Source organism: Lactuca saligna, chromosome 4 (genome assembly GCF_052625555.1).
Source record: "Lactuca saligna cultivar CGN05327 chromosome 4, ASM5262555v1, whole genome shotgun sequence".
NCBI classification, from domain to species: Eukaryota; Viridiplantae; Streptophyta; class Magnoliopsida; order Asterales; family Asteraceae; genus Lactuca; species Lactuca saligna.
Genome location: NC_136420.1, coordinates 10,452,879 through 10,597,057, shown reverse-complemented (window position 1 = coordinate 10,597,057; position 144,179 = coordinate 10,452,879). Strand labels below are relative to the sequence as shown.

At 33.9% G+C, this 144,179-nt stretch overlaps 2 protein-coding genes and 6 long non-coding RNA genes across 46 annotated transcripts; 1 reads left to right on the top strand and 7 right to left on the bottom strand.

Annotated features, from left to right (window-relative positions):
- Positions 1 to 41,246: 41,246 nt before the first annotated feature.
- Positions 41,247 to 42,176, bottom strand: LOC145041204 (uncharacterized). Its single transcript, XM_078989179.1, has one exon. It carries the CDS (start codon positions 42,122 to 42,124, stop codon positions 41,660 to 41,662), a length of 465 nt encoding a protein of 154 aa, XP_078845305.1. The 5' UTR covers positions 42,125 to 42,176; the 3' UTR covers positions 41,247 to 41,659.
- Positions 42,177 to 75,743: 33,567 nt separating this feature from the next.
- Positions 75,744 to 77,896, bottom strand: LOC145038328 (uncharacterized). The gene is made up of 5 exons (XR_013679321.1): positions 77,817 to 77,896; positions 77,638 to 77,701; positions 76,328 to 76,439; positions 75,974 to 76,258; positions 75,744 to 75,875 (listed from the first exon to the last, which is right to left on the bottom strand). It is a non-coding gene; the product is annotated as an uncharacterized LOC145038328 (long non-coding RNA).
- A 978-nt stretch (positions 77,897 to 78,874) lies between these two features.
- On the bottom strand, positions 78,875 to 81,036 carry LOC145038293 (uncharacterized). Its single transcript, XR_013679295.1, has 5 exons — positions 80,966 to 81,036; positions 80,625 to 80,744; positions 79,900 to 80,059; positions 79,521 to 79,612; positions 78,875 to 78,942 (listed from the first exon to the last, which is right to left on the bottom strand). It is a non-coding gene; the product is annotated as an uncharacterized LOC145038293 (long non-coding RNA).
- A 4,833-nt stretch (positions 81,037 to 85,869) lies between these two features.
- On the bottom strand, positions 85,870 to 87,632 carry LOC145038291 (uncharacterized). Of its 2 annotated transcripts, XR_013679292.1 has the most exons (5): positions 87,524 to 87,632; positions 87,355 to 87,421; positions 86,513 to 86,598; positions 86,342 to 86,415; positions 85,870 to 86,111 (listed from the first exon to the last, which is right to left on the bottom strand). It is a non-coding gene; the product is annotated as an uncharacterized LOC145038291 (long non-coding RNA). The 2 variants fall into 2 exon arrangements; XR_013679293.1 differs by lacking the exon at positions 87,524 to 87,632 and having other exon boundaries at positions 87,385 to 87,511.
- Positions 87,633 to 87,873: 241 nt separating this feature from the next.
- Positions 87,874 to 89,886, bottom strand: LOC145038292 (uncharacterized). The gene is made up of 6 exons (XR_013679294.1): positions 89,373 to 89,886; positions 89,216 to 89,292; positions 88,885 to 88,955; positions 88,513 to 88,753; positions 88,088 to 88,168; positions 87,874 to 88,007 (listed from the first exon to the last, which is right to left on the bottom strand). It is a non-coding gene; the product is annotated as an uncharacterized LOC145038292 (long non-coding RNA).
- Positions 89,887 to 91,668: 1,782 nt separating this feature from the next.
- Positions 91,669 to 121,653, bottom strand: LOC145041201 (uncharacterized). Of its 30 annotated transcripts, XM_078989165.1 has the most exons (37): positions 121,551 to 121,653; positions 121,373 to 121,437; positions 120,762 to 120,896; positions 120,623 to 120,692; positions 120,071 to 120,151; positions 119,760 to 119,965; positions 119,528 to 119,643; positions 119,363 to 119,454; positions 119,171 to 119,259; positions 117,595 to 118,680; positions 116,790 to 117,500; positions 116,536 to 116,631; positions 115,364 to 115,429; positions 114,770 to 114,875; positions 113,916 to 114,681; positions 113,747 to 113,813; positions 113,393 to 113,427; positions 112,635 to 112,708; positions 105,906 to 106,200; positions 105,749 to 105,822; positions 105,028 to 105,099; positions 103,742 to 103,803; positions 103,549 to 103,637; positions 102,697 to 102,762; positions 101,898 to 101,962; positions 101,377 to 101,460; positions 101,085 to 101,218; positions 99,948 to 100,048; positions 99,760 to 99,814; positions 99,285 to 99,368; positions 99,115 to 99,195; positions 98,718 to 98,833; positions 98,403 to 98,530; positions 98,294 to 98,330; positions 92,856 to 92,932; positions 91,957 to 92,048; positions 91,669 to 91,852 (listed from the first exon to the last, which is right to left on the bottom strand). In XM_078989165.1, the coding sequence occupies exons 18-21, from the start codon at positions 112,653 to 112,655 to the stop codon at positions 105,073 to 105,075; spliced, it is 417 nt and encodes a 138-aa protein (XP_078845291.1). In that variant the 5' UTR covers positions 112,656 to 112,708; positions 113,393 to 113,427; positions 113,747 to 113,813; positions 113,916 to 114,681; positions 114,770 to 114,875; positions 115,364 to 115,429; positions 116,536 to 116,631; positions 116,790 to 117,500; positions 117,595 to 118,680; positions 119,171 to 119,259; positions 119,363 to 119,454; positions 119,528 to 119,643; positions 119,760 to 119,965; positions 120,071 to 120,151; positions 120,623 to 120,692; positions 120,762 to 120,896; positions 121,373 to 121,437; positions 121,551 to 121,653; the 3' UTR covers positions 91,669 to 91,852; positions 91,957 to 92,048; positions 92,856 to 92,932; positions 98,294 to 98,330; positions 98,403 to 98,530; positions 98,718 to 98,833; positions 99,115 to 99,195; positions 99,285 to 99,368; positions 99,760 to 99,814; positions 99,948 to 100,048; positions 101,085 to 101,218; positions 101,377 to 101,460; positions 101,898 to 101,962; positions 102,697 to 102,762; positions 103,549 to 103,637; positions 103,742 to 103,803; positions 105,028 to 105,072. The 30 variants fall into 30 exon arrangements, with proteins under 30 accessions (XP_078845291.1, XP_078845290.1, XP_078845301.1 ...); XM_078989164.1 differs by lacking the exons at positions 91,669 to 91,852; positions 91,957 to 92,048; positions 92,856 to 92,932 and adding exons at positions 104,656 to 104,760; positions 104,850 to 104,894 and having other exon boundaries at positions 98,145 to 98,330; XM_078989175.1 differs by lacking the exons at positions 91,669 to 91,852; positions 91,957 to 92,048; positions 92,856 to 92,932 and adding exons at positions 104,656 to 104,760; positions 104,850 to 104,894 and having other exon boundaries at positions 98,145 to 98,330; positions 105,028 to 105,094.
- Positions 121,654 to 121,724: 71 nt separating this feature from the next.
- Positions 121,725 to 125,926, bottom strand: LOC145041199 (uncharacterized). Of its 9 annotated transcripts, none has more exons than XR_013679995.1 (13): positions 125,694 to 125,926; positions 125,488 to 125,626; positions 125,346 to 125,387; positions 125,167 to 125,231; positions 124,581 to 124,692; positions 124,442 to 124,511; positions 123,875 to 123,955; positions 123,384 to 123,479; positions 123,220 to 123,294; positions 122,788 to 122,842; positions 122,511 to 122,675; positions 121,958 to 122,094; positions 121,725 to 121,863 (listed from the first exon to the last, which is right to left on the bottom strand). It is a non-coding gene; the product is annotated as an uncharacterized LOC145041199 (long non-coding RNA). The 9 variants fall into 9 exon arrangements; XR_013679996.1 differs by having other exon boundaries at positions 124,442 to 124,527; positions 125,346 to 125,365; XR_013679993.1 differs by having other exon boundaries at positions 125,346 to 125,365.
- A 5,890-nt stretch (positions 125,927 to 131,816) lies between these two features.
- LOC145041198 (uncharacterized) lies at positions 131,817 to 133,411 on the top strand. Its single transcript, XR_013679992.1, has 3 exons — positions 131,817 to 132,376; positions 132,581 to 132,677; positions 132,798 to 133,411. It is a non-coding gene; the product is annotated as an uncharacterized LOC145041198 (long non-coding RNA).
- The last annotated feature ends 10,768 nt before the right edge of the window (positions 133,412 to 144,179 follow it).

The window sequence follows — 144,179 nt, the reverse complement described above, 5'->3', positions numbered from 1 at the left end:
CCTGACTGCCAGTCTTAGAGCTCCCCGAGCTATCAATTAGCAAAAAAAGCTAATTAACAATGGGATCTCCATCATTAACCAAAAATCCCTACATGGGGTAAAAATACTATTTTACCCCACATTATAACTTGGTCCAAGAATGAACCCTAAATCACAATCCAATGGCCCAAAAGAGATGCATAATCCAATAAGGCCCAACATATGGCCTAGTTTCAAATTGGGCCGAATCCCTTTGCATGAGCCTTAGCCCAAAGGCCCAATAATGCCTCCCTAGCCCAAAGGTTCGATTCCAGATGGCCCACTAAGGCCCAAAACATGAAGTCCTTGAGAATGGCCCAAACTAAGGCCCAACAATGCAATGCCCCAAATCCATTGAGTACGCGGGGCATACTCAACTATACGCTAAGCGTACAGGCTACACATCTTGCATGCTGTGCGTACGAGCTTGTACGCCCACCGTACCAACTCATTAAGCCATAATCCCATAATGTGCTTAAATATTTAAGACCTAGGGTTCCAATTACAGATCTGAATCATATGAAGTGTCTTAAACCATAAAGTCGACAACTTGGTGGCTTGCATGCCCCCAAATGAACCCAAACTCGAAATATGACAATCTACTTCCATAAAAATGACCAATGCTCATGCATGGATGATCTAAGGTCTCAAAGATAGAAACTTTATGATTCTAGGACCCAAATAATACCATGAGTGGAAACTCAAAGCTTTAGAAATGGCATGGACTCATAAAATCTCAACAATGGGACCAAAAGGGTCCAAAAACTTAACCAAAAGAGATCTAGGCTATGACGTATCAAGTTTAAGAATTTATACCTTGAAAAAGCTTGAAATGAAGCAAATAACTCAGATCTACAAACTTATCCTTGAACCACCATCTTGCTCCAACCTTCACTTCCTTGGAAAATGGATCAAAAACACCAAGAATGCACTAAATGGACCTTCCAAGCACAAGAACACACAATATAGGAGTTAGGGTTTCATGGAGGCTGGTCCTTAAAGCATAATGTTCTTTATATATTGCTCAAACCCTAAAATGTAGGGTTTTGGGTCTTGGACATGTACACTACGCGTGCTCCTCAGTACGCAGCACATACGTGCATGGCATCCGCGTCCAACTTCAATCAGTATGCCCAATGTACGTAGGGTGATACGCCCAACGTACGACAACCCCCATAGCCTAAAATGATAAAATCCCAAGGACTCCAAGGACCAACCAAAAATATTTAATCCATTAACAAATAAAATAAATACCTTGGAAATCGAGCGTTACAGCTGATGATCGGTTTGAGTTCTTCTATGTTGCACTTGTAGCATCCTGTTTTGGGTCGTTCTGTGAGTCAAGGTTTGTAGGCCATAATTCGGGTATGAGAAGGTTTTGAGGTTTTAAAGAAGAAAGGTTTAGACCCTTCTTGGATTCAGGTAAAGTAGGTTGTATGATAAAAGAGTTTGGTTTGTGCTTTGGATCCCAAAGGGTATCGGTAAAGGAGTTGGCCCAGCCCTTATGAATTTTGGGTTTCGTCCAGGAAGTCTTAAGGCTATGGTGAGTTGTTAGGAGCATAGGGCTTCTCACCACCTTTTCGTGGATATAAGGTTCATTGGAAACGGACCTAATACGAGGAAGTTATGGCAGTTTGAAATAATTAGCAGAAATGGTCCTTAGTTGAAAAGATTGGCAAATTGGTCTCGTGCATGTAAGGAGGGTGTTGAAACATGAAGTGACCCTCTTAACTTAGTCTATAGCAGCCAACAAGCATCCGCAGTCAAGCTCTCATCAGCAGCCTCATCCGAAGTCATCTATCCAACTGCAGTCTTACTTACTTTACTTAGTTTAATTTTATCTATATTTTCTGTAATACTCTCTATTGTCCAGTATGCCTTGCATGGCTACTCTTAGAGAGTAGATCAAATGTAATTCTTGAGACTCTATATATAGAGATCACTCTTTCAATCAATCTAACATATCTATCAATCTGAACTATCTTCCAGTATATCAATTACATTTCTCTTACGCATCTCATATCTTTCTTACTCTCTAAATCCTCTCGAACCTAACTGATAATTACTTCTCTTTGGAGCAAGTCATTCGTGACTTTATCACTAAGCTTGATCTCACTCACTAACTTGGTTTTAATGAATTCCATGTCATGAATCAACTTATGTGTTTAATAGATATATCACCTGCTGTCATTTATACTTTCTTACATTTCCACAACTAACTATCTAACTATCTAACTCGTTAACTTGTTATTGTTGAGCTTTTAGATCCTTTGAGATTAACTAATTCCGCAACTATACTTGTTCTAACATTTGTTCAAGTGTGTCTCAAGTTTTTCTCTCAATAATTGGTATCAGTGCCATAGTGGTTGCTTTTTGAAAAAAAAAAACAAAACTATGATTTTCAAAGGGCCTTCTATACCACTGAAGCTAATTTCTTTAAAAAAAAAAGGAAAAATGGGACAAGCACTTTCTCTGAATGTTTCCAACAGTGTTGGTGGTTCAAATCGAGCTCCAATATTGGTGGCAAATGAATACCATCACTGGTCTCAAAGAATGGAAAGATACTTATGGAGGCTTGGTAGAGATGTATGACGATCTGTTGAAGAAGGACCACATGTCCCTGTTCTTACACCTGTTCATACTGATGACGCCACAACCAGACTAGGAGGAGGACAACCAGTCATGAACCGTCCCACCAAAGATGATCTTGATAAAATGGAAAATGATGTTGTTGCTTTTTATGAAACCTCTTGTGGAGTTTCTCCTAACAACTTCGACATTATCATAAATTGTAAGTTAGCAAAAGAGATCTGGGATGTTCTCAAGAGCTTGTATGAAGGCTCAGAACAAGCTCAAGATAAGAAGCTTAAATTTCACTCAATGAATTCAACAACTTCAAAGCTCATACTGGCGAAAGTTTAGAAGACTCTTTCAAAAGATTCAATATGATAGTCACTAAGTTATCAAATGTTGGCACCATCTGCAGTAACCATGAAACAAACCTTCAATTTCTCAATGGTTTAGGAAGACATTGGACTATTGCTAAGATGATAGTTCAAGGAGATACAAAGATTCATTCACTGTCTCTTTACAAGCTCTATGGGGAATTGCAAGCACAAGAATCCACTTTACTCAAAGACTGTGCTGACTTCGGAGGACCACTTGCTCTTGTAGCACAAGCTCCTCATAATCAATCTTACTCTCCCTCATATGACACTACACCGCAATCGTACGAAGCCGACTCAGAGTATGATGACGAAGAAGAATTTCAAAAGGCTATTGCTCTTGTTAGTAAACAGTTCAACCGGCTACGACCTCCCTCTTTTCGTAAAAATAAAAAATTCAACAAACCTCCTTTCAACCGTAACTTCAACCCACAAAACAATCACTCTCATTATCCTAAAAGTTCTTATCCACCACCGCAATCTCAAAACACTCAATCAAATGAGGCACCGCAGTCCATTCTAACCTCTTACTCCGGTACTCGTTCAGAAGTAAAAAGTGATGTTGTAATATGTCACAAGTGCAACCAAGAGAATCATATGGCAAAGGATTGCAAAACTAATGTGGTGAAAGACAGAGCGTTCTACCTTAGAATGGCTCAAGAATTGGAGGAAAAGGAAAAGGCTAGGGCATATGTGGCCCATGTCAAAAGAGACCATCAAGTTTGGTCATCCGGAGATGAAGATGAAACCATCAGCAATATCAAAGGAAAAGGCAAGATCTGCATGCTAGCAACTACTGATGATGATGGGTCTACAAAGCTGGAAATGAACTACTGCTACATGGCAAAGGATGGAACTCTAAGCTTTTTCGAATAGGTAAAACTCATGAACCAAACTCTAAACTATAACATGCATGATTGTCAACCTTTCATAGACAATCTTCATGACACATGTGATGCCATCCTTACAAACTACAACATAGCGTTAGATGAGAAGAACATAGCGTCCCAAGAGATGTTTCATGTGAGAGGACGACTGGACAACAAAAGACTCAAAATGGACATGTTAGAAAGAGATTTAGAGTTAGAAAAAGATGCAAGAATGTTGAGTGAAACACAACTAGAGATAGCTTTGAACCAAAGAGATTTAGCTCAGAGTGAGAATTTGCGCTTAAATCTATTAATAGAAAAATTGTTCAAAGAAAGTGAAGCTATTGAAAATTTGGTTAATAATGGAATTATGGATAATACATACAATTGGGGTTGGTCCAATCGATATCCTACCGTTGAGGATTCCTCACCCCTATTTAACAAAGATCGACTTTATGTCCCTCCGGACTGAGAATTTCATTTTCCAGTCAATAACACTTTTCCCGAAGATATCAGAACCCACTTTGGTAGACTTCATAATCTAATTAATAATTGTGTCATTGAGGAAATTTTGCCTAAGGTTTTGGATCACACATGTCCTCAGACCGAAGTGCCCCTCACTGTAGTCATGATCCTTAGAAAAATCCCACTCCAGTCACAACTCAGACTTACGCTACGGTAGCTAAGTCTTCCTTACCAAAGTCCACAATAAAAAGCTCTGTGACTCTTCAGCCAATTCATCATGAACTGCCCATAGAAAAATTAGAAGTAGGTCAATGCTCTCAAAACCCTGAATCTTCAAGTTCTGATGAGTCAAACCCTCGTTGTCAAAATTTTTCAAAGGTTTCCATGAAATCGCAGTTGAACACTAATGACTGCGGTTCTCCAAAAACATTAGCAAAAAAGGCTTTCAAAGAGGAAATTCGATCCCGAGGCACAAATCGACAAACCTTTTCTAAATACAAAAGATTTACAAAATCTAAAAGTCCAGAAAAAAATTTGTACTCGCTCACTATTTTTCAAAAAAATCTCCCATCAAGAAAACATGCGAAAAGGAATGTACATTTTCAACATCAACTCCTAACTCATCTGATAAAACCCAAAAGAAATAAAAGTCTTTTCAAAGCAATGGTTTTCAAATCTATTCCTCTGATGACCCAAAATGGAAGGGTATCTTATCCACTCCAACACTTTTAAAATCACATCAAAATGTCAACAAGTGGAAGGGCGTTTTACCAAATCCTAGAAAAAGGTCCAAGGTATCATCACGTGCTAAATCTTCTTCGAAACAAACTTTTTCAAAGTCCAACAGCACACATGTCAGATCTTACCAATTTCAGACCAGTCACAAATCTACTACATCATTCCGACCATTGACTAAACAGAGTGCCAAAACAGAAGACAAAATTTCAGCTTGTCAATGTTAATGTGGTTGTTAGAAAAGGTTATCTCATGTCAAAACTGATCCTTTTAAGAAACCTCATAACTTTTCAAAAAGGCACAACACTCCAAAAACTCACAAACACCCAGGACTGGGATTAAAAGTTGACACGAACCAGTCCCTACAACCTCGTTTCATGCATCAATTAGAAAACTCATATGTTGTCTCAGGCTCCAAACTAGTTTGGATGCCTAAACTAACTGTGTAATTTGCAGGCCTTGTGCAAGGAGGAAAAAGAAGAAGAATGGTTAGTCAATAGTGCCTGCTCCTTGCACATGATGGGAAGGTTATGATGGGTTTTAGACATAAGAACTTTCCCTATGTGCACATACAACCCTATAACTTGGATCTAGGTTTCACTAATTGAACATGCAACATATCCAAGACTTTCATGGCTAGATCTAATGTAGACTAACAATCAAAATCATATGAAAACAGATCTAGATTAATACCTTGAGTTACTTGCTTGAAACCTTATTCTTCTTGGAGCTTAGAGTCACAAATGTCACTCCTCTAATGGCTTACAAACACCAACTATCAAGAAGATGATTTGAGAGAGATGAGGAAGAGGGAAATCGGCTCTAGAGTTTCTCCAATCACACGAGTGGCTGATTTCCTCAACCCTATGGGTCTATTTATACTGTGAGCTCCTAGGGTTTTACCTTAAAACCCTAATTGGATAACTTAGCCTCAAAGCAATCCAAATCCTTTCCTAGATAAGGCATTGGACGATTTCTAGGTGATCCACAACCCTAAAATCGTCCAACCCATGTCAATAAGGGTTATCAACTCAAAATACAACTTTCACACATTTGACAGTTTATAGCCCTTTATTCAATTAATCTCTTTAAGTCACCAAATTAATTCCTAATTAATTTATGACTTATATTAATCAAATAATATTATTATTCTTTTAACATATTATTCATATAATACATCAATAATAATATCTCCTTTCTCTAAATCATCCCATCAAGTTGCTATGGTGAAGGCAACCCAAAAGGACCATGCACAACCGGGTCAAGTACTTACCAAATATAGTTACAGCCTTAGACACTAATCCAACAGTCTCACACTTGGATAAGTCTAGTAACTATAAACGCAAACACAATCCGATTAGCAATCGTAGCTCTCATAGACGCTGTCAACTCTGATCTTATCAGTAACCTGTCCTTTAGATAAGTGATCGTATAGTCCTATGTTTTGATATCGTGCAGACAATTATTATACTTGTTGTCCAACAACTATTTTTCTCGATCTCGGATATATTCGACATAGAACTTAATTGAACACATCAATTCAGTCCTGACCGGGCCCAGCACATAAGTCAAATCAAATCATCGAGCGGCCGTGATAACGCTTTTACCCTCTTAGGATAAAAGTAACAGATAAACTTCAACTTATATGCATTTACTTATCGACTAACCGACTACACACAACAATGCGTTTTATGACATCAATTTACTGATGCGGTTTTGCATTATCAATGTACAACCAATTAGTAAATAATAAACCATATATCTAGGTTTTAAGAACATATGATATTAAGATCTTGCGATCACTCCAAGGTGATTCTAGCAAGCGTGGGTTAATTCCAATGCTCAAAACTTGTTCATAAGCACTCATGAACATTGCGGCAAACCTTTGCTATGTCTAATACCTTTTAGACAATCTACACACCAATTCATGACAATCTTCATTCATACCTACTTCCAACATATGAATGATTTTGGACAGTTTGAATAATTCGATTATTCTTAATAAACTCAATTATTCTGGAAGTCAAAACATGCAAAGTGAAACAATAGCTAAACAATCAACATAAAATAGTAACTTTACTTATAAACAATACTCTTTCATTTAATCATCAAATGTCAATTACATTTACCTATTAAACGTTTCTAAAACTATCTAATCTAAACAAATATCATCCTTTCAGCCCAACACTCATAGCATGTTGCAAGTGCTTAATCCTGCTCAGTCCCTTCATAAACGGATCTGTTGGGTTATCTTCTGATGATATCCTCTTAATTACGAGGTGTCCTTCTTCTACTTGATTCCTAATAAAGTGATATTTTCTGTCGATATGCTGAGATCTACCATGATCCCTCGGTTCCTTGGTCAAGCCAACTGCTCCTTCATTATCACAGAAAATTTCCATGGGCTCCTTTATAGCAGGCACAACTCCAAGATCGCCAATGAAGTTCTTTAGCCATATTGCCTCTTTTGACGCTTTGCTTGCTGCAATATACTCTGATTCGCACGTTGAATCAGCTACAGTTTCCTGTTTGCAACTTTTCCAAGTTATCGCTCCTCCATTAATGGTAAATACCCATCCTGACTGCGAACGGTAGTTGTCCCTTTCGGTCTGGAAACTGGCATCACTATATCCTCGCACCTTTAAGTCATCACTCCCTCTGAGAACTAGAAACCATTCCTTGGTCCTCTGAAGGTACTTAAGGATGTTCTTGACCGCAATCCAATGCGCTCTACCAGGATTCCCTTGATATCTACTGACCATGCTCAAAGTAAACGCCACATCAGCACGAGTACAAGTTATATCATACATGATTGAGCCAACTGCGGAAGCGTAAGGTACTCGGCTCATCTCAGTTATCTCAGCTTCGGCACTCGGACTTTGAGTCTTACTTAATTTGGTATTACTTTGTATCGGTAGTTCTCCCTTATTTGAGTTTTCCATACTAAAACGTTTTAGTACCTTATCTAAGTAAGTATTCTGACTAAGTCCTATTAGTCTCTTACTTCTTTCTCTCACTATCCTTATTCCCAATATATAGGAAGCCTCTCCGAGGTCCTTCATAGCGAAGCACTTCCCGAGCTAGGACTTTACTTCCTGCAGAGTCGGAATGTCGTTTCCTATGAGCAGTATATCATCGACATACAAAACGAGAAAGCTAACTATGCTCCCACTGACTTTGACATATACACATGATTCATCTTCGCTTCGTACAAATCCAAACTCTTTGACTTTCTCATCAAAGCAAAGATTCCATCTGCGAGACGCTTGCTTAAGTCCATAAATGGACTTCTCAAGCTTGCACACTCTATTTGGATGCTTCGGATCAACAACACCCTCTGGCTGAGCCATGTAAACATCCTCAGCCAACTTCCCATTAAGGAAAGCGGTCTTCACATCCATTTTCCATATCTCATAATCATGAAATACGGCAATAGCTAGCGTCACCCTAATAGATTTTATCTTCTCAACTGGTGAGAAGGTCTCATCATAGTTAACTCCGGGAGTTTGAGTAAAGCCCTTCGCAACCAACCGCGCCTTGTACGTGTGCACATTCCCATCCATGTCGGTCTTCTTCTTGAAGATCCATTTGCACCCAATCGTCTTACGTCCAGGCACATTGTCAACCAAATTCCAAACTTGGTTTTCATACATGGACTGAATCTCGTTGTCTATCGCCTCTTTCCATTTTACAGACCCCGGGCCTGCCATGGCTTCCTTATAGCAATTAGGTTCATCTAGATTTATTAGTGTACTATCACTAATATATGTGTCCCATTCGGTAGTGATATGAAAACCATACAACTGGGGTTGAACTCTAACTCTTTCGGAACGTCTAAGAGATAAGGATTGGTCAATAGGTTCAACCGGAGTTTCCTCCTCGGGTTGAGCGCCAGCGGTAGAGGTTCCTTCATCACTTGACTCTTGAATTTCTTCAAGATCGATCTGCCTCCCACTGTCTCCTTGGCTTATGAGTTCTCTCTCTCGGAAAACCCCTCTCCTCGCAATGAAGACAACATTGTCACTCGGTCTATAGAAGAGACATCCAAAGGATTTCTGTGGGTAGTCGACGAAAATACATCGCTCACTACGAGGTTCGAGCTTGTCGTGAGTATCTCGTCTTACAAAAGCCTCGCAACCCCAAACCTTGATATGTGCCAACGAGGGAGCCTTCCCTGTCCACATCTCGTGAGGTGTTTTGACAACCTTCTTAGTAGGGACTCGGTTAAGGATATGGGCGGTAGTCTCTAAGGAATACCCCCAAAGTGAGATAGGTAGTGAAGCACGACTCATCATAGAACGAACCATGTCTAACAAGGTTTGATTCTCCTTTCTGCCACACCATTGAACTACGGTGTCCTAGGTGGCGTCAATTGTGAAACTATTCCACATTCCTTGAGATAGTCGTGGAATTCAAGACTTAGGTACTCTCCTCCTCGATCGGATCGAAGCATCTTGATTTTCTTGCCCAACTGATTCTCCACTTCATTCTTGAACTCTTTGAATTTTTCAAATGTTTCAGACTTGTGCTTGATTAAGTAAATATACCCATATATACTATAATCATCGGTGAAAGTCACGTAGAAGCGGTTTCCATCCTTTGTGGTGGATCTAAAGGGCCCACATGCATCGGTATGTATGAGATCCAATAAACCCTCACGCCTCTCAAAAGTGCCAGTGAAAGGCGACTTGGTCATCTTTCCAAGTAAACAAGATTCACATGTATCATCTTCCCTAAGGTCAAATGACTCCAACACTCCATCCTTTTGGAGTTGGGCTATGCGTTTCTTGTTGACATGTCCAAGACGACAATGCCACAAAGATGCTTTATCCACACTATTGGAAGAATCTATACACAACACATCATTTCCTAGGTTATCTACAACCATAACAGTTTCATAAATTCCATTACAAGGCATTGCTTCAAAGTATAAAACACCATTTAGATAAGCATAAATAGAACCATTCATATTATTAAACGAATATCTAAATCCTTGTCTAAACAAACCATGAAATGAAATGATGTTTATTGCCATATCTGAAAAGTAGCAATAATTGTTTAAATCTAAACCTAATCCATTATTAAGCGCTAAAGAATACCCTCCAATCTTGGTGACAAGTGACGATCTTCTGTTTCCCATGATTAGATTTATTCTTCCTCGCTCCACATCTCTATCGCTTCTTAGTCCCTGCAAATCAGAACAAATGTGGTAACCACATCGTGTATCAAGAACCCAAGAAATAGTATGAGATGAATTATTAGATTTAATTGTGTATATACCTGTAAAAGATGGCTTGGTCTTTCCAACCTTGATGGCTTGCCGATATTCCAGGCAGCTTCTCTTCCAATGCCCTATTTTGTGGTAACGATGGCACTCTGCTTCCTTCGGGTTAGGGTTAGGCTTAGCAGGATCAACTTTGGTCCCACTAGAAGAGGAACCATCTTGGGACTTTCCCTTGCGGTGGCTTTTTGACGAAGCCTTCCTCTTCTTACCCCTTCCCATCCATATACCCAAAACAGGAGCAGCGGTTGGTGCGGGAGTTGGTGCAACAGACTTGTCTTTTAGGTTGCGCTCAGCAGTCCTTAGGAGTCCTTGGAGTTTGCTTAGAGTGACCTCTTCCTTGTTCATGTGGTAGGTCATCCTAAATTGGTTGTAGCATGAAGGCAAGGAATGAAGAAAAACGTCGATGGCCAAATATTCCCCAAAGTTAACATTTAACTTGCGAAGACGATCAACATATCGTTGCATCTTTTGCAAGTGCACAGTCAATGATTCTCCATTTCCCATCTTAGCGGTGATCATGTTAGTGATGATCTCGTAGTGCTCTTGCCTCGCGCTTTGGTGGTACCTCTCCATCAAGTCTCTATGCATTTCATAGGAATACATGTCCTCATAGGACTTTTGGAATTCTTGGTTCATAGTGGCTATCATGATGCAGTGGACTTTCGTTGCATCACGTCCGTGTGTCTCAAAGACAACCATCTCTTTGGGATTATCGAATTCTGGGTTGACCTTCTCGAGCTTTTCGTCAAGGACATACTCTTTTTACTCGTAGCGTGCAATGGTGCGAATGTATCTTATCCATTCGCTAAAGTTCGTACCATCGAAGGTCACCTTTTGGCAAAGACTCATTAACGTGAATGAGTTAGCAGCAACGTTATTTGCGTTCGACATCTACAATTAGAAAGGATAAAATTTGATTAGAATTGGATTCCTAATTAAACATCCAAAATGAAAAATTAGGGCTAGGACCCAACAACATTATTTACATATTAGAAAGGGGATGTTGTAATCCAACACACAAATAATTTGGAGGTAAGTGAATGACAATTCAGTAATTCTTCACCTTGAAAACATAACCTTAAGTTTTATTGAGATTTCCTATAGTTTCTTTGAGATTCATTGAGCCTTTCAATGGCATGTTTAAATCTCGATATGCCCGTCTAGTTTGTGACGGGGATACCGAGGATCACAAAGCGGGTGTGAATTACCATGCAAATCTACATGGTGCCTTCATTATTACAATCATCTATTCGATTGTGCTGGTAAACCACACACGCTCCATTGAACTATGATAAAAAAATGAATCACCCTTTTCCACCTTTGCTTGGAACCAATTAGTGTGTCGGTAAACCACACATGCTCCACTAACTTCTTAGCAAGGGTGCAAAGTGCAATTTCATGGGATTGCATCAATTCACTTTTCCTAAAGTAACTAAGATTGGGAATTTTATAAAATAGTTTAGTTACTTTATAGGTTCATTATACTTATTAATGATGAGAGAGAGTTGCCCTATCCTACCCGTTCGGCTAACAACCCTCCACCAGTCAAGCAAGCGACGGGTGTGAGTGTACACCCATTAAGCGTCATTTTATAGGCAACAACCTTATACCCACCTTATAGACCGACTTTGTGAATGAGGCCTACTAACGGTAAGACTAGCATTTTAATTTTACTTTTATATATATATATATATATATATATATATATATATATATATATATATATATATATATATATATATATATTAAGCCTTTAATAATATAATAGTATAGGGTTGAATTTTAAACTTGTAAAACTCTAGGGGTTGAAATTTAAATTATTCTAAATTAAACTATTAATCACAAAATTAAAATTTCAAAACTTCGGGATAGAAATTGAACTTTTCAAAACAATAAGGATTAAATAACAAATAATTCAAATTAAACAATTAATTTCATAATTATCTATATTTGACCTAATTAAATTTTAGTCATTAGATAATTACGAAATAATCTTAAATAGTCCAATATTTATCATATAAATAACCAATATTTAAAAGATTTGAAATTATCTATATTTATGTCAAGGATAATCATTAAATTAAGTTAAAATTCGGATTTTTACATAATAAAAAGATTTAGGTATCAATCCAAGACAAAACAGCAAAGAAATCCTGAATTATCCTTTGTCTGATGCTCGGACTCGCCGAGACAAGCTTTGGACTCACCGAGTAGGGCCAACTCGCCGAGTCCAAATACTGACTCGCTGATTTGGGTCGAACAGAGGTGAAGAAAAACGATTTCCAGCAAGCAAAAACAGTTAAGCATCATATTCAATTGAAACAAATCATAGCTTTGATACCACTGATGGGTTTTAGACATAAGAACTTTCCCTATGTGCACATACAACCCTATAGCTTGGATCTAGGTTTCACTAATTGAACATGCAACATATCCAAGACTTTCATGGCTAGATCTAATGTAGACTAACAATCAAAATCATATGAAAACAGATCTAGATTAATACCTTGAGTTACTTGCTTGAAACCTTCTTCTTCTTGGAGCTTAGAGTCACAAATGTCACTACTCTAATGGCTTACAAACACCAACTAGCAAGAAGATGATTTGAGAGAGATGAGGAAGAGGGAAATCGGCTCTAGAGTTTCTCCAATCACACGAGTGGCCGATTTCCTCAACCCTATGGGTCTATTTATACTGTGAGCTCCTAGGTTTTTACCTTAAAACCCTAATTGGATAACTTAGCCTTAAAGAAATCCAAATCCTTTCCTAGATAAGTCCTTGGATGATTTCTAGGTGATCCACAACCCTAAAATCATCCAACCCATATCAATAAGGGTTATCAGCTCAAAATACAACTTTCACACATTTGACAGTTTATTACCCTTTATTCAATTAATCTCTTTAAGTCACCAAATTAATTCCTAATTAATTTATGACTTATATTAATCAAATAATATTATTATTCGTTTAACATATTATTCTTATAATACATCAATAATAATATCTCCTCTCTCTAAGTCATCCCATCAAGTTGCTATGGTGAAGGCAACCCAAAAGGATCATGCACAACCGGGTCAAGTACTTACCAAATATAGTTACAACCTTAGACACTAATCCAACATGTTAGAATACCTTCGAGATTTTAGGCCAATTTGCAACGGTGGAAATGTCAGATTCGGGAACATTGTGAATGGGATAATCCGAGGTTATGGTGTTCTCACTACGGGAAACTTCTCTATTCAAAAGGTTGCTTATGTAGAAGGCCTTAAACACAATCTCATAAGTGTTGGTCAACTACGTAACACAGGCCATCGTGTTGAATTTGATGACCAATTTTGCTATGTAATGACAAGCGATAGGAGCACTTGCATGATCAAGTCCAGATCTGAAGGTACTCTGTCTCCTTTGGATGTATCTCTGATCATAGGCAAACCGCAGTTATGCTTCCTATCCAAAGCAGTATCCGAAGTCAGCTGGCTATGATACCGCAAGCTCGCTCATCTCAACTTCAGATACATCAACAATTTGGTCACCGAAGAACTAGTCGGAGGTCTTCCAATCATCAATTTCAGAAATGATACTCTCTGTCCTGCATGTGAGTGTGGAAAAAAATTCAAGGCAAGTCACCCCACAATAATTGACTCCTCAGTTTCTGAACCATTGGAACTCTTATACATTGATCTCTACGGTCCTTCTACCATAGCCAGTCTTCATTACAAAAAATACATATTGGTTATAGTGGATGACTTCACACATTTCACATGGGTCTTCTTTCTTCTCCTCAAGTTAGAAACACCGCAGGTGTTTATCAACTTCATCAAGGAAATTGAACTACAGATCAAGTTACCACTTAGATGTATCTGAAGTGATAATGGAACCGAGTTTACCAACCATCTTCTAAATAGTTTCTTGGTTTTCAAAGGAATTTCTCACAACTTCTCAGCTCCTTACACACCACAACAAAATGGGGTAATAGAACGAAGGAACCGTAGTCTAGTAGAAGTTGCCAGATCTACGCTCAACTTTGCGTACCTTCTTCTCTACTTTTTGGCCGAAGCAGTGGCCACAGCCTGTTTTGTACAAAATCGAAGCATTGTTTGTAAACGTCTCAACAAAACACCATATGAGGGCCTTAACAACCGCAATCCAAATGTCCGATTCTTTCATATAGTTGGGTGTAGATGCTTCGTAATCGAAAACAAAGATCACCTCAACAAATTCGCACCAAAGTCTTATGATGGCATCTTCCTTGGCTACTCCACTAACAAGGTTACTTATCAAGTTCTCAATAGACGCACAAGGTTGATAATTGAAAGATTCGATGTGAAATTTGATGACTATCACATCCGCAACACCACTCCATCAACTGAAACTACAGCAATTCTAGAAAGTGATATTCCCGCCTCTTCAGGTCCATTAAATCTAGTTGAAGTAAACTATGATGATCTCTTCGATCCGGTAGATACAACCAAGTTATCCGAAGTTCTTGTGTCTTTAGAAGCTCAGCAGCAGCATGTTGATGTATCTGGTCCAACATTGTCCGAAGAAGTATCACTAAATACTTCCACCATGCCGGTTGAGGGGGAAAACTCAACTCCGGTTCATACAACAACCATCGAGATTCCAGTACTAGAAGATGAAGCTCCAATCCACAGAAAGTTTCAACCATCAAACGTTTCTTCGGATTCGGATGATGAAAACATAGAAAACATTGACACAAGAACAGATTCAAGGATCTTCACTCTCCCATCCGCAATCTACGGGGAACCTTCGCAGGTTCAAGGCGAACTCCCTTATACACTCTAGGGGGAACCTTCACCATCTGCCCAAGAAAACTCTGATCCCTCCTTCCCAGTTCAAGACAATTCAACAGGATGTTCTCAAGTCCAGGGGGAACTGCAGTCCCCAACCACAGAGTCTTCTAATATTGAATACATTCCCTCTACCGCAGTTGTTTATCATCTGCAACCCCGTCTACACGTATGGACGAGAGACCACCCACCAGGTCAAATTATTGGCAACCCATCCGCAGGAATCCAGACTCGATCATCCATGGACTTATCCGATCACTATCACTACACATCGTTTCTGTCCTTGGTCGAGCCCCGAACGATCAAAGAAGCATACTAGAACCAGACTGGATATCCGTAATGCAAGAAGAGCTAGCAAAATTCAAAAGAAACAAAGTATGGAAGCTCGTTCCAAAACCGCAAGGCCACACCATTGTTGGCACTAGATGGGTGTACAAGAATAAGCTGATGAATCCGGTGCAGTCTTCAAAAACAAGGCAAGACTAGTTGGCAAAGGATATAGTCAACTTGAAGGCATTGACTATGATGAAACATATGCTCTGGTAGCACGAATGGAAGCCATCTGGATCTTCTTAGCATACGCAGCGCACACGAACATCAAGGTTCATCAAATGGATTTGAAAAGTTCTTTTCTCAACGGAGAATTAAAGGAGGAGGTTTATCTTCAGCATCCTCCGGACTTCGAAAGTCTTGAATTCCCAGACCACTGCTACAAGCTTGAAAAAGCAGTCTACGGTCTAAAACAAGCCCCAAGAGCATGGTATGAGACTCTCTCTGAATTTCTTGTATCGTATGGATACAAACAAGGAGTGATTGATCCCACTTTATTTAGAAAAGCAAATTGTGATCATCTAATGCTTGTACAAATATATGTGGATGATATCATTTTTGGCTCAATTGATCAAAAGATGGTGAATGAATTTGCTAAGCTCATTATTAAAAAGTTCCAAATGAGCATGAATAAAGAGATTAACTTCTTTCTAGGACTTCAAGTGAAACAAGTCCCTAAAGGGATATTCATTCATCAGGAGAAATACACCTCTGAACTGTTAAAGAAATATTCAATGGACAACTGTTCTTCAACTAAGGTTCCTATGGCCTTTGAATATAAGATATCAACTGATCCCTCAGACGAATCTATTGATCACAAGACTTATAGAGGTATTAATGGCTCTTTGATGTACCTCACCGCAATCCGACCAGATATAAACAGGTGTATGCGCAAGGTACCAGGCTGACCCAAAAATGTCACACATGACCACAGCCAAGCAAATCCTACAGTACTTAAAGGGTAGCAAAACTCTTGGATTATGGTACCCTGCAGGAAACAACTTCAGCCTTCAAGCATTCACAGATGCGGATCATGCCAAATGTAAACTTGATCGCAAAAGCACCTCAGGTGGATGTCAATTTCTGGGTGGAATACTCGTCAGCTGATCATCAAGGAAATAAAATTGTGTATCATTATCTACCGCAGAAGCTTAATATGTGGCTGCAGCCAGCTATTGTTCACAAGTCTTATGGATGAAAACACAACTATAGCGGTTTCTCACAATTCTATTCAACACTCCAAGACAAAGCATATTGAACTATGGTATCACTTCATCAAAGACCATATTCTGAAAGGTAACATTGAACTAATTTTTGTCCATACTCATGAAGAGATTGCTGATGTATTCATAAAGGCACTTGACTCTTCAAAACTAAATAGTTTCTTACAAATGTTAGGAATGATGAATCCGGAGCCACAATTCTTTTTGAATTGATAGGTACCGCAGACCATCCTTGGTCTCTGTTGCTGTCCTAGTTGAAGTTATCTATGTTAGATGGTTTTGATATATCCTATGTACTGCAACCATATATCATACTTATAATTCAATGGTCCTTACTGTTTGTTATTACTAATCTTTGTTCAAGTGCCCCTTTCAGTTCTTCTACCGCAGTCATCCATCCGACGGCAAATGATCCATCCGCAATGAAGTTTCAATCCGCAGTCACTTTCTCAATCTGCAGTCACCTTAATTGATTTTCAAACTGTTTTTTCTTTTTTTAAATAACAAAAAAACATGGTGTGCTATTTAATGATTCTTCATTAAATAGAGAAAACATTAAAAAAACATCCTTTGAGTAACTGTCTTATTCTTTTTTAATAAACCTCGTGTCAGACCTATTTTAGGTATGATGACAAAAAGAGAGATTTCCCAAAATCAAATCCTTTTTAATTTGTCTCTTCCTATTACCCTAAAACGTCTAATCCGTTACAACTTCCATTTACCCAACGGATTAAACTCTCCCTCACCACACGTTCTCCAGACGTGGTTTTGAGCCTGACATTTCATTAAATGCAAACCCTTTTTGGTAAATCTCAAAAATACATATTTAATCCTTTTTCTTAATCTGTGGCTGGGATTATCTCTCTTAATCCAAGAAAAACACCCAAACGTTTTAACCAAATTCACTTAGGTTAAAATCATTTCCCACTCCAATAAGCCACTATAAAACCCCCTTCTTCTTCTCCAAGAAAAGTTTATGCTTTCTGAACTTCAAACCTTTCTCTTGCACTCAGTTTTTCTCTTGAAAAGCTTCTTCAACATCCTACAATGGTGAAATCAGACATCTCAAAGAAACACTCCAAGGCATCTGGATCAGTAACCCTATTGGTTCAGACTCTGCTTCAAGACATCCAACTCCTACGATTACCTCAATCAATTTCAGGGCTGTGTTCGAAGAGCATTCCTTCGACAATGCTCCAACAAAGTCGATGATCAAGTTTCTGTCCAATCACTCACTGTTTGGACCCTTCGATTCATTCACACATGTGGTTCCTCTTTCAACCTTATTCAAATGTGTTTTCTCAGTATATCGACCACTCGAGAATCCTCAAGAGGTGCATCCGAACCTAGTTAACGATTCTTTGGTCATTCTGACTAAAGAAAAGTTTCTCACTGCCATCAACCTCTTTATTCATCCTTCAATCAAGGTTTTCACTCCAAGCATGGCGGACATCCTCTCGGCACTTTACCAGATGGGTTATCAAAAGCATGGCGGAATTGGATAATTCAAGAAAAATCAACTTCATGCGGTTTGGCAATTTGTTTGCTACTTTGTGATCCACAGTCTGTCCAACAGAACCGGAGGCACGGATAATATGGGACTCAAGATCCTAGAGTTAGCGTGGAGTATCTTCACTGGCCATGACGTCAACCATGACCAGGTACTATCGGACGACTTCTTACAATATATTCCAAAGGAAAGCCCAAGAGAGAACCCTACCGAACTCATGTTTGCAAGGTTTTGGTCTCTATGCATCTCAGATCTCCATGTGGATGCAGGACTTAGCATGGGCAATGACATAAATCTCTTTGTCACCAAATATCCCAAAAGGTATAAACCCTCATCTGATCAATATGTTTTTGGACCCATTAGAAGACTACTAGCCCACATTCTCTCTATTATTGGTCTTGAAACTGCTGATGTCTCAGAGCATATTGAGGCTACAGAAGGTATTGCCTCATACCTTCCTACCCCGCCTCTACAAACCCCATCCGCAATCACTGCCCATGGTAGTATCGCAGTCCCATATTTCACCACTCTTTCCAACCTGTCTTTATCAAAAAGACACAAACACTTAGCCTCTGCTCATCAAGGCCCCCGCCACACCAAGAAACAAGGCATTCCTAAGAAAAAGGATGCTCACAAACAAGATAATCCTTCAAAGAAAAGAAAGATCATCTCAATTGTACCAACAAATGACGAACCAAGAAAACATCAATCTCCCTCTCACTCTAGTAGTGATTCTGATGAGGAAAATCAACCCATCTCAATCCCCAAGAAAAGAAAAACCAATCCCATAGGCCAAATGCGTGACCGGACTGATGTCGAAGCCTCTCGAAAGGCTCCGGTAGACCTTGGGGTGGCCGCACACCCATTCGATACCACTAAGAAACAAAAAGTGTGTCTGTTTCACTGCAACGTGGAGACTCCGCCCCCCAGCTCACTCCCAAGGGGATGGAACTGGTTCCTGCCCTAAGGTCTCCATGGCTTCCCGTTTAAATTTCTTTTCTCTAAGGAGTTGAACTCCATCCTTTTGTTTGTAACCCACACAATTCAAAAACCTTCCCAACCGCAGGGCGATTCTTCAGCCCTTGCTAAAACTGAGTCGAGGCCAGACTTGACCACGGGTCAAGGAGACCGAGGAAGCTTAGGAAATCCTACTCTGTTTACATCTTTTACCAGTGGTTTAGGCACAGTGAGCACCAATGTGCAAGGATCCGTGGACCTGAGGGACACCTCAGTGTGATACCAAGGAATTGATGAAATTGACCTCAATGATTCATGGAGATGGTATCAACCGTCAAATGAAACCGAAGCCAAGAAATATGTCACTTTTCGTAGGGCATTCCAAGAAAGAAAGGCACGACAAACAAAGCAGCATCAATAGAAACAACAAGAAATCCAGTCCGTAGCGAAGTATTGGGCAGACGCAATCAATAATGCCAATACTGTATCTACTATCTGCAAAGTTCAAGCTTTGATGGACAACATGGCTGGTACAATCCACAAAGCTCAAGATGCGACTGCTGATCAAACTCCTTCAAAGCCCCCTCCATCTCCAACTACCAAAGACTCTCAAGATACAGGCACCAAAATAGAAGTCATCTCTGCTCCAACCTTTGGTTTTGATGGCGTTGATCTACATAAGGTTAATCAGCCCAGTCCTTCGGATGATGACCTCATGATGTTTAATGGAGAGGAATCGAGTGGTTCTCAACACTCAACCTCTAAGCCCAAGGAGAAAAAGAAAAAGAAGAAGATGGTCGTTTCAAGAAAAGAATTCTTAAGTCTAGAATACAAAATAGATCATATTCTTGCCGCAATCAAGTCAACTCAACCGCAATCATAAGACCATCCGGTACCACATTCCTTGATTGAAAGGATTGAAAGATTGGAGACTAGGGAACGTCTAGCGGCTGAGAGAATTTCTCTCAAAGTAGAAATGGGAATACGGTCCCTCGACAACAATTGCCAAGCAGATCACAAGGAATTCATGGCTGTTGCGGAGCGCCTCATCTCTGAGGTATCCACAATCAAAGACAATCTGCAAACAGCCATTGCGGACCAATCCTCTCTTTCCCAAAAACTGATAGTTGAGACTCACACTACTTATGAGTCCATTATCTCAGTCCTTCATGCAACCATCAACAGAATCCAACGATCCCTATCTTCAAATTTCCATGGTCCTGAAATTCTCCAACTCACAAAGGAGATTCACCGGCTTCTCTTCAACACCGCCATCCCAAACAATCAGCAACTGGCTGATGTTCTTAAAGCTCAATTTCAGGAGGTGTGTGCCAAGGTTTATGGTCTCAAACAATGGCTTGAGGAGGCTCCGGGTCTGAACTCCTCGAGAGGGGGAAGTGAATAATACCATCATGAAAAAGAGCATTATGAAGAAGATCATCAATCCAACAATGCTTCTCAGAAAATTCCTTCACCGCAACCATCACCGCAACCATCTCCTCACAAGAGTCCAAGCAATCAGTCTCCTCCACCGCAACAAAAAATTGTTCCCTCTCTTGAACAACGTGAGACTCCCCCTCACTTCAAAAATCTAGCTGATCACATGTCATCTCCAAGCTCAAATGACTCTCCCGTCACCAAACAGAAGAAAGTTGACTGGAAAGCAGCTAAATTTGTTGAGCTCATATGGAGAGAATGCGGTTTCAACATTGTCATGGATGAATCCTTGATAAACTCTTGGACCAATCCCCACCGCAGACTAATGGATGATGACTACAAACCATATTTCACCTATGTTGAACCCCCTCCCAATGGCTACTGGGATGTTCCAATCTCCCCAAATGCTAAATACTTCAGAGTATTTGAGTAGTTTGACCATAGCCTACCAGATCACAAAAGACTACCCATGGATTTCGAGAGACTCAATAGATTCTATGCCAAACATGCCTCTCCCATAGAGAAAATATGGTCTAACAATAGACCATCTGCAGTCAAGTACTTCAAGCCCCGGAAATTCATGAAGGCTAACTTCGTCCAATACACACTCACAAGAAGGAATCAGGACTATGTCCGCACCCAAGCTAACTTCCCCTGTATGAACCCAAAAGAAGTCTTTCTTATAGCAAAGGTTATCCAAAACAAGTGTGAAAAGTATCCTAAATTGAAGATAGAACTTGAAAAGGCAAGCATTTTTATGAAGGAAACAGTTTGCGACTTCGCAAATATTGATGCGGACATCCACCCAACCCTTGCCAAGAAGTTCAATCTACCACCACTAGATCCTGCACCAATGCCTACCGAAGGTTATCAAGAAAGATCCCTAGGTGCAACAAACATCCTTGAACTAGGAATCATCTTCAAAAGGAAGATCGATCAGGTCAAATACTTCATTCCCATGACCTCCATGAATCGTCTTTCAAGGAAGCAACTTGAAATCTGTTGAACCGCAGTAGAAAAACAAAACACACGACTGCCGAAGTCAAGTTCGAGATTTTAAGAAGAATCACCTGGTTGGAAAATCTCAGGAATTTTTGGTGGATTCTGATCAAGTTCCTTAAACTTGATAAGTGAAGAAAAATTTAAAGAGGTCACTTAGGGGAAATTATTGAAACATGAAGTGACCCTCTTAACTTAATCTACCGCAACCCACAAGGATCCGCAGTCAAGCTCTCACCAGCAGCCTCATTCAAAGTCATCTATCCAACCCCAGTCTTACTTACTTTACTTAGTTTAATTTTATCTATCTTTTCTGTAATACTCTCTATCGTCCACTATGCCTTGCATGGCTACTCTTAGAGAGTGGATCAAATGTAATTCTTGAGACTCTATATATAGAGCTCACTCTTTCAATAAATCTAACACATCTATCAATCTGAACTATCTTCAAGTATATCAATTACATTTCTCTTACGCATCTCATATCTTTCTTACTCTCTAAATCCTCTCGAACCTAAATGATAATTACTTCACTTCGGAGCAAGTCATTCGTGACTTTATCACTAAGATTGATTTTACTCACTAACTTGGTTTGAATGCATTCCATGTTATGAATCAACTTATGTGTTTACTTGATATATCACCTGCTGTCATTTATACTTTCTTAGATTTCCGCAACTAACTATCTAACTATCTAACTCTTTAACTTATTATTGTTGAGCTTTTAGATCATTTGAGATTAACTAATTCTGCAACTATACTTGTTCTAACGTTTGTTCAAGTGTGTCTCAAGTTTTTCTCTCAACAGAGGGAAATCGTGTGTTTGGCCACGTACACCCAGGGTAAGCTGGGGTACGCCCAACGTAATTAGCAGAAGTTATAAACCCTAATTTTTAGGATTTGGACACTATATAAACACATTTATGGCTCTTGTGACCTTCATATCTCAGCCTCCACTGACATTGAGTGTTGTAAGCTTAGTTTTTTTGCCTTTGGTGTATTTTGGTGCATATTATTGAAGAAGGTGGTTAGTGCAAGTTTGGAATTCAAAGGAAGGCTTGTAGATCCAGTCTCTCTACTCTATTTCTAGCTCATTTGAGGTATAATGATTTGAAAGTGCTCTTTAGAAGTTTATATCTAGGGTTATGAAGGCTTAGTCCTCTTTTTGGATCACATGGAGGAGATCTAGTGGTTGTTACCACTTCAAGGGCTTTGAGTTACCACTCTTGGCATTTTTAAGGTTCAAGAACCTTAAAGTTTGCATCTTTAGGGTCAAGAGTCATCCATGCATGTGTTAAGGTTTTTATTTATGAGCCTTAATAGTTATTTTTGGAAGTTGGGTCCCATTAAGACATGCAAACTGATAAAGTCGCCAACTTTGTCAGTTAAGGGCTTGTAATGAAGCTTCCATAAGGGTTGGATGCAATGGGCTGAAGTGATTAAGTCAATAATCGACTTTTTGGACCTAGGTAGTATGCCCTGTGTAAATCTTAGTACCTATCACGTACTGGTTGAGTTCCCCAATCAGGATTCGCGTGTACGCTGAACGTACCAAGGGGGTACCCCCCGTGTAAGCTCGTTGTGGGATTTTTGGGCTAGATACCCTTTTGGGCCTTAAGTGTTTCAAGTCTTGGTTTTGGGCTTGCTGCATTGGGTATTTTGGTCAGAGGAATATAAGAGTCTTTGACCCTTTTTGTTGGGCTTGCCATTTTGGACCTATGTTTAGGGTTAGGCCTTAGTGGGCCCATTTGGTATTGGGCCTTAGTGGGCCCAATGTGCTTAGGCCATTTGTGGGCCATCTTTAGACTTAATTTTTGGACTTAGTCTTGAATCCTAATCAAGTTTGGTGTGGGTTTGGCTCATTGGTTCGGCCTCGTGTGCAACAGCAACAATTGTAAGATCTATTTATTATCTGAGGTGAGTCTTCTCACTATACTTACTTATGTGATAATTTATGTGTGACTGCAGGGTCATATTTGTGTTATTGACCTTAAGGTCTTAACTGTATTATTGACCGGAGGGTCTTATTTTCTTATACTGAGATATATGTTGTTATGTATTCTATCTTTGTGACTTATATTATTATACATTATTCATTGTATATATTGATTTATGATCGGAGGGTCCATAGAGACACATGACCGGAGGGTCCTTATTGAGATATAGCTATGAGAGGTTAAGTATTGTGTATGTGGTATTTTGGGGAGCTCACTAAGCTTCGTGCTTACAGTGTTGATTTAAATGTGTTTCAGGTACTCTTGTAGATTCCAGGATGGCGGAGGCATGATTGTACACATTTGTCGGCTTTTGATGTTTTGTGGATTTTGGGATACTCCAATATTGTTCTGATAATGATTTAAAACTTTGTGATGACTTGGATTTATGAATAATGTTTGCTGAATTAAAAATGAAAATTTTGCTTGAAATTTGAGGCGTTATAACACTTGGTTGCTCGGTTAGTATTACTCTATTTTATTATTATTATTATTATTATTATTATTATTATTATTATTATTATTATTATTATTATATACTTAACTATAATCAGTATATTTGAATAGATATGCAATGAATTATAGGTAGGCTCTTTTGTTAATTGTTTTAAGCCGATCCTTGTACTAGATGGATCCCACTTAAAGAACGAGTTCAAAGGTACCATGTTAATTGCAGTTAGTAAGGACAAACAAAACCAAATATTACTGGTTGCATATAGTATATGCAAAAGTGAGTGCACAACTTCTTAGACATGGTTTTTTCAAAAACTGTGTGATAGCATAGTTAATATGGAGGATATTACAGTTATATCTGATAGGTCTCCATCTATAGCAACATCTGTTGACAACCTTTTTCCTCAAACTCATCACAGAATATCTGGTGTCAATTTGAATTTCAACATGGTAGCTAGATATGGGCAGAGTAAGACAGTTAAAGCAATTTTTTGGGAGCCTTGTAGAGCCTATACACTTGATGCTTTTAATGTTGCCACTGATAGAATGAGAGACAAAAGAACCAGTATGGGAATGCTTACAAAGCCTAAATCCTGAAACTTGCTCTAGGACACATGTTAGAGGCAACCGATACAATCTTATGCCGTCCAACAATGCAGAGTCTATAAATGCGTTATCTAGACATGCATATAAGGTGCCCATAGTGATGTTGATCGACTTTATTCGTGCAAAAATGCAAAAATGATGGTTTCAAATATGTAACTTTGCAAGTAATAAGTTGTAATATTAATGTTTGTGTCAAATATCATTGATCTTAAATGTGTAATTTTTTTTAGCGAAAACAACAACACTCACCCCTTAGTCTGGTGATATTGTAAAACAAAATAAAAATACTTTTACTAATTGGGATGTTCACATGATCTCAAGTAAGAAATGCGATGTCAAAAAGGAGAGACAAAATGTCATTGTTGGTTTACAACTAATGACATGTACATGTAGGCAGGGACAACTTGACAACATACCTTATGGGTATGTCATAAGAGTGTTAACAGTCAACAAGTACGAAGACTGCTCGATGTATGCTTTAAAAGCTTACCATTATGAAACATTGAGGAAAACATATGAGGAATCAGTGAATCCTTTGCCAAAGCCATCCAAATGGGAGATCCCTGATGGTTTGATGAATCTAGGCTACCTATAATGGATAAACATCAGCCAGGCAGGCCAAGAAACACAAAAATGTATTCCATCCCAAGGTGAGGGTCCAATAAGAAAAAAATGTTCTACATGTGGTCAAGCAAGACACATGAGAAACAATTGTTATGGAAGAGCGTCCGGTAGCAGATGAAGTGGTACGAGAAATCCTACTAAGAAGGAGACAACAATTAATATTATGGCTTCAATGAGTTGTTCATAGAGCTATAATGCCAATTATGATTTAAAACTACCTTAAATTGAAGATTCGTTAATTTATTTTGTATTGTAATGTTTTCATTAATTTGTTAAGATGTTTTTCTTATGCTTTTAGATTATAATTTAGAAGTTTTTATACATGATTTTTAAAAATACTCTGAAAATAACGCTAAACAAACATATTAAACAAGATAAAAATACATATAGCAAACCCAACATATATGATAAACTTACAATAATTTTTCTAGTAATAATTAACCTCAGGGAATTGCAATTGATACTTCTCTTTCTTGATTGTTATATAGTCATCCTAATTTTCATTTTATCTTCCAAACGATCCTTTTACACCCTGAGATGTATCATCTCTACATCCTTATCAGCAAGCCATTTTTCAGTAATTTTGATAATATTCTTAGTCTTTTTGGTCCATTCTTCATGCTCTTTAATTTTGTTTTTATTAATCTCTATCCATTCTTGAGCTTGTTTGCATTCTGATGCAATAACTTCACGACGTTCACTGAGAACCCAGGACGACTCTTTATCCGTTTTTTGCTCTTTAGCCCATTTCAATTCTTGAAAAGTTTCATCCGACATATATCAGCTTTCCAAAGAGGGTGCAACAAAAGGGCTAACTGGATCATAATAGTAACAATCTACTTCGATGCACGAGTAAATTTCGAACTTTGAGGAGGAACTCATAATAAAATTGAGAATAGATATAGTATTTTCAATAAGAAAACAATCATATATGTCATATTTATACACCTTAGCAATTTGAAAATCATAGTCCAAAGGCAACCATTTCGTAGTCACAGTTGGAATTCACAGATGATTGTTTGACATGACAAGACACTATAGTAATCTGCAAATCATAGTCCAAAAGACAAACATTTCGTAGTTAAAGTTGGAAATGACTATACATAGATGACTGTTTGATATGATAAGTCACTGTAGTACACAAAGATGCCACTAGACTGGTCAAGTCCTTTTTTTAATATAAAGAGATGTTTAATCTATAGGAAATGAACAGTAATATTCAGAAATGTCGTCAAATCTAGAAACTTCTTCGAATGCAGTAACAGCTTCCAATGCACCACAACCATGGACGACAAGCGAGGTGTTGGTTGTAACACGATGTAGGATTAGCATTCAGGAAGCTGTAACGCTACTGGCTCCCCCATATTGCCTTGTAGGTGATAGATGGACCCGAATAACAAATTTGTTCAACGATGAGATGAGAGAAGGACAACACCAACTACAATCAGATATTGTCAATAAATGGATATATGTAAAGGAAAAAGTCATATGGTTCAATCGATGGTATAATTATATTAAAAATACCAAAACTTATTATGCAGACACTGAAGAGCTTTTGGATATTGTTAATTACTTTTTCATTTTTGAGCATGAAGGTAGTGACTTCGAGTATGAGGACGTTTGGAATCTTGTTAAAAATAACCGATATTTCATGTAGACTACTCTTTTATTCTGCAAATTTCATATTTGTAATGTTTTATGTAATGTTTTGCATTCCTTTATTGTATTTTTAATCTTTATTTTTCTGTTATTTGTAATGTTTAATGTTTATGTTTTTTGTAATGTTTTGTGTGTAATGCTTCATGGAATTGTTATTTGTAACGTTTTATGTTTAATGTTTCATGAAATAAATTAGAAAATAACTCAACCAGTTTCATAAATACCATAATACAAACGAAGTAAATATAATTAACCTAACACAGACAAAATATATATTAAAAACCTAATACAGACGAAGTACATATTAAAACCTAATAGAAAAGAAGTACATATAAATAACCTAATAGAAACATAATAAATACGAAATAGAAATTAAATAAACAGGACATATTTCAAAATATTCGAATGGGCTTCATACTGGCATTCTAACCCGTCACTAATGGATTTTTATTTCTCTTTAGTGGCTTCCAAGATGACTTTCTCTGTAACATTTAAACAGGCTTCATCAATTTTGGTATACAGGTATTTAAATAATAGAAATTCTATTTCCATTTCATACCATTTTGTTGTAATATCTAGGATGACACGATGGTTGTCTGCAGTTTTTTGAGTTTTAGCGTTGAAGATATATGTTAAACGAGTCTAAAGCATTGGATCATTCAACTCGTTGGTCTCATACACATGACTATATGCACGACTTAGAACTAAATACTCATCGATGGTCCATGGTTTTGAAGCCATTATGAGCGAAATTATGAGAGTAAATTTTTAACTGTAATATATGAAGAAGTGATATATAGTAGATGAAATGATGTTTTTTTTACTTAAGGTGAATTTATAGTAGGCTTCATGACAATGAAAAATGGAACGTTTGTAATGTTCGTCCAAAGAAGGCTTCAGAAGGGTAATGATTTGTCAACTTAAATAGTCGTCTATGTGTAGCGTCCTTCCAAAGCAGACAAGCGTAATGTCTTGTCATGTCAAATAGTGGTCTAAGTGTTGTTAAATCCAAGACCATCAAATATATTACAAACATAATTATTTATAATTAAATATGTGTCATTACTAAATTCAAATAGATTACAAACATCATTACTTATGATTACATAGGCTTCATTACTAAATTTAAATACATTACAAACATAATTATTTATGATTAAATATGCTTCAGTACTAAATTCAAATACATTACAAACATAATTACTTATGATTACATAAACGTCATTACTAAATTCAAATATATTACAAACATAAAATGTTTGGATTACATACGTATTAGAACGATCAACAATGGATCTAGTATATACAATTTAGATCAAGGAGGAACATGATTATTACCTTCGACGAAACTGCATTCAAGAAAAGTCTATCGAATGTAGTCACTTATTAGCTTAGTAAGCGGTATGATGGTACTATTGGTATATTGTGTTTGTTGACCGTTAACACAAGTAGGAATTATGGAATATCAATGTTGAGTACATTCCAACGGTTGTTAGGGAAATAGGATCTTGCTGATTTTGCAAGATCGATGTTGGAAAGCATCACACGTGAATCATGGATTAGACGGCGGAAATTGTCTTGAAATCAGACAGATAGTTTGATTTTCAAGCTTGGAAGAACAAATATCCCAAATGTATGGTTCGACCAATTCTTGTTTTCAAATTCTTAAACACACTGTTACAATTATACCCTTGATAAGAATTGGGGAATACGTCAACTATGCATGAACTAATGGAATTGTCCATATTGGCTACGAACAATACTTCCCTACCCTCTCTGAGAGCCTACTTCAACCTCATTAGAATCCATGTACAAGAGTTAACATTATTATCCACACCCACACCAAAGGCTATAGGGAGGGGTTGGTTGTTCTCGTCTATAGCAACCGCTAAGAACATTTTTTTAGGTAGTCACCTCTTAGACAGAGATTACCTACAAAGATGATTGGCATCAAGCAACCAATGGATGCATGAAGCTGTATTTTGTAGGAAAAATTAAGCAATTACTAAAAGGTTTACAAACGTTATAAAATTTAAACAAACAATAATAACATAGAGCAAAAAATTTATGGCTGACCCAATAGCAACAAAAGAAAGTTGGAAATGAACGTGCAAATTGATTTTGATGGTCGTGTACATATGAAGGTTGGTGAGCCTAAGGTTATGTACGCAAACTGGTAGGTTGTCAAAGATCTCTTCTTGTTCACTGTTTGAGAAGCTCATGTCGAAACAATTATAAGTTTAAAGGTTGGTGCTCCTAACGATGTCTACATAAAGTCATGTGGTATCATTTATTAATTTTTAGGTATAGCTATTCTACTGCTGTGCAAATCATATTTGTGACATCCCCAATTTCACAGCCAGAAAAGACCGATTTGTTTATACTTTGTTTTTAAAATAAGAGTAATCGTTTAAAGAAAATTGTTGCGGAATTTGTCCCCAAAACAAAATATGATAAGAATTTATCAAAACATTTCTTAAAGAAAAGTATTTTCATTATATAACAAAATCTCGGGATGTCATGTTTCGATACAGACACATAAGCATAAACAGAACTTACATTTATTTACACTAATGATTTACATCTCCTTTAATCTCTCGGTGAAATATGTCTTTGTATTGATACCTGTGATACAAAGAAAACTGAGTGGGTCAGGCTTGGGAGCCTGGTGAGCATATAGGGTTTTCGACCCATAATAGTATAATTATTATATTCAACTATCAAACAATCAACCCAATTACCCATCCGCATTATCTTCTTTATTTCTCAATGTTTTACACTAAGAATTCAAATATCATTCATTCATTCATTCCTAAGGATTGACCTAAGGAATTGACACAAAATTTAATGATTCATAAGGCGCATGTATCAACATCATTCTTTAAGCGCCTCTTCCAGCATTACTTCATACACTATGAGGCGCGACTGCCAGGTTAATGAAATTCTCTTTTAGGCACATCTGCCGACATTATCCTATAAGCGCATCTGCTAGTATTATGACATTCTCTATTTGGTGCATCTACCAATATTATTCTTAAGCGCATCTGGTAGTATTATGACATTCTTTAATCGGTGCATCTCCCAATATCAATCTTAATCATCTTACATACCTCATCATTTTATCACATACCAACTATCTCATCTACCCATGTTCTACCCAACATATTAGTAGATATAAAATACATATATAGTTTAACTCATTTAAAAACCATATAAAACATCTATTCCACACTTATCTCAAATAAACAACAGTATATAAACACATAGCATGTATTTCATGGTGAATACTTCATATTTATGTGTTAGAAGAAAGTAACCACACACTCACACATATAAACAACAATATATATACACATAGCACGTATTTTATAAAATACTTCATATTTATGTGTAAGACGAAAGTGACTATACACTCACTTGATCAGAAGATGATCGGACAGCACTACACCTTGTAGAAGTAGTATTCTTGGGTAGATCTGGAAGATCTTAACCAAAACCGAGCTCCTCGCGGGCAGGGCTTCGGCTCGGGAATCTCACTTATCGGGATCTTCGGGACTTCGGAACTTGCTTCGGGGCTCAGGAATGATACCGGGGCTTCGGGATATAATTGGCACGCAAATTGAGGCAAAAACTTAGAGAGAAGAAAGAAAATGAGCAAAGAAAATGGCTGATCTCAGTTTCTATTTATAGGTTGTTGGGCGTAATTTTGGTTACGTTGGGCGTACACTTCGGATAAGCTATGGTATGTGTGCCACGATCTTCAAAAATTCATAACTTTCGCATACGAGCTCCATTTCGACGTTCTTTATATCCACGCGTAGGTGAGATTATGCTCTACAACTTTCATTTAGACTCCGTTGGCTAATTTTGACTTTATTTTTATTATATTATTGTTAGTAGGCCGGGACAAGAAAACTCTGTTATAAATTCACAACTTCTTCATCCGACGTCCATTTTCGTCTATCTTTTTACCGTTGGACTACTATCAACAAGATCTTCGATTCTCGTTTAGATTGTTTCGGCTAAAAACCGCTCGATCTCAAATCGAGTATTCGGGCTGCATACCGCTAAGTCGAAACTTAGAAAAACATCATAACTTCCACATATGAAGTCAGATTCGGACGTTCTTTTTATGCACGCTCATGGTTTAACGAATTCTATGACTTTTGTTAAGATCGCTAAGGCTAAATGTCAATCTAATGTAAATTCACTTTTTACGTCATTCAGCGTCGTGTTGGTTCTGTCGCGAAACTTCGACATGTCATAACTTCTTCGTTATAACTCGGATTTCGGCGTTCTTTATATGCACGGAAACCTTGTTATATATACTACAACTTAGTTAAGATTATTCATTCTAAATAATCTTTTATCAATAAGTCTTTTTTGACGCTTATCGTTTCTAAATTGACTAGCCTTAATCTACGAGCGTTACAAAATTCAAACTACATGCTTGTGCAGCCAAATTTTATAATATGTATGTAAATCATAGTTCAATGTTACTAGAAAAAATATAGAAAATCATAGTCAAATTTGATAATTTGTCTGCAAATCATAGTCCAACTTCACTTGAGAAGGCAGTGTACTTACTAACAACACAAGAGATGATTATTTGACTTGACAAGTCATTGCACTAAATGACAACACAAGACTTGACAACACAGAGATAACTCATATGGGGTCACTATAAATAGTTACTTAACTCCATATTAATTCTATTAACATACAATTGTACCTTTCAAATATGGAACCACCTGTACCACTGAGATGGATCATCGAAGAAGAAGTTGTTTTGGTTCATGGTTAGAATGTAACTATAGAAGAGAGTTTTCAACCAGGTCCACCACAAGTCCGCAATGGATCATTTTGGTCTTGTGTCTGTCATTTGTTTCAGATAAGGCGTACTCAATATCATAGAAGAAGAGATGTCAAATCCAAGTTTTTGGATTTGAATTAAAGCTTGAAGCATTTTCAACGTATTTATAATGAGTTGAACAATGAACATCCGAATATGGATGAAGATATTATCGTACAGGTGGCTGTGGAGTTATACCGTTTCGAATCTAAAGGTAGGGAGTTTACACATGGGGAAGCTTGTAATATTTTCAAGAATATCTTAATTTTTAATATGGATGTTATTTAAACAAGATTAGATGTATAATGTTCCTTAGGTACGTTGTTTGTTTTCTGACGCGTGTCTTGTTAATGCTTTAATGTATGTTGTTTCAGTAATGAGCATAAAACGTGAATTAAGAAAACACATCCATGTTTATTTCATTTAAACATTAAACCATAACTAATACATAAAAGGACATAAAGGGAGGGGGTACATCATTAGCTACTTCTACTTGGGAGGTAACAAGACCACTGTTTAGTTGGTATTTCTCATTGAACTTATGATGGTAGAGGATTCATCGTCTCATATTAGAATGCAGCTCGATACATGACAAAATTCAACTTATAATCAGCCATTTTGTGAATGGTTGTATATGTACGACTTCGTAGTGATGCTATAGCATGGCCACAAGGTATACCACTTTTTTACCATTTGCCACAACTGCATACCCTACGTTAAAGTTGTACTTTCACGGTGCTGAAGTTTTCATCCACTTCAAATATATGCCCATAAATATGTATTGTCTCCTAATTATAAGACTTGTTCACTTGCTTTTGAACCTTACTCTCAGTATAAGGGGTCACACCACCAGAAATCCCCGCTGCGAAATTTGTTAATTTAGATATAATAACACAAGATATAAGAAAGTATATAAGAAAAATTACCTCCGATTTTAGCTCGTTGAACATATGCAACTTGAATCAACTTATGGATTAACTCAATGATTGTTGTTATAGGTAACTCATATCTATAGGCGGATAAAGTATTCATAACTAAAAGAATATCAATCGATTTAACATTTTAGCATACTTTAGGAAAAAATGTTCGTGCCCATTTTGCAATCGCTATATCGTCAAGCCAGACAAGTGGATTATCATTACATGCACTTTCAAATCTTTCCAAACACAAGTAAAATTCATGCACACATATGCACCGCATGACTTCTAGAACATCTTTTTGACAATGGTATTATGTCTGAATGAATCTCGTATTTTTCGATCTATATCTTTAGATCTGGGTAGACTCTCCTAACGGCAAAGTCTATTTTATCACATAGGTGGCTTATGAAACCAAACTATGTACTATCACCTAAACATTCTTTTAACTTCCTCATGAAAACATGCCCAAGATTCCTCATACTCCAAGGTTCCCAAACCAACTGCTAAGAGTAGGGGTTCATGGTTTCCTTCCAAAGCCACCGCAAAGTACATTGTTGTCAGATTGTTACTAATTAGGGGTACATAACCCACAAATATTAATGGTATCATGCACCTAATGATGCTACGAATCTACATATAAATAAAAGATACTTGTATTAGACACATTAAAAATCTTAAGGAGGTACATTACCTACAACCATTAGTTAATTCAATAAATTGTTCCTAATTAGGGGTACATAACCCACAAATATTAATGGTATCATGCACCTAATGAAGCTACGAATCTACATATAAATAAAAGGTACTTGTATTAGTCACACCAAAAATCTTAAGGAGGTACATTACTTACAACCGTTAATTAATTCAATAAAATAAAGATGACATATCATGCAACCTAAAGCCACAAAACAAAATTAAAAGCGATCGGTTAAAGTTTTCTTGATGGTTTTGAAGGTACTAGGAATTGTTCTTTCAAGACTATGAAAGAATATTGGTAGGTCACAAAAGTTTTTTTTGGTGAACTTCATTGTAAGAACTCATTTTCACATGCAATGAAAGTGGATTATAAAAATCAAAGGAACCCGATTATAAATATACAATAGATGGTATTGAAATTGGATTAATTCGTAGTCAAACCTAATGATTTCATAGTTAAACCATAAACAAAGTTTATTGATTGACAAGACAAGGGATTGTACTTGTCTGCACTTCATAGTTCAACATGGACTTGTCTGCACTTCATAGTTTACTGATTGACAAGACAAGACATTGTACTTGTCTGCACTTCATAGTTCAACAGGAACAATTCATAATCAAACTGATGATTTGTAGTCAAACCATAAATAAAGTTTAGTGATTGACAAGACAAGGTATTGTACTTGTCTGCACTTCATAGTTCAACATGAACAATTCATAGTCAAACCGGATGATTTCATAGTCACACCATAAACAAAGTTTACTTGTCTGCATTTACATTTTGTATAAATGTGTAATACTCAAAAAATTTAATTTATTTGTGAAGTTATTGATATTTGATTGAATAAATCAGGCGAATGGCATACTGCAGTTGTGTAGGTGAATGTATTATAAGGATATCGGGGACCCCAAAAACCCTGGAAGATTACTTTATGCTTGTCCAAAAATGGTACCATGATTTTTGGTTACTTAATATTTTGGGGTTTTTTTAAAAATTTTATTTTAACCTAAATTTGTCTTGTTATCTATCTTTATTTCACAGAAGCCAGAATGTAGGTTTATCTGTTGGGTTAATGAAGCGACGAACCAATCTTCTTTGTCAATAACTAAGTTAGCTATGTCGAGTAAACACATTGAATCTGAAAATAGGAAGTTGAAGATAGTCTTAGTTTGTAGTTGGGTCTTATTCTTGGCAACTATTATGTACAAGTTGTTAGGTTTAGTTGTATTAGTTGCGTTTTAAGTTGTAGTTTCAATAAACATTGTGTAATCGTTGTTATATTTTAAATCAAACATTCAGTTACATACATATCACATGCAACCATATAGGTACAACGCATTATCCCTAATAGATTTTTGTCATCCTTTGACGAAACTCCATATCTGCCTTTTTAGTGTCTGTAACTAAACTTATTGGTTATTCTGTTACTAATTGCTCCATAAACATACAAACAAATACGCTACAATCTCCCAACTCGATGCTTTATTGTGGAACACTATCTTCGAGAGTAAATTTCATTTTCAATTGTGTCCTTGAGATGTTCCTCCCAGTAATTAATTCTCTATAATATTTGCCACTCGGGCCTCAAACTAGGTAAATGTTCCATTTGAGTTAAAGCACTGCTACCCAGACTATCATACAAATGGACTTCTATTGACTTAAGTAGTAATTCACCAAACATCCAATGATTTGGATAACAATGAATCGTCACATAAACCTGCACAAAGTTGATAAAATAATTAATTGCTAATATTGAGATAAAAATGAAGTATTATAATAACTGTAATTTCAATAAAACTATATTTATACCATATCAACATCCCACCAAGGAACTATAAATTTGATATATTTAGCTTTCCCCGAAGCAAATGTGGTCCAATCAAAACTCTTTACCAGCACATGGCTAACAAAAAAATTGGAGGCATGATGCTATACCGCTCACCTTCAAACCACTTCTCATCAAGAAATCTAATCCAAATCATCATATGTTGCCAAGGTTTTGGTACATTCGTTTTAAAACAACAAAAAACAAATACTTGTAACCATAAATTTATAATTATTTACTATTTTCTCTAACCAACCAATCGACATCGTTATGACCAAACACAAACTCCAAAAATCTTTATTTAGGATGATTTTTTTGAATCTGTGTCGCAACTCATACTCGTGAAAAAAATATTTTGTCAGGCAGCCTCACCATCTAGTACGTAAGGTTGCAGTCGCAGAACTGTAAAGTTGGGATCAACAAAGAATAGTAGAGGGGGAGGGGAGGGTGAACTGGTAGCAACATTTTTCTTTCGTCTTCGCTAAGGATTTGGTGTTATGTGTAAATAAAACATTTTTAATTTTATTTTAATAATGCTTGACATAAAAAAGTTCTTTCCATATTAAATAATATAGTATACCTGGATGTATGGGCTATGAACAAACTTTGATGGATTGTGAGTCCTAGAGCTACCAGGGGGTGAAGCGTCATTATCATCCAAATATCGGCCCCTCATTTTCAAAATTTCCCGATTCATCTAACAATGACATTAATACCTTGTATCTTATTGCACTCCAACGCTTAATCCGAGGTGTATCTTTGTTTCATCATGACACATAAACACCCATCGCTTATGAGAACATATCGTAAATCAATATCTACAGTATTTCATAACCAACTAAGATAACTTATTAACTTATATATATATATATATATATATATATATATATATATATATATACATATATATATATATACACACCCTAAATGGTGCTGTCAATCCTGACACTGAGTATTTGAAAGGTCGTCGAGGCTCGAGTAGTGATAAATAGTTATTTATTTTATTCCAAGTCTCCTGAATATCATCAAAGGTGAACTCTCACAAGTAACTACCCCATGGAAACCTACAATATAAAACTTTTAATTAGAACAAAAGTTACTATACATAAGAATAACAGTTATAATTCCATAATTTATACCTGTTCAAGTCATCCAAGTTCTCAGCCGAAAAAAAAAAAAAAAAAAAAAAACCCAGTCTTCATGTACACCATCATTAATTTAATTCTCAAAAAACCATTGACACAAAACGTATACCATACATGCTTTTACTACATCATCGTTGTTAGCAACTAACAAGCTACTGTTTAATGTGATACTTTTCAAATCAAATATTATCACCAAACTAATTGTTTTGTTTAGAAAGAGACGTTCCCGCAATAAACATTTTTTTTACTAAAAAGTTTGCTTTTTTGTACACATTTTTTCCTATTTGTTTTGATACATCCCAAAAATAAATCGAGTGATCAAAAAAAGCTGTTCAGGGCTATAATCCATTTTTATATCTCCCACGTTAAATAACAACCGATTTATGCCATCTGTAGATAATATTGCATCTGGTCGTATCTGATAAAAGAACATTTTAAGGAATAGCATGTTGTCTCCTTGTAATGAAGGGGCATCCAACAAAAAACCAAAAATAGTCCTGCTAAATAATTCACGTCAGGTAGCCATCAAATGTTCAATGACTTCACATATATTACACCCTAATCCTTTCAAATTACCCACAACTTTAACATCGTCACACTTGTACTGAAATATAAAAAAAAATGTTAAAAGGGTATAATTTTTATTTTCAATAACACATTATTAATATTTTTTAACTATACTAAAAATTCACAAAACTATCAAAAAAAAACTTATAAATATGACAATTCACTTGCAATAACCTGAAGATGCATTAGAAATCAAGTTCGAACTATACAAAAATCATACTACAAAATGCAAAGGTTCAACCTATAGATGCATCGGAAATCACTTTTATAAAAAAAAAAATCATATTTATATCACAATTGTCTAACGTATTTACATAATACTGGCACTTGCATCAAATGGAAAAAGTTACAACTTGAGATGCATTAGAAATCTGTTTACTACAAATATAATGTAAGAAAACCAAATGTAAAACCTCACAATACACAACATGTACTTGTATAATCATATATCTTCAATAAACTAACAATACCAATGCTACTTACGCATCAAAACCACAATGCTACTTATCAAATGCGCTAAATATCAAATATAACTTATAAACCTACTAAAATCGGATTGGCAACATTTTGATTTATGTTTTTTCGTATTTTTTTCCGGATAAGTCGTAAACAAACATACCCTAAACATGATAAATGATGATTATAACACACAAAGAGTAAAGATCTTACCATGTTTTCCGGAGATTTCAAATACTTAGCCATAACTTCTTCTGACAGGCTTGAGAGAGTTTTCCCAAAGAAAAATCAAGAAAAATGAGGGTTCCAAATTTTTTAGGAATTTATATTTGAAAAAGGGAAAATCGCAGGTGGTCACAGATGGACAAGGAACGTACAAGTGCTAATGCACACATACACTTTAAATGCTTGTACCTTCACAAATCAACTTGTAAAATCGCAGATAACACTAATCTATCTACAATTTTAGTGGTTATTTTTATAATTTTGGGTTTTTTTGGCTATTTTCTACAAAGAGATTAAGAAAAATGGTTATATTAGTAATTTTCTCTTATCTATATCTATCTATAAAGGAGATCTTTTTTTTCCCAGAATGCATTAGTTTTTGGGATCGTAAAGTATAAGAGAGAGTTCATGTTTGATTCTATTGTTTCATTCTCTTTTGATTGGTTTTGTAGTAGGAATCATAAACTTAAGTAAACTATAACTGGGTGGCTTCAAAATCCACTCATGACCTAATTGTTCTCGTTTTGTTCTTGCTAGTTTTTTGCTAGCCTTTTTTAATTTACTATACCGTTTAAAAGAAAAGATATTTTTCTTTTCACCACATTCATTTGGAACTTCAATGACTTTTTAACTTCTTTCTAATAATGATTATAAATTGGTTAGTAATGTTTAACAAGTGCAAAAACATAAATTATAACTCTAATTTAACCTAAACTTCAATATTAAAATAACATCTTTTTACTTCTACTTATAAAATTGTTTTTAACTTTAAACATATTATATTTAACTTATTAGTTGTAATATGTTGTATATAAACATTGTCATTTAAAAGCCACAAGTTTTGAATAGTATGTATAAAATACTTAAAATTATTAATTTAAATATAACGTTAAAGGATTAATTTGGATCGAAATTTAAACTAAACATAAAAGAAAATTCAAAGATTATTTTGCAAATAGTTAAAAGTTATAAAGTGTAGAATTAAATGCAAAAAATAAACTATAATCCTAAATTAACTAAAAAAGATTTTAAAACTATTTTTATAGTAATTATAATGTTAAGGGGTTTACCTGTTAAACATAAAAAAATCCAAAGATTATTTTGGAAATGGTTAAAAGTTATAAATTGTACTGTTAAATGCAAAACTTAAACATTAATCCCAAATTAACTAAATTTTTTCATCAATATGTTTTTATAATAATTAAAATTTTCTAAATAAATAATTTAAATTAACTTACAACAACAGTTAAAAATAACATTATATACAAAAACTAGATTGTTATCTTTAAAAACAAAAACAATATTTGACGTTTTAAATAATTACAATGATAGAAATTAAAATGTTAACCAAATATTTAAAAAAATAAATAATTAATCATAACAACTATAATATTGTTAAACCATATATTATATTTGATTTTGTTCATAAGTAACCTGCAGGTAGCGACAATTGAAATTATAAAGTTTTAAAAGATATATACATTATCATAGAGTTTAAAATAAACAATGTTTTATATCAACTTAATACAAAAATTATTATATCAGAGTTAACAACATCATTTTATATTAAAAAAAACAATTATTTGTAAAGATTTCAACTATATTTTTGTATTTTGTGCAATGTGTGGACATTCGTCTAGTTGTATATAATTGTGTTTTAATACCAAAGGCTTGTAATTTAGCCATGTCAGATATTTATGAAATATCATTCCAAAAAAAAATATTTATGAAATATCTTTTTTTAATATGTTGTGCATGGTCACACTGCTGCGAATCAAAGCAAAACAATCACTGACGAACATCGCCAAGAGATCGATGACCCCCTCTAACATTTAAAATCCAAAATTGAATCCCAGACGACGACGATTGAGAGAGAGAAAGAGAGGATATGAGAGAAACGTGATGGTGGTTTGTGTTCAATAGAGATAAGCCTCCATATGCCTTCTCTATTTTTGGTTTTTGTTCGCTGGAATCAACCAAGGCATATACTGTGAAGAGATCTAGGGTTTGATAGTAAGGAGATAAATGAGTAATATGAGAGAGGCGATTGACGACATGTTGGAGGTTTTCGGTGACAAGTTTGTTGTTTTCGACAACTTCACCATGAAATAAGAATTATTGAATGTAAAGAAGAAAGAGAAAGAAGAGAAGATGGAATGGGTAAATGGGCTATATGATGGCCGGATGGACAACTGGGTGATTAGGGTTGTGTTCTTTTTTTTCTTTTTAAAATTAATAAAAAAAAATGGATGTATAACTTTAAAATAATATTAAGGGTAAAATAGTCAATTTAAGGTGATTACTGACAAAAGCGAAACAAAAATAAAATATAGGAACCGTCTAAATTAAAATAAGTAAGGGATCAACTACATAAATTACTATATAAACCGTAGAACTATCCGTAAAATTTACTCTAACATATATTATGTACATGTTTGCATGTCCGAAAATGATTGGTTTTAATATAACAATGTAATATCATGATTATTAAAGTTACAGTTAGACATTTTTTTTTGTGTATTTGGTTTTATGATACTTAAATAATTGAATAATGTATCTTATTATTGGATAAAATTGAATTATCTAATCAGTTAAAGTGTATTGGCTAATTTGACTAGGATATCTGAATTAGTAATCAATAAATCAAATCATTATTTTGTTTGCTTGATTAGTTTTTATTAAGGTCATAGGTTTAAGTTTCTTATGAGACATAAATGATATATTTAAGGTTTGATTAGTTTTTATTAAGGTCTTAGGTTCAAGTTTCTTATGAGACATAAATGATATATTTAAGAGTAGGTTAGCTAATTTGTGGTTCCAAAATAATAATAATAATAATATAAAATTGAATGTGTATTAATAAATATTTATATTCTTAATATATATTTTTATCGTTTATTAGTTTATTAAAAAATAAATAATCTCAATTTTTGTTTATTCATAAAAGTTTTTTTATCTATAAAGTATAAAATTCTAATTTTTTCAAACAGCTTTTTATTAATTTTATTTAACAACTAAATAAATGTTTTTGTTATTTTATAAAGTTGGTTAATATTTGAGTTATATAATTTTTAAAATGTTCAAGTTGATCCAACTGAATTTACGTTTGTTTGATCAGATTGAATTATTCTCAAAGAACTAAACTACAAAATAGAGCAAAATCGGTTATTATATTTTACATTTTTGAATGTTTTTAAAAAAAATCATATCTAATAAATAAAAGTTTTTTTATCACATGTCATCACCCAATTTAATATATCCATGACATTTTTTTAATTTTTTTAATTTAATTTAAATCTATTTAGCAAATTATAGTTTTTTTTGGATTTATTATTAAATTATAAAAAATCTAATCTAAAAATATAATATAGAAAATAGGAAAACTTAAATGTCTTCATAAATTCTCACGTAATTTGTCAATTAATTTATTAAATTCAATTTAAATTCAAGTTAACATTTAATTGAAAAACATAATTTTCAGGATATTCCTTTTGAATTCACAATAATTTGTAGAAACCTTATAAAAATTGGTCTTTGAATTCACAATAATTTGTAGAAACCTTATAAAAATTGGTCTTTGAATTCACAATAATTTGTAGAAACCTTATAAAAATTGGTTCATTCACAGCTAATATTGATATTCTTTTTAAATTCAATTTTATAAATTATTAAACATATAATTATTAATAAAATATAACAATTAAAATTATAAAAAAAAAAAAAATCATGTATTACACAGTGCTCCCACCTAACTAACCTAATATTGCGACCAAGAAGCCTTTTAATATAATGATGAATAACTGAAAATCAAATGAAGACACGAAAAAAAAAAAAAAAAAAAAAAACTCATCATCTAAACAAATAAATATAATAAGCACTCATGCACATTCTTTTGTTGCAACAGTTTTCAATAACCTAAGGGATATTTTAGTGCTTCTAGGTTGCAAAATGAAAATCTCAAAACTTGTATTCATTTCTTTTTCACCCTCACTCATTTCATCCACATCCCCCAACATAATCTGTTTTATCACTTCTAACCCCCCCAAAAGAAAACTATTGGATAAAAAGTTCACTTTGCAACAGAGTGTAATAATTAGCAGCCTCATCTTCAAGCTCCCATAACCCATCACATAAAGCCAACGAAAAATCCCCGTATTCCTCTCCGGCGATCTCATCATCACCTCCGCCGCAGACACCAACTTCCCCGTCGTCTCCGCCATCCTCAACCCTGCTGGGTATTCCTAGCTCATCGTCGGAAGCTTCAAAAAGGTGTCTAATAGCCCTTTCTTTTTCATCATCTTCTTCGACCAGTTCTTTCTTTATGTTTGAGGCTGACGCGTTATCTGGTTGTTGGGTAAAGTAAAGAAATGGGTCGGAAGAAAGATTTGTGAAGAAATCAGATAAATCTTGCAAAGTTTCTTGTTGTTCATTAATGTAAGAAATTCTATGGCGTTTTGTATTTTCAATTTGAGAGTCGCCGTCATTTTCGTGGTGGCGTTTGGTGTGTGCTTCCGCCATTGAGTTGCAGAAAGGAGGGAAAGGGAAGGGTGATATGAGGAGAGAGAATAAGGGGGTGAAAGCATTTATATAGAGGGTAGGGGACATGGTGGTCAAATTGGATTTTTTGGCAAATAAAATATTTAAAGAATTATTAAATGGTTACGTAGACCACCCCTGAGAAGTTAAGAAAAGTACGGACGGAATAGGTAGAAGTTCAAATGTGATATTTTTTATCCATTGAAATATTCGTTGCATAAGCCTAAGTGCCTAAGGATGGTAAAATAAACATGAACCTAACCGAGAAATCTGAAATACGTTGATTGGTGTTTTGGCTTAATATACGTTGCATAAGCCTAGTAGCTTCCGTTCTCCTTAGGAAAAATGGTCCATTGTATGTCAATTAATTAGAATTAGAATTCCTTTGTTTCATTGGTGTTTTGGCCAATATGGACAATAATATTCTTATTTCTAAACTATTTTTTTTTTAACAAAATGGTGGATTATTGATGGAGATTTTTAATTATGAGATTGTACTTTATTTTTCTCTCCTTGTGATTGTTTTGTTCCATGTTCTTGTGTCATTTTAATTTGATATAATTTATTTTCCATTTAAATTCTATGAATTTGTATTATTTTATTTCATCTACATCTATTAAACCATTGTTATATCTATTTTGACCATTTTACAAACATGTCTAGAATTAAACTATTAAACATTGAGTATCAGTGGTATGGGCACATTTTTTTTCTTCTTCTTTTATCATAACAAATATGGTCCTTTGCTTTTTTGGTGTTTTGATGCGAAAATTGGTAAAGACACTAATCACAATTTATGTCTCCTTCTAGAAGGTATTTTGGTCGATCGAAAGGAGCCCTTCAGATGCAAATTTAACTATTTTTTTTGTACATGTTGCAAGCACTCCAACTGTTATATGACCAAAACTCATTTGATAGACAATTCCAACAGTCTTCAAACGAAAAAAGACATTTTTTTTTGCAAAAATTGTCCCAAAGTCTAATCATACGTAATGCAGTTTGGGTGGGACTCAATGGCTCTATATAAGTCAAATTGTTGACTAGTTAACAAAGGGTAGTTTGGTGTTATTTATTTATGTTAACCGGATTTTTAACCGAGTACAAAATATATTAATAAGTCACCAATAAATACTTACAACAATACATTTTCGTCTTATATATGGTGACTATTATTTAATCTTAGACAAACACTAGCACGAAAACAATGACAATTATATAATCATAATCACACATTCAATGCCATGATTGAACTTTTTGTTTATTTTCTATTCTGCCAAATGATATCAAAGATAAATATGGTCAAATTTAAGAGTCTTCCAAATACAATAGTACAACCAAAATTAACATTACATATGTGTCTATATTTACATATAGACACATATAATAGCTGTAATCATAACTAAATGTTACTTACACACACAATATTTGCTTCTTCTTAAAGTCAATTCATAACATTTTGACACACATAATAAAAGGTACATGACCGTAAGTAACGAATACTAACTTGTTTTATTTTCTTATGTTAACTAAGTACAACTAGTACAGAACCGCCCTATGGACACACAAATATTTAGTGTGACCATATGTATCATCTTTTAGCTACTTTGTCTGTTATGTGGCTAAAAAGGCACTAGGTTATAAACACATATAGAACTAACTCATGTCACGATAAGTTTATCTACTGTCTCTCATATAAAAAGTATGACAATCTTAATCAATACCTGTGGTTGATTGTGACCTATGGCCTCAGTGGTCGAGTGTGACTAATATTTGTCACATTTGGTATAATTAATTGTGGTTAAAGTTTTGATTATCTATATAATGGGCACACAAACTAATTTAAATGTATCCAAAAACAGTCTCTAAATTTTTTTAGTGACCTTTAGCCACACTTTTAATAACAAATATCACAGGCCATTTTTCGGAAAGTGTGACCGTAGGTCATTTTTGTACTAGTGAATGGGAGAAATGGATGGAGTGATTTCATGGATATCTGGTGGGTAATGGCATGATTTGCATGGATATGTGTTGGGTAAAATGAAGTAAAGCTAAATTCGCCCCGTCAGAAGGTCAACACCTACCCTTATCCTTTCCTAACCGAAATCATGTTAAAAAGGTGCCAATATGGTGATTTCGGCCAAGGCATGACCGAAATCACCTTGCACCCTAAGTGATTTCAGTCCTAACTCTCCCACCAAATATGATTTCGGCCTTAGTGGGCTCATCCTTAGAGTTTTTGGCCTTAATGGACTTATCTTTGGAGTTTTGGTTTGATGTTTTCCATTAGGAGGTGATTTCAGTCCTAGGAGGGCCGAAATCCCTAGCTTAGTGGGGTACTAGGCTTAAACTATGAAGTAATGTTTTAACTGTCATGATTTGCACTAATTAATTGACTTGCTTGACTTTAAGTGTTTACTACAAACATGATTTTCAACATGTATATATTTTTAATCATACAAATGATTCCTTTTTGGCTTTCAATGAATTATTATTACATCAAAGTTACATAAATATGTTGGAATAGTGTCTAAGTCCATAACTATTTTGGTATGTACTTGACGCGATGGTGCATGGTCCTTTTGGTTTGCCTTCACCAAAGCAACTTGATAGGATGAATTATGGAAAGAAAGGATTAAATATGATTTATTAATATATTAAAAGAGAAATCATATTGTTTAATTAATATTAGTCAAGAATTAAGTTTGTGGCTAAAAAAGATTAATTAAACTTAAGGGACTGGAATTGTAATTATAAGATAATTGCAATTGGGCTATGGATTTCCTTATTATATAAGGTTAGACGAATTCTATAGGGAAAACCCATTAGAAATCGTACAAGGGCCTTTAAGGAAGGAGTCTATGGGTTGCTTAGAGCTTAAGCATCCAAATTAAGGTTTCCTTGTTTGATAACCCTAATAGCCTCACTATTTAAGGACCCCTTGGGCACCAAAAATGTGGGCAACTAATTGGTTAAGGTTTCCACACGTTTTGGGCAGCCTCATTCTCTTCTCCTCTTCATCCTCTTGCTCTTGGTGTTTGTGAACCATTAGAGGAGTGACACTTGTGACTCTAAGCTTTCTAAAGTCAATACAAGAAGGAATTGTGATTGTTATTGCTACATAACAATCAAGGTAATATCTTAAACACATTATTATGTTAATATCGATTATCATATGCTAGACATAGGGTTTAAAGTCTTGGATGAATAGCATGTACAATAGAGAAAAATAATCCAAGCATTAGGGTTTGCATGAGCACATAGGATGTTCTTATGGCTAAAACCCATCAGTGGTATCAAAGCCTTGATTGGTTTCTATTGTATTGATGCCTTGTATGTTTGTTCAAGCTGAAAATCAAATTTTGGCCTTCTGTTCGATCTGACTCGGCGAGTCACCACTTGGACTCGGCGATTCTGCCCTACTCGGCGAGTTCCAATGTGTGACACGGCGAGTCGGAGCGTCAGACAGAGGGAATATCGGGATTTCTTGCTGTTTTGCTGAAGGATTAATACCAAAAACGTATTTTTTTTTTGATAAAATCCGATTTTTATTATATTTGGGTGATTATCCTTCATAAAACAAAAGATAATTTCAAATCTTTTGAATAATACTTTCCTTATATGATAAATATGGATTATTTAATTTATTTGGTAATTATCTTATGAGATTAGGTCAAATATAGATAATGATGAAATCAATTGTTTAATTTATATTATTTGTTATTTGATCCTTGTGTTTTGAAAAAGTTTCAATTATGCCCATGTAAGTTTTATAGTTTAAATTAGAACTTAAAAGTTTTGGTTTTGAAATTTAAATGGTTAAAACCCTAATATTTTGAAATGTTTCAAAAACTTGCCCTCAAGTTTTGGAATTTAAAAGTTGATTAAAAGTTTAATTTAAAAATGTTAAATTCTAAAACCCTAGTATTGTTTTGAAAAGTTCAAATCACACCCTCATGATTTTATTAATTAATTAAGATGTATAATTAAAGGAGATTTAATAAATCCGTAAGTTTTGGTTTACAATTTAATTGAATTAAAAGTATAATTGTTAAATTTGACCACATAGTATTTTAAAAGTGTAAAAATAAACCATATACTATATATAACATTAAAAGTCTAACATTATATATATATATATATATATATATATATATATATATATATATATATATATATATATATGAGTAAAAGTCAGTCTTACCGTTAGTAGGCCTCATTCACGTAGCTGGTCTATAAGGGGTGTTTAAGGAAATTGCCTATAAAATGGCGATTGAATGGGTATCCACTCTTACCCACCGCACTCTTGACTAGTGGAGGGTCGTTAGCCGAACGGGTAGGATATGATAGAAACCTTCCATTATAAGTATAATGAAGTACAAAAGTAACTAAATGTTTTTCAAATTCCCAATCTTAGTTACTTTAGGCAAAAGTGAATTGATGCAATTCCATGAAATTACACTTTGTACCCTTGCAGAGACGTTAGTGGAGCGTGTGTGGTTTACCGGCACACTAAATGGTTCTAAGCGAAGGTGGAAAAGGGTGACTCAATGTTTGTCATAGTTCGGTGATCGAATAGGTGACCGTAACATGTGAGCGCACCATGTAAGTTTGCATGGTTATTCACACCCGCTTTGTGATCCTCGTCATCCCAGTCACAACCTAGAGGGACATATCAAGATTTAAACATGCCATTGAAATGTTCAATGAATCTAAAAGGATCTAGGAGTTTTCATATATTTAAAACTTAAATTTCTTTTTCGTTTTTCATGGTGGAAATTAGTGAATCGTCATTCACTTACCTTCAAATATTATGCAACTAGATTACGGCATCCCTTTTCTAGGTTGTAGCGTATTGTGTTGGGTCGTAGCCTTAATATCTCATTTGGGTGATTTATTAAGGACTCAATCGATCAACTAACTTGAATTTGTTTTTCTCCCGTTTTGTAGATGTCAAAGTTCGACAACTATGGTCTTCCCAAATCCCGTGGAACAAGCTTTCCACATGAAGATGATATTCCACGATTCGATCGAGGAACAAGAGATCATGCTTCACTTCCTCCTCCTCCTCCTCCCTTTGTTCTCCCTAACCCACAAGATCGAAGAATTGAAAGGTTCAATGTCAGTAAAGCCCTAATGGAAATGAAACATGAAGATGGTAAACCCGTGTGTGCCCACGTTCTAGGAATGAAATCACACATCGATAGGTTGATAATGATGGGTACATCGTTCCCTGATGAGTTGGATATAGGTTGGGTTCTACAGTCACTCCCTAAATCATATAATGAATTCAAAAGAAAGTATTATATGATGGATCATGACGCAAACCTCAGTGACCTAACTTACATGCTCATTGCTGCTGAATCAGAAATGGTTTGACAAAGCAATGGAGCATATTTGTTGGGAAATTCAACCAACCATGCTTCCAAGGACGTTTTAGGAGAACCAACCTGCGTTTGCTGCCAAGAGAAAGGGCATTGGATACAAGTCTGCCCTAAGAGCCTGAAAAGTCCAGAAGATGGGAGAGTCAAAGAGTATGATTGTGCTTCAGGTAAAATCCACTATCTAACTCAATTAAGTTCCTATTCGTTGATTCTTAACACATAATGTGATAAGATTGCATTTGAATGTTTTGCAGGATCAATGAAAATAGAGGAAGCTTGATGAAAGAGCAAGATGAATCTAATCACGAAGAAATGGATATCGATTGCATGGATTCGAAGATTAGATTTTGAGCTTAGAAAGTTATGATAGAGTTGTTAGGAATTTTTCTTTTGATTACATAGCTTTCAGTTGATTTTGCATTGTAAGGACAAATGATTTCCGCTGCTTTTATGAATAAAATAAATTTTGGTTTGACTTATTTATTTATTTATTTATTTCCTTGCAATGAAATCATTATGAAAAATTGGTGTTTGCATATTTCTACAACAAATGGATGTGATTCTTAATTATGTTGTTCATGGAAATGTTGAGAATTTACCAAATAGGGAGAGTTTCTCATCACCCAAGTTTCAATCGGACAGAAATTTGGAATCACACAACTTGGTTGCATGATGAATGAGAAATTTTATATTTGGAAATTAGACAAATTCGTTGACAAAGTGTAAAGTGAAGGACTAGGAGATCGAGTACACAAAGTTGTGTATTGATTAAGTCCACCAAAAGAGTAACAAAGATATTCGTCATGATTTACTAAAGGTTTAGTAAATATGATTATACTTATAAGATTAAGTGTAATTCTGAATTGATTGTAAGAGTTTAAATCAATAGCAGAACGAATAAGAAGAATCAAGTAGGCAAAAAGATAAAAGTTTCTCTATTCTAAGAAGAAGGGAGAGTACCTTTTATTATGTTTTATGATAAGTCTTAATGATTAAGAACCATATCTCAATTGATCCTCTAAGTGAGTCTTAGTGCAATTATATGTCTAAGAATAGGAATCAAGAATTGAAGAAATGGTTAAATCAAGAAGTCAATCATACTTCATTCCAAAACAAGTCTTAAAGTTAAGATTGTGATATTGAGTGACAAGTCTTAAGAAGGTTTATAACACTCATAAAATGTAGAATATGAAAAAAAAAGTTTTATTCTCGCACATTTGAAGTTGGAAAGTTGTGATGTCTTGGATAAGACAAAGACCAACTAGGACCAATTTTATGAAATGCTTTGTCTTGATAAAAGCTACACTAACTCTTGAATATTTGATTGTCGAGTAATGTTTACTGACAAGAGAATCTTATATGTCAAGGAGTCAGTGGGAGTCTTAATGGTCTTGAAAGGTTTCAAGAACAAATCAAGAATAAACCTTATCAATCATCACTAGCACACGACTTGAGGTTTATAACCTATCGTGTTGACATTATCTTGTTTCTGTGTCGTTCCAATTGAGTTAATTATGCATGTGAGCCCTACGAATTCTCATTTGAATGCATAAAAGGCAAGGACCTTAATCAATGAAAAGTACATTGATAGGAAAGGGTGAGTTGCTTACTACTTGGAAGACATGGTGGGCAGCCATGTTACCATAAGTCAAGAAATCAAGATCAAGAAAGTTCCGTCCATAAGAGTTTGAATTTGTCACAAACATGAAGATGGTAAACCCGTGTGTGCCCACGTTCTAGGAATGAAATCACACATCGATAGGTTGATAATGATGGGTACATCGTTCCCTGATGAGTTGGATATAGGTTGGGTTCTACAGTCACTCCCTAAATCATATAATGAATTCAAAAGAAAGTATTATATGATGGATCATGACGCAAACCTCAGTGACCTAACTTACATGCTCATTGCTGCTGAATCAGAAATGGTTTGGCAAAGCAATGGAGCATATTTGTTGGGAAATTCAACCAACCATGCTTCCAAGGACGTTTTAGGAGAACCAACCTGCGTTTGCTGCCAAGAGAAAGGGCATTGGATACAAGTCTACCATAAGAGCCTGAAAAGTCCAGAAGATGGGAGAGTCAAAGAGTATGATTGTGCTTCAGGTAAAATCCACTATCTAACTCAATTAAGTTCCTATTCGTTGATTCTTAACACATAATGTGATAAGATTGCATTTGAATGTTTTGCAGGATCAATGAAAATAGAGGAAGCTTGATGAAAGAGCAAGATGAATCTAATCACGAAGAAATGGATATCGATTGCATGGATTCGAAGATTAGATTTTGAGCTTAGAAAGTTATGATAGAGTTGTTAGGAATTTTTCTTTTGATTACATAGCTTTCAGTTGATTTTGCATTGTAAGGACAAATGATTTCCGCTGCTTTTATGAATAAAATAAATTTTGGTTTGACTTATTTATTTATTTATTTATTTCCTTGCAATGAAATCATTATGAAAAATTGGTGTTTGCATATTTCTACAACAAATGGATGTGATTCTTAATTATGTTGTTCATGGAAATGTCGAGAATTTACCAAATAGGGAGAGTTTCTCATCACCCAAGTTTCAATCGGACAGAAATTTGGAATCACACAACTTGGTTGCATGATGAATGAGAAATTTTATATTTGGAAATTAGACAAATTCGTTGACAAAGTGTAAAGTGAAGGACTAGGAGATCGAGTACACAAAGTTGTGTATTGATTAAGTCCACCAAAAGAGTAACAAAGATATTGGTCATGATTTACTAAAGGTTTAGTAAATATGATTATACTTATAAGATTAAGTGTAATTCTGAATTGATTGTAAGAGTTTAAATCAATAGCAGAACGAATAAGAAGAATCAAGTAGGCAAAAAGATAAAAGTTTCTCTATTCTAAGAAGAAGGGAGAGTACCTTTTATTATGTTTTATGATAAGTCTTAATGATTAAGAACCATATCTCAATTGATCCTCTAAGTGAGTCTTAGTGCAATTATATGTCTAAGAAGAGGAATCAAGAATTGAAGAAATGGTTAAATCAAGAAGTCAATCATACTTCATTCCAAAACAAGTCTTAAAGTTAAGATTGTGATATTGAGTGACAAGTCTTAAGAAGGTTTATAACACTCATAAAATGTAGAATATGAAAAAAAAAAGTTTTATTCTCGCACATTTGAAGTTGGAAAGTTGTGATGTCTTGGATAAGACAAAGACCAACTAGGACCAATTTTATGAAATGTTTTGTCTTGATAAAAGCTACACTAACTCTTGAATATTTGATTGTCGAGTAATGTTTACTGACAAGAGAATCTTATATGTCAAGGAGTCAGTGGGAGTCTTAATGGTCTTGAAAGGTTTCAAGAACAAATCAAGAATAAACCTTATCAATCATCACTAGCACACGACTTGAGGTTTATAACCTATCGTGTTGACATTATCTTGTTTCTGTGTCGTTCCAATTGAGTTAATTATGCATGTGAGCCCTACGAATTCTCATTTGAATGCATAAAAGGCAAGGACCTTAATCAATGAAAAGTACATTGATAGGAAAGGGTGAGTTGCTTACTACTTGGAAGACATGGTGGGCAGCCATGTTACCATAAGGCAAGAAATCAAGATCAAGAAAGTTCTGTCCATAAGAGTTTGAATTTGTCACAAACTTTGGTTTTGACAATTCACATGGATAGGAACACATGCACCGTTAAAATCTAAGTGTCATAAGATTTCATCCTTCATGAAGATGGATGTGAGGAAATGCTTTCACTGAAAAGAGATTTTGAGAAGATAGTGATTGTGAAAATTGGATTCTCGAATTCGATTATGGTTATGGTATCCCTTTCCATGATTCGAATTGTGAGATTTGGCAATTAGTATTAATTGTTTAGACACACATATGAGCTATCTTGGATAAAGGTGTATGAGATTAAGAAGCTTAGATAAAAGATTATCAAAGCATTAAGTATTAGAAACATGAACTTAAGTGTTATGTTTATAATAATCATCGTGATATTGGGAGAAAAAATGTTATGATTGTATGATTATTAAGGCAAGTATTGCAAGTTAGCAATATTAATTATAGAAAACAAGAGTCATACCTCGAAAAGTTAAGGGATGAATAGTTGTTTTGCTATAATTAAGGGAGAGAATATTATGCTTCATTTCAAATCTAAAGGCTTAGGTTGTGGAATGTTAATAAATTTAGTCAAGGATACATAGTGCGTTCTCTAAATTTCGATTATGATTGTGGTATCCCTCTTCATAGTTCGAATTGTAAGAACGAGACACATTAAATATTATGTCAAAAGATTGATAAAGTATCGTATCTTTATGTAAGACATTATGCATCGTGTCCCATACGCTTCGGGTATATGATTGATTTCTAGTGCTATAATATTTGACCATTCTAAAATTTTCCAAATGTCCAACACATTTAGAGAGAAAAGGACAAGAATCGGTTTTGACTAAGATAATTAAACAACTATCAAAGGACGATTCAAAGCTTGCTGAGGATTGGTCGCTTGTGAGTAGTTGGAATTATGATATTGGATGGAGAATAACGACATTATTATTAATAGATAAGATTTTATTGTGATATGGTAAGTATGGAAAGGTTTCCGTATTGGGAGTTAGATATTGAGAATCTATGTCTAGATTAGAAACTTTATGCAAAAGGATGTTCAAAGAAATGTACTTTGAGTGAGAGACATCACATCTATGGAATTGTCTTGTAACAATCTCCGATAGAGGACTTTGTAATTTCATTGGCAATAGTCAATGTGACTTTTTGTGCTATGACATTACAAAAGGATCATTATATAAAATGTTATAATCTAGCATATTCTATAAGTGGCAAGAATTTGATATTCTATCACTTGTGGAAAGGATTAGGAGTTGTGAAATGAGTATGATTGGAAATGTGTTCATTTGATCTATTTCACAAAGTAAGAACCATAGGTAAACATTGTGTGCATACTAAGAGCATAGGACAAGTGTAATAATTCAAATAAGAAGTTGATTACCCGAAACAACAAATAATGAGTAATCGATATGGTGATAAATAAAAGGTGTTTTATTCATACTCAAAGGTTTGAGGCCATATGGGATTAGTATTATTCTTGTGTTTCACTTTGCATGTTTTGACTTCCTGAATAATTAATTATTTAAGAATAATCGAATTATTCGAACGGACCACAGTCGTTCATATGTTGGAAGTATATGAAAGAAGACTGTCGTGAATTGGTGTGTGGATTGTCTAAAGAGCATTAGACATAAGCAAATGTTTGCTACAACATTCATGAGTGCTTATGAATATGATTTGAGCATTGGATTAAACCCATGCTCACTTGGATCACTTCATGGATTTTATCACGAGTGATTGGTGAGACGATAATATCTTATTCTTGAAACCGAGATGTGTGAGTTGTATCTTGCGAGTTGGTTGCACATTGACAATATGTAAACACACCAGTAACTTGGTGTTATAAAACATATTGTTGTGTGTGATTTGGTGAGTAAGTGCAAGCGAGCACTGAGTCAAAGTTTATCTGTTCCTTTTATCCAAAGTAGGATAAAAGCGATATCTGTGGGCCCCTCGATGATTTAGTGATGGCACCTAAGCGCTTGGCCAAGCTGGGACTCAATTGATGTGTTCAATTGTAGTCTGTTGTCAGTCGTCATAAATCTGAATTCGAGAAACAGCACACAGACAGAGAGAATGATTTAGATCCATGTCTCAGTCTATATGATAATATCTAGAATGGAGGAATATATTATCCCTTATCTAAAGGACACGCGTATCTGATAAGATCAGAGTTGACAACGGTTTTAGAAAGCTACGATTGCAGATCAGGATCTGAAGTCATAAACGGAATAGTTATTAGACTTATCCAACTGGGAGACTGTTGGAATAGTGTCTAAGTCCATAACTATTTTGGTATGTACTTGACCCGATGGTGCATGGTCCTTTTGGGTTGCCTTCACCAAAGCAACTTGATAGGATGAATTATGGAGAGAAAGGATTAAATATGATTTATTAATATATTAAAGGAGAAATCATATTGTTTAATTAATATTAGTCAAGAATTAAGTTTATGGCTAAAAGAGATTAATTAAACTTAAGGGACTGGAATTGTAATTATAAGATAATTGCAATTGGGCTATGGATTACCTTATTATATAAGGTTGGACGAATTCTATAAGGAAAACCCATTAGAAATCGTCCAAGGGCCTTTAAGGAAGGAGTCCATGGGTTGCTTAGAGCTTAAGCATCCAAATTAGGGTTTCCTTGTTTGATAACCCTAATAGCCTCACTATTTAAGGAGCCCTTGGGCACCAAAAACGTGGGAAACTAATTGGTTAGGGTTTCCACACGTTTTGGGCAGCCTCCTTCTCTTCTCCTCTTCATCCTCTTGCTCTTGGTGTTTGTGAACCATTAGAGGAGTGACACTTGTGACTCTAAGCTTTCTAAAGTCAATACAAGAAGGAATTGTGATTGTTATTGCTACATAACAATCAAGGTAATATCTTAAACCCATTATTATGTTAATATCGATTATCATATGCTAGACATAGGGTTTAAAGTCTTGGATGAATAGCATGTACAATAGAGAAACCTAGATCCAAGCATTAGGGTTTATATGAGCATATAGGATGTTCTTATGGCTAAAACCCATCAAAATATACATTGTGGGTACACTTATACACAAGATGATGGGTTTTGGTCATAAGAACATCCTATGTGCTCATACAAACCCTAATGCTTGGATCTAGGTTTCTCTATTGTACATGCAAGTTATCCAAGACTATAAACCCTAATTCTAACATATGAAAATCGATATTAACATATAATTAGGTTTAAGATATTACCTTGATTGTTATGTAGCAACAACAATCCCAATTCCTCCTTGTATTGACTTTAGAAAGCTTAGAGTCACAAATGTCACTCCTCTAATGGTTCACAAACACCAAGAGCAAGAGGATGAAGAGGAGAGAGGATGGAGGCTGCCCAAAAATGTGTGAAACCCTAGAACAAAGGTTAGCCACGTTTTTGGGTCATAAGGGATGTATATATAGTTAGGCTATTAGGGGTATCTAACAAGGAAACCCTAATTTTGATGCTTAAGCCCTAAGCAACCCATGGACTCCTTTCCTTAAGGCATTGGACGATTTCCCCATGGGTTTCCCCATAGAATTCGTCCACTCCTTAATACAAGACAATCCATGGCCCAAATTGCAATTATCTTATAATTACAATTCAATTCCCTTAAGTTTAGTTAATCTCTTTTAGTCACAAAACTAATTACCAATTAATTATTGACTAATATTAATTAAGCAATATGATTTCTCCTTTAATATATTATTCTCATAATATATTGATAAATCATATTTAATCCTTTCTCTCCGTAATTCATCCTATCAAGTTGCTTTGGTGAAGGCAACCTAAAAGGACCATGCACCATCGGGTCAAGTACATACCAAAATAGTTATGGACTTAGACACTAATCCAACACAAGACCCCTCATACCTTGTTTGAACCAAAATTTTCTAGTTGTCACAGAATATACTACATAATTCATTTAAACAAAATCTTTTCATCTAATTTGCCAATCTATGTAAGAATAAATTGATGTGAAAGGGAAACATCAACAATATTAAATCAAATGGAACATCTAAGATAAAAAAAAATCAATAATTAACATATGTAATTAATTCAAAGTTCATGGAATTAAGAGCAAAATTATCTTCTATGTTTACCACTGAGGCAAAAAATTTAAAGAAAGTAATTTAATTTAAGTCCTTACATACATATACATTAGCTGACTATATTATGGTTATGTTTACCTACAATTAATCCCAATTCAAAGTAATATAATAGAAATTCAAGTCAAACCTTAATCGAATGAACTAAAACAAAAACTATCCCGTCGAGATTATTTCAAGTACACCATATGTGATTTAACTAATAAAACCCCAAAGTTAACAACATAAACTATCAAAATAATTAGAAAACTAAAATTGAGGAAGTATTATACGAACCTGTCTACGAAGATGAGATGTTGACAGATCCTCCGTAACAAGAACAACACAAAAAAGAAATAAATATGCTGCCAAAATCAACCTAAAGAGAGTCGGTGGTGTATTGTTCAACAAACTCGACCGAGGGGCTGCTGGAGGTGGGCGACGTTGGTGGATGGATCTATCGGATATGGTTGTCATTCGTATTGGTCGAAAATGAGGATGATATTGTGGTCGACGTTTGATAGGCGAAGTAGGGTTTTAATTGATAAATAAAAACTGATTCCCTAAATAAAGGGATATCAATTTGTTATTTTTGGATATTAATTAATACATATGTAATATTACTAATTTTCCCTTATTAATTTAATTAATGATTAAATTATTGTTAAATTCTCATTGGTCCATATTTGCACACAATAGTTGTAGCAAACATATGAACACACACACACACACACACACACATATATATATATATATATATATATATATATATATATATATATATCTTCCTATTATAATAAATGAATATGTTTATTCTCCTAGTGACAAGTGTCATACTATTAGAAATCCTCATTAATATTATATGTCATCTATCATGCTACTTGTTAACTTATTAATTATAAATTTCAAATTTCAAAATTTAAATTTCTCACTCTAATTACATTAAATTAATAATTGATTCTCTATTTTAAAATTTTCCACTGTAATTAAATTAAATTAATAGCAGTAGATTAAAAAATAAAATAAAATTAATACAGATTATAAGGAGATATTATTTCACGTATTTATTTAAATCAATGATTATAATTTCGTATAATAAAAAAACATATCTTAAGTAATAATTAATTTATATATATATATATATATATATATATATATATATATATATATATATATATATATATATATATATATATATATATATATATATGAAGTTTTCTTTTGTCACTTGTTACACTCTCAATTGATTTGACAAATATCATTTTTACTTATTTTGAATTAATTCTTTTTCCAAATGTTATTTTATGAGTTTTTCTATTTTATTAAATTGCACATAATGTTTTAATGTAATAATTACAATAAATATAGTAATAAATGAATAATGATTTAATTAATGAATTTAACTTTTAATTTAAAAAATTCTCAAAATTAAAGCTCTTTAATTTTTTGAAACGGTAAATTATCATACTCCTAATCTAATCCTAAACACTACATATGTCTCCCAATGAGACTTGATCCCATGATCTCTCATTTGAGAGAGTCACTCATTACCGATACCATAATGGAGCTCTATGGAATTCTTCACTTCTTTGATAATTTGATCTTGATTTCTTTGAATTAACCACCTTCTTGTTTGATTTTTGGTATCTTCAAATTTTTTGATTCTTCAGAATTTTGATCTTTTGAATTTATACTTTGATAGCTCCAAAATCTTTCAACTTTTTCTTGTAATTCTCTCTTTTTGTAATATGTATCTCACTTTTTTCACTCAATACCTACATGCTTAAGCAAGGGCGCTCGACTTCAACATTTATTGGTTAAAGGTACTAGTCTTCCTTGATACATTTCAAGTACACGACGCTAAACATATTACGTCCTCAAACTAAGTGAGGTTGTGTTTTTTTTTCCCATGATTTCACTAGAATAAAGGAGGTCACAAATGCATTATAACGTATATAGGCTCAACTAAACATTTGGGTCTTCAAAGAATCATCAAACATAATACTAACATGGAATCCTAATTGATTTTACCAAAATATCCTAAATTAACCCTAGCAACTTTTATGCAAATTTTTTTAAAATTAATCTAAGAATCTAAGGTTTTGACTAAATATAAACAACCCCTACCCCACACTTAATTGATGCAATGTCCTCATTGCATATCATGCATGATAAAGAACAAGAAAATAAAGAGGGAATTGGAACAAATTCCCTTGGGATAGTAGTTGCGAGGTTGATCTTCTTCATTTAAATCTCCATAATCTATTGACTTTAGACATGGGAACAGCTCATCGTGGTTCAGCTCCAAATATACCGAAAAAAACTCTTGGAAACGCTCAAAAAATGATCTTAAAAATGTAGCCAATTGTCGTGTCAAATGTCATCAAATCATTGGCTTGAAATATAAAATAATGGTCAACTCGTCGAGTTCCAAGGGTGGCTCGGCGAGTTGAAGCGTAATGCTGGGAAAAGTCGAGTTTTTATAATTGGACTCGTTGAACCTAAATATGTACTCGCTGAGTCCATCGCTGTATGGACAAACTTTGTTTCTGCTCCAGGTCCATTGCTCAGGTGTCTGGGTAATATCAAATTGACATTTTCCCTCATTTTCCTTCAGTAAACAAGCTCTCAATAACCCCTATCATTATCGGACTCGTAATTAGACTCAAAACTTCTCTCTTTTTTTCTCTTGCCTAGACTCGATTTTTTTTTCTTGGTTAGCCTTGACTCCATACTCTCGCATGCATTACTTACCCTCAAACTGAAAAGATCAAAACAAACACAAGTGATAGGAAAGGAAAACAAATAAAACATCCTACATAGTCCTAATTACTACAAGTTCAAGCATCAACCAAAAACAAACAAAAACAAATAAAAATTGTCTCAAACCCAACCACACAAATAAAAATAAAAAGATATCTAATCATCATCTCCTTCTTCGTCTCCATCTCCCATTCCATTTCCCTCGGCTGCACTTTGTCTTTGGCTTATCCTCTCATCCCAACTTCTCACATACACGTACCCACACCCATCCATCGGTTGAATATTTAAGTGATTAAACAAATGAACAAATGAACTATTGTGATAGTTCATGCTCCTCCCAAGGTCGTCTTAGTACCTTCTTAATTCAACATTATACCAATCTATATGCAACTCATCATCCATCGGAATTGCTGGTGGGTCTTCTCGTGCATGTTCATGTCTTGGTCGGACCCGCCTATCGAGTTCTTTGGGTGTCTCAACCGCATCATAATTTGGAATTGTAAAGTGGCCACCCCATAATCTTCAACTATTCTTGCCCTCCGATAAAGCATAATACTAAATGGAGGTGTAGGCACCAGATTCAAGAAATTCTCGACCCCTCTTTCCAACACACCATATGTCCTTGCTTAATGGGTTACAAACATCCCAACATTTATTTTTAATGTAGTCTGATTCTTCACCGATCCCTCACCAAAATATTTGGCCAAACAATAAGGAATGTTGCAAAATGTGTTCAGCATAATGATGACCCATAAATAGAAGATGTCAAGGGTTGGAACTTTATCATCATCTTTTTGTATGTTAATGGTGCTAGCAATCAAACGATGAATCAAACGGTGAATAGGCGAACAAATGGTTCCCTCTTGAGCCGTCGAGGGAATGTAAACCCAATTAGCTATAGTGTTCCACCATGTGGAAGCAACGGTATCCTTTGGTAAATCTTTATGGCAGTTTTCAAGAAATGCTCCAAAAGCTTCAGTCATTACCACTGACTGGTCATAATTTCCCATCCTCCATCCAAGTTCAGCTATGCTACATTGGCGGTACTCTCCGCCAAGAAAAAATGTAATGGCCCTCGGATTTGCTTAATCACTACCACCTCGAAAAGAAATGGTCGAGAAAAACTCCCATCATAATTCTTGGTACACCAGTTCCTGAATTCTAAACAGCCTATTCCACTCATCGTATGTGATGGTCACCCCATTGTGCAGAAACGTTTTGATCAAATACGGCGTCAAATCTTCTTCCAATCCAACCTGGCTAATCCATTCCCAATTTATTTCATTTGGGACATAAATTTCTTTCCCCCTAAGTATTTCAAGTTTCTTCTTTTCTCGGACCAATGATGATTTTGAAGTAATATTCAAAAAGTTAAACCAAGGAATGTTTTCGTGGCTACTCCTAGAACTTTGACCCTTCCTTGACATTTTTTATAACATAACACAAGACAAAACAACACCAAAATACCACAAAAACATTAAAAATAAAATTAAAGTCTGGACAACTGCAACATGGACTCGTGGAGTCCATGAACTGACTCGGCGAGTCAGAAGAACTGCTCGATTCGTAAATCTGATTTAGACCAAATCATCCATCAAAACTCAAAATTTGTTCCAGGGGTTTGTTCAAGGATGTATATCAGGTGTTAAATCACAAGAAAATTTAATTATAACACCCTAATTTGGCCAAAATCGAAACCCTAGAATTGAAGTAAATTTCAAAAATCCGATTTTTTTCACAAATTAACAAATTAAAGCCATCAAAACAATAAAGATGGAACCTTTATCAGAAATATGACATAAAAATGTTAACTTGTTGGAAGAAATGGGAAGAAATCGAAGGAATTGGAGATGGTTGCTTGAGGGAGACTTGCACGTCAAGTTGAGGCGATGGCTGATGGAATAAGACTAATGTTTACCAACTAGGGTAAAAACCCTAATTTTACAGAATAGTAATTTTTTTTTCTGAAAATAAATCTATTCATCGAGTAGGTACACCAACTTGTTGAGTAGAGTCGTGATTTAGTCAAAACTTTTCAGAATTTTTCGCACTGACTCGTCGAGCAGGTAACCCGACTCTGTGAGTTATTTGTTATGTTGGAATTTTTTTTCAAAAAGTTTACTCTCTTTAAAATAAATCCACCACACCCTACAGTCAAACTTTGCTTGTCCTCAAGCAATCATTTTAGACAAATAAGAAGATTTAGATAGACATATCCTAAGAAAAGCAATAAAAGACGAAAAATAAAACGAAAAAGAAAGGTAAAAAAAAGCAAACTCTGGTATCGGGTTGCCTCCCGTAAGCGATTCTTTTTTAGGAGTCTTTAGCTGGACTTCTACTCGCTCTACGTTTCAGCAGCTTCCTCCAAGTCTAACCCTTATTTGTCACACCCCAAAACCATGAACAGCGGAAACGTTCTGGGGCGGAGGACGTCATGTACAGTATCACAACAATGAAAAGTAGTAAACAAACAACAACATCATCTATTGCATTAATAATATAACTTTAATACAAGTGTGTTCTGTCAAATTATAATAGGCACTAAAGTATAATCAAAATGAAAGATGAGTCTTGATCGAGCTCCATCTTCTCTAGACCTTGCATTGGTACCTGCCTATTGTCGACCTGAGGATACAAGTTATTTTGAAAGGGAGTATCAGCTTTAAAGCTGGTGAGATCATAAGTATTAATGTGTCTTAATTTGTAAAACTTGTAATGAAAGACTTGAAATTGTTTTGAAAGGAAACTCGTATAAGTATGAAAATGTTTGTAGAACAACTGTAAACGTATGAAAAACCCTAAAAATCCCTATGATTCCTACTATTATAAAAGGGAGTCTTCTACCAAGACCTAACTGTTCTGAATGTAGCCTTCTACCAAGACCTAACTGCTCTGAATGTAGCCTTCTACCAAGACCTAACTGCTCTAAATGTAGCCTTCTACCAAGACTCGACTGTGTTACTATTATTATTATTATAAGAAATTGTATCCTTTGGTACTAGGATACTCAAATATAATTCACCTCATCGGTTATGTGAATGAATCACAAGATAAAAGTTAATAATATAAATAACCTAAGTATTACCCTTTGGTACTAGGGTAACTAACAGTGTTAACTGAAGACATCCATAGATGTACATTTACCTCAGTTAGTCCCTTAAAGTATACTTGTAATGGTATCAACCGTTGACATCCGTGGATGTACCTTTACCTCTGTAGCTAATAAAGATTCTAGGGATGGTTAATCCTGCAACGTATCCTTTGGTACTAGGATATTAAATCCAATCTATCTCGTCGATTATGTGATTGTATCACAAGGTAAAGATAAGAATGAGGATTATATAACATAATCTATACATATAAAATGTAATAATAACACAACATATATTATCTATGTAAACGTACTCATGTAAGCGTGTTTATGTAAATGTACTCATGTAAATGTAATCATGTATACATATCTATGTAATAGTATAGTAATGTACTGTAATGTTCTGCGTGTGCTAGCTTTAACGTGTGTTCTCTCTCTATCTAGCATGTATAGTAATGTATTGTGTGTACTAGCTGTAATGTGTGTTCTATCTCTATCTAGCAAGTATTGACTCATGAATGAACTGACTCATTGTATGATATCGTATTCTATTAATAGTTCTAGTATCTTCCTGAACTACCCATATGGTAGCTTACTAGTAATGTAACTGGTACGTATGAACATGGAGGTATACCATTGCTACCGAAGGGTATTGAATGAACTGGGAGAACCTTTATGACTATATATGTACACATAATATATAACTAATATTTAAACAACCTTCGGACGGATACCCGATGTCCCACCAGACCACATCTCAAGCGCGAAAAGGAAATAGGGCAGGCACGCCTTCCTAAGCCTTTTAAACATTGCTTATATAACTATACATACGTAGACATGCAATTGATAATATGAAAGCATAAAATAAGTTTTGTAAAATCCATTGAACATGATTTCTATCTAAGAAAAGATCGACTTGATGTCAATCTATAAAACGGGTTGAAAGCATGGGTTTGATAAAACAGTTTAAGTATAAAGAAACATTTGTTTGAAACGCAATTGTAAATGAGTTTGAAATGAAACATACAGAGTAAAATGAACAGCTTAATAAGGAGTTTTAAACATATAAAATGTTTATGAAAATCATTTGAAGAAATCCATTTGGTAAAACGGCTAATGAGTAGTAAATCATTTGAATGTTGTTTTACTACTCAAATGATTTACTACTCATTAGCCGTTTTACCAAACGGATTTCCTCAAATGATATTCATAAACATTTTATAGGTTTAAAACTCCTTATTAAAAGGTTCATTTTACTTTGTATGTTTCATTTCAAATTGATTTACAATTGCGTTTTAAACAAATGTTTCTTTATACTTAAACTGTTTTATCAAACCCATGCTTTCAACCCGTTTTATAGATTGACATTAATTCGATCTTTTCTTAGATAAAAGTCATGTTCAAAGGATTTTACAAAACTTATTTTATTCTTTCATATTATCAATTGCATGTCTACGTATGTATAGTTATATAAGCAATGTTTAAAAGGCTTAGGAAGGCCTGCCCGCCCTATTTCCTTTTCGCGCTTGAGATCTAGTCTGGTGGGACATCAGGTATCCGTCCGAAGGTTGTTTAAATATTAGTTATATATTATGTGTACATATATAGTCATAAAGGTTCTCCCAGTCCATTCAATACCCTTGGGTAGCAAGGGTATACCTCCATGTTCATACGTACCAGTTACATTACTAGTAAGCTACCATAGGGGTAGTTCAGGAAGATACTAGAACTATTAATAGAATACGATATCATACAATGAGTCAGTTCATTCATGAGTCAATACTTGCTAGATAGAGATAGAACACACATTACAACTAGTACACACAGTACATTACTATACATGCTAGATAGAGAGAGATTACACATTACAGCTAGCACACGCAGAACATTATAGTACATTACTATATTATTACATAGATTTGTTTACATGATTACATTTACATGAGTACATTTACATAAACATGCTTGCATGAGTACGTTTACATAGATAATATATGATGTGTTATTATTACATTTTATATGTATAGATTATGTTATATAATCCTCATTCTTATCTTTACCTTGTGATACAATCACATAATCGACGAGATAGATTGGATTTAATATCCTAGTACCAAGGAATACGTTGCGGGATTAACCATTCCTAGAATCTCTATTAGCTACAGAGGTAAAAGCACATCCACGGATGTCAACGGTTGATACCATTACAGGTATACGTTAAGGGACTAACTATTCCTACACCCAGCTGTTAGCAACAGAGGTAAATGTACATCTACGGATGTCTTCAGTTAACACTGTTAGTTACCCTAGTACCAAAGGGTAATACTTAGGTTATTTATATTATTACCTTTATCTTGTGATTCATTCACATAACCGATGAGGTGAATTATATTTGAGTATCCTAGTACCAAAGGATACAATTTCTTATAATAATAATAATAGTAACACAGTCGGGTCTTGGTAGAAGGCTACATTCAGAGCAGTTAGGTCTTGGTAGAAGGCTACATTCAGAGTAGTTAGGTCTTGGTAAAAGGCTACATTCAGAACAGTTAGGTCTTGGTAGAAGACTCCCTTTTATAATAGTAGGAATCATAGGGATTTCTAGGGTTTTTTAAACGTTTATAGTTGTTCTACAAACATTTTCATACTTATACGAGTTTCTTTTCAAAATAATTTCAAGTCTTTCATTACAAGTTTTACAAATTAAGACACATTAATACTTATGATCTCACCAGCTTTAAAGTTGATACTCCCTTTCAAAATAACTTGTATCCTCAGGTCGATGATAGACAGGTACCAATGCAAGGTCTAGAGAAGATGGAGCTCGATCAAGACTCATCTTTCTTTTTTATTATACTTTTGTGTCTATTATAATTTGACAGAACACACTTGTATTAAAATTGTATTATTAATGCAATGGATGATGTTGTTGCTTGTTTACTACTTTTCATTGTTGTGATATTGTACATAACGTCCTCCGCCCCAGAACGTTTCCGCCGTTCATGGTTTTGGGGTGTGACATTATTCAAGTCCTTCGTCCTTTGGCATTCCTTCTTCATATCTCTTGACCCGATGCCCATTGAATTTGAAGTTTGACTCATCTTTGCTCCATAGCTCAATCACCCCGTATGGAAAGACATGCTTTATTGTAAACGGCTCGGTACAACGAGTACGTAATTTTCCTGGAAAGAGTTTTAGCCTTGAATTGTACAAGAGAACTTTTTGTCCTTCCTCAAACTCTTTATTACCCATTAACCATTCATCATGCCATCATTTAGTCTTGTCTTTTTAAATCAACAAGCTAGTGTAAGGCTCATTCCTCAGTTCTTCTAAAGCATTCATTTGCAATAGTCGATTTGCACGCAACCCATTCAGCTCAAAATTATATGTTTTCAAATCCTAATAGGCTTTGTGTTCAAGCTCCACATGTAAATAACAATTTACCATACACTAGCCTATAGGGTGTGCTTCCAATGGGTGTCTTCAATGCGGTCTTTGTCACACCCCAAAACCTGAACGGCGGAATCGTTCGAGGGTGGAGGACGTCATGTACAGTATCACAACAATGCAAGTAGTAAACAAGCAACAACATCATCCATTGCATTAATAATATAATTTCATACAAGTGTGTTCTGTCAAGTTATATAGACACCAAAATATACATCAAAAATAAAAGAGGAGTCTTGAAAACGCTCCTTCTTCTCAAAATCCGGCACCTGTACCAGTCTACTGGTGACCTGAGAATACAAGTTATTTTGAAAGCGAGTATCAGCTTTAAAGCTGTTGAGTTCATAAGTATATTAGTGTCTGAGTTTGTATGAAAGCATTTGTAAGATGTTTTGTAAGATGTATTGTGTATGTTTATAAAGGTTTTGTGTTTGTTTGATCTACTCTAGAAAACCCTATGTTTCCTACTAAAAGTAGCCTTCTACCAAGGCATCTAGTGTCTGTGTGTGTATCTCTTGTAAAAGTGTGTATTTTCCCAATTCCGACTATCATTAACCAAAAATATAGTTTCTACATTACCGTGCATCGTGCGGATATCACAAAGTAAAATGTAAAGGGAAAATGTTTTAGTACTATAACGTAGTTTTAAGTAAACTACTGCTATACTAATTACCTTAAGCCAATTGTATACTTTAAGGTAACATGTGATCGGCCTGTATCTTGCTACCGACTCAATAGTAAAGTGACAATGTAATATGTCACAAACATGACGTTTGACACTCGTAGACTTGCAAGTCCCACTGTAGCGAATAGCAAGGTGTAGGATAGTCAATCGAGTATAGATCTATACTCAAACTCATACGCTCCCCAATGAAGGAGATTCTGATACAAAAGAAGTCATGGCAGGTAGTGCCATGCCCTACTTAATGGCTCACATAACTTTGTTAATGTTGATATAATGTATATGTGTGCTAGCTGTATTGTGCGTTCTTTCCCTGTCTAGCCTGTATGTTTGTTTCTCGTCATAGTGTCTATTGTTTGTTTCTCCTCACTCTGTTTCATGTTTGATTCTCATCATAGTATGTATTGACTCATGTATGAACTGACTCATTGTATGTTTCATTGTTCTAGTAATAGTATCTTCCTAAACTACCCCTGTGGTAGCTTACTAATAAAGTATGAACATGTCTGTATGCCCTTGCTACCCAAGGGCATGGAATTGAATGAAAGAAATAACCTTTTATATCTATATACATATACATAATATATAACTAGGATTCAAACTACCTTCGGACAACTAACCTTGATACCCTAAGACCACATCAAACAAGAACAGGAAGCAGGGTAGACTAGCAATCCTAAGTCCTTTCAATCCTACTTATATAACTATATTTATACAGATACACAGAATATAAGTTTAAAAGAGTTTAAGTAAAAGTATTTGACCATTTAAGGAGTTTGTAAGACAATTTGAGGTAAAACAGTTTGATAAATAGTTTGGAAAGTAAGTAAACCATTTGCTTGGTAGTCATTAATCACATGTGATTGATATAATAATTATAATTGTTCAACTTGTATTCCCACCCATAAAAGCATTTAAAAACATTTCAAAGGTTATTTTAGGGGTATGAACTCACCTATAGTGAGTGGTTCTGATGACAATGCTGGATCTGTTGCTAAGTATCAAGTGGTGACTTGAGTACACACGCGAATCCTATTTAGCATATATTGTCACACATATGAATATAATTAGTGTTATGAACAACTAATTAACGAATTGGGACCACCTTAGGGACTACTAAACACTTATATTGAAGTGTTACAACCATAAATGATTGTACGAAGGGTTAAAAAGGCTATACAAGAGTGTGTATGGCCAAGATACACACTATATGTGTGTGCGGCCAGGTGTGCTGCCAGCACATGTGTGCGGCCAGGTATGCTGCCCGGACATGTGTGCAGCCATGTGTGCGGCTAGGTGTGCTGCCAGAAAACATGGTGTTCTTGGTGTTCTTGTTGTTCTTGGTGAAAGATGTTACCTTTTCGGGTGATACTTGAGAGGATTTTCGAGTCCTAGCTTTGTAGAAGTGTAAGAAATGATCAAAATAACCAAGGGTAGTACTCATAGGAGGGTGTGTGCGGCTGGAGGTGTGTGTGGTTGGCCTGTGTGCGACTGGATGGCCGCACACACCAGTTTTGGTGTGTTTGGCTCATTTTTCCAATGCTACAACCAAACTAACTCATCCTCCGACACGTAACTCAATTATACTAAGCTTTAAGCACTCTTTTAGACCCAAAACTTCATTATAAAATAGCAAAACGAAGCTAACTTTGATATAAAAGAAGAATGTAAGCTAGAAATCTCGGGTTGTCACATCATCCCCTCCTTAGAAGGAATTTCGTCCCGAAATTAGAATTTAAGCAATTTAAGTAATTACAAGCAATTAAGTAAAAAGATGAGGGTATTTCAGTTTCATCTGATCCTCTCGTTCCCAAGTGAATTCAGGTCCTCGCTTGGCGTTCCAACGAACCTTCACTATTGGGATACGACTTTGTTTCGTTTGCTTGACCTCTTGGTCCATGATCTCTACTGGTTCTTCCAAGAAATTGAGGCTCTCGTTGATCTCGATCTCGTCGAGTGGGATTACAAGAGTCTCGTCGGACAGATACTTTTTCAAGTTCGATACGTGGAAGGTAGAATGTACGTTACTAAGTTCGTTCGGTAGTTTAAGTTTGTAAGCTACTGGGTCGATTCTGGCAATAATCTCGAAAGGCCCAATGTACCTTGGATTTAGCTTCCCACACTTTCCAAAGTGTATCAAGTCCTTCCAGGGTGAGACCTTCAATAGAACACGGTCGCCCACCTGGAATTCCAATAGTTTTCTACGTTTATCAGCGTAGCTTTTCTGTCGGTCTCTGGAGGCTTTCAATCGTTCACGGATCTGAATGATCTTCTCCGTTGTTTCCCGTATGATCTCCGTACCTATGAGAGTGCTTTCAGGAACTCGTCCTTTAGCTAACTGGGTATCACCCACCTCAGCCCAGCACAGAGGGGATCTGCACTTGCGGCCATAGAGGGCCTCGAAGGGAGCAGCCTTTATGCTTGTGTGATAACTGTTGTTGTAGGAAAATTCGACAAGGGGTAAATGAGTATCCCATGCCTTCCCAAAGTCGATCACGCAGGCTCGCAACATATCTTCTAAGGTTTGAATAGTCCTCTCACTTTGTCCATCTGTCTGCAGATGGTAGGTTGTACTCATGTCCAGCCTAGTTCCTAGGGAATTCTATAGCGACTACTAGAACCTAGAAGTGAACCTACTATCTCTGTCTGAGATAATGGATATGGGAACACCGTGCAGTCGTACTATCTCCCTAATGTAAGTTCTTGTAAGTTTCTCCATCTTGTCTGTTTCTTTGATCGGCACGAAGTGTGCAGACTTGGTCAATCTGTCGACGATGACCCATATGGTATCAAGTCCACCCATTGTCTTGGGAAACTTGGTAATGAAATCCATAGTGATCCGCTCCCACTTCCATTCCGGGATCTCCGGCTGTTGTAGGAGGCCTGAGGGTTTCTGGTATTCAACCTTGACCTTGGCGCAAGTAAGGCATTTACTTACGAAGGTAGCAATCTCTTCTTTCATGTTAGGCCACCAGTATAACTTTTTAAGATCTAGATACATCTTATCTGAACCTGGGTGAACAGAATAACGAGTGTTGTTCGCCTCGTTCATGACCAAGTCTCTGAAACCACCTAGTTTCGGGGTCCAAATCCGATTCATGAAATAATAAGCTCCTCCATCCTTAACCTCTAAGTTCTTATCCATTCCTCTCAGGGATTCCCTCGCCACGTTTTCAGGCTTCAAAGCGTCGAGTTGGGACGCCTGTATTTGTGTGGATAAGTGTGAATGGATAGTCATAGTCAATGATTTGACCCCTACGACCAGAATACTCCTTCCGACTTAGGGCGTCAGCTACTACATTGGCCTTGTCGGGATGATAACGAATTTTGCATTCGTAGTCACTGAGTAGCTCGACCCACCGTCGTTGTCTCATGTTGAGCTCCTTCTGGTTGAATATGTGTTGTAGGCTCTTGTGGTCTGTAAAGATTGTGCTCTTCGTATCATACAAGTAGTGTCTCCAGATCTTTAGAGCAAAAACAACTGCTCCTAGTTCAAGATCATGGGTCGTATAGTTGACCTCATGTGTCTTCAGCTGTCTCGAGGCATAGGCGATGACCTTACCTCGCTGCATCAGAACACATCCGAGTCCTTGTTTCAATGCATCACAATAGACCACGAAGTCTTCTATTCCTACGGGAAGGGATAGTATTGGCGTGGTGCACAAGGCTCGTTTGAGCGTTTGAAACGCTCTTTCCTGCTTCTCTTCCCAGTCAAAGGCCACACCCTTCTAGGTCAGTGTTGTAAGAGGTTTAGCTATGCGGGAGAAGTTCTGAATAACCTACGATAGTAGCCAACGAGGCCTAGAAATTGATGAGTTTCTGTAGGCGTCTTCGGTGCTGACCAGCTCTCAATGGCTTTAATTTTGGAAGGGTCCACGTGTATTCCCTTTTTGCTAACCACGTGCCCTAAGAATTCGACTCGTCGAATCCAAAATTCGCATTTCGAGAACTTTGCGTAGAGCTTCTCCGAACGTAATGTTTCGAGGATTTGTCGCAAATGTTGACCATGCTCCTCCTTACTACGAGAGTAGATAAGTATGTCATCGATGAAGACGATGACGAACTGGTCTAAGTACGGATGACACACCCTATTCATTAAGTCCATGAATACTGCGGTTGCATTTGTTAATCCGAACGACATCACTACGAATTCATAGTGTCCATAACGAGTCCGGAAGGCTGTCTTCGGAACATCCTCCCCTAGTACTCGTAGTTGATGGTATCCGGATCTTAAGTCAATTTTTGAAAAGAAGTTCGCCCCTTGCAGTTGGTCGAACAAATCGTCTATCCGAGGCAATGGATAACGATTTTTGACCGTCGGTTTGTTGAGCTCCTTGTAGTCGATGCACATACGAAACGATCCATCTTTCTTCTTGATGAACAAGACTGGAGCTCCCCATGGTGAGAAGCTTGGTCTTATAAAGCCCTTGCTGAGCAGTTCATTAAGTTGACCGGACAACTCTTGCATCTCTGCAGGTCCTAGACGATAGGGTGATTTGGCTACTGGGGTAACCCCTAAAACTAAGTCGATTCGGAACTCAACTTGACATTGCGGAGGTAATCCTGGGAGTTCTTCTGGAAAGATGTCGGGAAATTCGCGTACCACTGGGATGTTCTGAATGTCCTTCGTTTCTTGGCTCACATCGACCACATGAGCGAGGAATGCACGACATTCCTTTCGCAAGAATTTCTAAGCTTGGATGCTCGAGATTATACGAAGGTTCGTGCCGGGTTTGTCTCCATAAATTACTAAGGTTTTGCCAGACAGAAGATTGAGGTGAACATCCTTTTCGTAACACATGATATCGGCACGATGACGACTCAACCAATCCATGCCGATAATGATGTCGAAACTTTTAATTGAGACCGACATGAGATCGATCGAAAATGAATGGCTATCTAAAGTTAGGGTACACCCTATGAATATGCTGCTAGTGCTTTCTGTCTTTCCATTAGCCATCTCTATAGTGAATGGTTCAATAAGTGCTCGTGATTTTTGCCTAAGTAAATGAGCAAATTTTTGGTTAACGAAACTCCTCTCCGCTCCACTATCAAATAGAATGCATGCATAAGAGTTATCGAGGAGGAACGTACCAGTGACCACTATGGGGTCGGCAACCGCTTCCTCATGACCTATGGCGAGAACTCTTGCCGATCCACCGGCAAACCCTGCCTTCGGGCAGTTTCTTTTGAAGTGGCCTACCTTGCCACATCCGTAGCAATTTTGGCCCACTCCAGTGTCGAGGACTTGGGTGATTGGCCTCGCCGGAGCTTTGCAGAAACGAGCTGTGTGCCCCTTCCTGTTGCAGTTTACACACTGCATTTCCCGACAGGCTCCCACATGGTGGTAGTTACATTTGTTGCAGAGCGGTAGGCTTCCAGAATACTACTTTAACGGAGTAGCAGCAATGGCAGGTGTTGTCGCCGCATGTACTGCCACGACCTGCCTCTTCTTGGCAGCCTTATTCTTTTTCTTGTCATCCCAGAATTTCCGCTTGGAGTCAGCGGTTCTTGTAGGCTCTGAGATGGCCAGGGTAGTTGTTTTTGTTGCAGCCGGGGTACGAGCCCCATGGTCAATTAGCCGTTGTGCCAATCGCTTGGCACTATCAAATGTAGCTAGATGTGAAGTCAATACATTTCCTTGGTATGGGGGCACCAGTCCCCATATGTATCTCTCGATCTTCTTTCCTTCTGAAGAAATCATGTTGGGACAGAGGGCCACCAGTTCACAGAACCTGACGGTGTAGGCGACTACGTTGGAGCCCTTCATGGTTAGGCCCCATAGTTCTTCCTCCAGCTTTTGGATCTCGCCTCTCGGGCAGTACTCCTCTATCATGAGGTCTTTTAAAGATCCCCAGCCCATATCATTTGCCACTATTAGAGATAGTAACTTAACATGGCTATTCCATCATGTTAGGGCTTTAGTTTCGAAGGTGCAAGCAGCGTACTTCACCTTGCTATCCTCGGAACAAGAGTAGATTTCAAAAACCGATTCAGTTTTCTTGAACCATTGCGAGAGGGAAATGACTCCGCCCGTCCCATTGAAGGACAATGGTTTGCAGTTCATGAAGTCCTTATAGGAGCACTCTCTCGAGCGCACAGGGGCTTCAACTTGAACAGACTGAACATGGGTTCCTCCTACAGAGGAACCTGATGAATGGTATTGAGCCATGGATGTAGCCACAACTGCAACTACAACAACATTCAAGGCTGTCGTGTCGAACTGAGGAGTAGGTGGTTGAGGAGGTGATGTTTCGTTATTAGGGTTTCTCATTGGATTTCTGCGAGGCGGCATCTTTGATCTATAAGTTTATGAAGATGCAAACATTGATAAGAATTTAATTGAATAATTTATGAATATGACTCGTGGACTAACTCTACATAGCCCAACAATACGATTTAATGTAGGTCTAGAACTAATAGATGATGACATTTGGATAATAATTCCCATAAGATTAGGTATCTGTCAATATTACTGGAATTGTAGATGTAACAAGTTTAGGAAAAACGGCCAACATAAAGAGGCCTTACATCAACCATAATGGAAAATTTTGATAGACTACGACCTAATCAAGACCTAACAGGTCTAAGATTTTCAAGGATGGGAAATTAGCCTAAAGTTTTACATAACTAGGTTATATCCAAAAAGAAAAGCTAATAAGATTCTATCGGCGATGAGAACTGTTAGAGTGAGTTCTCGAATCCGACAGAAGACGCTCAATGTCCCTTATACGCATATCCGATCTTGCTTGCTGAGTTCGAAGTTCCTTGACTTCAGCTCGGGTTTCAGCAAGCTCCCTCTGAAGCATTGCATTGCTGACATGAGCCCTTTCCTGTGCAGACTCTAGTTGGCGAATGTGTACAATGTTAACATCAGTGTTGGCATCAATCTCCAAGATTCGATTGATAGATGATTGCCCCAGTATCGTGTTCCGAGACATCCTTCTGACCATGATGGATAGAACTCTGTCAGCAGAACCCCCATCAGTGAGGTTGTAGAAACTTATGTATCCATTGTAGGGAATGGGTTGACCTTGTTCATGGCTCCAGGTATTCAAGTTTGTTGCCCACAGAGGTGCGGGTCCTTGAAATGCAGGTCGGGGATTGTTATTTGGGGCTCGGCCTACTTGAGGTAGGTTGTTGACTTCGGGTTTCGATTCAGAACCATCAGAAAAGCCTTCAGCTTCATGATCATCCAAAGGAATCGGGTGATCATCTTTCGGTTCCTCTTCTAGCCATCCTGCATTGTCGTGGTTGGGGAAGTACGGGTCTCCGGGGATATGGAATCCAACCATTTAATCTATGCGAGAATAGGGATAAGGAAATAAGTAATAGACAAGCTAACTAGATAGTTATTAGATGATCTTTATCAGTTACTCCAATACTTGTTTAGTGCATACCAGCTATATATACTCATGATAGGATAACCCTTCAAATAAGTGAATCCTAACTTTAAGCCCACAATCAAACAAGAACAGGAAGTAAAGCAAAGATTTACATATTCTTAGCCTATGATATCCTAGGCAAATATACCCGTAACGTATCCACTAAGCAACTATTGGCATACAAATAAAGACCTTTAATTCTCAGATAAGCAATTATCGTAACACAAAATACTCCTATAGTATTTTAAGTTTAGTGTTCTGTTCTACTATTCTCGTTGTAGTAGTGTTGGTAAGTTTTTAGACTTGTTGCAACTTCACAACCATACTTAGACACATGCTAATCACTCCTCGGATAATGTAGTTGATCAGGCTACATCTTCCCAGGGTTTACCATATGTCTCTAAGTCTACTTGTGCAGTCCAACAATCGTAATACTTTTGTGCTGTCCTAGTGACACTGATTTTAGTATGAATGCAAGCATGTATACTTAGTTAAATATTTTATTATTTAAAAGTATAAACTCTTTATCAGAGTATTTTAATCCCGCTTGTGTTTATAGTTCATATATCTTTTATGGGTTGATACACTTGATTCACTATAAACAATGCTCTGATACCAATCTGTCACACCCCAAAACCTGAACGGCGGAATCGTTCGGGGGTGGAGGACGTCATGTACAGTATCACAACAATGCAAGTAGTAAACAAGCAACAACATCATCCATTGCATTAATAATATAATTTCATACACGTGTGTTATGTCAAGTTATATAGACACCAAAATATACATCAAAAATAAAAGAGGAGTCTTGAAAACGCTCCTTCTTCTCAAAATCCGGCACCTGTACCTGTCTACTGCTGACCTGAGAATACAAGTTATTTTGAAAGCGAGTATCAACTTTAAAGCTGGTGAGTTCATAAGTATATTAGTGTCTGAGTTTGTATGAAAGCATTTGTAAGATGTATTGTGTATGTTTGTAAAGGTTTTGTGTTTGTTTGATCTACTCTAGAAAACCCTATGTTTCCTACTAAAAGTAGCCTTCTACCAAGGCATCTAGTGTCTGTGTGTGTATCTCTTGTAAAAGTGTGTATTTTCCCAATTCCGACTATCATTAACCAAAAATATAGTTTCTACATTACCGTGCATCGTGCGGATATCACAAAGTAAAATGTAAAGGGAAAATGTTTTAGTACTATAACGTAGTTTTAAGTAAACTACTGCTATACTAATTACCTTAAGCCAATTGTATACTTTAAGGTAACATGTGATCGGCCTGTATCTTGCTACCGAATCAATAGTAAAGTGACAATGTAAGATGTCACAAAAATGACGTTTGATACCCGTAGACTTGCAAGTCCCACTGTAGCGAACAGCAAGGTGTAGGATAGTCAATCGAGTATAGATCTATAATCAAACTCATACGCTCCCCAATGAAGGAGATTTTGATACAAAAACAGTCATGGCAGGTAGTGTCATGCCCTGTTTAATGGCTCACATAATTGTGTTAATGTTTATGTAATGTATATGTGTGCTAGCTGTATTGTGCGTTCTTTCCCTGTCTAGCCTGTATGTTTGTTTCTCGTCATAGTGTCTAGTGTTTGTTTCTCCTCACTTTGTTTCATGTTTGATTCTCATCATAGTATGTATTGACTCATGTATGAATTGACTCATTGTATGTTTCATTGTTCTAGTAATAGTATCTTCCTAAACTACCCCTGTGGTAGCTTACTAATAAAGTATGAACATGTCTGTATGCCCTTGCTACCCAAGGGCATGGAATTGAATGAAAGAAATAACCTTTTATATCTATATACATATACATAATATATAACTAGGATTCAAACTACCTTCGGACAACTATCCTTGATACCCTAAGACCACATCAAACAAGAACAGGAAGCAGGGTAGACTAGCAATCCTAAGTCCTTTCAATCCTACTTATATAACTATATTTATACAGATACATAGAATATAAGTTTAAAAGAGTTTAAGTAAAAGTATTTGACCATTTAAGGAGTTTGTAAGACAATTTGAGGTAAAACAGTTTGATAAATAGGTATAAATATGGCAATATCAGTCGTAGTATACGTTAAATCAAGAGAGTGCATAAAAAGAACGTCAAATCTGACTTCGTATGAGGAAGTTATGATTTTTCTAAGATTTGGCTTAGTAGTGCACAACTCGAAATTCGAATTTTAGATCGAGCGGTTTTTGGCCAACGCGACCTAAATGAGAGTTGAAGATCTCATTAATAGGAACTCAACGATAAAAAGATAGATGAAAATGGAGTCCATATGAAGAAGTTACGAATTTTATGCGTTCATTTAATAGTGTAATCTTCTCATACTGCTAAATTTAAAATTGGTCAAGAATTAGCTGATGGAGTCAAAAGGAAAGTTGTAGATCTTGTCTTTACCTACGTGTGGATATAAATAACGTATAAAACGGAGTTTGTATGTAAAAGTTGTGAATTTTTAAAGATTGGTTGTTTTACTTGCATCCGACGTCACGTGTCAGCACCAGACTTCGCCTTGGTGTATAAGCAAGGATCACGACGTGAGCACCTTGTTTCACGAAGTGAGAAGGCCCATACAACCTATAAATAGAGGCGTAAATCACCCCCAAAACTCACACCTTTCATACCTTTTCTCTCCCATTACCCCCAAACCCTCTCCCCCTTCCTAGCAACTTCTAAGTGCTAGAGGTGAGTCCCGGAGCGCCAAAAGGCTCCGAGAAGAAGAGATTTTGGCTCAGAAGTTCTGTCCACCCCTGTAGAGCCCGACTCCTAGCCAAACCCCCGGTAAGTGAGTTATGCTTACCCTACTTTAAGTATAATTTATGTTTAAGTTCATTATCATTATTATGAACCTATAAACAAGATTTATCAGTGATTCCAAGTCGTTATACTGATTAATCTGCTTACGGGGATGATGTATAGGCTATGATTTAGTGAGGTGTTTAAAGTGGGATTTCCAAACAGTATACTTTGTATACCAAACAGACCTACCTCCGATATGATCCTACCTGGTTGTTCCTTACTTGATAGATCATGAGTTCATTTTTCTATTAAAAAAAAACATTAACACTTATTACTGTCTTTTTATTGTACAGATGGACCTTCACATACGAAGAAGCAAAAAGAAGCAGATAGTTCATCATAAACACTAACAACATCTGAGGAAGAAACTATTGCCTTCACGGACATTTTGCAACACCATCAGCAGTTCAGTACCAGGGACAAACCTTACAACAATTTGACCACCTGTGCAACAAATGAAATATTTAGATGAAAACCATAACTTTTGAAATATCAAAAGGATGAAATTGTAATTTAGTCTATAAATAGTAGTGGCATGTTACCCGGAAATAACCAAGATAATAATTGTATGTAGAAGGAGTAATACTATTGTCTGTCCCCTGGGGTATCCAAAAAATATCATTTTCCAGGTAAATACTCTGCAACATGAAATTGCAATAAATATAATATGTGGGTCAAGGTGATAGAAGTTGGAGGGAAAAATAGACATTTAGATGTCACTGGTTTTTGATAGTCATGTACTCTGATGTTAAGCAAGACAACATACTGCCTCTCCTCTCTGTGTATGTTGAATCATATGAATAAGATCCCATGAAAAATGCCCAAACCTAGAATTACATTTCATCATTAACAGATTTAGTTAAAACTAGCCAAAAGGGTAAATGAGTAAATTGTACCGTAATATAAAAGCCTCTTTTTTCGCAAGTGTTCCACTCCCTCATCGAATATTCTGTTTTTTAATGCATCTGGATCCGTGGCTCAGCCTTCATAATCCAAAAGGCTTGACCTCTGAATAACAAAAATAACATTACACTGAATATATGAGAACACAAAAGGGCAACTTGCTTATTTTGTTTACACTGAATATAGACAATGCACTATTTTTTTTTTACCAAAAAGAGCAACTTACTTACATTTCTTTACCAATAGAAGCAATGTACTTATATTTTATACCCTAAATAGCAACGTACTTAAATTTCTTTACTGATAAAAGCAATAATATACTTTATTCTTTATCCATAATAGAAAAATACTTATATACTTTTACCTGTAATAGCAACATATTTTTATTTCCCTACTAAAATGAGCAAAATGTATTTTATTTGTTACATATTGCTAATTATTGGTAAAGAGATGTTGCCATTTTTATAAATTTAACATATAGGTGACTACCAAACATATTATGAAACCATGAAATAAGTAGCAAAAATTCAAACAAAATACTTAAACAGTACTGTAGAGGAACAGGACATTTCCATAAACAGTGAAGAGCCTTTCTTGATCAACTTCAAATATTTTGAATATAAAATGCTATAAATGTTGACCAAAATAAGACAAGTTCAAATTTTTAAAATGCAATGTCTTAATAGGAAAATAATTAAATGCACAATGTCTTAATAGAAAAAGAGTAGAAAGTACAATTAACTTAAAGGAAAAATAGTTGTCAAAAATATTGAACTATAATTGACAACTGGAATCAAACAATAGTAACAACAATAAGTTGCTTGTTCAAGCATCACAGCTGAATGAAGAGGCTCTTGCAAAAAAAATGAAGTTTTTTAACAGTATTCTCATTAAAAGTACAATCTTAAAAGTAAATAAGTGAAAGATCTATCCAATTATTGCACATATAGCTTTTTTCTTATTAGAAGATTCTTGCTTATTAGGATATTACACAAATAAAAGAAAATAAGTTGTTGCTTATTGCATTTAGCACTAAATATAACTTACACTTTAAGAAAATCCCTAAAATAATTAAAAAGCATGAAAGATTAACTCAAATCAAAGAAACTCATGCTATTGGGGATGTTTAAGTCTGTTAATGTGATATCAAGACATAGTAGATTTTTGAAAATTACAATGTTTCTAACTCCATGATCCCTAAAATGTTTATTTTCTTAAAAAGCATGCTACTGAAACACTAATTGGAAAATGGAATGAAAACACTTTACAAAATGAACAACAAAAACAATTGCAATTAGACTACCTATGCATTATAAGCAAGCCTCTTCTGCTGATGAAACCAGATAACAGGGCTTGTCTTCAAGAGACTGTAAAACATTAAAAAAAGAATAGTTACACATTTGTTAAAATAATTCTTGTGCTTAATTCCATCCTACAAATGCAACAAAAATTTTGCATTGGCTTTAACTGATGACTACATACCACAATTTCCAACACATGTTTACCTCCCACATCAAACCTCCAAGAAAAGTATACCACCTGCATCCAAAGAGGGTAATAACATAATTTCAACCAATTCAGTTTATAATATCAAAGCTTTGATAATTAGTTAATTCATTAAGAACTAACTTTGCAATACAATCACCAACCAAGGGTCAAAAGAGAAATATATTTTGCCTTATGGCATAAACAAATGCATATGAAAACCTCATAGATGTTAATAACAATGAAAACAAGATCAAATTATAGCACAAAAGACTGTAACTTAAAGGACAAAACTAACCTTTCTCAGACAACCACGGATTTAAGCTTTAGCTTTTTTAAGGTATCCATGTCTATTAAGTCAAAAAGAGGTATTATCTTACTACAATAATAAACAATCTAATAGAACATACATACATACATACATTACAAAAAACTAAAATAATACTTCAGAGGAATAGGTCATTTCCATAAATAGTGAAGAGCCTTGTTTGATCCTCTCTGTGGCATATTGAGTTGGATGAAAGGTCACATTATCCTTGAGGTTTGTTATAATTGTTTAGATCTTAAAAGTATAATATCTAAGTATGTTAAATTTTCAAAGTGCACTGTCTTAATAAGAAAAAAAAAGTTGAAAGTACAATGTTTAAAATATTTTGAATATAAAATGCTATAATTGTTAACCAAAATGAAACAAGTTCATATTTTCAAAATACAAGTCTTAATGGGTTAGATTTTTCAAAATGCAATGTGTTAATAAAAAAAAATTAAATGTACAATGTCTTAAAGGAAAAATAGTTGTCGAAAAAATTGAACTGCATTGTTATAATTGGCAAGATGTTTGATTTATCAAAGTATAGTGACTTGATAGGAAAAATAATAAAATTAAACTGTCTTAATATAAGGTTTTTATACCTTAGCATCTAAATAGCATTCAATTACAAAATACAAAGTCATGAGGAAACATGGAAAAGAATTTTTTTTATTATTACCATATTAGACATCTTGCATGTATATTATTAAGTAATCAGCAAAGTAGAATTTGGTTTCTTACCTTGGCATCGTATATGGTTATTTAGCCTTTTTCCAGATTTCTAGATGCTCTTGACTGCTCCAGTTATCCAATCTAATAACCACATATTAGCAATTGAAATACATATTTTAAGATTCGCTTACAATCTTCAGAAATTCATATAACATGGGGAAGAATCTATATGTTGATAAGGTAAACACCAACACCCTCTTTATATATATATTGACCACTTGTTTTTAGCATTTCAGCCCACCAAAGACTACATCATGTGGCATTTCCCTTCCTTGATGTCCCATTTTCGCTAAATAAAATCACACATTTTAAATAAATAAAAGACTTGACTAAATAACAAATATCTTTTGTAAAGAATTACCAGGCATACTAAATAAGTGCTGGAGGCATTTTCCATGCAATATTCAACATCTTTTATTATTATTATTATTATTATTATTATTATTGATTCTACATGAAGCATGTTAATCCCATCATTTCCTGAAGATAGATAATACACAAGCATGAGTTTGGAACAAAGGGGTATTTCTGGAAATACACAAATAGGGTCATAGACTTGTAATCAGTGGATAGAAAGCGGTGATTTGATAAAGCAAAGTTCATAATTTCGTAACAGAAAGGCATAATAACCCAACACCCTTATTGGAACTCAAAGTTACCTTTAAGTAATCTTTGCATCTTCGGATTAAATGCAACATTAAACAATCTTTCTCTATGAGCACCATATGACTAGTCATCTGGATTCATAACACTGCAACAACCACAAACCTAATTGAGCATCAATAAGCCACTCAAATTGAAAAATACAATAAATTTATCATTCCCATCATATCATATACTATGTTACATAATCGTGGAACATAATAGGTCTCACTCAATTCCACCATCATCTCATCCAACAATTTCAAACATGAATGAAAATACATTGCCCATTAAGTCAAAAAGATACATCAGTTTTGTCATGATGTCATGAAGTACAGTAAGGAAATCATTATCTTGAAAATAATTCAAACAGAACATAAATTTTGAGTTTCTTACAATCTTACTCCTTGATAAAATCCAACTAAGCCACCATAGTACACCAATAACATCTGGTTCGAGCATGTGAACAATTGGCATTTTGTCCCATTGGAATCTTTATCTTTTTGTGCCTTTTGTCTCTGATAGTGAATTATAAGGGTGGATGCATAATAGTTATCTGTGACAATTGACAAAAAGATCAACAACTGAAATGTCAAATTGATTGATTAGCAACTAATACAAAATCTGGCTTCTACAGAAGAGTGATACACATCATCAGGACCTGATTGACATTAACTGCAGTTTGATACATTTGCAGCATAAACAAAGACAACTTATGTCAAGTTTTTATATTGAAAAACTTGCATATTGTAAGTACCAAAATTGAAAAAAAAAAAAAAAAAAAAAAAAGCTACACTCAGGGACCAAAATTTAAAAAATACTTAAAAGAAGATAGAAAAATCATTTATATACTGTATTTATTTTCTGTTACAAAAACATTGTTATTCAAAATTGAAAATTATCTATTAAATACTAATAGTAAAACAAAATTATTTATTAAAATATTAATATATGATCAAGTAACAAAAATTGCCACCAGAAAAAAACGATATGAAATCCAAACTTTTTTAAGATGATTGGTTTGGTTGAAAGAAAATGTAACAATTTAATTCAAAAAAATGATTTTTTAACAACTTTCTCATATATAATATTTTTAATCACAAAAGAGAATTGATTGTTACCTCATCAGTTATACAAAGGTAAAAACGGACATCCTCTTTATATTGACCACTTGTTTTTAATATTTCAACCCACAAAAGACCACACCATGTGGCATTTCCCTTCCCTGATGTCCTAATTTGCTAAATAAAAGCACATTTAAAAAAATAAAAGGATCAGCCAAATAACAAGAATCTTTTGTAGGAATTACTAGGCGTAAGGTCTCAAGTTATCCTACACGAATGAAAATACAGTAAGCAAGTAATAAAGAAACATCAGTTTTGCCATTATGTGATTAAGTACAATTAAAAAAATCATTATCATGAACTTAATTCAGAAAAAACATAACATTTTTGTTTCTTACTCTTTAATAAAATCCAGCTGAGCTACCATAGTACGCCAATATGATATGGTTGGACCTTTCATACATGTATGCTAAAGGAAGATAAGATACATATAACTGAAATAAGCATGGGCAATATTATATTACAACAAAATAATGTTGAAACAATTGGCATATACTTAATTTCAAGACTTCTACTAGAAAAAAAAACATTTACAATCGGGTTTCCATGGAAAAGTATAGTCCCCTAACTATGTAAAAAAAGGAATAAATTCCAGTTATGTTAAAAAAAAATTCAACTATAGTAGACTTGAAAAGAAAAAACATAAGTGAAAAGGAAATACAAACCTTTTGGTGTCCGCTTGTATAACATATTGTAACATCATCTGGTTTTGGTGGACAAAAAGGGTGATGATTGTCACTTCCCTAAAAAGCACCGATTCATATAGCATACGTTTGCACTTCATCTTTGTAGTACACACACAAATTACACCAACAGGGTATGATGGTTGATCATCGGATGTATATTTCATCTTAGGAACATTCACATCTGAAACAGGAACATCATTCATTAATATTGGTTTAAATGCAAGAAATACTAAAGTAGTTTCATTTTTCCAATTATAGAATTGTGCTTGAAAAAATCTACCCAGTTATAGCAATGTCATAAAGTATGTTAATCCCATCATTTCCTGGAGATAATACACAAGCATGACTTTTAGGAACATAGGGGCATTTCTGGAAATACATTTAGATGTCACTGGTTTTTGATAGTCATGTACTCTGATGTTAAGTAAGACAACATACTGCCTCTCCTCTCTGTGTACGTTGAATCATATGAATAAGATCCCATGAAAAATGCCCAAACCTAGAATTACATGTCATCATTAACAGATTAACTTAAAACTAGTCAAAAGGGTAAATGAGTAAATTGTACCAAAATACAAGGTTGACACACCTAAAATTCCTTATCTGATTTCTGCAATTTGGTCTCAAAGTTATGTCATTTCACTAAAAACAAAGATCAAAAAATTACAAACCTCATAAAGGATCAAATTTTAAAAATTCAGCTACACTTATGGGCCAAAATTTAAATATTACTAAAAAAAGATAGATAAATCATTCATATATTAATATTTAAATACTGTTACAAAATCATTGATATTCAGTAATGAAAACTATCCTTTAAGTACTAATAGTAGAATAAACTTATGTATTAAAGTATTAGCATTTGATCCAGAAACAAAAATTGCCACCAGAAAGAATGAGATGAAATCCATAATTTCTTAACATAATTGGTTTGGCTAAAATAAATAGTAACAACGTAAAGTTGCTTGTTCAAGCATCACAGTTGAATAAAGAGGCTCTTGCAAATAAAAAATTTAAGTTTTTTTTAACAGTATTCTCATTAAAAGTACAATCTTAAAAGTAAATAAGTGAAAGATCTATCCAACAATTGCACAGTTAGCTTTTTTCTTATTAGAAGATTCTTGCTTATTAGGATATTATGTAGTGACAAAGAACATGGTTTGACATGCAGAATTAAAGCTTGTACAATTGAACATGGTGATTTGGGTGTTTAAGAGATATATTGAATGTATATGGTGTTTACAAAAAGGATCTAGATCTAGACTACATAATTAACACACACTTACACACTCATTTCTACATCTCTCAAACACACCTCTACAAGTGGTATGAACCCACTATTTATAGAGGTGTTTACATGTCTCTCTCTCACTCTAACTACCAAATGAGTCTAAAGGCTAAATCACCACATGCAAGTGGGTTTTACAAAAGTCAACCATTTACAAAGTCATGAATGAATAACTTTGCAACCCCAACATTCTCCCCCTCAAAGTTAGGAATGAATGACCCACTTCAAATCTTCCAAAATCAAGCACTACGCGGTTCGAGCCTCAAAGGTGACACGTGTCGACACGAACTTCAATCTTCAATTCTTCTATGATTCTTCAATTTGGGCTCTACGATGTGAGACCATACAATCCGAGCAACAACGAATGACTAAGAGTATTCCAAACTCCAAATAATCACCCAATAATTGCGCATAAAAACACACCCCAAAAATCTTCAATAATTCCAAACCTATTTCGAATACATCACTTCCGAAATTCCAATTGCATCATCTCGTAATCTTCAAAACTTCAAGATCACTTCAGTCTTCAAAGCCGCGTAATATGAAAAATTCAAGTTCGAATTTCCATATAAAACTTCTCCCCCTTTTTATAATCGAAATTTGATTATAAAACTCCAAAGGAAAAAGAACGTGCTCTATTCGGAATTTTAATGTCAAAACTCCCCCTTAACATGTGGCATAAACTTTGTGCTTCAATCCAGAAAACCCATAAAATATTCAATTTTTATTGCCGTTCACGGATCACCTTTGACAAAATTTCTCAAAAATGGGTAGAAATTGTCAATTTCAAAATTCTACAGTGACCCGTTGCGCCAAAAACAGCCAAATATGCGAAACACACTCCCTTTTGCGAAACTGGGTAAAATGTGTAAATTCGCACAAACTGTAAGGATCAGATTTGGAAAATCTGCAATTTCATCATTTTATGACCCCATTTGCGAAGTTGGGTATAAACTGTCAAAAATGCGAAACTACAGATATTCGTTTTTACAATTTCTGCATCTTCAAACTTGCGAAGTTGGGTTACTTGTGTTATTTCTTGAAAAGAGCAGGGACCAAATGCGAAACTCTTGGCTTTCTTCCCCAATTCGCATTTTACTCTAAAAGCTTTCGCATGCTTCGCATATTCATTCTTACACCCTTCGCATCCCTTCGCATTAAATAAATGCGAACTTGACTGAGAAACCCAAATGTGAAATCAGATGCGAAACCCACTGATTTCAAATGCGAACCAAATTTTGATGCGAACTACCCAGATGCAATTGGAGATGCAAACGTTCATGCGAAACCAAATCATCAACATCGACTCCCATATATCCTTCGCAATATCGACTCCAATCCTTCAATTAAACATTCATAATTGTCGCTTCCCTGTAGATGTGAATCATCAATTAACCACAACAACTCAAATCGAAATCATCAAAGAACCTCACATCAACATCCAGGCAAGAAATCAACTCCAAACATCGAATTCCAAATCCAGTTTCCAGTAAATCAAACTCAAAATCGAATTCGCAACTTTTACCAAAAGCGAATCCCAAAATCGAGTTTTCTGAATCAGTTTTTCAATCTCGATCATTCCAACTCGTCATCCAAAAGCGAATCCATTCCAAAATCTAAACTCCAAACATCGCAAATTCACAAGTATCGACTATCACCAGTTCGACTATCAAAATCCATTGATTAATCGCAAATCATCGATTATCCATTCCAAGCATACCCTTCGAACATCGAATCAATCGAGCCATCTGTTCTCGGTTCGTTCCCATCGATTGTTCGTCAACAGTATAACAAATCCAACCAATTTCGAAATTAATCTCCAAATTAAACCCGATTTCGACATTCACATCCCAAATACAACCTGTATAAACAAATTTCGACCTCTAATTCATCGATTCATCACTTCAATCTCATCTTTTTCACAGTTTGACTTTTTAAAGTCAACAAACTATGAACACGAAATTGAATATTCTGATGGCCAATTTTAGATCAAAATGTGTTTGTTCAACTGTTCTTCATCTCCTTCAACTGTTCATGACAATATTGATCAAAATCTAAGATCCAATTTTCGATTCCTTGACTCTTACTTGATCATAATCGATTATTTTGATTGAACACAAATAATCTAATCGATTCACAAGTTTACCAACGATAATCGGTAATCAATTTGCAAGAAATATAAGAAGAAATCGATTTACAAGAACTCTGAAAGAAAATACTAACTACGAACCGCCAAGAATGTACAAATGATGAATACGTATGATGAACAATTAATGACGAACAGCAAGTAAGAGACAAACACGTTTATTGTTAATTGGGCTTGAACAACATTATCAGATAAAAAAAATCATGTGGGCTAAAGAATGAACCAATCAATACTAATGGATTGAGAATTGGGTTAAACCTTGAATTAATTGATGATTTGGGCTACTCGATGAATAGTATCGGGATCTCAAGATATCAAATGAATTACAATGAATTTTGGACTAGTTTTTGATTGAAACGAATAAATGCAAGTTGAAACTTGAATCGAACAAACGAATATAAAATTGGGTTGGGAATTGATTAACAAAAAAATTATTGGATCATAACAAATGGGTTTTTCAAAGAAAAATTTAGATCCAACGAGTCAAATGATCACAAATTAAAAACGTAACGCACGATTTCAATGAAATTACGAGAGATCATAGAGAGACTCACCAAAATTGATCAAATTGCGACAAAAATTGCCAAACCGAGAATCGTTCTTCAAAAGTCACGTTGATCGTGAAAACCAAGCTCTGATACCAATTGTAGTGACAAAGAACATGGTTTGACATGCGGAATTAAAGCATGCACAATTGAACATGGTGATTTGGGTGTTTAAGAGATATATTGAATGTATATGGTTTACAAAAAGGATCTAGATCTAGACTACATAATTAACACACACTTACACACTCACTTCTACATCTCTCCAGCACACCTCTACAAGTGGTATGAACCCACTATTTATAAAGGTGTTTACATGTCTCTCTCTCACTGTAACTACCAAATGGGTCTAAAGGCTAAAGCACCACATGCAAGTGGGTTTAAAAAAATGTCAAACATTTACAAAGTCATGAATGAATAACTTTGCAACCCTAACATATTACACAAACAAAAGAAAATAAGTTGTTGTTTATTGCATTTAGCACTAAATATAACTTACACTTTAAGAAAATCCCTAAAATAATTAAAAAGCATGCAAGATTAACTCAAATCAAATAAACTCATGTTATTGGGGATGTTTAAGTCTGTTAATGTGATATCAAGACATAGTAGATTTTTGAGAATTACAATGTTTCTAACACCATGATCCCTAAAATGTTTATTTTCTTAAAAAGCATGCTACTGAAACACTAATTGGAAAATGGAACGAAAACAATTTACAAAATGAACAACAAAAACAGATGCAATCAGACTACCTGTGCATTATAAGCAAGCCTCTTCTGCTGATGAAACCAGATAACAGGGCTTGTCTTCAAGAGACTGTAAAACAATTAAAAAAGAGTAGTTACACATTTGTTAAAATAATTCTTGTGCTTAATTCCATCCTACAAATGCAACAAAATTTTTGCATTCGCTTTAATTGATGACTACAAACAACAATTTCCAACACATGTTTACTTCCCACATCAAACCTCCAAGAAAAGTATACCACCTGCGTCCAAAGAGGTTAATAACGTAATTTCAACCAATTCAGTGTATAAAGATCAAACCTTTGATAATTAGTTAGTTCATTAAGAACTAACTTTGCAATACAATCACCAACCAAGGGTCAAAAGATAAATACCTGGAACGACAGAAAGCATTATGAAACCATGTAAATAAATATCAAAATTGAAAAAAAAAATAATAATAATAAAACCTTTTAGACCTAAACCACCAACCTAGCAATAAGAACATGTTGTTTTAACTGTAGCAAGAAACTCGAAGACTCCTCCACTATAGAAGTAAAGAGGAGGGAATGCTAGACCTGAAATTAGTAGATCACATTTAAAAATTCATAAATATATTTTGCCTTATGGCATAAACAAATGCATATGAAAACCTCACCACTTGTCTCCTGAAAAAATCTTATAAATGTTCATAAAAATCAACTCCAGATTAATTTATTTTAATGCATGCCACAAGAAGAAGAGAAGAGGAAAAAAAAAAGGATTATTATACTTAATAGGAAAGCATTGTAACATGTGATGAATGTTGTGAGCATCTAAACAGATAAATCTATACCTTAGCATTTGGTTGTCAAACATCTGATGCATACAACATTCACAATTTGAACTTCTATGCATTTGTTAGATGGACCTCTTCTTTATAATCTAATAATATTCAATAGAGACCAATTTCAATTAAAAAATTAAATGATAAAGACAGTTTTTTTAAATGAATTACAGCAGGATTGGGGGAGAAAGCCCCCATTTAGGTCAAGAAGCTCTAAACATTCGTGTGGGTTTAGTTTTACTCATGTGATGCCCCATTTGGGTTTAAAAAAGGTGCATGAATGCCATGATCAAACTTTCATATGTAGGAAGCCAAATTGGGCAAAGCGTAAGAGAAATGACCATAACCAAAGCCACTTGTCCATTTTTTTTTTTTTGCATGAAACACAGATAAATGAAAAAGTTGCTATTACAACAATACTGTAATAAAAAGAAATGAAAGGAGGGTTGTATAAAACAGAAATAAATGGAAGTAAGTTCCATGATATCAGGAGACAAGGGTGATGCACCTGAAACCATAAAAGCAAGTTTTTCTTTACCAATTTGTCCCACATAGCATAGGAGATGCACTCTTGCCTGAAAGATATAATATCAGACATATTATATATTCTTTAAAGTATGGAAAGCTAGCTAAAAGGCTCCCTCCCTTGTGCTGATTTTTTTTCTATAAAGAGTTACCTTTAAATAATGCTTGCCTCTTCGCATTAAATGCAACATTAAACAATCTTTCTCTATGAGCACCATATGACTAGTCATTTGGATTCATAACACTGCAACAACCACAAACCTAATTGAGCATCAATAACCCATACCAAATTGAAAAATACAACAAATCGTTGAACATAAAAGGTCTCACTCAATTCCACCATCATCTCATCCAACAATTTCAAACATGAATGAAAATACATTGCCCATTAAGAGTCAAAAAGAAACAACCGTTTTGTCATGATGTGATTAGGTACAATAAGGAAATCATTATCATGAACTTAATTCAGACAGAGTATGAAATTTGAGTTTCTTACTAATTGATAAATTCCAACTAGGCCAGCATAGTACACCAATATCATCTGGTTGGAGCATGTGAAACAATTGGTATTTTGTCCCATTGAAATCTTTTTGTGCCTTTTGTCTCTGATTGCAAGGGTGGATGCACAATAGTTATCTGTCACAAAAAGATCAGCAACTGAAATGTCAAAGTGATTGATTAGCAACTAATAAAAATTTTAACCATTTGAAACTTACTATATGCAATGTCTGTGTGGCACACAAAATCTCGCTTCTACAGAAGAGTGATATACATCATCCGGACCTGATTGCCATTAACTGCAGTTTGATACATTTGCAGCATAAACAAACACAATTTATGTCAAGTTTTTATATTGAAAAACTTGCATATACTGTATTTATTTTCTGTTACAAAAACATTGTTATTCAATAATGAAAATTATCTATTAAATACTAATAGTAAAACAAAATTATTAATCAAAATATTAATATATGATCAAGTAACAAAAATTGCCACCAGAAAAAAACGAGATGAAATCCAAACTTTTTTAAGATGATTGGTTTGGTTGAAAGAAAATGTAACAAATGAATGCAAAAAAATGATTTTTTAACAATTTTCTCATATATAATATTTTTAATCACAAAAGAGAATTGATTATTACCTCATCAGTTATACAAAGGTAAAAACTGACATCCTCTTTATATTGACCACTTGTTTTTAATATTTCAACCCACAAAAGACCACACCATGTGGCATTTCCCTTCCCAGATGTCCTAATTCGCTAAATAAAAGCACATTTTTCAAAAAATAAAAGGATCAACCAAATAACAAGACTCTTTTGTAGGGAATTACTAGGCGTAAGGTCTCAGTTATGCCATGTCATCCAACAACTTCAAGTTATCCTACACGAATGAAAATACAGTAATCAAGTAATAAAGAAACATCAGTTTTGCCATTATGTGATTAAGTACAATTAAAAAAATCATTATCATGAACTTAATTCGGAAAAAAACATAACACTTTTGTTTCTTACTAGTTGATAAAATCCAGCTGAGCCACCATAGTACACCAATATGATCTGGTTGAACCTTTCATACATATGTGCTAAAGAAAGATAAGATACATATAACTGAAATAAGCATGGGCAATATTATATTACAACAAAACAATGTTGAAACAATTGGCATATACTTAATTTCAAGACTTCCACTAGAAAGAAAAAAAGCATTTACAATCGGGTTTCCATGGAAAAGTATAGTCCCTTAACTATTTAAAAAAAGGAATAAGTTCCACTTATATTTAGAAAAATATTCAACTATAGTAGACTTGAAAAGAAAAAACATAAGTGAAAAAGAAATAGAAACCTTTTGGTGTCCGCTTGTATAAAATATTGTAACATCATCTGTTTTGGTGGACAAAAAGGGTGATGATTGTCACTTCCCTAAAAAGCACCAATTCATATAGCAATTAAATCAGTAATCAAATAGCAGAAACGATAATTTGATTAAGATTCAAGCTAACCTTACTTAGGACCCCAAAAATCAAATTTCAATCTCTAAAATCCTGCAGCTAGAAAATTACAAACATAAGTCCAAATATTTTTGTAGCAAAGACAATCAAAAAACTGTTTCAAATATGCAAAAATGCATCCGAGTGTATGTTAAAATAATTGGGAAAGGAAACATAACTTTTAGTTAGAACCAGAGCACACTTCTGAGTTAAAAATACAAACAAATACATTATCTTTCCCTAAGTGAATCTCTAATAACCCAATAAGTTATTTAGTATTTTAATTTGGCTTGTGATTATTTACTTATCTCTACATAGTGCCATTAATTTTTGATAGTCATATACTCTGATGTTGTAACTGAGACATCATACTGCCTCTCTTTGTATGTTGAATCATATGAATTAGATATCCCACAAAAAAATGCCCAAACCTGGAATTACATGTCATTAACTGATTTAGTTAAAACTAGCCAAATATTATTGGTAAAGTGATCCAAGTATGTTTCCACAATGAGTAAGGAATTGGCATATTGCTATTATTTGTCACAATGCTTTAATCTTGAAAGTTATTCACAACAAATACACAAACGTTTTCTGATGAACAGAAACAAAAAAAAATGACTAGTTATAAACAACAACAGTTTTTAAACATATCAGATATTAAACACAACTTTCTTTAAGGAAAGAGATGAATTTTGTTGGGGTTTCAGTTATGCTGCTTGAACATGAAAATGAAAGTGTTGAACAAGACTGGGGCAAAATGGTCATGTTATATATATATATATATATATATATATATATATATATATATATATATATATATATATATATATATATATATATATTCTTTTTTAGAGAATCTTTTCAGGGATTAGGGTACAATTATTCACCTTTTGTATAACATATTGTAGCAACAAACATCATCTAGTTTTGGTGGACGAAAAGCAGAAAAAGAAAAGGGTGATGGTTGTTACTTCCCTAAAAAGCCATGAATAATCTTTAAGCGGCCTCCAGGTGCCCACAACCCAAACCATGCATCCTTCTTCATCAATTACCTGTCTCCTGACAAAATCTTAGAAAAGTTAATTTCAATGCATGCCAAAAAGCAGAAGAGAAGAGAGTAATGATTATTATATATATACATAGCATACGTTCGCACTTCATCTTTCATCTTTGTAGTACACACACAAATTACACCAACATGGTATGATGGTTGATCATCGGATGTATACTTCATCTTAGGAACATCCACATCCACATCCACAGGAACATCATTTATCAATATTGGTTTAAATGCAAGAAATACTAAAGTAGTTTCATTTTTCCTATTATAGAATTGTGCTTGAAAAAATCTACCCAGTTATAGCAATGTCATAAAGTATGTTAATCCCATCATTTCCTGGAGATAATACACAAGCATGCCTTTTAGGAACATAGGGGCATTTCTGGAAATACATTTAGATATCACTGGTTTTTGATAGTCATGTACTCTGATGTTAAGTAAGACAACATACTGCCTCTCCTCTCTGTGTACGTTGAATCATATGAATAAGATCCCATGAAAAATGCCCAAACCTAGAATTACATGTCATCATTAACAGATTAACTTAAAACTAACCAAAAGGGTAAATGAGTAAATTGTACCAAAATACAAGGTTGACACACCTGAAATTCCTTATCTGATTTCTGCAATTTTGGTCTCAAAGTTATGTCATTTTACTAAAAACAAAGATCAAAAAATTACAAACCTCATAAAGGATCAAATTTTAAAAAATCAGCTACAGTCATGGGCCAAAATTTAAATATTACTAAAAAAAAGATAGATAAATCATTCATATATTGTTATTTAAATACTGTTACAAAATCATTGATATTCAGTAACAAAAATTATCCATTAAGTACTAATAGTAGAATAAACTTATGCCTTAAAGTATTAACATTCGATCCATATGTTAAGATTCGCTTACAATATTCAGAAATCCATATAACATGGGGAAGAATCTATGTGTTGATAAGTGTGGAACATTAGGTGACCCTAATAACAATCCGTGATGACAATGTTTTTGTTGTTAGCCAAAACTACACTAATATTAAAATCAAGTAAAAATGATAATAGAACATCAATACATGATTTAACTTGATAAACAAACCAACAAACTACATTATGTTAAACAGAACACTATCAGACCATGACTAATCTGAACAAAACCTTTGAAACAGGGCAAAGCATAACAGAAATGACCATAACCAAAGCCACTTGTCCATTTTTTTTTATTTTTGCATGAAACATAGATAATGAAAAAGTTGCTATTACAACAATACTGTAATAATTAAAAAGAAATGAAATAAGACACAAATAAATGGAAGTAAGTTCCATGACATCAGGAGACAAGGGTGATGGACCTGAAACCATAAAAGCAAGTTTGTCTTGTCTTTTATTTTGTTAAATACTAATCTGTTTGTCCCACATAGCATAGGAGATGCACTCTTGCCTGAAAGATATAATATCAGACATATTATATATTCTTTAAAGTATGGAAAGCTATCTAAAAGGCTCCCTCCCTTGTGCTGAATTTTTTTTTTTATATATAGTTACCTTTAAGTAATGTTTGCCTCTTCGGATTAAATGCAACATTAAACAATCTTTCTCTATGAGCACCATATGACTAGTCATCTGGATTCATAACACTGCAACAACCACAAACCTAATTGAGCATCAATAACCCATACAAATTAAAAAACACATAAATTTATCATACCCATTGTATCATATACTCTGTTACACATAAATTCAAACATGAATGAAAATACATTGCCCATTAAGTCAAAAAGAAACATTTGAAGCCTAAAGAAAGACAGTTTATGTCAAGTTTTTATATTGAAAAGCTTGCCTATTGTAAGTACCCAAAATGTAATATTACTCTAAAAAGATTGATAAATTTTTGTACCAAAAAATTTAATTATTGTTACAAAACCATTGATATTCAATAATGAAAATTATCTATTAAATACTAATAGCAAAACAAAATTATCTATTAAAATATTAATATATGATCAGGTAACAAAATTTGCCACCAGAAAAAACAAGAAGAAATCCAAACTTTTTTAAGATGACTGGTTTGGTTGAAAGAAAATGTAACAATAAGATGCATTAAATGTACAATGTCTTAATAGACAAACAGTAGAAACTACAATTAACTTAAAGAAAAAATAGTTGTCAAAAATATTGAACTATAATTGGCGACCGGAATCAAAAAAACATATTATTTTGAAGGCAAAAGGTCTTGTGTTATACTGTTGATCGCATTTACCATTTAATATTAAATTTTTTTTATTAGACATCTTAATATATTTCCAGCATAAAGAAAGGCGATTTATGTCAAGGTTATACATTCAGGAAATCTAGCGACTAGCTTCAAAGGATAATCTGTCACCAAAAGAGAAATATGTCAAGCTTTCATATTCAATCATTATAATTTTTGATGATGAACCAACCTGTGAAAGTAAACACTCTCCACTTTCATGTCTTCAATTTCTTTGGAAGATCAACATTGTACCAGTGTTCTCTACCACTAACATAGCAACAAAATCAGTAACAATGGTGTTAAATGTAGAGCAAAAGAAGAGGGTGTATTTACATTAAGAATATGAAATCTAGAGTTGATAAAAACTACCATGGAACAACAAAAAATGTACATTGATTTAGGCAAAAGTCTCTTGTTTTGATGACTGAAACAAACTAATATCAAATCCTAACCTTCATGAGTGTCCTTCAAAACATCATCCCCAAATGTCTGTAACATATCAACTATTCATGTCTTATTTTTACAGCTTCTCCTATCAAACTAATTTCGTTTCGAGTTTTCAGAAAGTGGACCACAAAGATAGATGCATTCAACAATTCACACATTGAATCCAAATATTTGATATGCAATATAAAACTTTTAGGTGTGATGGCGATGATCTGGTGTGAGAACCAACAGCCTTTTTTTTCTTTGCAAATTGGGCCCAGCCAATTAATTAGGGGATATTTTAATTGTCTCTTTATCTTGTTTTGAGTTTTAAAAAACATACGTGTGTTTATCCTTTGTTTCCGTTTTCTTAGGAGCTGATTACTATTTGTTTTTGGTGGAACTTATTCTCAGCAGTTTTTTTGTTTTAGAAAAAAGTTGAATAAAAGTTTGTTTTCTGGGAAAACCTTTGTTACACGAGTTCTTGCTGCTGATTCTCACAGAATCGGTATCAGAGCCCAGAACTCGATAGGCGGCGATGAATCACAATGGACGAGGAGCTCGACAACAACCCCGTAGAGACGCCGACAGAGGCAACGAGGATTACGTACGAGATACACGTGATGTTGCAGAAATCGCAAGGTTGCAACAACGAGTCCGGGACTTGGAACTGCAACAAGAGGAACGCAGAGAAGAAACCGAATCAGATCTCGGGTTTTTCGGTGATGGTGAAGACCGAAATCCTTTTGGGGGACGGAATCAACCTCACAGGCGGCATCAAATAGATCCAATTCGATGGAAGGCTGAACCCTGACGACTTCATTGATTGGTTGAGCACTGTTGAACGTGTTTTCGACTTGAAGGACATACCAGACAACTTTAAGGTAAAACTTGTTGCCATTAAATTACGTAAGAATGCATCGCTGTGGTGGGATCATATAAAAAAGAAACGAATCCAAGAGGGGAGGTCCAAAGTCGAGACGTGGGCCAAGATGAAGAAGCTACTACTTGACAAATTTTTACCAGCAACTCACCGCCAGGAATCATTTTTGGAGTACCACAACTTGCATCAACGAAATTCTACAGTGGAAGACTTTATTGCCGAGTTTGAACGATTACTTACGTATGCGCTGTGGGGCCGAAGAACAGGAAGAACAAATTATTGCCCGGTTTTTAGGATCATTACGACCCGAGATCGCTGATGTGGTTCAACTCCAACCCTATTGGTCCTTCACAGACGTGTGCACTTTGGCACTAAAGGTAGAAAGACAGAATAGAAACAAAAACAAAATCAACCCAACCAAGCTTGGTGCCACCAAACCTGACTTGTTCCGAACCTCGTCAAGCAAACCATCCAATAACGTTACCAAGACCATCCCATTCAAAACTGAAATATCTAAGTTAAACCGGTGTTTCAAATGCCAAGGCATAGGCCACTTCGCAAGGGATTGTCCCAATCAACAGCTTGTTACCCTCACAGAAGATTCTCAGCCTCTCTATGACACCGAACACGAAGAAAAAGAGGAAACGGTGGACGAAATTATTTATCCAGACAAAGGTGAAGCATTGGTGGTACAACGAGCCCTCAGCGCCACGCCGACATCGACAAGTGGCGACACTTTATGGTTGCGAAACAACATCTTTCGCACTAAATGCACAGCCAAGGGTAAGGTGTGCACCCTGATCATCGACGGAGGGAGTTGCGAGAATATGGTGGCTACTAGCATGGTAGAAAAGTTGGCATTGGAAGTTCAACCCCACCCGGAGCCGTATCAATTAACATGGCTAAGAAAAGGAAACGTGGTCAAGGTTAGTCAACGATGCTTGGTAAAATTCTCAATTGGTAATCGATACTCCGACGAAGTGTGGTGCAAAGTTATTCCTATGGATGCTTGTCATGTACTCTTAGGGCGGCCGTGGCAATACGACAGGCACACCAAACACGACGGCTTCAAAAATACATACTCATTTCGAAAAGACGGAGTCAACATCACCTTGGCACCCTTTGACACTCGTGAAACAGGGACTGAAGCATTAATTTTAACAAAATCCGCTTTTCTATGCCCTTGTGATAGTAGAACAAAACAAGCCACGGCCGACAACCCCACTAGTTGTTCAGGCTCTTCTTGATGAATTCCAAGATGTATTTCCCGATGAGATCCCAGCGGGTTTACCTCTCATGAGGGAAATCCAACACTGTATTGATTTTATTCCTGGGGCGACAATACCAAACAAACCTGCGTATAGAATGAATCCTAAGGAGTTTGAAGAGATGAATAGGCAAGTAACTGAACTCCTTGACAAAGGACTGATTAGGGAAAGTATGAGCCCATGCGCGGTACCCGCGTTGCTAGTACCCAAACATGGAGGTGCATATCGGATGTGTATTGACAGTAGAGCTGTTAACAAGATTACAATCAAATACCGCTTTCCTATACCACGTTTTGAAGACCTACTCGATCAGTTATACGGTGCATCGGTCTTTTCAAAAATCGATTTAAGGAGTGGCTATCATCAAATTCGTATGCGACCCAGGGATGAATGGAAAACGGCATTTAAAACACGAGACGGTCTCTATGAATGGATGGTGATGCCTTTTGGACTATCTAACGCACCCAGCACATTCATGCGTTTGATGAATCATGTATTTAAATCTCTTATTGGGAGTTGTGTCGTCGTGTATTTTGATGATATTCTAGTGTTCAGTCAAGATGTGACCCAACACCTTCGACACCTACGTGATGTCTTATCCATTTTACGAGACGAGAAGTTGTTTGCTAATCGGATTAAGTGCCATTTTCTTGCAGCTGAGGTTTTATTTTTGGGTTATATTGTATCTGGTGACGGTATCCGTATGGACGAATCTAAGGTGGAAGCCATCACGACCTGGCCTGCACCATCATCAGCTCACGAGGTTAGAAGTTTCCACGGGTAAGCTTCATTTTACAGACGTTTTATTAGAAATTTTAGCTCTATAGTAGCTACCATCACTGATTGCACCAAAGGAAGCCAATTCAAATGGACATTGGCAGCTAATAACGCTTTTGAGGAGTTGAAGGAAAGAGTGTCCCGAGCACCAGTACTAGCACTACCGAATTGACCGAATTTCAATCTCGCCTTTCAAGTTGAGTGTGACGCTTCTGGTGTTGGGATTGGGGGTGTCCTCAGCCAAGCTGATCGCCCCATTGCCTTCTTTAGTGAGAAACTCAATGAAACCAGGCTCAAGTATAGCACTTATGACAAGGAGTTTTATGCCATCATTAGGAGCTTGGAGTATTGGCGTCACTATCTTTTACCTAGTGAGTTTGTGTTATACTCAGATCATCAAGCTCTTCGTTTCATTAATGGCCAACACAAGCTCAATCCGCGACACGCCAAGTGGGTTGAATACCTTCAGGACTTCTCGTTTGTCATCCGTCACAAAGCAGGTATCAATAATACAGTGGCTGATGCCCTCAGTAGAAGATGAGCCTTACTCACCTTACTCCAAGTACAAGTTGAAGGGTTTGAAGTGCTTCGTGGGTTGTATCTCAACGATCCGGACTTTGCAGAAATATGGAAACAGTGTCAGGCATCGACTGGTTTGACAATGAAACACTACTCGATTCATGATGGGTTTTTGTTTAAAAATCAAAAACTTTGTGTACCAACATGTTCATTACGTGATGCTATCGTGTTAGAAAGTCATCAGGGAGGATTAGCGGGCCATTTTGGACGGGACAAAACTGTTAAGTTGGTGCAAGAACGGTATTTTTGGCCTAAAATGATTGCTGATGTATCACGTATTATTGATCGATGTCGAAGTTGCCATGTAGCCAAATCTCAACACTCCTTTACCAGTTCCAGATGGACCCTGGGAGGACGTTAGCCTCGATTTTGTTGTTGGTCTTCCACGTACCCAACGACAGAAAGATTCTATCATGGTGGTAGTGGATCGGTTTTCAAAAGTGGCGCATTTTGTCCCGTGTGCAAAGACTTATGATGCAAGTCAAATTGCCCGCCTCTATTTTGCTGAAATTGTTAAGTTGCAAGGAGTGCCTAAATCTCTCTCTTCTGATCGTGATGTTAAGTTTGTGGGACATTTTTGGAGAACACTTTGGAAGCGTTTGGGTTCCTGTCTCCTTTTTAGTAGTGCACATCACCCTCAAAGTGATGGACAAACGGAGGTGACAAATCGCAGCCTTGGTAATCTCCTGCGCAGCCTTGTGGGGAACAATCCACGCCAATGGGATCTTATCCTACCACAAGCTGAATTTGCATACAACCGCTCGTCACATCGATCAACAGGTCGAAGTCCATTCTTTGTTGTTTATGGACGTAATCCGTTTACTCCATTGGATCTGGCGCCATTACCTGCTACTGACCACTTTAGTGCTGAAAGGGAGGAGAGGTCGGAGCAGATTAAATCGATACATCGACAAGTACGGGATCAGATTGTTAACAATAATATCGTGTACCAAAGGCGTGCTAATGTTCATCGCAAGCGGGTTTCCTAAGGGTCGAGCGGGCAAGCTTCAACCACGGGCAGATGGACCATTCAAAGTGTTGGAGCGTATCAATGACAACGCGTATAAAATTGAGTTGCCAAGCCACTACAATGTGTCTGCAACATTTAATGTTGCTGATTTGAAACCTTTTGTGCCAGAGGAAGAGGAATTGTTTGACTCGAGGACGAGTCCTCTCGAAGAAGGGGAGGATGATGGCGATGATCTGGTGTGAGAACCAACAGCCTTTTTTTTCTTTGCAAATTGGTCCCAGCCAATTAATTAGGGGATATTTTAATTGTCTCTTTATCTTGTTTTGAGTTTTAAAAAACATACGTGTGTTTATCCTTTGTTTCCGTTTTCTTAGGAGCTGATTACTATTTGTTTTTGGTGAAACTTATTCTCAGCAGTTTTTTTGTTTTAGAAAAAAGTTGAATAAAAGTTTGTTTTCTGGGAAAACCTTTGTTACACGAGTTCTTGCTGCTGATTCTCACAGAATCGGCATCAAGGTGTCTTGCTGATTCTAAGAAATGCCACATTCTAAAGTAGTTGGTTATGTACAATAGATCTGTTTCACATGTAATTATTAAATGCAAATATTTATATTCAATATTTTTTACATCATAATAAAATTTATATAATTAAGGAGTGAAAAAACCTCTCTGATGATCCATCGTGGACCAAAAGAAAAAAGAAAGATCCAGAAACATGTTCATACCCAGGATCCATGTCAGTTGAAGAAAAAACAAAAAGGCCTGCACATTCAGTATAATCAAAGACTTACATGTAACTAACTTAAATGAGAGAATGAGAAAGAATGCACTTACATGTACAGGATGATCAAAGGCTTCATGGTCTGAAAAGAATACACATACACATACACATATGTTGCATACAAGTTCAACTTCTTTATTGGAAAACTGGAACCTTGTTTGTACAAAATCAGGTTGAGAAGCTGCATGGGAGGGTAACTAAATACTGTCAAAATGATAAAATTTTAACTCTTACAACTGTGTAATTTTATGCAGTATAAGCGTATAACTAGGTGAAAAACTTACAGATGGTTATAAACAAGTCACTTAATAGGAAAGCATTGTAACACTTGATGAATGTTGTGAACATTTAAACAAATAAATTTATACCTCAACATTTGGTTGTCGAACATCTGATGCATACAACATTCACAATTTGAACTTGTATAGCCTGTAGGGGTCAAGTTTCTTGTCTACAAACTATGCATCTACCTCTTCTTTATAATCTAATATTCAAAAGAGACCGATTTCAACGAAAAAGTCCAAACAATAAAGACAAAGTTTTTTTAAATGAATTACAGCCAGAGTGGGGGAGAGAGTCCCCATTTAGGTCAAGAAGCTCTAAACAATTCATGTGGGTTTTGTTTTACTCATTTCATTTAAAAAAAGGTACATGAATGCCATGATCAAACTTTCATATGTAGGAAGCCAAATATTTTCAATATGACAAAAATTCGAAAAATCAAAATCCAAAATTTACAAAAGCATGGAAGAATCTGAACAAAACCTTAGAAACAGGACAAAGCGTAACAGAATTGACCATAACCAAAGCCACTTGTCCGTTTTTTTTTTTGCATTTACAACAATACTGTAACAAAAAGAAATGAAAGGAGGGTGATATAAGACACAAATAAATGAAAGTAAGTTCCATGACATCAGGAGACAAGGGTGATGGACCTGAAACCATAAAAGCAAGTTTGTCTTTTATTTTGTTAAATACTAATCTGTTTTCCCCACATAGCATAGGAGATGCACTCTTGCCTGAAAGATATAATATCAGACATATTATATATTCTTTAAAGTATGGAAAGCTAAAACTACAATTAGATTAGAATTGAGTACAAATGTTAATAGACAATCATTACATGATTTAACTTGATAAACAAACCAACAAACAACAATATGTTAAACCTAACACAATTAGTAAAATGCAAATCAATGAAAGTGAAACAAGAAAAAGCATTATTAGGTGCTGGATTCTTTCATGATTACATACCCACAGAAAGAGATTTGACTAGATCATCATGATATTCATAAAAAGGCTGACAGAATCAAACTTGCAATTTTGTCTCTAAATCTAATTGCAATTTCCTTCACCATTGTATTTGTATCTTTCAAGTTTTACTTTAAAGATTAGTTTATTATATCTTACCCATGAATATAATCTTTAAGCGGCCACCACGTATGAAGCCAAACCATGCATCCTTCTTCACCAATTACACAAAATCTTAGAAATGTTAATTATAAAATTGCAATTTCAATTTGTGTCCCATTGACATCAGTCTAATGCATGCCAAAAGCAGAAGAGAAGAGAGTAAGGATTAGTATATTTATACATACCATACGTTTGAACTTCATCTTTGTAGTACACACACAAATTACACCAACAGGGTATGATGGTTGATCATCGGATGTATACTTCTTCTTAGGAACATCCACATCTGAAACAGGAACATCATTCATCAATATTGGTTTAAATGCAAGAAATACTAAAGTAGTTTCATTTTTCCAATTATAGAATTGTGCTTGAAAAAATCTACCCAATTATAGCAATGTCATAAAGTATGTTAATCCCATCATTTCTTAGAGATAATACACAAGCATGACTGCATGAGTTTTAGGAACATAGGGGTATTTCTGGAAACACATAAACATGGTCATAGACTCATATCTTTTGTAATCAGTGGATAGAAGGCAGTAATTTGATAAAGCAAGTTCTCATAATCTCATCACAGAAAGGCATAATCAACCAACACCCTTATTTGAGATTCAATGGAACATAAAAAGCATCAAGTGTTTTATAGTTTTATTTGGTTTCTAAAACATTTTCTTGTTGCAGAGTAATGAATGGAATTTGTCAAACAAGTTGAAATTAAGAATAACAATCAATCTCAGATTAATGTATGGAAGTGGTTCACAAAATACTTTTGAAATGAATGGAATTTGTCAAATGAATTGGTATTTGTCATGTGTATGATTGACATGAAATAGAAAGGATTTCAATTCTATTCTTTTGTTGTTTTGTGTTTATTTTGAAAACCTATCAAAAGAATTGAAGTGCAATATGTTAAATGACAGAAACACCCTTTAGTGGTTTTTTTATAAAATAACAGAATTGCTATATACCAAAGAAGATTTTATTTACGATATTAAACACTAACTATATACACATCAAACATACACTCTAATTTCATAAACATTTTAACAAAAAGAAAGGACACTAATGGTGAAACAATTAGATGGAAAACGGAATAAAAATATTTTACAAAATGACCAACAAAAATGGATGCAAAAGACATAAAACATGAGAAAAACTGGAATGCAGATGCAATTACACTACATGTGCATTATTAGCCTCTTCTGTTAATGAAACCAGACAACAGATAACAGGGCTTCTCTCCAATGTCTTGAGCTTCCCATACCATAACTTTTTTATTTTTCAAAGATATTATTAAACAAGGAAAAGAGAGCACTTACATTCGTTAAATGATTCTTTAGCTGGATTTTGTGTTTAATTCCATCCTACAAATGCAACAAAATTATTGCATTGGCTTTGATTGATGACTACAAGCCACAATTTCCAACATATATGTTTCATTACCACATCAAACCTGCCAAGAAAAGCATACAACCTGTGTCAGAATCATTGATATTCAATAATGAACTTTATCCATTAAGTACTAATAGTAAAACAAGATAATTTATTAAAGTATTGTATGATCCAGTAACAAAAATTGCCACCATAAAGAGAGAGAGATGAAATCCATACTTTTTTCACATAATTGGTTCGGCTGAGATAAGAGGTAACCATAAGATACTTGTTCAAGCATATCACAACTGAATGAAGAGGTTCCTGCAAAAAAAAAAAAATGAAGTTTTTTAACAATATTCTCATACATAATGATTTTATTCACCAAAGAGAATTGTTTATCATCTCATCAGATATACAAAAGTAAACATCAGCATCATTAAGAAGCAGGGGTAAATGATTCATGTTAAAAAGATCCAAAAACTTATATGTCAGTTGAAGAAACAACAAAATACAAACAATAAATTATCTTTCCCTAATTGAATTTCGAATAACTCAATAAGCTGTTTAATATTTTAATTTGGTTTGTGATTATTTAATTCTCTCTACATAATTTAATCCAGCAGCATTTTTACCTTCAAAACAAAGCAAAACAACTCTTTAGGTTAATTAAGACATTTCATCAAACACCTAAACTGCACAGATAAACAATCTACAGCTAAGAAATACTTTTTTGGGTTTCAAAACTAATTAAATTTTACCAACATCAACACTTGCTTGACCAATCATCTTCGTTTGATGGATGCTTTGGTTTCAATTTGGCGACCTGATTCAAAAAACCATTGAATCAAAAGATAAATGGAGGAGAAAGAGAAAAAAAAAAAAACCCCAGAGAGGTCGTAGTGTTAATATCCGTTTTTAAAAAATAAAAAAAATGCATGGGTGCTCTTTTATGCTGTAACTAAATGTAACCCTAAATACTAGAGTAAATTATGTCTTGTTTATTGTACATGTTACATTCTCCGCAACATATATTCCGACCCATGTATTTTCCTTTGTTTTACAATTTTGGACTAATTTCTTTTTCAAATTTGGTCTAAAGCTTTTTTAACAAAGTTCCCTAACATTTTTCATTCATCTAATAAACATTAGCATTTGAGAAAAGTTTGGACATGTTTATATTAATGCACAAGTATAATAATGCTAGTTACAACTTATTATTATACAAGCAACATATTAAATCATTTGTTTATTCTTTTTTTTTGGAACAGTTGAAGAAGAATGTTATAAATATTTTGAATATAAAATGCTATAAATGTTAACCAAAATGAAACAAGTTCAGATTTTCAAAACACAAATCTCAGTTGGTTAGTTTTTTAAAATGCAATGTCTTGATACGAAAATAATTAAATGTACAATGTCAAAAATATTGAACTATAAATTGGCAACCGGAATAAATAAAATAAAAAAATAAAAATAAAAAAAAAAATAAAAAACTTATTTTGAAGGCAAAAGGTCTTGTATTTTAAGTAATCAGCCAAGTAGAATTTGGTATCTTACCTTGGCATCATATATGGTCATTTAGTTTTTTTTTTTTTCTATTTGCTCTTGACTGCTTCAGTTATCCTATCAAATAAACAAATATTAGTAATTGAAATACATAAATTAAGATTTGTTTAGCAGCTTACAATCTTTAGAAATTCATATAACATGGGGAATAACCCTACAAATACAAAGCGATTTCACTGCTTAAAAAAGTAAACTTTTTTTTTAAAAAAAATTGAAAATATGATGGGTAGACTATTCAAAGTGTAATGTCATAGTAAGAAAAAAAATTTCAAAGCATAAATGCCCTAATAAGAAAAAAAACAATGCTATAGTTGGGTGGACATCTAAAACAAAGATGAAAGTCGTAATAATAAAATGGCTGACACTATGCTATAAATAGGTAGATTTTTCCAAAGTATCATGTCATAATAAGCAAAAGTTGCAAGTACAAAAGTGTAATAATAGAAAGAAATGAAACTACAAATAAATGGAAGTAAGAATTGGTGTCCACTTGTAGAACATATTATAGCAAAATCATCAAAGGGTGAAATGTAGAGCAAAAGAAGAGGGTATTACATTAAGAATATGAAATCTAGAGTTGATAAAAAAAACACTACCATTGAACAAGAAAAATGTACATTGATTTAGGCAAATGTCTCTCAGTTTGATGACTGAAACAAACTAATATCAAATCCTAACCTTCGTGAGTGTAATAAAAAGAAATGAAACTAGGATGAAATGACCATAACCAAAGCCACTTGTCCATTTTTTTTTGCATAAAACACAGATAAATGAAAAAGTTGCTATTACAATATATAGTGTAATAAAAAGAAATGAAACTAGGGTGAAACAAGGGTGATGGACCTGAAACCATAAAAGCAAGTTTGTCTTGTCTTTTATTTTGTTAAATACTAATCTGTTTGTCCCACATAGCATAGGAGATGCACTCTTGCCTGAAAGATATAATATCAGACATATTATATATTCTTTAAAGTATGGAAAGCTATCTAAAAGGCTCCCTCCCTTGTGCTGAATTTTTTTTTATATATATAGTTACCTTTAAGTAATGTTTGCCTCTTCGGATTAAATGCAACATTAAACAATCTTTCTCTATGACCACTGCATCAACCACAAACATAACTGAGCATCAACAAGCCATACAAATTGAAAAATAAAATAAATTTATCATCCCCATATCATATACTTGGTTATATAATCAAGGAACACTTAAGAACATAATAGGTCATATACATTGCCCATTAAGTAAAAAAAAAAAAAAAAAAAAACATCAGTTTTGTATGCATGATGTGATTAAGTACAATAAGGAAATCATTATCATGAACTTAATTCAGACAGAAGATGAAATTTGAGTTTCTTACTCCTTGATAAAATCCAACTAAGCCACCATAGTACACCAATAGCACAACTTCTCAGAGCACAAAACTTAGAGAGCAGTGTAAATTATACATTTGGTCCCTGATTGTATAGCTAATTTATGAATTTGGGTCCTTATTATAACATTTCTGGTCCCTGTTCCAAGTAAATTGGCTATTTTTTGTAAATTCGGTCCCAAAATTATTGTCAATTTATAAGAAACAATGATCAAAAAACTTATAAACCTCAAAAAAGAACCAAAATTTAAAAAATCAGCTACACTTAGAGACCAAAATTTTAAAAATACTTAAAAAAATATAGATAAATCATTTAAATACTGTATTTAATTATTGTTTTGATATTCAATAATAAAAATTATCTATTAAAATAATAATATATGGACGAGTAACAAAAATTGCTAACAAAAAAACAAGATGAAACCCAAACTTTATTTAAGATGATTGTCTTAGTAACAATAAGATGCTTGTTCAAGCATAACACAGCTGAAGGAAGAGGTTTCCGCAAAAAAATTATTTTCTTTTTTAACAATATTCTCATATATAATATTTCTAATCACAAAAGAGAATTGATTATTACCTCATCAGTTATGCAAAGGTAAAAACTGACATCCTCTTTATATTGACCACTTGTATTTAATATTTCAACCCACAAAAGACCACACACCATGTGGAATTTCGCTAACTAAAAGCACATTTAAAAAAAATAAATAAATAAAAGAATCAACCAAATAACAAGAATCTTTTGTAACGAATTACTAGGTTACAGAATACAGTTAGTCTGAATTATGCCATGTCATCCAACAATTTCAAGTTATCCTACACGAATGAAAAAACAGTAATCAAGTCATAAAGAAACAGCAGTTTTGCCATGATGTGATTTAGTAGAATAACAAAAAAATCATTATCATGAACTTAATTCAGAAAAAAACATAACATTTTTGTTTCTTACTCTTTGATAAAATCCAGCTGAGCCACCATAGTACGCCAGTATGATCTAGTTGAAATAAGTCCCCTTACTATGCTAAAAAAGGAATAAGTTCACTTATAGTAAGAAATAATTCAACTATACTAGACTTGAAAAGAAAATAAAAAGCATGAGTGAATGTTTCAAAATATTTTTGTAGCAAAGACAATCAAAAAACTGTTTCAAATATGCAAATGCATCTGAGTGTATGTTAAAATAATTGGAATGGAAACATAACTTAATTAAACAGAAACATAAAACTTTATGCACAACTTTAAGTTATAGAACCATAGCACACTTCTGAGTTAAAAATACTAACAAATACATTATCTTTCCGTGAGTGAATCTCTGATAACCCAATAAGTTATTTAGTATTCTAATTTTGCTTGTGGTTATTTACTTATCTCTACGTAATTTTATCCAGAAACATTTTTACCCTCAAAACAAAGTAAAACAACTCTTTAACTTAATGCAGACATTTCATCAAACACCTAAACTGCATAGAAAAACAATCTATAATTAAACCATACTTTTTTGAATTTCAAAACTACTTAATTTACCGACATCGCCACTTCCTTGACCAATCATCTTCGTTTGATGGAAGCTTTCATGCTTTGAATTCAATTTGACGAAAAATATTCAAAAAACCAACAAAGAAAAAAATAGATGGAGGAGAAAGAGAAAGAAACCCAGAGCGAAAAAAGACCTGTGCTCTTTTTCTTGATCGATGATGACCTTGAACCGAACTGACGGATGAATCCAGTAATGAAGAAAAGAGACCTGAAGAATCTTGGCCTATTGAAAATACCTAACAAAAACAAAAATAAAATCAATAATACAAATAAAGGAATCATGAACGTTACCTAAGAGACGAAGAGGGAAACGCAGAGGATTCTTGAACGCCGGAAAATGAAAGAAACAGGAAGTGGTGCTGTCGCTAGAAGAAAAGAGGAGAAGGTGGCGCCTCCAAATAAAACCCTCTTCCTCTTCTTCTTCTTCTTCTTCTTCTTCTTCTTCTTCTTCTTCTTCTTCTTCTAAGAAACATGTCTCCGGTGGCGTTTGGAGAACAGCGGATGAGTGAAGAAGGTATATATTAAGCGCCAATAGACCGACCCAACCCTTTCGACTTCCGGATTCCAACGGTTCTTTTTTATAAACCTAAATGCCAATCATAAGATAACGTCTTCCTAAATTACGATACTAACAAACAAAACTTTTCCATTTATCTTAAGCCACATGACCCTAACTTTTGACTTTTACCATTTAAACAGTAAATTTATCCTTTATTGTAAAATTGGTATCTTACTCTCTCATTTTACATGTTAAGTTTTAACCATTTTTTTTTATCTAATTTGGTCCAATCCTCTTTTAGAAAGATTTTCAAATATTTTTTACTACTTTCTTTTTATATATATTTCTTAAAACTTAGCTTTTTTAGTTATTTTGTTACAACTATTAAATCATTTTTATAAAATTAGTTATTTTACTTAAAAAATGGTTTGTGTTGTATGCATGTTTCTAAAATTCCTTTATTATTATAAATTACAATTCATACTGTAAGTCTTTCTTTTCATTTATCACCTATTTTTTTGTATATTAAAATAAATCATTGAAGTCTTACAAGAAGGATGTTTATTTTCGCTTCGACTGTCAGCTACGGGCTCTCCATCTCTCCTAAACTTCTCCTGGGTTTCGGCCCGAGCTGTATGAGGCAGAAACTCGTCCCACGTACGGTTCGGAGGCCGAGCCCCTTCGTTTCTTGTATTTTACAAAAAATAATTTTTACAAAATTTTAATTTTTTTTTATCAAATTGTTTTTATAAAAGTAGTTTTTTTAAGTCATTTTTTTACAAAGATTTAGATCTTCTGTTTGAAACATGTATTTTAAGATTTTCCCTGTATTTACAAATATATTTTTTCAAAAATCAACTTCTACTTTTTTACATATTCATTTTATGCGTGTCTAGTTGTAAAAATATATTTAAAAAGTTCTATTTTTTAACATATTTGTTTATAAATAAATAAATAAAACTAAAAGTGCAGCTTAAGGGAATACACTTTCATGCTATAACTAAATGTAACCCACCTTTTATCGTAAATTACAATTATATCTTGTTTGTTGCACACGTTATATTTTTCACAACGTATATTATACATCATGCAATTTCTTTTGTTTTACAATTTTGGAACAATTATTTTTTTTTCAAATTTTTTCCAAACCTTATTTTTTACAATTTTTCCATAACATATAACAAAAGAATTTAGCATTTGACAAAATTATAGACACATTTGATAGTAAGTTTAAGCAAAAGGGGAAAATGGATGATATCATTAGTTTCTAATTAACTTTTTCTTTATACACACACAATTTATCACTATACACAAAGATAATATTACTAGTCACAACTTATTATATAATCAACATATTAAATCATTTCTAAAACATATAAATTTGATTAATTCTATTTTTTATTATTAAAAACTTAAATTTATCGATAATTTTATTTATCCATAGTTTCTATTAATGTTTTAGGTTGCATATTATAATGTTTAAATAAACTAATATTTGTATGTATTTGTAGTAATCTTTACGTTTTAATTAATTTGTTTTAGATTTCATAGAACATCATTGTTAAACTAAACATTCAACACAAAACATGTATTCAAATAAACATCAATTCAAAAGCTTAAGATGTTTATATGTTATACATTCTTCATAATATTTGTGTGTAACGTCGACACTATAGCATAGAGCAATCAACGATGGAACTTTGTATGGTCATAAGTCAACATTTCTAAAAACGACATACAAAATCCCCTACACAACACACTGATGTGGTACCCTTACAATACTAGTACGTATTTGAAGCTCTCATGTGACATCCGTAAGTTAGGACTAAATTGTAACATCTCGGAAATTAGGTATATTTATTATCTCTTGAAATTTTATCAAAAATGACACATTTGGTCCGTTGAAGAAAAAGTCTTTTGGATTAGGTCGTATGTAGGGCATACATATAAGTGTGTGCAACATACTCATGTAGTGTGCATGATCACGGATGGCCAGCTAGTACGTTGGGTGTACATGTGGTACGCTGAGCATATTAGCCCGGACTCCAAACCCTAATTTCATGGGTTACTCCCTGCATAAAGAATATTAAGTCCTTTTTTGGTCACCCTTATCAGCCTCCAAACCTTCCCTAAACCCTAATCCCGAGTTTGAGTGTTTGTGTGAGCCCTGCAAGTTCATTTGTGTTTTGGTGCATTTAGTTGAAGGAAGCTTGAGAAGAAAAAGTGGGTGTTAGCAAGCTTATAGATCCAGAAAGCTCCCCTCCTTGTGCAACATATTCAGCTATAAAGTGTGTACCTTGACAAGTCTTTCATTAGGTCTCTATGTTTGAAGTTTTAAGAGTTTTGTCCCCAAAGATTGGACCTTTATGAGTTTGGGGCACTCCAGGGGTTTGTAGTTGTCCTTTCATCTATTATGGGACTTGTGGATTCATAAAAATGGTAGCTTGATCGCTTCTTTTGGTTCACGCATGAGCAAAATAGCTTAGAATGTGTTGGGAGTTTATGAATGTTGCTTTGGGACTTTTTTCTAGTCATGCAAATGCTTAAAGTTGATAACTTTATGATTTTAGACGTCTTACAATGGTCGGATCTACGTTTGGGAGTAATTGTATAAAGGGTTTAAGACACAAGTTGGTAGAAAGGGGAACAGACGGAGTACATTGGGCGTACTCCTGGCTAGGGGTGAGCATGGTGCGGTTTAGTGCGGTTATTCGTCCAAAACCTCACCACTAACAACAAATACGGTTAATCAATTTTCAAAACCGCTTTGTGCGGTTATTTTGTGGTGTGGTTAGACAGTTATTTTTGCGGTGCGGTTTTGTTTATTTGTGTTTTGGTTATTAACCGCATGGATTTGGTGCGGTTATTTTTTGTAATTTTTAACCGCAGTTTAGAGTTCAAACGGTTTTAAGAGTTCAAACATATTATTTGTAGTAATAAAAACCATAAGGTATAAGACAATTAACTTAAATCACAAAAGACAAATATCTTAAAAACGTCAAATCACTAGTAATTAACAACAAACATATTAAAATTGTCAAATTTAACCATTTTCTAAAGTTAAAAATAACAAAAAATAAACACTTTTGTCTCCTAAAATTTCATCCTTATTTCACTCATGAAACTTAGCTTAATTTTAATATTTAATATATTAATAATTAATTAAATTCTATATAATATATGCGGTGAAGTGTGGTTTTTTGCGGTTTTTAAAAACTAATAACCGCACCACAAATTTCTAGTTTTTGAAAAACGTAAAACTTCACCATCGGTTTTTATTGCAGTTGTAGTTTATGCGCTTTTTGCAGTTAATTTTAGTTGCAGTGCGGTTTTTGCTCATCCCTACTCCTGGCTACACCCCACACAGTCCCAACCTCGTCATTTCACTGATCCGGTAGTTCAAGTGCTAGGTTTTCGTGTCGTCAGTTTCAGGTCACTTATTCTTACATGTGTAGTAGGATATTTCTATTTATGATGACCAGTTGGTTCTAGCTATTTTGGTTATGTTATGCTATTTATATGTGACTGAGGTTGCTGATAGCCAACCAGAGTTGCTGATAACCCACAGGGCGTATTGTTAGCCCGCTGAGACTGCTTGTAGCACCTGGTTTCCGGTATGTGAATTTTATTTGAGCATTGCCCTATTTTAGCCTTGGACTCGGCGAGTCATAAGGTCCGACTCGCCGAGTAGGGACGAGACTCGGGACACGTTTAAGTGGGCGACTCGGCGAGTCCATATCCTGGACTCGGCGAGTCACCGCTGTTGGATGAAACCCTAAGTTTCAAGGGTTTGCACCCTATTTAAACCCTCATTCCGCCCCAACTCGTCCCCATTCACCCCCAGAACTCCCCCAACATCGTTTTCCCTTATTTCCTTGAGAGATTGAAGTGTTCTTGGTGTGTTCTTGAAGGTTTTGAGGAGAAAGAGGAGTAGATCAAGAAGAGGAGAAGGAGATCAGCCATCTTTGTGTCATTTCAACATTTTCCTTGAGGTATATCTCGTTTTTCCCCTGTTTCTATGCTTAGGATTTCATTTGGGACACTCTTGAGCAATTCTTCAAGCTTGTTTGTGCTTAATGATTCGTAATAAGTGGATTAACCTTTAGATCTAGGCAAGATTGAGCTCCAGGAGCTCAGGTCTGTGAGCTTTATGGCCCCATGTGGCTTGTTCATCCTAGATTTACCCTTTTGAGGCATTTTGCACCCTAAAATCCACATTAGTGAATATCCACACGTAAAGTTGGAAACTTTACGTGTGATTTGTGTCCTAGAAGTCCAGATCTATGAATGGCATGGACTGAAATCGAGTAAATCTGTGTATTTGGTGGATGCATGGTGACGACTCGGCGAGTCTGGTCGCGAGTCACCGATTTGGTCCCTTCCTGATGTGTCGAGTTGAGCCGTGAGTCACAGGGGGTGACTCGGTGAGTTGGGAGCTGAACTCACCCATGTTAGGACTCGGCGAGTTAATGCCCTGACTCGGCGAGTCCAAGGCAATCTTCATAGATCAAAAACAGACTCGGCGAGTTGTTCATACAACTCGGCGAGTCTTAGCATAAAGTGTTCTTCGGATGAAGATGAACTCGACGAGTTGTTCATACAACTCGGCGAGTAGGATGAAGGAGTTGAATGACAGTTAGAAGGTGAACTCGTCGAGTCATAGCCCGACTCGACGAGTAGAACCAGGGACCCAGGACAATGGTTTGCTAGGGACTCGGCGAGTGGTGATCCACTCGGCGAGTCGGGTCAATTGAAAGTTGACTCTATCATTGGCTTAGAGCTAGACCAGGGGTAAAATGGTCATTTTACCTAAAGGACAGTTAGCAGTGTTTGATTGAGTATGTTGTGGGAATTGCAGCCGGAGGACTCCCGGAGCAGCAGCAGTCAGTTAGTTCCCGATCAGTTCAGCAGCTACTTTGAGGTGAGTTACCTTACAGTTGTTGATTTATATGTGGCAGGTACTTCACAGGATCGCGGGAAGGCGAATGTCTGATTGTACACGCGTGCTGGGAGATTTACTACTGGGACATGTTTATGAACTCTGATAATTATGATACTGGTTGTTTTAGGATAATTATGTATTTGATAACTTGGTTGTGAAACACTGATTTTGGTAATTTAAAAATGAAAATTTTGATCTAGAATTTGAGGTGTTACAATTCGGTATCAGAGCCCTGGTTTGAGGGATTTGGATGAACCTCTAGGTGATTTCAAACTCAAACTAAGGATCTAAAAAATTTTAAAAACTTAACAAGGAGTGAAGATTTTTACAAGAGGAAAACCCAGAAAAACATTATATACAATCAACCAGCGTTGGAGCGGTAGTTTCCCAAAATACCACACTTTATATTATGAGTAGTGCAAAGCAAATATATCTATACTATGAGCTTATAGACTTACATGCTAGTTGATGGTAGGCTAAGGAATCTTACGGGAATAGGATGATAAAGTTACTTGATTTGTGATTCTTTAGTCTAGAAGTTTGTTCTTGTGAGATGATTTGTGATAAAGTAGGAGACTCATAATCCTTACCCTTATAAGTCATATTCCCTGCAAAGATGTATGCAGGGGGGACTTTACTCATATCATGTAGTTAAATTTTAATCTTTACCCTTATAGTCTAGAAGTTTGTTTTACTTGATTTGATTTATGATAAAGTAGGAGACTCATAATCCTTACCCTTATAAGTCATATTCCCTGCAGGGGGGGACTTTACTCATATCATGTAGTTAAATTTTAAGGGAATTAAGATCTAATTTTGAAGTTTAATCATATAAAATGAATAACAATGACAACAATGACTGTTAAAGGACATTTCTCAGACAGCCATGGATTTGAGCTTTAGCTTTTATAAGGTATCGACGTCTATTATGTCAAAAGAAAGTATTATCTTACTACAATAATAAACAATCTAATAGAACATACATACATACATTACAAAAAACTAAAATAATACTTCAGAGGAATAGGTCATTTCCATAAATAGTATTATCCTTGAGGTTTGTTATAATTGTTTAGACTTTAGATCTTCAAAGTATAATGTCTAAGTATGTTCGATTTTCAAAGTGCAAAAAGTTGAAAGTACAATGTTGAAAATATCTTGAATATAAAAAGCTATAAATGTTAACCAAAACGAAACAAGTTCAGATTTTCAAAATATAAGTGTTAGTAGGTTAGATTTTTTAAAATGCAATGTCTTAATAGAAAAACACTTGAAAGTACACTGTTGGATTTTGAAAGTACAATAACTTAAAGGAAAAATAGTTGTCGAAAAAATTAAAGCTACAATGTTATAATTGGCAATATGTTTGATTTATCAAAGTATAGTGACTTGATAGGAGAAATAATAAGATTAAATTGTCTTAATAGAAGGTTTTTAGACCTTAGCATCTAAATAGCATTCAATTACAATATACAAAGTCATGAGGAAACATGGAAAAGATTTTTTTTTATTATTACCATACTAGACATCTTGCATGTATATTATTAAGTAATCAGCAAAGTAGAATTTGGTTTCTTACCTTGGCATCATTTTTGGTCATTTAGCTTTTTATTTCTAGATTTCTATATGCTCTTCTTGACTGCTCCAGTTATCCTATCAAATAACAACAAATTAGTAATTGAAATACATATTTTAAGATTCGCTTACAATCTTTAGAAATTCATATAACATGGGGAAGAATCGATGTGTTGATAAGTGTGGAGCATTAGGTGACCCTAATAACAATCCGTGATGACAATGTTTTTGTTGTTAGCCAAAACTACACTAAGATTAAAATCGAGTAAAAATGATAATAGAACATCAATACATGATTTAACTTGATAAACAAACCAACAAACTACATTATGTTAAACAGAACACATTCAGACCATGACTAATCCAAGATTTTGACCACAGTTATTTTATTAGTAAAATGCAAATCAATGAAAGAGAAACAAGAAAAAAATAAATAAATAAATAGGTGCCGGAGTCTTCCATGATCACACATACCCACAAAAAGAGATTTGACTAGAACATTGTGATCTGATAAAATTGGTTATTCATAAAAAGGCTGATTGAATCTGAAATACATTCTTAAACGATATAATTTCTTGTCTTGTCATTTTGTTTCTCCAAGGATTGATATAATTTCTTTTAGTTACAGGGGTGTTTGGAGAGCGTGATGGATTTATATAAAAACTCATTTACAGAGCATACCTTTAGATCTAATTGCAATTTCCTTCACCATTGTATCTTTCAACAAGTACTTTAAAGATTAAATTATTACATCTTACCTACCAATAAATAATCTTTAATCGGCCTTCTACTATCCCCTGAAAAAATCTTATAAATGTTAGTCATAAAAATCAACTCCAGGTTAATTTATTTAAATGCATGCCACAAGAAGAAGAGAAGAGAAAGGAAGAACTATTATTGTTTTCCATAGTACGATGTCTAAATAAGAAAAAGTTGTACGTACAAGACTGTAATATAAAGAAATGAAACTAGGATGCTATATATAGCCTGTAGGTGAAATCCATAAAGGAAGCATTTTTTCATTTCTGCCAAAATCTTAGGTTGCCCCAATTTTGGTTATAAAACAGAAATAAATGGAAGTAAGTTCCATGACATCAGGAGACAAGGGTGATGCACCTGAAACCATTAAAGCAAGTTTGTCTTTACCAATTTGTCCCACATAGCATAGGAGATGCACTCTTGCCTGAAAGATATAATATCAGACATATTATATATTCTTTAAAGTATGGAAAGCTAGCTAAAAGGCTCCCTCCCTTGTGCTGATTTTTTTTTTATAAATAGTTACCTTTAGGTAATGCTTGCCTCTTCGCATGACCACAAACCTAATTGAGCATCAATAAGCCATACAAATTAAAAAATACATAAATTTATCATACCCGTCATATCATATACTCTGTTACATAATCGTGTAACATAACAGGTCACACTCAATTCCACCATCATCTCATCCAACAATTTCAAACATGAATGAAAATACATTGCCCATTAAGTCAAAAAGAAACAACAGTTTTGTATGTATGATGTGATTAGTTAGGTACAATAAGGAAATCATTATCATGAACTTAATTCAGACAGAACATGAAATTTGAGTTTCTTACTCCTTGATAAAATCCAACATATATATATATATATATATATATAGGTTTCGGCGTGTACCCAGCAGGTAGCAGTTCCGGAAAAAAAAAAACAGAACCAGAACCACTTAAGACAGTTCCGGTTCCGGAACCGGCGGTTCCAAGGCGATTCCAGTTCCTGTACCGAATACCTGGTTCTGATACTCACCCCTAATTGCAGTCCAATCCATGAGGAAGGTCGAGTCAGGCTCTAAAGAATCACGGCGGCGATGCATTAATTAAAATGGTTAATGCACGGCGTTTGGCAGTCTGTGAATGGTGTCGGCTAAGGATCCACTGTATAAAGTTTGTTGGTCTTTTGGTGTTTGGATGCGTTGTGGTCCTATTTCGTATACATGTCTCAATATATACTCAAACCTCAAACTTAAGTATACCCCCATCTTAAAGGATCAAAGTTCATGGGCTGAAAATTTGGACCTTCAATGTCAAATATGTTGTTTTTAACTTTTAAATCCTTAGGAAATACTACAAGAACTAATCAAACAGGAAGATGAGAGATACTAACAATTCAGACAAGTGAAGAACCTTAAGTTTATCTAATAAAGATTCAATTTCATAAGCTATCATCTATCTCATCATCTCTTCATCTATGTCAATATTGTTTGACAAATCTGAAAAAAAGAAGGTAAACACTTGTCAAACAGGTTCAAGTACTCATGGAAACCATAAACAGCTACAACTTAGCAGTTCAAAGCATGTATGTGAATCTTGTTGTTCATGATTAACAACACTTGTAATAAATAGAAACCTACTTACATTTATTTGTTTACTACAGTATCCTACATACAAGTCATTATTAATAACCTTTCAACAAGCCATTAACATAAACAATCCATAATGATTAACATTCTCAACAAACAACTCTTTTTGTCTAGTCCTCTTGTTCCAATTTCATCGTATGGATGCTGCAAGATCACTCCCACTACATAACTTTTCATGCAAATCAATCGTAAAAATCAAAAAGTAAACGATTTTTTGTACCATAATTCAAGATGTTAACAACTTTCGATTGCATTTACAATTTAATATTAGGTATTTTTTTTATTAGACATCTTAGATGTATGTTAAGTAATCAGCGAAGTAGAATTTGGTTTCTTACCTTGTCATCATATATGGTCATTTAGTTTTTTTTTTCTATATGCTCTTCTTGACTGCTCCAGTTATCCTATCAAATAAACACATATTAGTAATTGAAATACATATTTTAAGATTCAAGTACTCATGGAAATCATAAACAGTCCTTGAATCCTTTGTATGTTGCTACAACCTAGTAGTTCAAACTTCAAACTTGAAAGCATGTGAATCTTATTGTTCATGATTAACAACAATTGCAATATATAGCAAACTACTGACACTTATTTGTTTACCATAGTATCCTACATACAAGTCATTATTATTAAACTTTCAAAAAGCTATTAACATAAACCATCAATAATGATTAACATTCTCAACAAACAACTCTTTTTCTCTAGTCCTCTTGTTCCAAGTTCATCGTATGGATGCTGCAAGATCACTCCCACTACTTACACCAACAAAACTAACCCATGAGTGTTTCATGCAAATCAATAGTAAAAAGCAAAAGTAAACGAGTCTTTGTACCATAATTTAAGATGTTAAAAACTTTTTAGAAGCAATGAAGTATGTAAAACTCATGGAAATGTTGTCTAGGCTAAAAATCAATGGACAAATAGGTACTTTTAAAGTTTAAACTTTTCTAAAAGGGAAATATTGTAGCTTTCATGAAAAGTGTTGTAGTATTTAAACATCTTATATTTTTTTTTGCTTGTTGATCAACTCATCAAGTTCAGGGAGAGCAAGGAACAAGCATGAAAGAAAACAAAGGTTCAATTTTGATGAGTTGATAGGATGCTCGATATGTTGTATTTCTTCTGACTTTTTTGTCCTTATCATCTACTCAAAAAAAAAAACCCAACTTACTAATCTTTTTAGTTTTTTGTTCATGTTTTTTTTCAATTTGTTGGCACCTTGGATCTTAATTTAGTTTTAGTTGTAGTTTTATTTTGGGTTTTGGTTGATTTGAGTGAGGTATTTTAGGTTTAGATGATGAAGGAGAAAAAGACGAGGACAGAGTAGTCATTTCACTTGGACTTCACAGACATTTTCTAACACCATCAGCAGTTCAGTACCAGGGACAGACCTTACAACAAAACTGTACTTTTTCGACAACTTTTTCAAGATGAAAACCATAACTTTTGAAATATCAAAAGGACGAAATTGTAATTTACTCTATAAATAGCAGTGGCATGTTACCCGGAGATAACCAAGATGAAAATTGTATGTAGAAGGAGTAATACTATTGTCTGTCCCCTGGGGTATCCAAAAAATATCATTTTCCAGCTAAATACTCTGCAACATGAAATTGCAATAAATATAATATGGAGGGCAAAATAGACATTTAGATGTCACTGGTTTTTGATTGTCTCCTCTGTGTGTATGTTGAATCATATCATGTCCTTAACAGATTTAGTTAACACTAGCCAAAAGGGTAAATGAGTAAATTGTACCAAAATATAAAAGCCTCTTTTTCGCAAGTGTTCCACTCCCTCATCCAATATTCTCTTTTTTAATGCATCTGGATCTGTGGCTCAGCCTTCATAATCATCAAAGGGTGATGATTGTTACTTCCCTAAAACGCACCGATCCATATGCCAAATAAATCAGTAATCAATCGGTAGAAATCATGAAAGATTAAAAACTCAAATCAAAGGGTGATGATTGTCAATGTTGCATATAAAAGTAAACACTCCACTTTCATGTCTTCAATTTCTTTGGAAGATCGACATTGTACCTGTGTTCTACCAATAACACTTTAAGAAAATACAAGACATCAGGAGACAAGGGTGACAAACCTGAATTTCCTTATCTGATTTCTGCAATTTTTATCTCAAAGTTATGTCATTATACTAAAAAACAAAGATCAAAAAATTACAAACCTCATAAAGGATCAAATCTTAAAAAATCAGCTACACTCATGGGCCAAAATTTAAATATTACTAAAAACAAAGATAGATAAATCATTCATATATTGTTATTTAAATACTGTTACAAAATCATTGATATTCAGTAATGAAATTATGTATTAAAGTATTAACATTTGATCCAGAAACAAAAATTGTCACCAGAAAGAATGAGATGAAATCAATTAGACTACCTGTGCATTATAAGCAAGCCTCTTCTGCTGATGAAACCAGATAACAGGGCTTGTCTTCAAGAGACTGTAAAACAATTAAAAAAGAGTAGTTACACATTTGTTAAAATAATTCTTGTGCTTAATTCCATCCTACAAATGCAACAAAAATTTTGCATTGCCTTTCATTGATGACTACAAACCACAATTTCCAACACATGTTTACTTCCCAGATCAAACCTCCAACAAAAGTAAACCACCTGCATCCAAAGAGGGTAATAACGTAATTTCAACCAATTCAGTGTACAATATCAAAACCTTGATTATTAGTCAGTTCATTAAGAACTAACTTTGCAATACAATCACTTATCACCAACCAAGGGTCAAAAGAGAAATATATTTTGCCTTATGGCATAAACAAATGCATATGAAAACCTCATAGATGTTAATAACAATGACAACAAGATCAAATTATAGCACAGAAGACTGTAACTTAAAGGACAAAACTAACCTTTCTCAGACAGCCATGGATTTGAGCTTTAGCTTTTATAAGGTATCCAAAGATAGTATTATCTTACTACAATAATAAACAATCTAATAGAACATACATACATACATTACAAAAAACTAAAATAATACTTCAGAGGAATAGGTCATTTCCATAAATAGTGAAGAGCCTTGTTTGATCCTCTCTCTCTGTGGCATATTGAGTTGGATGAATTGTCACATTATCCTTGAGGTTTGTTATAATAATTTAGATCTTCAAAGTATAATATCTAAGTATGTTAAATTTTCAAAGTACAATGTTCAAAATATTTTGAATATAAAATGCTATAAATGTTAACCAAAACAAAACAAGTTCATAATTTCAAAATGCATGTCTTAGTAGGTTAGATTTTTTAAAATACAATGTGCTAATTAAAAAAAAATTAAATGTACAATGTCTTAAAGGAAAAATAGTTGTCGAAAAAATTGAACTACATTGTTATAATTGGCAACATGTTTGATAAATCAAAGTATAGTGACTTGATAGGAAAATAATAAAATTAAACTGTCTTAATAGAAGGTTTTAGACCTTAGCATCTAAATAGCATTCAATTACAATATACAAAGTCATGAGGAAACATGGAAAAGATTTTTTTTATTATTACCATATTAGACATCTTGCATGTATATTGCAAAGTAGAAGTTGGTTTCTTACCTTGGCATCATTTATGGTCATTTAGCTTTTTTTTTTCTATATGCTCTTCTTGACTGCTCCAGTTATCCTATCAAATAACCACAAATTAGTAATTGAAATACATATTTTAAGATTCGCTTACAATATTCAGAAATCCATATAACATGGGGAAGAATCCATGTGTTGATAAGTGTGGAACATTAGGTGACCCTAATAACAATCCGTGCTGACAATGTTTTTGTTGTTTGCCAAAACTACACTAAGATTAAAATCAAGTAAAAATGATAATAGAACATCAATACATGATTTAACTTGATAAACAAACCAACAAACTACATTATGTTAAACAGAACACTATCAGACCATGACTAATCTGAACAAAACCTTTGAAACAGGGCAAAGCATAACAGAAATGACCATAACCAAAGCCACTTGTCCATTTTTTTTTATTTTTGCATGAAACATAGATAATGAAAAAGTTGCTATTACAACAATACTGTAATAATTAAAAAGAAATGAAATAAGACACAAATAAATGGAAGTAAGTTCCATGACATCAGGAGACAAGGGTGATGGACCTGAAACCATAAAAGCAAGTTTGTCTTGTCTTTTATTTTGTTAAATACTAATCTGTTTGTCCCACATAGCATAGAAGATGCACTCTTGCCTGAAAGATATAATATCAGACATATTATATATTCTTTAAAGTATGGAAAGCTATCTAAAAGGCTCCCTCCCTTGTGCTGAATTTTTTTTTTATATATAGTTACCTTTAAGTAATGTTTGCCTCTTCGGATTAAATGTAACATTAAACAATCTTTCTCTATGAGCACCATATGACTAGTCATCTGGATTCATAACACTGCAACAACCACAAACCTAATTGAGCATCAATAACCCATACCAAATTGAAAAATACAATAAATTTATCATACCCATCAAATCATATACTCTGTTACACAATCATGGAACACTTCAGAACATAATAGGTGTCACTCAATTCCACCATCATCTCATCCAACAATTTCAAACATGAATGAAAATACATTGCCTATTAAGTCAAAAAGAAACAGCAGTTTTGTATGCATGATGTGATTAGTTAGGTACAATAAGGAAATCATTATCATGAACTTAATTCAGACAGAAGATGGAATTTGAGTTTCTTACTACTTGATAAATTCCAACTAAGCCACCACAGTACACCAATATCATCTGGTTGGACCTTTCATACAACAAATGGCATTTGATGGATACAACTTAATTTCAAGACTTCCACCAGCAACATTTGCAGTCAGGTTTCAAGATTTGATGTTCCATTGGAATCTTTATCTTTTTGTGCCTTTTGTCTCTGATAGGTGAATTGCAAGGGTTATCTGTCACAAAAAGATCAGCAACTCAAATGTCAAAGTAATTGATTAGCAACTAATAAAAAATTTACCCATTTGAAATATAATCTGTGGAAAATGGGTGAAACTTACAATATGCAATGCTTGTACAAAAGCGTGATACACATCATCCGGACCTGATTGGCATTAACTGCAGTCTGATACATTTGAAGCCTAAAGAAAGACAGTTTATGTCAAGTTTTTATATTGAAAAGCTTGCCTATTGTAAGTACCAAAAATGTAATATTACTCTAAAAAGATTGATAAATTTTTGTACCAAAAAATTTAATTATTGTTACAAAACCATTGATATTCAATAATGAAAATTATCTATTAAATACTAATAGCAAAACAAAATTATCTATTTAAATATTAATATATGATCAAGTAACAAAAAAAATCCAAACTTTTTTAAGATGACTGGTTTGGTTGAAAGAAAATGTAACAATAAGATGCTTGTTCAAATAGATACTTGTAAATTTTAAAATTTTCTAAAAGGAAAAAATTGCAAATTCCATGAAACTGCTGTAATCATGTAAACATCTTATACTTGTAGTTGCTTGTTGATCAACTTATTTAACATCTAGGTGACAACCCAGGTACCAAACATGCTATGAAACCATGAAATAACTGGAATTACACTACCTGTGCATTATTAGCCTCTTCTGTTAATGAAACCAGATAACATAACAGGGCTTGTCTCCAATGTCTTGAGCTGCACATACCATAACCTTTTTATTTTTCAAAGAGACTATTTATTAAACAAGGAAAAGAGAGCACTTACATTTGTTAAATAATTCTTTATCTGGATTTTGAGCTTAATTCCATCCTACAAATATGCAAAAAAAAATTTTGCATTGGCTTTGATTGATGACTAGAAGCCACAATTTCCAACATATGTTTCATTACCACATCAAACCTGCCAAGAAAAGCATAACACCTGTGTCAGAATCATTGATATTTGATAATGAAGTTTATCCATTAATAGTAAAACAAAATTATCTATTGAAGTATTAATATATGATCCAGTAACAAAAATTGCCACTACAAAGAATGAGATGAAACTCATACTTTCTTAACATAATTGGTTTGGCAGAAATAAATGGTAATTATAAGATGCTTGTTCAAAAATATCACAGCTGAATGAAGAGGTTCTTGCAAAAAAAAAAAAAAAACGAACTTTTTAAATAAATAAAAAAAAAAAAGCGGACTTTTTAATACAATAGGTCTCAGTTATGCCATGTCATCCAACAAATTCAATACAGTGTAAAGTTTTAATTTGTTCCCCATTAAGTCAAATAGAAACAGCAGTTTTGCCATGATGCGATCAAGTACAATAAAGTTATCATTATCATGAACTTAATATGGAAACAACATAAAATTTGAGTTTCTTACTCCAACTGAGCCACCATAGTTTGCCAATATGATCTGGTTGGACTCTTCATAATTTGTTGGTGTAACTGAAATAAGCATGGGGAGTACTACAACAAATTAATGGTGACACAATTGGCATTTACTTACACATCTGATGGATGGAACTTAATTGTGACTCAACAAAAGGTTTTGAAGTTACCTGAGCAATAGGTTCACAAAATGATACACTTAACCTTTAACCCCACCCAGTTGTTGATGGAAGAGATGGGATATATCAACCTCATCTAGCCCTTCAACCACCTATATATATATATATATATATATATATATATATATATATATATATATATATATATATATATATTATAGGTGGTTGAAGGGCTAGATGAGGTTGATATAGCTTCATTTCAATAAAGAATCTTATCAGTCAATATGAGTTCTTGAAGGTTGTAGCTTCATTTCAATAAAGAATCTTATCAGTGCAACCAATAAGAAATGAACCAAATGATTAACTGTCAAAACAACAGAAGTTATCAATTAAGTGAGTTCATAACAAATCAAGAACAAAGAAAAAAAAAAAGCACAGGTGAATTAAGAGATAGAAACCTCTGGTGTCCACTTGTATAACATATTGTAGCAACAAACATCATCTGGTTTTGGTGGATGAAAAGAAAAGGGTGATGGATTGGTTGTTACTTCCTTCAACTTCTCTTCAAGAACAACATTGTACACTTGTTCTACCACTTCCATTACAATAAAATCAGTAACTATGGTGTGGAATGTAGAGCAAAACAAGAGGGTTCACATTAAGATGAAATCTAGAGTTGATAAAAAAATAAAAAAAAACAACAACCATGAAACAACAAAAATGTACGTTGAATTAGGCAATTGTCTCTAAATTTGAAAATTTGAACAAACTAATATCAAAATTCTAACCTTCATGAGTGTTCTCCAAAATAAGGACCAAATATGAAAAAATCAGCTACACTCAGGGACCAAAAATCTTATATTACTCTAAAAGGATTGATAGATAATCATTCTTATATTATTAAGGAATCATTGATATTAGATAACGAAAATTATGTATTAAGTAGTAATAGTAAAACAAAATTACATATTAAAGTAGTAAGATATGATCTGGTAACAAAGATTGCAATACCTGATAGCATTTCTTGTACAGATCAGAGATGAAATCCATACTTTCTTGGCTAAAAGGAAACAAGTTACTGAACAGGAAAGCATTGTAACAGATGAATTTATACCTCAACATTTAATTGTCGAACATCTCATGCATATAACATCTCAATTTGAACTTATATGGAGCCTGTAGGGTTGAAGTGCATATAACATCTATTAGATGGACCTCTTTTTTGTAACCTTATATTCAAAAGACTGATTTCAATTATAAATTAAGCAATAACAATGCACTTTCTTACCTTGGCATCATATATGGTCATTTAGTTTTTTTTTTTTTTGACTGCTCCATTTATCCTACCAAATAACCACAAATTAGTAATTGAAATACATAAATTAAGATTCGCTTACAATCTTCAGAAATTCATATAACAATCAATACATGATTTAACTTGATAAACAAACCAACAAACAACAATATGTTAAACCTAACACAATTAGTAAAATGCAAATCAATGAAAGGGAAACAAAAAAAAAAAAAGCATTATTAGGTGCTGGATTCTTTCATGATCACATACCCACAGAAAGAGATTTGACTAGAACATCATGATATTCATAAAAAGGCTGACAGAATCAAACTTGCAATTTTTTCTCTAAATCTAATTGCAATTTCCTTCACCATTGTATTTGTATCTTTCAAGTTTTACTTTAAAGATTAGTTTATTATATCTTACCCATGAATATAATCTTTAAGCGGCCTCCATGTATGAAGCCAAATCATGCATCCTTCTTCATCAATTACTTGTCTCCTGACAAAATCTTAGAAATGTTAATTTCAATGCATGCCAAAAAGCAGAAGAGAAGAGAGTAAGGATTATTATATTTATACATAACATACGTTTGCACTTCATCTCTGTAGTACACATACAAATTACACCAACAGGGTATGATGGTTGATCATCGGATGTATATTTCATCTTAGGAACATCCACATCTGAAACAGGAACATCATTCATTAATATTGGTTTAAATGCAAGAAATACTAAAGTAGTTTCATTTTTCCAATTATAGAATTGTGGTTGAAAAAATCTACCCAGTTATAGCAATGTCATAAAGTATGTTAATCCCATCATTTCTTAGAGATAATACACAAGCATGACTGCATGAGTTTTAGGAACATAGGGGTATTTCTGGAAACACATAAACATGGTATAGACTCATATCTTTTGTAATCAGTGGATAGAAGGCAGTAATTTGATAAAGCAAGTTCTCATAATCTCGTAACAGAAAGGCATAATCACCCAACACCCTTATTTGAGATTCAATGGAAAGCTAAATAAGAACATAAAAAGCATCAACTGTTTTATAGTTTTAAGGGTTAAAACATACGTGTTCACACTTTTGATTCTCAGGGGATCTTCTTTTCCTTTTCTCCACCATAACATAAGCTCTTTATGTGGTTTCTAAAACCTTTTCTTGTTGCAGAGTAATGAATGGAATTTGTCAAACAAGTTGAAATTAAGAATAACAATCAATCTCAGATTAACGTATGGAAGTGGTTCACAAAATACTTTTGAAATGAATGGAATTTGTCAAATGAAATGGAAAGGATTTCAATTCTATTCTTTTGTTGTTTTGTGTTTATTTTAAAAATCTATCAAAAGAATTGAAGTGCAGTATGTTAAAATGACTGAAACACCCTTTAGTGGTTTTTTTATAAAATAACAGAATTGCTATATACCAAAGAAGATTTTATTTATGATATTAAACACTAACTATATACACATCAAACATACATACTCTAATTTCATAAACATTAAACAAAAAAATAAGACACTAATGGTGAAACAATTAGATAGAAAATGGATTAAAAATATTTTACAAAATGACTAACAAAAATGGATGCAAAAGACATAAGACATGAGAATAACTGGAATGCAGATGCAATTACACTACCTGTGCATTATCAGCCTCTTCGGTTAATGAAACCAGATAACATAACAGGGCTTTTCTCCTATGTCTTGAGCTGCACATACCATAACCTTTTTATTTTTCAAAGAGACTATTTATTAAACAAGGAAAAGAGAGCACTTACAATATTCTCATATATAATGATTTTATTCACCAAAGAGACTTGATTATCACCCCATCAGATATATAAAAGTAAACATCAGGATCCATGTCAGTTGAAGAAACAACAAAAAAGCCTGCACATTCATTTGGATATTAAACAAGTTACTTAATAGGAAAACATTATAACATGTGATGAATGTTATGAACATCTATAAACAGATTTGGTTGTGGAAGTGGAACATCTCATGTATTTTAATTTAATTGGAGAGGAAACATAACTTAATTAAACAGAAACACACAACTTTATATGAAACTTTTAGTTAGAACCAAAGTACACTTGTATTTCTAATTGAGTTAGAAATACAAACAATAAATTATCTTTCACTAATTGAATTTCTAATAACTCAATAAGTTGTTTAATATTTTAATTTGGTTTGTGATTATTTACATCTCTCTACATAATTTAATCCAGCAACATTTTTACCCTCAAAACAAAGCAAAACAACTCTTTAGGTTAATTAAGACATTTCATCAAACACCTAAACTGCACAGATAAACAATCTACAACTAAGAATACTTTTTGGGTTTCAAAACTATTTAAATTTTACCAACATCACCACTTGCTTGACCAATCATCTTCGTTTGATGGATGCTTTGGTTTCAATTTGGCGACCTGATTCAAAAAACCATCGAATCAAAAGATAAATGGAGGAGAAAGAGAAAAAACACAGAGAGGTCGTGGTGTTAATAAAAGCTGCAATTAAGTAAAACTACGTCGTTAATATACCTTTTGTACAGTGTTTGAACCTTTTAGCGATGATGAAGCATGCTTAGAAGAAAAAAATTAGTTTCGTGACATAAAAAGTTGCCATACACTTAGCCTAAAACACGTCACGTCATTATTGAAAAGATACAAGTAAACACTATACCTAGAAATCAGAGGAAAAAGATCTATACTCTTTTTATTGATCGATGATGATGGCAAACCAAACTGACCGATGAATCCAGGAACGAACGAATAATGAACGAAGAGCGACCTGAATAATCTTCTTGGCCTATTGAAAATACCTAACAAAAACAAAATCAAAGTCAATAATACACACACACAAAAAAAAAATCAATAAGTTTAACTAACAGACGAAGAGGGAAACACAGAGGATTGTTGAACGCCGGATAATGAAAGAAAGAGACAACGGTGGTGTCGCTGGAAGAAAAAAGAGAAGAAGGTGGTGCCTCCCAATAAAACCCTCGTTCTTCTTTTTCTTCTTCACTGAAACATGTCTCCTATGGTGTTTGGAGATCAGCGGGATGACTATGAGTGAGTGAAGAAGGTATAAATTAGGCGCAATACACCGACCCAACCCTTTGGACTTCCTAATTTCAACGGTTTTTTTATAAAACATTTCCAAAATTAAAACCTTTCCAAAAGTCAAACGAGTAACAAAATCCAAAATTAAAACTTTTCCATAATTAAAACGGGGATTCTAAACACATGGTTAAAGTTACCAATCGAATCAAATCAAATAAATATTAAAAAAAATATATAATAGTTAGTTTCAAAAATATTTACTAAATTAGTGTTTTTTTTTTTATTTTTCTTTTATTTCAGTTTTTCTCATTGTTATTTTTAATTTAAATATCTTTTTTTTCGGTTTTTTATTATCTTTTTTAGTTTATTTTTTAAATATCAATGTTTTTATTTTTTTAAATATCAATTTTTTTTATTGACGCTTAACATAAATGCTTTGGCAGTATTTATACAAATTAAATAAAACATTTTCAACATCAAATTTTAGCCATCTTAAATTAAAACTATCATTACACATACAATATTCTTTAAGAACTAACGTGCAAAAATTTCAATATTATACGTACAATTTTTTTAAGGTAACAAATAATTCCAACATTATTAAAAATATATATATATATATATATATATATATATATATATATATATATATACATCATAATTAACTTGAAATTGAAGTTATGGTTGTATTTGAATTTTCGACTGCTAATTAAATCTTAAGACTATTACTTTGGGGTTGATTTGTAGTGAGCCAAAATGATTAGTGCTCTACAGTAGAAGAACTATAATTCGATTTTCAGTATAATCAATTACTCATTTCAGGTTGTTATATAATTAGTGTTATACAACACTTATTTATTTAAAGGACAAATCATATAAAAACCATATAGTTTTTTTTTTTTCACTAGCTAGTTTTACGGGTTAACGATTATTTTTTTACCATTTCAATCATACAACTTTGAGACGTTTCTCCAAGTCGGTTATTATTTATGACTTTGTGATATTAAGTATAACCATTATTCTTGTATCTTTTATTTTACAAGGACGTGTAAGAACGAAGACAAAATTACCTCCTCGGGGACCTCAACTATAATTCAATTGATTATTAATTGTTTTTAAACGACTATTAATCTAAGTTGGAACTAAGTAAAATTTCTTAGTCATGTTGAATGAGTACAATCTTTTTTATTCCCAAATAGTTTTAAATTTGGAAGCAATTCATTAAATAGTGATTGTGGCCAATACGTTTTTTTAAGAAGTGAGTAGAAATTGGATGTATAACGATAGTTTTAATTTAAAATTGCTAAAATTTGATGTTTAAAATGATTTGTATAATATGTATGAATAATGTAATAGCATATATTTTAAATTAATATTAGAAATAAGGTAAAAAAATTTAAAAAAAAAACTTACATTAAAAAAAATAAGAAAATAGTAAAAAATTTAAATAAAAGAAAAAAGTAAAAAAATTGATAATTAAAATAAATAAAAAACATAAGAAAAACTAAAAAATAGAGGAAAAATGAGAAAAATACTAGTTTGGTAAATATTTTTCAAACTACATTAAATCGGTAAATATTTTTTTCAATAACCTTATTTTGGTCAAAAACTCATCCATCCTAATGTTTACTTTGCTTTTTTTTTAAATTAAATATTATTTTTATTTTTATGTTTGATTTAGACTAAATAACTTCTATATCAATGTTTATAATGTAATTTTAGTTTTCAATAATTATTACATGTATTTTCCTTTCTATTTATTTACGTTATAATCTTTAAAATAATATTTGTTATAATATCTTAAGCCTTTTAACAATATTGAACCTAGTTTTAAGTTGAAAAAAAATAGATTTTTTTACCGGTATAACCTCTCAGTTCAATTAGTTTTTCATTAAACCAAAAGGTTTCTTTCTTTTTAATTACATCCGCGTTTTTTTTTTAATAAGTGACATTTCTATTTAACCAGTCAAATAATTTGTTCTAGTTTTTTAAGGTCTACAATCCGACCTCAAGTATTATTGATTATTTTATTTTTATTGGATTCAGTTAATTACGAACCATGTTGTGTCATGTGCTAGATTTGCCACTGATATTTATGAGTGTACCTTTTCCACCACTTTACTTTTTAAAATATTACTTCAAACCTTTCACTTTGAATTTAAAAAAATGTTACTTTGACCTTTTTATTTTCTAAATTTTCATGTTTTACCTCGTATTATATAATAGATAAAACATAATTATAAGCATTGAATTTTGTATGTTGAATTTTGACGATTGTATTGAAAACAATTATATCGAAACGTAGACAAACTCGAATATAATATATTTTTTAAGATTTGTAAAAAAACTTTGGACCAAATTTGAAAACGAAATTAGTCCAAAATTGTAAAACAAAGGAAAATACATGGATCGAAATATGTGTTGCGGAGAATATAACATGTACAATAAACAATACATGATTTACTCTAGGATTACATTTAGTTATAGCATAATGCACTCTTTAAGGTGCATTTTTTTTTAAATAAACATGTTAAAAAAACATAAATTTTATATATTTTAAGTGTTGCTAAAAAAATCCTCACATGATGGAACATGCTTGTGTGAAGGTCAACACATATACATTACACCCACACATACGGGTACATTTAAGATACCCTTTTAAATATAGGAAAATTTTTAAAATAAATGTATGAAAAGGAAAATCTAAATATTTGTAAAAATTGTTATTTAAAGAAAACTAATTTTATAAAATGATTTCATTAAAAAAACAAAGATAGTAAAAAAAAAAGTTGTAAAAAATAGCCTTTATAAATACAGAAAATGAATTAAAATTTTTAATTTATATAAAAAAAAAATACAACACAACATAAATAATTGTTTTAGTAAAATAACTCATTTTATAAATATGATTTCATACTTATAACAAAATTAATAAAAAAAAAAAGACTAAGTTTTAAGAAATATATAAAAAGAAAGTTATAAAAAATATTTGTAAAAGTTTCTAAAAGAAGTTTGGACAAATTAGAAATAAAACTTATAAAAAAAACTTAGTCAAAATATAAAAGGGAAGAGGAAGGTATCAATTTTCCAATAAAAGATAAATTTATAGGTTAAAATGGTAAAAGTGAAAAGTTAGGGTGTTGCTATTCGCACTGGTAGATAGTGTATCTAACACTATAAAATTCATTTGTGTTGTCATTACCTATTGTACGGTGACGTTTATAAGAGTGAATCTAAGTTCGAACCCAAGTAGGGCATAAAAGATTGAGTCCGAATAAAATAAATTTGCTTAAGAGAGTGGGTTTTGAGAACCTTGTCCGACATAGAGCCAAATTTAATCACGAGAATTAAGAAGGAGATGATGATGGTGATCGACATAAGAATTGCAGCCTTCGTTGTGACGAAGCAACTGGCGACTAGAGTTGCTACCTGTTATGGTGTGGTTGTATGTCGACCTCTCATAACCTAAGGAAGAAGGATCAAGCTTCTGACATAAGAAGAATAAGAGAGAAGGAAGGTGTCTTCCATACCATGGTTTATCTCGTAGAGACAAGAATTCAAATCGCCATGAATCTTTTTGTAACAAAATGTTATTAGTTTATGATCGCTAAGTTAATTATTGTAGTTAAGATAGATACCACTTCATAAGATGAGTTGGGAAGGAACGTGTGTACTCAGTGCTCACTGGAAGTTGAGTCTACGACTCAAAAGCTGGGACTGAAATTCAATCAGAGGATAAAAGAACATGTGCAGATTCACGCGCATTGCTCGACAAATAGGTTCAGGCCAATAGATTCCCGCTCGAGAGATTAGGAAAGTAGGGTTCATTGTAGAGAGTATAAAAAGACACGTGTGAGTGTCTTCCGTATGTTTGCATCCGAGTGTTCCATAAACGGTTGAGATGACCATTACGAGAGGATCAGTACGAAGTTTACTAATGTATCAACAATATACATGATAGGATTGGTGAATCGAGTCGTTGATCCATATAAGACTAGTTAATCTTGAGGTTATCAATAGCAGTGAGGATAACTAAGGAACCCTGTCATGGATTAGTAAGGTTGGTATAAAGAAGCGACTCCTCATTAACGCCTGTGTAAGCAATTTTGGTTTTTGGAGATTCAGCCATGGAGACGCCTCACCAGTGCAAGTGTGATTGTAGTAGTAAAAAGTTCAACCTATAAGCAACAAGAGGATCCAAATATTTCCTTTGGGAGTTAGAATGATAGTCAAGCTGTAAGATATCGTCATAAACTTGTTTAAGCTCTCCGAGTTTTATTGGATGCAAAATTTCGATTGACAATAAAGGACACCTAAGATCAAAAGAAGTTAGAGTAAGTTCCTAGGTACGTATGTTCAATTGAAGGCCACAGTCGAGTGCGACTACATGTGTGTCTAGCGATGTGCCAATGCTATTTTAGACTTCAGAGTATACTATGTGCTTGGTTTAGTCATTCCTTTTATTGATAACTAAGTAAGATATTATAAAACTATAATCGAATATATGAAATGCATATATTAATATAGGGAAACAGTTAGACTTTAGCATCCGTGTTACATAAGTTAAGGGTCTCAAATCAGTTGTAGCCTCAAGAGGCTAAGTAGCAAATGCATGTTGTGATTTATATACATCAAAAGGGATGATGATTTATTTCTTTCAGAACGGTGAGATAATGGGTGCAAGTCTACAAGCCACCAAGGTGTTGATCATGAGTCTTTAGACCCAATGAGGGATGATGACAACAACGATCTAGTATCGTAGACCTAGTAGTTGGATAGCATCGCGACTTATCTTGAATGCGTGTGTGTGAGATCGATCGAATGTAGGCTAATGGTGGTCTAGTGTTCATTATGATCCAGTAGATTGAAAGATGAGCAAGTCTTATAATGAGTATGTCACCAATATTAGAGTATTGGTTCCAGAGTTTTCAAACCAGTAAACTAGTTATGACACATTTGATTAAAATTTAGGATGTTGGAACATCTGAAGTAGATAGAGAGACCACTTGCAATAAAGGTTCATGTGTGTTTTAAAAGGATACCATAGAAAGATGTTGCAAGACATAACGCCATATTGGTATACCACACGCCTTTTTTAGGGCCATGTTTCAGAAATAAGATTTAGTTAGGACGTCATATGTAAATTCCCCTAATTACTTGTTTCTTTAACGTGTAGACAGTGTTCCTAGTACTCACGAAACGAATCAACATTTTATGTCTAAAGGCTATCTAGGAAAGGAAGAAAAAGACATTACACGACAAGATGATTGGTTTAGTAAAAGTATAGTGGAAACATCGGAAAAGTATTAGAATGGGCGTGGGAGCCGAAAGAAGAGATGAGAAACAACTACCCGAAGTTGTTTATTTAGATTTCGGGGACAAAATACTGGTAATTGGGGGAGAGTTGTAATATTCGTATTTTCAATAATAATTGACTACATTTATTTTACAACGTTAGTTATATATTCTTATCTGTTATATATCGAGTTATATTTCATACTTCAATATTATATTAATTTAAAATTTATTAACAAATATTTCATAGCTTACAATTTATATTATATTGACCGAACGAAGAATATAATTATAAGTGATAATACATTTAATCAAAAATATATATATATATATATATATATATATATATATATATATATATATATATATATATGTATATATCAATAAAATATATATTCCTGTTGTGGATATATAACTTGATTGAACATAGTTTTGTAAATTAGACGTAAATATACATATATCGAATTATTTAATCATAAAATAAGATTAATTAAATATTAAACTAATAAACTATAATAAGCTATAAGAAATTATAATATAAAAGAGAAACCCAAATCAAACATAAAAGTGCTTATAAATAATATATCTTACTAAAAAGAAAATTGGAATTATCATATATATGTACTATATTATATATAGAATTAAATCACAGCATCCTTATGAACAGGTGCTAACCCGAGTTACTGTTCTCGATGTGTCATCCACCTTCTTCACCGCTCGCCTTCTCCGCTGGATTCCTTAACCCTACACACTTCCGGGTCGAAGCACCCCATTATCATATGTGTATTCGAGCTTTAAAGTGACTGACGGTGGTGAAACAGAGGTTGAAGAAGCCACCGGTTTCTCCATGTTTTCTATTTATGAGCTTTAAAGTGACCTCCGCCGTCGTCTTCTACCGACTGTAGAAACCATTGATTTCAGACCCAGATTTCAAGTCCAGAGAAGGAATATTCGAATTTATCATTCATACTTCCAGCACTTGAAGTTAGATGTGTCCAATCGAAGGATTTTGGCGGAGCTTCAGTTCCATCGGCCGTCATTATCAACCGATGTACCCTCGCTTTCTTAATCCCACCACCTCTCCCCTCTTCTTCGTCACCAACCATTGAAATTCTCATCGCTTGATGGCCATTTTCCATTATCAGCTTCGTCGACACAAAGTAACTGTCCACCACCCACCGGTTGCCTTCCGCCTGCCGATGTCTTCCTGTAAGGTCTCATCCACCTCCGATTGCTTTTATCTTTCATCATCCGTCTTTCCCTATCATCACCTTCAATTTTTACATGTTTAGTGAAAATTATGTTTTCTTCTTCTTGATTTTGTGTTTGGGTTTTCATTGTTGATTCTTTTAGAATGTTATGTTTTCTTCTTCTTCTTCTCTCATCTTTTTAACCCACCTCTGATTCATCCATTTCAGATGAATTTCGTCGGTTTTGTCGGTGCAGAGGATCACTATGAAGACGATGGTCATGTGTTTTCCACCATTTTACCTAATCCCTTCTCGATTTTATCAGGTATATATATCAAGTTTTATTTGGGTGTTATTGCTTCCAGAAACTAGTATCATGTTTTATTTGGGTGTTATTGCCTCCATAAACTACTTATTTGATTTTATTTTGCCTCTTTGTGGATAGTTCTTTAGTTGAGCACACCGAGTGTTGGATGAAATGTTTGACTCAATCAATATTATAAATAAAGCCTTTTTTGTTCAATTGTGAAATCCAATCCTTCTACATACCCGGCAATCTGAATCATGTACACTTGAGCCCTAAATTCTTCACTCAGTATCAACTTGCTTCTCTGATTTGTCATCCATGTAATAAGACCATGATGGGCATGAGCAGATGTGTGGCAGAACCCAAGCTTCTGTTTTGAGCATAACTGATAATTTTTGGAAGGATACAGAAGTAAGAAAGGTTTATGTCACATATTTATATCGCAATTTAAACAGTTTATAAAAGTAAGAAAGGTTCATATCACAATTCAAAATGTTGTTTCTTTTCTTATTGTAGGAATTAGTAGTGTTTATATTTTTTTTTAAACTAATCATCAATTATTTGAACAAAAAATATTTTCCTGTTTATCTTCGTTTTTGCAGAAGAGGTTATTCATTTTAGTTAGGCAAAGATAATTCAAGCCAAGTAGGTGTGATACTTCTTTTAATTTAGCGGTTTTAAATTTAATGGATATAGATTTTTGATTTTTTTCTAAAATTGATGGTGCTGTAACTATGTGGAAAACTTTGTTTCTTCTGTCCATCATTCACAACATGGTCTAGGCAGCTTGTGAACATGACTCGGCCTGGAATTACATGTCATTAACAGATTTAGTTAAAATTAGCAAAAAGGGTAAATGTGTAAAATGTACCAAAATATAAAAACCTCTTTTAAAGCATTTGATCCATGACTCGGCCTTCAAAAATCCAAAAAGCTTGAACACTGTATAATAGAAATAACATTTACAGTTACTTAATTTATTTTTCTATTAATTTTGATTATATGAGCATACAAAAGGGCAACTTGCTTATTCTTGCAACAATATAGGCAATGAAGCACTTGTGTAAGGATGTATTGCATTGCACCTTGATTATCTTCACTCACTCTTCTGGTTTTCATGATTCTATTTGTTTTCAAGTAATGCATATCCCTATGATTCCTAAAGGAAAATGGATCAAAAACTCCAATCAAAGAAACTCATGTTATTGGAGATAGATATTTAAGTCTCTTATTATGATAACAAGACGGACTTAGTGAAACATTATTAGACATAATTAATTATAATAATATTAAACTAGAGCGTACTAATATGTAATTTTTTAGTATTATATACAGATGATCGATCAATACATTATACAAATTCTCGGCTCTTTAAACTTTCAGCAAAAGTAAACACAGTAATAAGCTTGGTGCAATTGATAAGATATGAAACAAATGATTAACCATTTAAAAATATTAACTTGGGAAAATGGGTGAAACTTACAATATGCAATGTCTGTGGCACACAAAATATGGCACTAATCAGTAACTATGGTGATGAAATGTAGAGAAAAAGAAGAGAGTTTACATTAAGAATGTGTATATGAATATGAAATCTAGAGCTGATAAAAAAAAAAAACAAACAAACATGAAAAAATGTACATTGATTTAGGCAATTGTCTCTCGATTTGATGATTGAACATACTAATATCAAATCATAACCTTCATCTGTGTCCTTCAAAACAATTAACACCGTTTGTGAAACATATCAATTACTCATGTCTTATTTGAAAATGTTTTCCTATTAAATTAATTTCATTCAGAGTTTTTGCAAACCTCGAAAAAGATTGATAAATCATTCATGTATGTTGTTAGTTAATCATTGTTATAGAATCATTGACATTCAATAACGAAAACTATCTATTAAGTAAAACAAAATTATCTATTAAAGTATTAAGATATGATCATGTAACAAAAAATGTAATACATGATGGCATTTCTTGTACAGATCAGCAGAGAGAATGAGATGAAATCCATATTTTCTTAACATAATTGGTTTGGCTAAAATAGAAGGTAACAACAATAAGATGGTGATTGTTCAAGCACCACAGCTAAATAAAGAGGTTCCTGCAAAATATTGAAGTTTTTTAAACAAAAGTTGTATATAATATTTTTATTCACAAAAGAGAATTGATTATTACCTCATCAGAGATACAAAAATAAAAACCAAAAACCCTTTTTTAATTGACCCCTTGTAATTTGGAAACACCATAAACATGACTTAGGACGCCAATATGATCTGGTACAATCTTAATAACTGAAGGCACATGGTATAATCCTAATGTAGTTTAGCCTTCTGATTAACAAGAAAAATCATTATTAGGTGTTGGATTCTTAAAAGGCTGACAGAATCAAACTTGCAATTTTGTCTTAAATCTAATTGTAAGTTCCTTCACCATTGTATTTGTATCTTTCAATATTGGTTTAAATGCAAGAAATACTAAAGTAGTTTCATTTTTCCTATTATAGAATTGTGCTTGGAAAAATCTACCCAATTATAGCAATGTCATAAAGATACAAAGCAATTTCCATTGCTATGATTGATTGGATAGATTTTTCAAAGTATGATGTCCTAATAAGAAAAATTACAACGCTATGAATTCATGGAACTTTCATAATGCAATGCAGCCCTTATAAGAAAAAGTTGGAATTACAATGTTGTAACATAAAGAAATGGATGCACAATGCTATAATGAACAAACTATATAAAACTCACCTCAGATCATCCTACTTTCAGTGATTGCTTATTATATGTGCAATCCTATTTTCATTTCATCTTATTACAACATTCTACTTTCAAAATCTACCCAGTTTTAGCAATCACATACAAATTAATACACAAGCATCATTTCCTGGAGATAATACACAAGCATGAGTGTTAGGAACATAGGGGTATTTTTGGAAATACATAAACATGGTCATAGACTCATATCTTTTGTAATCAGTGGATAGCTAAATAAGGCAAGTAATTTGATAAAGCAAGTTCTCATAATCTTGTAACAGAAAGGCATAATCACCCAACGCACTTATGTGAGATTCAATGGAAAGCTAAATAAGAACATAAAAAGCATCAAGTGTTTTATAGTTTTAAGGGTAAAAACATACATGTTCACACTTTTGATTCTCAGGGGATCTTCTTTTCCTTTTCTCCACCATACCATAAGCTCTTTATTTGGTTTCTAAAACCTTTTCTTGTTGCAGAGTAATGAATGGAATTTGTCAAACAAGTTGAAATTAAGAATAACAATCAATCTCACAGTAATGTAGGAAAAGGAATAAAGGGTAAGAAAAGATTCAACTTTGGTAGACTTGGAAAAGAAAAAAGCACAAGTGAATAAGAAATAGAAACCTCTGGTGTCCACTTGTCTAACAATGTTTGTAACAAAATCAACTGGTTTTGCTGAAGCACCAACTCATATCATATGGCAAAAAATCAACAATCAAATGGCAGAAATCATGAAAGATGTTATTGGAGATAGATGCATAAGTCTGTTATTATGAACAACAAGATAGAGTAGAGTACATTTTCTGAAATTACAAGATTCCTAACAAGAAGAAACAAATGTAGGATGCTATAATAAATAAACCAGCAAACTTATGTTGCTATTTTCTCACATTAACCCAAGAAATATATGATTGGAATCAAAACACAATCAACTTTCTTCAGAAATCTGATTGTCATACATTGAACCATGATCATGGAAGTTTGTTTTCTTAAAAACCATGCTACACAAACACTAGATGGAAAATGGAATAAAAATGTTTTACAAAATGACCAACAAAAATGGATGCAAAAGACATAAAACATGAGAATAACTGGAATTACACTACCTGTGCATTATTAAAAACTCAAATCAAAGAAACTCATGTTAGAAAATGATACAAGCTTTAACCCCAGTTTCTGATGGAAGAGATGCAATTGATAAGAAATGATTAACCATCGTACCATTATCAAAACCCCACAGAAGGAATCTCTGACAAAAAGCTCATCAGCAATTGAAATGTCATAGTGATTGATTGATGATTAGCAGCAACTAATATCACAAATTTAAGCGTTTGAAAAATATGTCTTTGTGCAGAAGAGTGATTCACATCATCCGGACCTGCAAGATCAAGATTGGGCATTAACTTCAGTTTACTACATTTGCAGCATCAAGAAAGACGATTTATGTCAATGTTTTATATTCAGTTTTAGTGAAGAAAGCCTAATATAGTGGATGATCAGGAAATCTACTGACTAGCTTCAAAGGATAATCTGTCACCAAAAGAGAAATATGTCAAGCTTTCATATTCAATCATTATAATTTTTGATGATGAACCAACCTGTAAAAGTAAACACTCTCCACTTTCATGTCTTCAATTTCTTTGGAAGATCAACATTGTACCAGTGTTCTACCACTAACATAGCAACCAAATCAGTAACTATGGTGTTAAATGTAGAGCAAAAGAAGATGGTGTATTTACATTAAGAATATGAAATCTAACGTTGATAAAAAAAAAAAAAAAAAAAAAAAACACTACCATGGAACAACAAAAATGTACATTGATTTAGGCAAAAATGTCTCTTGATTTGATGACTGAAACAAACTAATATCAAATCCTAACCTTCATGAGTGTCCTTCAAAACATCATCCCCAAATGTCTGTAACATATCAACTATTCATGTCTTATTTTTACAGCTTCTCCTATTAAAACTAATTTCGTTTCGAGTTTTCAGAAAGTGGACCACAAAGATAGATGCATTCAACAATTCACACATCGAATCCAAATATTTGATATGCAATATAAAACTTTTAGGTGTCTCGCTGATTCTAAAATATGCCACATTCTAAAGTAGTTGGTTATGTACAATAAATCTGTTTCGCGTGTAATTATGAAATGCAAATATTTATATTCAATATTTTTTACATCATAATAAAATTTATATATTTAAGGAGTGAAAAAACCTCTCTGATGATCCATCGTGGACCAAAAGAAAAAAGAAAGATCCAGAAACATGTTAATACCTAGGATCCATGTCAGTTGAAGAAAAAACAAAAAGGCCTGCACATTCATTATAATCAAAGACTTACATGTAACTAACTTAAATGGGAGAATGAGAAAGAATGCACTTACATGTAACTAACAGGATGATCAAAGGCTTTATGGTCTGAAAAGGATACACATATGTTGCATCCAAGTTCAACTCTTACAACTATGTGTAACTTTTAATGCAGTATAAGCGTATAACTAGGTGAAAAAAAAAGGTGATGGTTGTTCCTTCACTAAAGCACTAACTCATATGGGAAAAAAATCAGCAATCAAATGGCAGAAATCATGAAGGATTAACTCAAATTAAAGAAACTCATGTTATTGGAGATAGATGCATAAGTGTGTTATAATGAATAACGAGACAGAGAATATTTTTGAAATTACAATATTTGAAACAAAAAGAAACAAAAGTAGGATGTTATAATAAACAAATCAACAAAACTATGTTGCTAATTCTCACATTAACCCAAAAAATACATGATTGAAATCAAAACACAATCAACTTTCTTGAGAAATCTGATTGTCATACATCGAAACATTAGACGGAAAATGGATTAAAAATAGTTTACAAAATGACCAACAAAAATGGATGCAAAAGACATAAAACATGAGAATAACTGGAATTACACTACCTGTGCATTATTAGCCTCTTCTGTTAATGAAACCAGATAACATAACAGGGCTTGTCTTCAATGTCTTGAGCTGCACATACCATAACCTTTTTATTTTTCAAAGAGACTATTTATGAAACAAGGAAAAGAGAGCACTTACATTTGTTAAATAATTCTTTAGCTGGATTTTGAGCTTAATTCCATCCTACATATATGCAACAAAATTATTGCATTGGCTTTGATTGATGACTAGAAGCCACAATTTCCAACATATGTTTCATTACCACATCAAACCTTCCAAGATTATCTATTGAAGTAAAACAAAATTATCTATTGAAGTATTAATATATGATCCAGTAACAAAAATTGCCACTACAAAGAATGAGATGAAATCCATACTTTCTTAACATAATTGGTTTGGCAGAAATAAAAGGTAATAATAAGATGCTTGTTCAAAAATATCACAGCTGAATGAAGAGGTTCCTGCAATATAAATTGAAGCTTTTTAACAATATTCTCATGTATTAATATTTTTATTCACAAAAGAGAATTGATTATTAGCTCATCAGAGATATGAAAGTACACACCAACACCCTCTTTATATTGATCACTTCTCAGCATGTGGCATTCCCTTCCCCGATGTCCCATTTCGATTAAAAAAAAAACGGACGTTTTAAATAAATAAAAAAAGCGGACTTTTTAATACAATAGGTCTCAGTTATGCCATGTCATCCAACAAATTCAATACAGTGTAAAGTTTTGTTCCCCATTAAGTCAAATAGAAACAGCAGTTTTGCCATGATGTGATCAAGTACAATATCATTATCATGAACTTAATTTGGAAACAACATAGTTTGCCAATATGATCTGGTTGGACTTTTCATAATTTGTTGGTGTGCCAAAGGAGGATAAGATTTATGTAACTGAAATAAGCATGAGGAGTATTACAACAAATTAATGGTGACCCAATTGGCGTTTATTTAAACATATGATGGATGGAACTTAATTGTGACTCAACAAAAGGTTTTGAAGCTACCTGAGCAATAAGTTCAGAAAATGATACACTTAACCTTTAACCCCACCTAGTTGTTGATGGAAGAGATGGGATCAAGCTCATCTAGCCCTTCAACCACCTACATATATATATATATATATATATATATATATATATATATATATATATATATATATATATGTATATATTATATTATCAGTCAATATGAGTTCTTGAAGGTTGTAGCTTCATTTCAATGAAGAATCTTATCAGTGCAACCAATAAGAAATGAACCAAATGATTAACTGTCAAAACAACAGAAGTTATCAATTAAGTGAGTTCATAACAAATCAAGAACAAATGAAGAACAGGATATGGCTTCTACAGAAAGAGCATTTCTGTATGCATTAATGACATGTTTTATTTGAGGTTCTTGTAACATTTCTGGTCCCTGTTCCAAGTAATTTGGCTATTTTTTGCAGATTAATTGGTCCCAAAATTATTGTCATTTTACTAGAAACAAAGATCAAAAAAGTTATAAACCTCAATTTAAAAAATACTTAATAAAAGATGGATAAATCATTTATATACTGTATTTAATTATTGTTACGAAATCATTGATTTTCAATAATGAAAATTATCAATTAAAATATTAATATATGATCACGTAACAAAAATTGTCACCAGAAAAAATAATATATAATCATGGAACACTTCAGAACATAATAGGTGTCACTCAATTCCACCATCATCTCATCCAACAATTTCAAACATGAATGAAAATACATTGCCCATTAAGTCAAAAAGAAACAACAGTTTTGTATGCACGATGTTATTAGTTAGGTACAATAAGGAAATCATTATCATGAACTTTATTCAGACAGAAGATGAAATTTGAGTTTCTTACTCCTTGATAAAATCCAACTAAGCCACCATAGTACACCAATATCATCTGGTTGGAGCGTGTGAAACAATTTGCATTTTGTCCCCCATTGGAATCTTTTTGTGCCTTTTGTCTCTGATACGTGAATTTCAAGGGTGGATGCTGTCACAAAAAGATCAGCAACTCAAATGTCAAAGTGATTAATTAGCAACTAATACAAAGTTTAACCTTTTGAAACTATTAACTGTGGCAAATGGCAAAGTCTGTGTGGCACACAAAATCTGGCTTCTACAGAGGAGTGATACACATCATCCGGACCTGATTCACTTAACTGCAGTTTTATACATTTGCAGCATAAAGAAAGACAATTTATGTCAAGCCTTTGTACTGAAAAAAGCTTGCATATTGTAAGTACCAAAACTGAAAAAAAAAAAAAAAAAAAACAGCTACACTCAGGGACCAAAATTTAAAAAATACTTAAAAAAAGATAGATAAATCATTTATATACAGTATTTATTTTCTGTTACAAAAACATTGCTATTCAATAATGTAAATTATCTATTAAATACTAATAGTAAAACAAAATTATTTATTAAGATATTAATATATGATCAAGTAATAAAAATTGCCACCAGAAAAAAAAACGAGATGAAATCCAAACTTTTTTAAGATGATTGGTTTGGTTGAAAGAAAACGTAACAAATGAATGCAAAAAAAATGATTTTTTAACAACTTTCTCATATACTAGGCGTAAGGTCTCAGTTATGCCATGTCATCCAACAACTTCAGTTATCCTACACGAATGAAAATACAGTAATCAAGTAATAAAGAAACAACAGTTTTGCCATGATGTGATTAAGTACAATAAAAAAAATCATTATCATGAACTTAATTCGGAAAAAACATAACATTTTTGTTTCTTACTCTTTGATAAAATCCAGCTGAGCCACCATAGTACGCCAATATGATCTGGTTGGACCTTTCATACATGTGTGCTAAAAAGAAGATAAGATACATATAACTGAAATAAGCATGGGCAATATTATATTACAACAAAATAATGTTGAAACAATTGGCATATACTTAATTTCAAGACTTCCACTAGAGAAAAAAAAAACAATTACAATCGGGTTTCCATGGAAAAGTATAGTCCCCTAACTATGTAAAAAAAGAAATAAGTTCCACTTATATTAAGAAAAAAAAAATTCAACTATAGTAGACTTGAAAAGAAAAAACATAAGTGAATAAGAAATAGAAACCTTTGGTGTCAGCTTGTATAACATATTGTAACATCATCTGGTTTTGGTGGACAAAAAGGGTGATGATTGTCCCATTGACATCAGTCTAATGCATGCCAAAAGCAGAAGAGAATAGAGTAAGGATTATTATATTTATACATACCATACGTTTGCACTTCATCTTTTTAGTACACACACAAATTACACCAACAGGGTATGATGGTTGATCATCGGATGTATATTACATCTTAGGAACATCTACATCTGAAACAGGAACATCATTCATTAATATTGGTTTAAATGCAAGAAATACTTCCTATTATAGAATTGTGCTTGAAAAAATCTACCCAGTTATAGCAATGTCATAAAGTATGTTAATCCCATCATTTCCTGGAGATAATACACAAGCATGACTTTTAGGAACATAGGGGCATTTCTGGAAATACATTTAAATGTCACTGGTTTTTGATAGTCATGTACTCTGATGTTAAGTAAGACAACATACTGCCTCTCCTCTCTGTGTATGTTGAATCATATGAATAAGATCCCATGAAAAATGCCCAAACCTAGAATTACATGTCATCATTAACAGATTAACTTAAAACTGGCCAAAAGGGTAAATGAGTAAATTGTACCAAAATACAAGGTTGACGCACCTGAAATTCCTTATCTGATTTCTGCAATTTTGGTCTCAAAGTTACGTCATTTTACTAAAAACAAAGATCAAAAAATTACAAACCTCATAAAGGATCAAATTTTAAAAATTCAGCTACACTCATGGGCCAAAATTTAAATATTACTAAAAAAATAGATAAATCATTTATATATTGTTATTTAAATACTGTTACAAAATCATTGATATTCAGTAATGAAAAATATCCTTTAGGTACTAATAGTAGAATAAACTTATGTATTAAAGTATTAACATTTTATCAAGAAACAAAAAATTGCCACCAGAAAGAATGAGATGATATCCATAATTACTTAACATTATTGGTTTGGCTAAAATAAATAGTAACAACAATAAGTAATTTAAGCTAGAAATTTCGGGTTGTCACAGTCTTAAATGCCCAAAGTGCATCATCCAATTCGTCCGCCCAATCTTTACTATTATTGACCAATTTCTCCAATATTCTTTTGAGTGCCCTATTTGTAATTTCGGTTTGCCCATTTGTTTGTGGATAGTAAGGTGATGAAAATCTATGGCGTACCCCACATTTTTGCAACACTTTTGCTAGTTGATCATTAGCAAAGTGGGTACCCCTATCACTAAGTAACGCCTTAGGCACTCCAAATCTAGAACTTAATTTCTTTAAGAATTTTACCACGACCCTTACATCATTGGTTGATAATGCTTGTGCTTCCGCCCACTTTGACACATAATCCACCGCCACTAATATGTATTTATTGCCTTTGGATGAAGGAAATGGTCGCATGAAATCCACACCCCATACATCAAAGATTTCACAAACTTGAATATTCCTTTGGGGCATTTCATTCCATGCCGATATATTACCCATTCTTTGGTAAGCATCACATTCCCTTACGTGAGTAGCAGCATCCTTGAAGATAGTAGGCCAATAAAAACTAGCATCAAACACTTTTTTAGCAGTGTATTGTACCCCACGATGTCCTCCTGCCGGTCCATTGTGGTAATACTCTAATATGTCCCGACTTTCCTTGCCAAAAACGAATATTCTTATGATTCCATCCGCACAGCTCCTAAAAAGATATGTCTCATCCCAGAAATAATATTTAATTTCTGAAAAGAGCATCTTCTTTTGTTGATGAGTGAAGCCTTTTGGAAGGTAGTCATCAGCCAAGTAATTTGCAATATCCGCATACCATGGTTCTTCCCCCATGATTACCATCAAATACTCTTCCAGGAAGCTATCTTCAATACCCATGTTGTCTATCTCTTCCCTTTCTGGATTTTCTAGTCTAGAAAAATGGTCAACAACTATATTCTCCATCCCTTTCTTATCCTTGATATCGATGTCAAATTCTTGTGGTAACAGCACCCATCGAATCAATATTGGCTTTGCATCCTGCTTGGCAAACAAATACTTAATAGCATAGTGGTCTGTGAAAACAGTTTTTTTAGATAAAATAAGATAGGGGCGGAATTTGTCAAAGGTATACACCACGGCTAATAATTCATTTTCGGTTGTGGTGTAATTTTCATGGGCCGGATTTAAAGTATTTCTTACATAATAGATGGGTCGAATATGCTTGTCAACTCTTTGGCCAAGCACAACTCCTAAGGCAAAGTCACTTGCGTCACACATTATTTCAAAGGGCATATTCCAATTCGAGGCAATAATGATCAGAACATTAGTTAATTTTTCTTTCAAAATCTCAAAAGCCGCTAGACACTCTTTGGAAAAATTAAATGTTGTATCTTTTATAAGTAATTGAGTTAGAGGTCTAGTTATTTTAGAAAAATCTTTTATAAAACAGCGGTAAAACCTGCATGCCCTAAAAAAAAACTCCTAACACCCTTCACATTATTCGGTGGGGATAATTTAGCAATAGTATCAATTTTTGCCTGGTCCACCTCAATCCCTGTCTTGGATACTTTATGACCTAATACTATGCCCTCTTTCACCATAAAATGACATTTTTCCCAATTTAGAACTAAATCGGTCTTTTCACACCTAGCAAGCATCAAGTCAAGTTTAGTAAGACAATTATGAAAAGAAGAGCCAAAGACAGAAATATCAT

Bases quoted from the DNA above. Each gene is read 5' to 3' on its own strand.
- LOC145041204 (XM_078989179.1), bottom strand. From the start codon at position 42,124: ATGGCGGAAGCACACACCAAACGCCACCACGAAAATGACGGCGACTCT.
- LOC145041201 (XM_078989158.1), bottom strand. From the start codon at position 112,655: ATGACCAAAAATGATGCCAAG. The intron at 105,823-105,905 runs GTAACGTTCATG...AAGATTCTTCAG, and splicing joins TTTCCCTCTTCGTCTCTTAG to GTCTCTTTTCTTCATTACTG. The intron at 105,655-105,748 runs GTCTTTTTTCGC...TTGAATTCAAAG, and splicing joins GATCAAGAAAAAGAGCACAG to CATGAAAGCTTCCATCAAAC.